This window comes from Grampus griseus (assembly GCF_964374135.1).
Source record: "Grampus griseus genome assembly, chromosome: 10".
NCBI lineage: Eukaryota > Metazoa > Chordata > Mammalia > Artiodactyla > Delphinidae > Grampus > Grampus griseus.
In genome coordinates this window covers 30,619,989-30,743,255 of record NC_139004.1, presented here as the reverse complement: position 1 = coordinate 30,743,255, position 123,267 = coordinate 30,619,989, and the positions used below count along the sequence as shown (strand labels likewise).

The 123,267-nt window shown below is 49.7% G+C and overlaps 7 protein-coding genes across 7 annotated transcripts; 3 read left to right on the top strand and 4 right to left on the bottom strand.

Moving 5' to 3' along the window:
* The first annotated feature begins 5,904 nt into the window (after positions 1 to 5,904).
* HSP90AB1 (heat shock protein 90 alpha family class B member 1) lies at positions 5,905 to 11,795 on the top strand. Its single transcript, XM_082662993.1, has 12 exons — positions 5,905 to 6,042; positions 7,408 to 7,554; positions 7,869 to 8,075; positions 8,180 to 8,339; positions 8,488 to 8,621; positions 8,727 to 9,035; positions 9,454 to 9,619; positions 9,830 to 10,020; positions 10,134 to 10,281; positions 10,421 to 10,689; positions 10,973 to 11,306; positions 11,417 to 11,795. The coding sequence occupies exons 2-12, from the start codon at positions 7,408 to 7,410 to the stop codon at positions 11,524 to 11,526; spliced, it is 2,175 nt and encodes a 724-aa protein (XP_082519119.1). The 5' UTR covers positions 5,905 to 6,042; the 3' UTR covers positions 11,527 to 11,795.
* Positions 11,796 to 13,591: 1,796 nt separating this feature from the next.
* Positions 13,592 to 17,194, bottom strand: SLC35B2 (solute carrier family 35 member B2). The gene is made up of 4 exons (XM_082663635.1): positions 17,069 to 17,194; positions 16,375 to 16,568; positions 16,053 to 16,207; positions 13,592 to 15,112 (listed from the first exon to the last, which is right to left on the bottom strand). Exons 1-4 carry the CDS (start codon positions 17,077 to 17,079, stop codon positions 14,174 to 14,176), a joined length of 1,299 nt encoding a protein of 432 aa, XP_082519761.1. The 5' UTR covers positions 17,080 to 17,194; the 3' UTR covers positions 13,592 to 14,173.
* A 632-nt stretch (positions 17,195 to 17,826) lies between these two features.
* Positions 17,827 to 25,248, bottom strand: NFKBIE (NFKB inhibitor epsilon). Its single transcript, XM_082663201.1, has 6 exons — positions 24,686 to 25,248; positions 22,264 to 22,366; positions 21,346 to 21,568; positions 19,894 to 19,982; positions 19,560 to 19,799; positions 17,827 to 18,877 (listed from the first exon to the last, which is right to left on the bottom strand). The coding sequence occupies exons 1-6, from the start codon at positions 25,060 to 25,062 to the stop codon at positions 18,812 to 18,814; spliced, it is 1,098 nt and encodes a 365-aa protein (XP_082519327.1). The 5' UTR covers positions 25,063 to 25,248; the 3' UTR covers positions 17,827 to 18,811.
* Positions 25,249 to 30,574: 5,326 nt separating this feature from the next.
* Positions 30,575 to 35,614, top strand: TMEM151B (transmembrane protein 151B; the record flags this gene model as incomplete). The annotated part of the gene is made up of 3 exons (XM_082664232.1): positions 30,575 to 30,697; positions 32,818 to 33,258; positions 34,481 to 35,614. The coding sequence occupies 3 exons, from the start codon at positions 30,575 to 30,577 to the stop codon at positions 35,612 to 35,614; spliced, it is 1,698 nt and encodes a 565-aa protein (XP_082520358.1).
* A 3,559-nt stretch (positions 35,615 to 39,173) lies between these two features.
* On the bottom strand, positions 39,174 to 46,764 carry DRC5 (dynein regulatory complex subunit 5; the record flags this gene model as incomplete). The annotated part of the gene is made up of 4 exons (XM_082664701.1): positions 39,174 to 39,350; positions 40,928 to 41,377; positions 44,922 to 45,493; positions 46,488 to 46,764. 4 exons carry the CDS (start codon positions 46,762 to 46,764, stop codon positions 39,174 to 39,176), a joined length of 1,476 nt encoding a protein of 491 aa, XP_082520827.1.
* A 10,286-nt stretch (positions 46,765 to 57,050) lies between these two features.
* Positions 57,051 to 69,369, bottom strand: AARS2 (alanyl-tRNA synthetase 2, mitochondrial). The gene is made up of 22 exons (XM_082664625.1): positions 69,100 to 69,369; positions 68,273 to 68,464; positions 67,585 to 67,730; positions 67,213 to 67,380; positions 66,523 to 66,667; positions 64,021 to 64,166; positions 63,713 to 63,821; positions 63,300 to 63,338; positions 63,112 to 63,223; positions 62,524 to 62,657; positions 61,926 to 62,070; positions 61,518 to 61,690; positions 61,281 to 61,394; positions 61,042 to 61,182; positions 60,215 to 60,352; positions 60,005 to 60,114; positions 59,744 to 59,852; positions 59,324 to 59,446; positions 58,964 to 59,074; positions 58,307 to 58,390; positions 58,083 to 58,193; positions 57,051 to 57,639 (listed from the first exon to the last, which is right to left on the bottom strand). Exons 1-22 carry the CDS (start codon positions 69,340 to 69,342, stop codon positions 57,475 to 57,477), a joined length of 2,958 nt encoding a protein of 985 aa, XP_082520751.1. The 5' UTR covers positions 69,343 to 69,369; the 3' UTR covers positions 57,051 to 57,474.
* Positions 69,370 to 98,749: 29,380 nt separating this feature from the next.
* SPATS1 (spermatogenesis associated serine rich 1) lies at positions 98,750 to 121,824 on the top strand (the record flags this gene model as incomplete). The annotated part of the gene is made up of 7 exons (XM_082664624.1): positions 98,750 to 98,891; positions 106,310 to 106,457; positions 110,529 to 110,653; positions 112,237 to 112,398; positions 116,788 to 116,908; positions 118,109 to 118,171; positions 121,677 to 121,824. Exons 1-7 carry the CDS (start codon positions 98,765 to 98,767, stop codon positions 121,822 to 121,824), a joined length of 894 nt encoding a protein of 297 aa, XP_082520750.1. The 5' UTR covers positions 98,750 to 98,764.
* Between the last annotated feature and the right edge of the window lie 1,443 nt (positions 121,825 to 123,267).

Sequence of the window (123,267 nt, the reverse complement as noted above, 5' to 3'; positions counted from 1 at the left end):
GAGATAGGGGGGCCTGTAATGCAGGCTTGGTGCACCTGCCTCCCAGCCTCCAGAACATTCCAGAGAGGCATCTTCTCTTTTCACATCCCAGCCTCCTAGGATCCTGAACTCGCTTGACATCCTTCCCAGCTGAAACCAGCAAGGTCCTTCCTGATGTGTAACCTCAGTGCCTCCTGTTCGTGAGTTCCTCACCACCCACCAGCAGTAAGTACCACAGCCCTACCGGTCCTTTATCTGGTGCAGGTGGGCCAGGCAGGCACTGGGCCCAGTGGATGACCTAGAAATCCAGCCAGTTGAGACCTGCACATTGAGCAGTGACTTGTGCCTCGGGCAGGACAGGTGGCAGGCAGAACAGTTAAGTAGGTCAGGGTTGTTTGTGGTGTCACCCACCCCCTGCACCTTTCTCTGCCTATAATCTGCTCTGGGCTGAACCAATTTAGGGTTACGTTTTAGCTTCTTAGTCAAAGGGGGCCTGGAACACTAAATAACGCCCAAGACAGAAAGCGATGCCTGGTGGGTGTGACGGCAGGAGGAGGACAGACGTTTCTGGGCTGGGCTGACAACGGCAGGTAGGCAGGACTCAGTCACACCCCCAGGCCACAGATACTATGCCATTAGAGTCAAGACACGCTGATATGGGTATTAAAGAGGAGGTTACCAAAGGTACTCCATTTACAATTCCGGAATGGCTTAGACCACAATTTCTGGCTTTCTCACCCCACTCCCCTGAGAGATTTTGTTCTTGCCCATGACTTCAGCCATCAGCCTCTGCCTCCTGGACATCTCTCCTTGGTGCCGCACAATGCCTAAAACAGACTTCTTGACCCCTCCAGCCCAGAGTGGTCCTCCCCTCCCCTCAGCCCCCCTTTTATCATCCTACCTCAGAGAATGTGTACACCGTGCCTCCCCACCCCTGTGTGAGCTCCACACCTCCAGCCTCTCCCTTCTCCAAACTTCGTCCCGGGGAGTCTCCAAGTGGGATGTTTGTTTGGAACAACACAATTAACGGGCTTGCTTTAGTAGATTCAACATATTTAGAGCTATCCAACAACTAGGTAATATCAATAGATATTTTCCTCAAGCGCACATGGGGTGTTTATAAATATTAACCACATCCTAGATTACAAAGGATGTCTCAAATACAAAAGTTCAGTATCACACACACCATTGTATGTCTACAACATGATGAAAAGATAATGTAAAAATAACTGAACATTTTAAACAGATACCACTGATCTCTGATCAACAGAGATACCATAAGGGGAATCAAAATCCTTAAAACTGAATTATAATAAAAAATTCTACATATTGAAACTTGTGGGATATAGCTAAAATAGTACTTGAAAAGAAATTTATAGTCTTAAATCCTTATGTCTGAAAAGGGGAAAGGATGAAATTTAATGTGCTAAGTATTAAAGTTAAGAAAATAGAAAAAGAACAACAGACCTGACCCTCAAAAAGTAGAAATAATGAGAAAAAGTTTAGCAGAAATTAAAAAAAAAAGAAAGGAATAAAGTAATTAAAGAATTAAAGAAGCAGAAAACAAATTATGTAATAAAATAGATAAATCGTTGGTGAAACTGATCAGGAAAAAAGGGAAAAGACATGAAAAACAATTTTAGGAGTGAAAAAAGGGGACATACTTGAGATAGAACAGAGACTAAAAAGATAGTCAAAGGAAATAGTATGCCATAATCTTTAAAGCTTTCAAGGAACATCCAGAAAAATTATTAAAATTCACTCAAGGAGTAGTAGAAAACCTGAATGGACCTATGCCATTAAAAAATTTGAGTTCCTAGTTAAAATATTTTCATATAGGAAACAACAGAAACAGGCATTTTTATAGGTGAGTTCTACAAAACTTTAAAGAAATGGATAATTTCAGTCTAATGTTAGTCTATTAACAAATTAAACACAAATAGATTAAGGAAATTTTAAAAACAATATTCTCAATAGATGCAGAAAATAATTTTGACACCCATTCAGATTAAGATGTATAACAAGTTAGGAGCAGAAAGAAAATATGCTCAATGATGAAGTGTTCCTTTTCCGATCAGAAAGACAGGGATGCCCAGAATCACTGTTTCCACACGTCATTGTTCTGCTGGTCCTAGCTGCTGCAGTGTAACAAGAAATCTGAGATACAAGGGTTAGAAAGGCAGAAACCAAGCTATCATTGTTCTCAGATGATAGCTAGGGTTGTACCAGAAAACAACAAAAGACTGACAGACAAATTAAAAATTAGTAAGGTAGCCTACCAAGTTGTGGGATCGATACACAACAATCGTTTTTCAAACTCTCCAGGAAACAGAAAATGAAGGCAAATTTCCATGTGCCATTGCATCAAAAAATAACATACTAACAATCAAATGAGCAAAAGTGGTGCAGAGAGACACGTCCCCGTAGAACATGGAAACTGAGGCAAAGAGATGGAGCCCTGGTTGGCCACGCAGACCTGCTCAGCTGTCCAACATATCTGAACGTCAGGTCTGTTGGCCCAGGAGGATGTCAGCTCAGGAATTCAGAGATGTAAGCCTGGTGGAACTGGGAAGACCAGAACTGACAGGGCACGCCTGGCAGGCGCTGAGCTTGGAAGGCTGCTTGTTCTGGGGGTTAAGGAGCCAGAGCTACTCCCCATGCTTAAATAGGCCCTGACGTCCTGATGCCTCCGGTTGCTTGATTCATCCATGGCCCCTTATCTAAGCTCCCCTCAGTGGCCCCCTGACCTCCTTGAAAGGCCAGTGGTGCTTCCTAACTAGGAGAAGTCCCAGTCCGAGCGGCAGCCGGAGGCCTCTCTGTCCAGGCTGAGTCTGTGCTCCCTCCGAGGCCCTACTTAGCTTTAGCTAGATCAGAGGTCTGCAAAGCTTTTCTGTAAAAGGTAAGGGGGTAAATATTTTAGACTTTGCAAGCTATATGGTCTCTGTCACAACTATCAACTCCCTCATTACAGTGTGAAACCAGCCAAAGACAACGTGTAAACAAATAAGTAGAGCTTGTTTCAGTAAAACTTTATGGACGTAAATTCAAATTTCCTATACTTTTCACATGCCAGAATATGATCTTCCCTTTGATGTTTTTTCAACCATTAAACAATGTAAAAACCATTCTTATCCACAGGCCATACAAAAACAAGTGATCAGCCCACCAACTGCAGGCCATAGTTTATGAGTCCTTGCTTCACCCGGCTGCCCTCCAAACAGCAGAAGGTTGGGCTGGGTCTTTGAGGCCTGGTCGGGAATAAAGGGTATCTTGGGAACATCAAGGGTTGCAGATGCTGCTGGGAATAGGCTTCTGGGGATTCACGGGGGGGTTAAGTCATCTTTAATAGCCTTCAGTGGCTTCCCTGACCCTAAGTGAAGGTCAGAACTACTTAGCATGGCATTGTGGCCCTCTGTGACCTAATCCCTGCCTGCAGGGCCACTTTCAGTGACTCCTGCCTCCCTTGAGGGTTCCTGGGCTGTGGTCCCTCTGGCAGGGCTGTGCCTTTCCCATGCTTTCCCTTTGCTGGGGAGTAGACCTGTGCCACGCAGCCCTGAGCCTGCCCCCTTGCCCAGGCTGAGCTGGGAAACTGAGGCTTCTCCCTCGCTGCCAGCTGCTCTGATTCGCACTTGGTCTGCTGCAGCTCCCCCTAGTGGGCTAAGGGCTCCTTGTCCTGTTTATGCATCTCTGTATCCTCAGACAAGGCTCACAGGGGATTAGTGAGTGTCAATGAGCTGGAGAAGTCATCCTGAAGATTTCTGGAAGAGAAAGCAGAATTTCTGTGCTGGTGCGAGATTTGAGATTTTCCCATTAGGAAACCCCCAAGGAATCTCTGGTCCTGACACTGGTCCACAGGAGTGATTCTTGCTCTGCTTTGGGCTTGAGTCCTGGGAGAAGAAACAGCATTCCCACTCCATTTCTGGATCAGGGAGCAAGGGAGTTAGTGGAGCAAAGGCTCTGAGCTGACCCATCCTGGGGTACTCACTGAAGCCTTCCTCGCCCAGTTTCTAGAATGTGCAGATTCACTCCCACCTCTTCACAGGACTGTGAGATGTTGTGAATCCTCTTTGTGAACCAGGGAGCAGGTGTTTAATTAACTAGCCCCCTTCTGCCCAGGGGGAGGAGGGAGGGTGTGTTGGGGGGTGACGCTCCTGGTTTGAGGTTTCCATCAGGAACACAGCATCCGGGGGGCCTCCTAGCAGCAGCACCACGGCCCTTCCCCCACTCACTGACTCCTCCCAGACCATAAAGAAGGGGAGTGGAAGTGTAAGGAGAGGAAATTGAGGTAGTGATGGCAGGGTTGATGAGGTCTGGAGTGTGGGACGAGGAAAAAGAAAGCAAGGGTCCTTTGTTCCTTGAAACTGAACACATAAACCAAGAAGATACGAAAGAATAAGACTGGGCACCAGGGCTGCTGAGGGAGGTCCGCGGGTGGTAGTGGGGGAAGCCCTCCACAGCAAGCCAGGGGCCGACAAAGTGGGCCACGAAGGGAGTTGCTGGACATCCACAAGGTCACAGCGTAGGGGGTGGCCATTCTCTCCTGGAGGGTCTGTGGGTCCAGTAGGCTTCCAAGATGAGGCCTTGGAAAGGCAAGGACAGCTCACCAGCCGGAGGAAACGCAAAAGGGGCAGAGCCAGAAGAGGCACGGCGTCCCGCAGCTCGCTGGGCAGGCCCATGGCTTGGAGCTTCCGGCGCCACCGCTGAAGGGGAACGACGTGGTTCCAACCGCCTGGAGCGGGCTACACTCTGGCCAGAGTCTTCATGCTGCTTCCAAGAACTTCTGCCACCCTGCAGAGGGGTCCTTGGAGACCAGACCCTCCCCAGATCTAAGCAGCTGCAGAAAGAAGAGTGGGGGGGAAAAAAAGAAAAGAAACCAGACTGAGAACTCGATGTGCACGTCTCTGCGCTCCACACCTGTGGGAGGCTGCAGAAGCTGGGGAGGGTCCGTCGCGTAGCGACCCCATCCCTAGTTTCCGCTCTCTGAAGGCGGCGCCCTTAGAGCTGCCCCAACAGCCCGTGTGATTGATGGGGTAGAAGTGGGGTCAATCCCAACCCCAGACGCAGTGCTGGGCTAGCTGGGCCTGGCAGGTGGGGTAAAGGGTGCCCCCTGCAGTTTCCTACAGTAAACGGGATTAGAGCAGCCCACTTCAACCCCAGGATCCTAGCAGAACGGTCGCGGGGCGGAGCCGCCGCAGAGGCACAGCCCAGGCCGCAGAGGGAGGGGCGGAGCCTCGAGGGAAGGGGGCGGGGCGGGACCGCCTAGGCGGGCCTGGAACCTGCTGGAAGCATCGCAGTACCGCCGCCGTGGCTCCTTCCGCCGCATGCAGGCAAAGAGTCCCCCGCCAGCCGGAGCCGGCAACCTTCCAGCAGCCGGAGCCACGCCCCGCGGCGAAACGCTGGCCCTGCCCCCGGGAGGGCCGGGATTCCCCGGGCTGCCCGGGATTCCCCGGGCTGCCCAGAGTTGGGCTTCCGATTCCGCACCGCCCGCGGAAAAGACCCCCTTCCCCTTATCGGGCTGTTGGAATGTGTAGCGAAGATTCTAAAGGGAGATCGAGCCTGGGAGCGTAGGTGGGAGTGGTTGGCCACTTTTTAGGCGTCCTTCGAGGCCGGGACTCTTGGGTGTGGAGACGCCTACACTACAGGTTTCTACGGAGGTCAGTGGGGATCCTCGCCCCTGATCCGCCGCTTACGTCATGAGAGCATTCCCAACATCTATTTTTGATGGTGTCCTGTCTTGGAAGTGCAGAGACGGGGCTATGAAAACGAGTGCGCTCCCCGTGCAGACTAAGGCCGGCTGCTCCCGTTCTTCACCGCCCCTCCCCTATTTTGGACCATGACGTCAAGGTGGGCGGGCGGCGGCAGGTGCGGTGCTGACAGGCATCCTCCTTTAAGGCGGAGGGATCCGGGGGCGGGCAGCTAGGCTGTGCTTCGTCTTATATAAGGCGACTGGGGGCGCACAGCCGTTCTCTTGAGTCACCCCCGTGCGCCCTTGTTGCGGCGTGTGCGGTTGAGGCAGTCCTTGCCCGCTCAGCTCATTAGTGTCTGCGATTCTTATTCTTCAAGGTAAGGCTGCAGTCTTCGGGCTTTTCGGGTTAGATTGGTCTTCCGAGTTGTTTTCGTCTCTCGTGTCCTTTCCGACTCCCACATTTTGTTGTGTTGGGGCGGCTTTTGGGATAACGCTCCCATTTTTTGTTGAGGGTGGGAGGGAGCTGTTGAGTTCAGCCTCTTTTCTGTGTTGGTGGCGGGGCTGCTTCTAGGCAGGTATTAGCCATGGGCGAGGTGAGCCGCGGAGTGGGTCTGGGCTAGTGGGCAGCTGCACGTGGTGGCCGCGCCGGCCCGGGACGCTGCCATGTTTGTCTCTCCACTTCCGGACGCGGCTACGGGGCGCCGGAGGGTCCCCAAGGGTTGTGGGTGTGCGCGCTCGGTGTGACTCAGCACAGCCCGGTCCTGATCAGGTTTTGCCATCTCTTCTGTTGGACGCGGTTTTTAAGTTTTTTTGGGTGCCTTCCGGGAGGGTCTGCGGCGAGAGATGTTTTCCGTCGCCTCTGGCCCGCGGTCTTGGTGCAGGAGGAGGGATGGGAGAGGGGAGGGGGCAGGCTCTGGGATTCATGGGTTTATTCCTCCCCCGCCCCTTCTCGAGAGCTGAGATTGTTCTGGAAGCTTCTGGAGCCCAGTGCCCCGCCCTGGTGCCCGGATGCTGGGTAGAAGGGAGGCTGCGCGGTGGCGCCCCCTTCCCGCGCGGTCCTGGCCGACGCATGTCCGGCAAGGACTTAGAGTCGCCCCAGCCGATTACGGCCACCATCTTAGTTGTGTTTGGTTTGGACCTGCATTTCACTCACGTGTGCTCAGGGGTCAAGGAGGAGCTTTTGCTTTATCGGTTCTTTGTCTTAATAGCCACCCTGGGTGGGCATCCCACCGATCTACCGAGTTAGCTTTCCCTACCACGTGAGGCAGTAATCCTACATCTGCTTGGAGATGCCTCATGGGAGAGCAGTTTCAAGTCATTGCCCTTTAACGTAAAACTAGTCATGTTGGAGGTCCCCCCCACCCAAAATGGTAGAACTGTAGTGATTTGCACATTTAAGTGTGTGTGTGAATTAACCGGGGTTATTACTTGCATTCGACATACCTGGGTTAGGGGCGATACTCTGCATGCCTAACAAATTACCAGGTGATGCTGATCCAGGGATCATTTTAACAGTGGTTTGGTTCCAAAGTACAAGAAACCTTAACACGTTTAATCGAGTGTGTTAGGCGCACCCCCTCTCCCCATTGTTTTCCGTCTAAGGATGCAGCCTGAAATTTTTACAGGAAAGGATTTTGTCTCAGTACACAGCTCAAAAGAGTTTGAATTGAATCTCTTAAATGTTTTTACTGTAACCGGGGTGAACTCTAGTAGTCTTAAATTTTTGAGTTTTCTTATTTTAGATGCCTGAGGAAGTGCACCATGGAGAGGAGGAGGTGGAGACTTTTGCTTTCCAGGCAGAAATTGCCCAACTCATGTCTCTTATTATCAATACCTTCTATTCCAACAAGGAAATTTTTCTTCGGGAGTTGATCAGTAATGCTTCTGATGTGAGTGCCTTGGGTGTTTTCATTGGCGTTTGTTTCTTGTTTTTCAAGTAGTCCACACACAAAGGAGAAGGGGTGGTTTGGCATTTTGTGGTGTTCAGTGTTGAAGGGGATATAAATTTGCTGCAGTTACAAAAAGGTTTGCTTTATTCCATGGTGGGTAGGTGGATAGAGACTATAGTTTGATGTGGTGGTCAAACTACGAGTTAAATGGGTAATCAGATTGAGGGTATTTGGGAATTAAAAAAAAGTTTTCTCTTTTGGGTGAAATGGGCTTTAAGGAAGCAGAATTGTAAAATTGAAATTTGTATTTCCAGGCCTTGGACAAGATTCGTTATGAGAGCCTGACAGACCCTTCCAAATTGGACAGTGGTAAAGAGTTGAAAATTGACATCATCCCCAACCCCCAGGAGCGCACCCTGACTCTGGTAGACACTGGCATTGGCATGACCAAAGCTGATCTTGTAAATAATTTGGGAACTATTGCCAAGTCTGGTACTAAAGCATTTATGGAGGCTCTTCAGGTATGTGGTATTTTAGCTGGGCACACTCCATTCGTATTTTTTTTTGGTATTTGGTTTGCTGTTTCTTTGAAACTTGCATTCGACTTCCTTAAACTTTTTGGCAGGCTGGTGCAGACATTTCCATGATTGGGCAATTTGGTGTTGGTTTCTATTCTGCCTACCTAGTGGCAGAGAAAGTGGTTGTGATCACAAAGCACAATGATGACGAACAGTATGCCTGGGAGTCTTCTGCTGGGGGTTCCTTCACTGTACGTGCTGACCATGGTAAGTTAGCTTTCCTCTTAAGGTGTCTGGGTGAGAATTCTGGGGAAACAGTAACAAAGATCTTGAGCATTTTATCTGTAAAGCAGTTGTTTTTATAGTTTTGCGTTTAGTTTCATTTTTTATTCCATTTGGATTGATTTTTTTCTAGGTGAGCCCATTGGGCGGGGTACCAAAGTGATTCTCCACCTTAAGGAAGACCAGACAGAGTACTTAGAAGAAAGGCGGGTCAAAGAAGTGGTGAAGAAGCACTCACAGTTCATAGGTTATCCCATCACACTCTATGTAAGTATGGACTGGTAACTCAAGTGAAGATACTTTAGAGAATCTAAATGGAACTTTGATTTTTTGCTTTCTGTATTCTGCATTTATCATCTTTGATACTTCTAGCTGGAGAAGGAACGCGAGAAGGAAATCAGTGATGATGAGGCAGAAGAAGAGAAAGGTGAGAAAGAAGAGGAAGATAAAGATGATGAGGAGAAGCCCAAGATTGAGGATGTGGGCTCAGATGAGGAGGATGATAGTGGCAAAGATAAGAAAAAGAAGACGAAGAAGATCAAGGAGAAATATATTGATCAGGAAGAACTGAACAAGACCAAGCCCATTTGGACCAGAAACCCTGATGACATCACCCAGGAGGAATATGGAGAGTTCTATAAGAGCCTCACCAATGACTGGGAAGATCACTTGGCAGTGAAGGTAAGAAGCCTTGCTTGCTGGCTCAATAGGAGGAGCCAATAATGGGCAAATGCAACTTACCCAACTGGTTGGTAGCTGGGAGCTGTGAATGCCATGAGTTCACTTGCTAATGGACCCTTCCAGGGTGGAGAAATGACATTTTTCCCAGTTACCTCACTTGTTCTGTGGCAGCTTTACCCATCTGGGGTCCTGATTTGACGATTTCCTCATTGACCCAGGGATTATACAGAGCTTGTACCACGTTGGGTTCATTTAGGGCGTTAGAGCTTAAATTTTCTCAACAGTTGCCTTAGTGTCCACTCTATTCCTGGTGCTTAGGGGGAAGATTTTAGTTCCAAATATTGGGTAGTTTGGGGTTGGGACAAAAAGCCACCCTTATTTTGAAATACACAGTTGGATTATCTTGGATTTCTTTCAGCACTTCTCTGTAGAAGGTCAGTTGGAATTCAGAGCATTGCTGTTCATCCCTCGTCGGGCTCCTTTTGACCTCTTTGAGAACAAAAAGAAGAAGAACAACATTAAACTCTATGTCCGCCGTGTGTTTATCATGGACAGCTGTGATGAATTAATACCAGAATATCTCAGTGAGTATCTTTTTGGCCTAATATACTTGCGTTCAGCATTCTCAAGGGGACTGAAGTCTTTATCTTAGATTAAGGATCCTCTGCAACATAACAAGTGAAGGTTCAGTGAGAAAATTGGTCCTGTTGGATCCAGATAACCCTGTGTATATACCTTTATCTTTATCCTCTCTACTCCCCTTTTTTAAACTGAGCTTACGTACTTGATTTCAGACTTCATCCGTGGTGTGGTTGACTCTGAAGACCTTCCCCTGAACATCTCCCGAGAAATGCTCCAGCAGAGCAAAATCTTGAAGGTCATTCGCAAAAACATTGTTAAGAAGTGCCTTGAGCTCTTCTCGGAGCTGGCAGAAGACAAGGAGAACTACAGGAAATTCTATGAGGCGTTCTCTAAGAACCTAAAGGTAAAGAGGCAGCAAGTACTTTTTTACTTAATAATTATGATGGATTATTTTTTACTCACATAGAGGATAAATGATTTCTTAGCAAGATTGTATTTTTCTTTCCACCCTTAAAGCTTGGAATCCATGAGGACTCCACTAACCGGCGACGCCTTTCTGAGCTGCTGCGCTATCACACCTCCCAGTCTGGAGATGAGATGACTTCTCTCTCAGAATACGTGTCTCGCATGAAGGAGACCCAGAAGTCCATCTATTACATCACTGGTGCGTTGGAGTCTGCATCTGATCAATGATCAAAGCCTCTCCTTAGAGGTGTGGGGAGAAGGGGAGGGCACTCGAGGATACCTGGAAACTGGCAGGTTGAGGCATTCTGGCCCTTGAGTCACACTAAGTAATCCTACAGGTGAGAGCAAAGAGCAGGTTGCCAACTCTGCATTTGTGGAGCGAGTGCGGAAGCGGGGCTTCGAGGTGGTGTACATGACAGAGCCGATAGATGAGTACTGTGTGCAACAGCTCAAGGAGTTTGATGGGAAGAGTCTGGTCTCAGTTACCAAGGAGGGCTTGGAGCTGCCTGAGGATGAGGAGGAGAAGAAGAAGATGGAGGAGAGCAAGGCTAAGTTTGAGAACCTCTGCAAACTCATGAAAGAGATCTTGGATAAGAAGGTGGAGAAGGTAAGCAACTCTGGAACTAAGTTACTTGTAACAGATGCCTTCAGGGCTATTTACCTCAGTCTCTGGTTGCTATACCATTAGTGGTTTGGGGCAGCATAATTTGTTTAGCGCCAATCCTACCCTTTGTTTTCTTGACCAGGCAGATTTTAAGGTTGCTGTTTCTATTAAACTTACCAAAGATGAGGTATTTTTTTCCCCCAAGAACAGAACTTCAAGTATCACGTTTGCCTCAAGGTAGCAATTTGATTTAATATGAACCCAAGGTTTTTGTGACTGTCCACAGGTGACAATCTCCAATAGGCTTGTGTCTTCACCCTGCTGCATCGTGACAAGCACCTATGGCTGGACTGCCAACATGGAGCGCATCATGAAAGCCCAGGCACTTCGGGACAACTCGACCATGGGCTATATGATGGCCAAAAAGCACCTGGAGATCAATCCTGACCACCCCATTGTGGAGACCCTGCGGCAGAAGGCAGAGGCAGACAAGAATGACAAGGCTGTTAAGGACCTGGTGGTGCTGCTGTTCGAAACTGCACTGCTCTCTTCTGGCTTCTCGCTTGAGGATCCCCAGACCCACTCCAACCGCATCTACCGCATGATCAAACTAGGCTTGGGTGAGTATTCTTGTCCTCTTGAGTGTGGCAAGGAGATGAGGAACTGGTCTGGTGGGTAGATTGGACTGCTTTTTGGGTCAGATCTCAAGTGGCATTCTTCCTACTTTTAGGCATTGATGAAGATGAAGTGACAGCAGAGGAGCCCAGTACTGCTGTTCCTGATGAGATCCCCCCCCTTGAGGGTGATGAGGATGCCTCTCGCATGGAAGAAGTAGATTAGGAATTTCTACCTGCAGACTTTGTTCCCTCTGTATAGTGTCCCCATGGCTCCCCCAGCAGCAGCCCCAGTGGCCTTGGCCCACTTGGTTCTTTCTGCTGATGTCTAGAGGTTTTATTTCTGTTCTTCTGTCTAAGGCAGGATATAAGGGCCTCAAGCCCTATTCCTTTCCACATTTGACATGGGGTTTGAATGTTGTGTATTGTGTTTTTTTTGTTTGTTTTGTTCTGAAATTAAAGTATGCAAAATAAAGATGATGCAGGTTTTTTATACGCTTCTTTCTCAAATCATGTGGACGCCCCCCCCGCCAAGTATGTATAATGCTGCCTTTGGAGTTTCCCTAGTTTCTGTTTCCCAGGTCTTAACCTGCCATCATCCCGAGTATAGATAACGCGATACATGGTAGGACTTTAAAAGTTTTTAAAAGGTTACTGATAAGTTTAGAAGTCACACAAATGGGATCTAATGAAACTTGAAACCATAAAACAAAAAGAAAACCTACAGAATGGGAGAAAATATTTGCAAATGATGTGACAAGGGCTTAATTTCCAAAATAACACAAACAGCTCATACAAGTTAATTAAAAACAAATCCAGTTAAAAAATGGGCAGAAGACCTAAATAGACCTCTCTCCAAAGAAGACATACACATGGCCAATAGGCACATGAAAAGATGTTCAACATAGTTACTGGAGAAATGCAAATCAAAATGATGATGAGGTACCGCCTCACATTAAAAAGTAAGCAAATAACAGGACTTCCTGGCAGTCCAGCGATTAAGACTGTGCTGCTACTGCAGTGGGCACAGGTTCAGGAACTAAGATCCTTGCATGCTGCGTGGTCAAAAACCAAAACCAAACCAAAAAGTCTGCAAGTAACAAAAGCTTGGAGAGGGTGTGGAGAAAAGGGAACCCTCCTACACTGTTGGTGGGAATGCAGGTTGGTGCAGCCACCGAGGAAAACAGTATGGAGGTTCCTCAGAAAACTAAGAATAGAATTACATATCCAGTAATCCACTCCTGGGCATGTATCCAGACAAAACTAATTCAAATAGATGCACCCCTATGTCTGCAGCAGCACTAACAATAGCCAAGACATGGAAACAAACGTCTGTTGACAGATAAGATGTGGTGCATATATACAAGGGAATACTACTCAGCCATAAAAAAGAATGAAATCATGCCATTTGCAGCAACATGGATGCAATTAGAGATTACCATGCTAAGTAAAAAATACCATATGATAATCACATGTGGAATGTAAAATATGACACAAATAAACCTCTGAATCAAATCAAGGCAAGAACAGACCGGTGGTTGCCAAGGGGGATGAGGGAGGCATGGAATGGGAGGTTGGGGTTAGCAGATGGAAGCTTTTATATGAACAAGAATGGAACAAGGTCCTACTGTATAGTGCACAAGTATATTCAGTATCTTATGATAAACCATAATGGAAAACAGTACTTTAAAAAAATGTAACAATCACTTTCCTGTACAGCAGAAATTAACACTGTAAATCAACTATACTTCAATTTTAAAAAATACTGATTAAAAGAAAAACGCTGAAGGTATAAATGGTATCTTTGAACTACCATATAACACTTTAAAAAGTCCCTTTCCTAAAGCACGTAGAGGGTCTTCCACTCAAAGTTTTTTGACTTACTGTGCTGAAACAAAAGCACACACGTGCAGTAGGAACTACTTTTGATCTTTTCCTGGCCTGACAGGATGAGGTACCTTCACTGGTGTGGCTGGGTGCTGAGCTGCAGTTCCCAGCCACCTGGCCACAAACAAGTGGTAGACGTGACCACCACTGTCTTTTCGTTTCCAGTATTAAACAAGTTAAATGAGATATTTGACGCCTGTTAAACAGCAACTGTAGGATGTTTTGAGCTGATGGAAGTTTTAGGTAGGGTAAGCTATGTCAGGTGTATTAAACACATTTTCAGCTTCTGATGGGTTTATCGGACATAGCCCATCTGAAGTTGAAAGTCTGTACTTCAGTCAACCAAAACACAGGACCGAGCCCGCTGCAGCAATTTAATTTAATAAAATAAAATTATAAGAGCAAAAGTTACATTTCCAAAGTACCAAAACCTGCAACTGGCTCATGGAGCAGAGCCTAGGGATCCAGGAGCAGAGGGCGGGGGTGGTGCTGGGCGGGACTCCCCACACCCTCCCGCAGCACAGCACCGTCTTTCACTTACTCTCCTGGGAAAGCAGCATTTGGAGCCTACAACACTTGTGCTTCTCTCTCCAGAGTAAGAAACGCAGGTCCCTCAGAGTCTGAAAGGGTGGGTATTCAAGGTAGAGGACAAGCACAGGTGAGGCGTTGGCCGAGCCTACAGGGCAAGACTTCAGGGAATTGGAGGAGGGAGGGGCTTTGGAAGGTGCCTCTGCCTTCTCAATACTGCCCCCTGCCCCTTCCCACTGTCATTGCCACCCTGGGAAGAATCCTGCCCACTAGAGGATGGGGGACTTAAGGCAAAGGGGAAGGCTGCCTCCTGGGCTCCCTACCCCCAACTGCAGAGCTGGTCTGTGATACTGAGAAACCTGCATTTTGCCCTAGAGCCTGCCGCCTCCGAGAAGTTACAGTAGGACAGGAAAACTGGTACAGTGAGAGGGTCCTATTCACTTCATCGCTCAGGCCCCTCAAACCTTCTGCACAGATGACTCGACTGGCACGACCTTCTTTCCCCGCTGCTTTAGACGGCCCCGGGCGTAGACTCGGAGCAGGAGGGCAGCAAAGACCACAGCCACCCCCAGGCCCCCCACCACAGTGACAGTGTGGCCGTAGAGAAGGCAGGAGAGGAGGATGGCAAAAGCCTGGCGGAGGGTCATGATGATGGTGAAGACGGCAGCCCCAAACTGCCCAATGGTGTAGAAGATGAAGAGCTGGCCACATGCAGAGCAGATGGACAGCAGCAGGGTGTGGGCGGCAAACTCGCTGTGTCGCCCCATGAAGCGGACGCCCTCCAGGAGAGCCCCCTGCTCTAGCAGGGAGCCCACTGTGAAGAGGCAGGAGAAGAAGTTGACCCCAAACATCATCTGCACCGATGACATCTTATAGGCAAACAGGGCATCCTGCCAGTTGGAGGTGAAGCTGTCAAAGGCAATGTAACCTGCCAACAGGATGAGGCCTGAGAGCGTGGTGGCCGGGGAGCTGTGGGGCTCCGGTCCGCTGGACAGGAGAAACATGCTGACCCCGATGGAGACGAGGCCGGCGGTCAGATATTCCCAGTGCTCATAGCTGCGCCGAGACACCAATTTTCCCATCAGCATAACAGGGATCACCTTGGAGGCCTTGGCCAGCACCTGGGTGGGGAAGCTGACGAACTTGAGAGCTTCATACTGGCACCAGCTGCTGAGCACATTCGACAGGCTGGCAAAGGAGTACCGGTACATGGGTGCCCCATGCCGGGGCTGCTTGCATAAGATGCAGTAGAGGCCAGACACCATCAGTGCCAGCACGCGGTTCATTAGCACCAGGAACTGTGAGTCCGAGAAGCGCTCACCTGGCAATGTGGCCGTGGCCCCGTAGCTGCGGGTCATCACTCTTTCCTGCAGCACTCCCCACGTCAGATAAGACACCTGGATGGGGAAGGGCGGAGGGAGAGGAGATAAGCAAGAGAAGGAAAAGGCAGGCCAAAAAGCGCAACAAGCTCCTCCTTCCTCAGGATGATATCGAAAATGATGAGGATGGACAGCGTAAATATCTGTAGTAACTAGAAGTTACTTTCCTCTTCTCTCCCAAATCTGGATTCATCTTGCAGGCAATCAAGTGTGTGTGAAACGCCAACAACAAATGCTTTAGGACTGACCAGACCCTGTCTGTCCCCACAGTAGGGATGTTAGAGCCGACTCCATCCCAAGTATTTTCTTCTCTATTTTCAACCAACTGTGGGGGGAAAGAGTTCTTCTTCTTCTTTTTTTTTTTGCAGTACGCGGGCCTCTCACTGCCGCGGCCTCTCCCACTGCGGAGCACAGGCTCCGGACGCGCAGGCCCAGCGGCCATGGCTCACGGGCCCAGCCGCTCCGCGGCATGCGGGATCCTTCCGTACCGCGACACGAACCCGCGCCCCCTGCATCAGCAGGCGGACTCCCAACCACTGCGCCACCAGGGAAGCCCATGGGAGGAAGAGTTCTTAAAGAAGACTGCACACCTGTTAGTTCAACATGGTACACTAGGTGGAACCAGAAGTGCCCACTCCAAAATGCCATGAGGTCAGCATCTAAGCACCCCTCTCACACGCAGTAGTGGGTAAGGCTGAAACTTTTAACAGTGGGTTTATGGTATATGAGACATCATTACAAGGGGATGGGAGAAATCACAGAGGGTAGAGACAGGAGGACAGAAAAGACAGCGTTTCCTCCAACCACCCCCAAGAAGATGGTGTGCCTCGGGGAGGAGGAGGACACACAACACAACCACCAGCAAACTGTTGGGACCGGCGGGGTGAAAGCTCTGGTTCCACAAAGTCCCTGTCCGCGGGGACCGACCCAGGAAGAGCCGCAGAGCCGGCCTACTTACCTGGAGCCCCGCAGCACAAAAGAGCAGCTTCAGGGCCTGCCAAGTGGGACTGGTCTCTGCTGGTTCTGCCCGGGGAGCCAGAGGAACCTCATCCGGGGCCTTGGGCTCGTTGCCAAACACACAAGTTTTCACCAGGGGGAAGCAGAGACCCCTGCCTGGAGAAAGCACACAAGGTGAAACCCCAAACTTCTCCCTAGCACCTCATCTCTCCCACAGCTGCCAGCCCGCCCTGCTGGCCGCCCTTCCTCCCGTGCCACGCCACCTCCCCTTTGCACTGCTGGCCAACACTCGTAATACAGACTGAGCAAACTTCCCCACACACCTGTCTCCAGGTAGTTCTTCCGCCTGAAGTACTGCACCAGCAGGTAGCCAGGTACCATAAAGCTCGCATAGCCAGCCGCGTTCACCAAAAAGCGGAAGAACCATAGCTGGGTCCATGACTCCAGAGGGCCTTCGGGGTTCTCTCCACCTGCCCCGAGGGAGGGGAGCGCAGCCAGCAGCACCACTGCCCACCACCTGCGGGGACCGCGGGCAGAAGGATCAGGGTCCAGCTCCTCACCCTCTGGGCCCTCCGGAGGGGACGACACTGGAGAAGGGCCCGGAGTTCCTCCCCGCCCCCCTCAGCTGCAGCCCGGCGCGGACAAAGAGCCTCTCTCTCTCCTGGGGTGGCCGGCGCGAGCCAGGCAGGGTTCCCTCCATCCCCGAGAGCGGACCCGCCCCTCCGGCCACACAGGTTCTCTCTGTTCCCTCCAGCGCTCCCTGACCCCGCCCTCGGGGCTCGCGGAGACCCAGGGTCCCCCGATTTCTTCGCCCGACACTCCCGGAGCCCCCGAAGAGCACAACGCCACGGCGCCCGCCTCCACCACCACCCCCCGCCCCCACGCCGGGTCCGGGCAGCGCTAGGCTGGCCTCCTGCCGGGCATATGGGACCCCACCCGTCCCCCCGCGCTGAGGAGCGGCGGTCACGTGGCGCGGGGCTCGGTCACGTGGGCTCGCCACTCCCCCTAGCCCCCCACCTGGCGTCCATGGTCCCGGCCGCGTGGGGCGGAGCGGGGCCGGGGAATGCGGGTCCCCGGGCCGCGCGCTCCCACCACTCCCGCTGTCGCCTCCAGGAGCAGCAGCCGAGGGGCCGGCTAGCGGAAATGCCGCGCTCTTCCCGCCTCCCTCCCCGCGGCCGCCCCTCCGCCCCCGGCCGCGACCACGCAGCGCCCCGGGCCGCCGCCGGGCCACAGCGCCCCCTCGCGGCCCGGCGGGAGACGCGGCTCGGCGCGCAAGAGGCAGGCTGCCTCTGTGGGCGGGTGGGGTCGGGGGAGTGGGAGCTCCAGCCCGGTGCCGCCCCTGCTTCGTCATCGCCCTTAGCCCTCACCACCGGCCCGGAGGTGGTGGTGACCACTGCCATCCTAGGAACGGGGACACAGCTTCTGCATCCCAGGCACATCCCCTTATGTTACCATTTCCCCGTTTTCTGGCAGGAAGATGTCTCCTTCCTTCGGGGGCTGGGCAGCAGTTCTGTCCCCGCATCCTCATGACCTTCGGAGGTTCTTTCTGCGTGACCTGGCCCCCGTCTACCTTGCCCCCTCACCCACCCTGCAGAGCCCCACTGCTCTCAGTTCTTCTAATTCACCAAAAGCCTTCCCCTGAAAGCTCTCCCCTAAACCCCTACTCAGGCCTCCCCTGACCACCCAAAGTATGGCCCTACACCCACTCCACTGCTCTCCCTCCCACGATTCTTTGCCTTCCATCGCGACTTGCAATTACATATTTATTTGGATGTTTATGATTTTAATGGCTGCCTCACTAGACTAGGTCTCCAAGGGGCCAGAAACGGTTTTATTCCCACATATTCTATCCCAGCATAGGCCTGACCTAACAGGTGCCTCAAACATATGTGGAATGAGAGAAAACAACATACGAAGCCACGCTCCCTCGTGTCACCCTCCACAGGCTAGCCCTTCTCTCCAGGGTCCTCCAGGGCCGTGGTGAGGCCTCCCACTTGCATCTTCTCACTCCTCTTTCTCTTCCTCCATCCAACTGCATTTCCACAGAAAGGGCAAGAGACTGTGCTGGACAGAGAGGCCTGAGGACCATTAGGCTCCCTACCCTCCCTACAAGGCCCTACCTTGCTCAAGTGACAATTTCCTTCTCTCTGCCTCCACCACAAGGTCACAGGGCAGGCCTGTCTCAAAATCCCCAATGCACACAAACAGGCACACGCACAAAACAACTCGGGGCGGGAGTGGGGCGGGGGGTGTGTGTTTAAGTCTCTGCTGTTTTAGTGTCATGTTCTTGAAACTTCCCCATCCCCAAAGGCTCAGTTCAGGGCCTTCTGTGTGAAGTCTTTAAACAACAGTGTTTCAAAGTCCTCCTCAGCAGTGAGATGGAACCATTTAGGGCCCTGCTCACTCACAGTTCAGTGTCTCTCCTCACTCAGGAGAGTCCATGTTGCCTACCGGCTGGCAGCTTCAAGCTGACCCCACGTGGGTAGAGGCAAGAGCCCCGCCATCTTCAACAGAGGTAAACAGGCTTCGCCCAGGTTGCCTGGGGCTTTGGGGGGTCCTTCCATCCACCTGGAAGCTCTTCCTTCCAGACTGGCTCTCTTATTTGCGGTCCCTCCTCTCAGCTCGGGACTGTGCTGGCCCCAGGCTCTGGCCTCAGCAGTCCCCAGGGCACATGGCCTGGGCCCAGACTGTAGCAGCTGTGGCTCCAGCTTTCAGATGGGAAGGGGAGGAGCGTCCGGGGCCCTAGAGCCTGTCCCGGCTTCAGTCAGCACACAGCAGTGGCTTCCCGGAGATCTTCAGGTCATCAAAAGGCAAAAGGGCAAAGGGCTGAGGAAGAGGATGGAGAGAAGCAAGATCAGGGCCTGTGGACAAAGGCAGTGGTGGGGAAAGGGGGCTGGGAGACCTATTGGGCCCTTTCCTCCCCACCAAGTGTCGTTGAAGGACATCAGGGAACAAATCTTCCTACTAACCCCCAAAACAGTGGTCCCCCAGGGCTTCTAGGGCCTGTTTTTGTTTTGGGAGGAGGGTTTTGGGAAAGGGTACTCACAAAACATTTTGAATATTTTTTTAAATCAAACATTTAAAAATGGGAAAGATTCTACAGAAAACCTAGGTTTCATCTGTCTTAAAAAATTCCAAGACCTGGGAATATTGGGCCCACATTCCTCCTCTACAAGTATCTGCTGAAGTTGAGTAGAGTGACCTTCAGACAAAAGACTGTCTGGTCTCCCGCAGGCCCCACCACCTGGCTCTCTTACACCCAGCCTGCTTCTCTGATGCGCTTTAGCTGCACGGCTCCTGTAGGAGTCCAAGTTTGGGCCCCTGGTCCTGACCAATTAAGAACACAGACTGCGAGAGGGGCAGAGGCTTGCCCAAGGTCCCACAGCTGGTGAGCGGCAGAGCCGTGATTTACACCCTGGGCTCCTAACTCCTTGACCCTTTCAGCTATTACAGCGCCTGTCTCCACAAGGGAGGTCCTGGACAGCAGAGCTGAGTGTCTGCCTCTTACATCCTCAGCCAGGTCCTGGGGAGTCTCGTCCTCCACGTTTCTCAGCAGGGAGTCGGCACCTGCCTCGCACAGGGTGGATGAGATGCTTCTGAGGCCCCGGCCCGCGGCGAGGTGCAGGGGTGTGCACCCGTTGAGCATGCGGGCGTCCACCCGGGCCCCAGCCTGGAGAAGGAACTGCACCAGACCCCGCTCGTGGGTCTCCACAGCCAGATGCAGCGCTGTCTTCCCGCTCGTGCCCTCCTGGCGGGGAAGAAGGGTGTCAGCCAAGGCCCTCAAGAGAAAGCATCCCGGGCCTGGGCCCTGGGCTGGGCAGCACCTTGATTGGCTGCCTCACCTGTGCGTTGATGTCAGCTCCGTTCTGCAGCAGCAGTTCCATAAGTGGCCAGTTCCTCTGCAGGGTGGCGATGTGGAGACAGGCCAGACCTGGGATGGGGTGAGGGTGGGGGCTGCATCCACCAGCTAGCTCTCTCTCCCTTTCTTCAGGGGCCTCCCTTACCCCTCAGTCCCAAGGGACCCCCTGCCCACTCAGTGCCTCTGATCACAGGACTGTTAAAACACAAACCCAAAAACCCCCTCAAAAGTCTGGGGGGAAAGGAACTCAAAGTTTCCACCTTTTCAGTGTCATGTTATTGAAACTTTCACGCTTCAGGGGTCAGGTTGCTGAGTGACACCCCCCCACACACACCGTTCCCCAACACACACACCCTCCCCCATGCACACACACTCCCCCAACACACACACCCTCCCCCATGCACACACACTCCCCCAACACACACCCCCTCCCCATGCACACACTCCCTCAACACATACTCCCTTCCCCCATACACACACACACTCTCCCCCAACACACACCCCCTCTCCCATGCACACACCCTCCCCAACACACACACCCTCCCCCATGCACACACACACTCCCCCAACGCATACTCCCCCCCATACACACACACCCTCCCCCATACACCCTCCCCAACACACCCCCTGCCCCCCCACACCCCCATACACACACTTCCCTCCCCCCCCCACACACACACTCACTCACTCACTCACTTTTCCTAAAACTCTACCTGCCTTCAGGCCGCATCCAAAAGCCACCTTCTTGAGAGCTCTCTGGATCCTCAGGCCCCCAGCCCCTCCCCAGGGGCCACCTCCTCCCGTGAGCTCCCCTAGCCTTTTTGCTAGCTCCTTTCTGGCCTGGGCCCCTCTCTGCTTAGAGAAGTAGATTCAGATTCACACCCCTCACCTCTTTCAAATCTCTGCTCAAATGTCCGGGCTCCATGAGGGTTTCCCTGACCACCCTGTTTAAAAATCACATCACCCCCCGCCACTCCAGTCCCCTCACTCGGCTCTACTGTCTCCACAGCAGTGACTGCCCGTTAACCTCCTAGAGGACTCACTTCTTATGTTTATTGTTTGCCTCAGACATTCTCTGTTTTTCTCACAGATGCAAGCCTGGCTCCTACAAGTGTCTGGCACATAGAAAGCCCTCAGTACATTTTTGTTGAATAAATTAATGAGTTCATCTAATCTCTATTAAACTGAATATCTTGAGGGAAAAGTTTAGCTCTCTGCTTAGCATACAGTAAGTTCTCAATAAATTCGAAATAGAACCCATTCATTCACTCATTTGTCCATTCATTCTTTCTTTAAGCAAAGGTATTCTGAGTACCTATGTGCTTAGAACTGGAGATGCATCATCAATGGACAAGCTGTGACCCTCCCTTCCCCAAGAGTGGGGTCCCTGTCTCCTGTCCCCTCCTCATCTCATGGGCCCTGAGGCTGCCCGCACCTTGCCAGTTTTGCAGCTGGAGGTCCAGGGAGTGAGGCGGTCCTCTGCCTAGCTCTGGCTGCCCTTCCAGCAGGCAGCGGGCACAGGCCAGGTGCTGGCGCTGGCAGGCCACATGCAGGGCCGTGTCGCCGTGTCGGTCCTGTAGCACCCGGCTGGCCCCCTTCAGCACCAGGGCCCGAACTGCACCTGGCTGGTCCAGATGTACGGCCAGATGGAGTGCTGTCTGCAGGCACAGAGAGAGGGTCACAGGGCCACTGCAGCATGCTCCCACTTCCAGGAAATTGCTAGCGTGGGCACAGAAATTGCCAGAGGCCAGCACCTTCTTTGAGGACTGCTTATAAAGGCTATGGTCCTGGTCTTCCTTCTGTTACCCCCCACCAAGTTCTTGGGACCCCAATTCTGGAGGCAAGGTGAGGGGAGTGGCCCCCTGCTCTCCTTTTAGGTCGCTTAAGCCCCTGGAGAAAGGATGGAGTGGGGGGCAGTGTCTAGTATCTCACCTTCTGGGGAGACCTCTGTTACCTTAGGTGATGGGGAGAGGTTGGGGGGAGGAGACAGAGGCACCAGGCAGTCTCCACCTGGCAAACTCCTCCTTGAATGCTCTATGAAGAGTCACCTCTCATATTAAGCCTTCCCTGGCTGCTTCCCACAGACGTTGGTTCCCACAGCAGCTGGCACGCATCTCCATCACAACTCTTGTCACCATGCTGTGTAATTAGGTATTGACACGAGTCCCCTAGCCCAGGCTTGAGCACCTTGTGGGCAGAGGCTGTTTCTTACTCCTCTCTGCATCCTCAGCTTCTAGCCCAGTGTCTGGCATATGATTTCCTGAGAGAGCAGCCTAAGGATGCTGTGCTGCTGCTGGGGATGGCTGCTGGGACAGACACAGGTATCTGGGCTCAGCCCACTCTTTCCACCCACCTGGTAAAGGTTGTTCTGAATGTCCAGGACCTCCTGAGGCAGCAAAGCCAGGCAATAGAGCAGCACAGCCGGGGCCTCATGAATCACCGCCAGGTGGATCAGCCTGGGAGGAAGAGCCAAGGTTTGGGGTCAGGGCCCAGGACACAGAGAGTGGGCTGGGGTCCTGGGGTTAGAAGGAACACATCAATGTCTAAGCTGCCACCCATACGGGAGGTGCGGGAAGTGAGAGTTTGGGCCAGGAAGTGAGGGTTGGTGCGGGAAGCCAGGATCCTGCGGGTGGGAGCTCCAAGTTCCCATCTCTGGCCTTCAGGAGGGCCTTGGCTGAGGGAGAGTGCGGGCAGGGTGCTGACGGGACAAGGTCCTTCCTGTCCAGCCTGCCCACACCCCACTCCCCTCTGGCTCCAGGGCCCTGCCGGGCAGCTGCAGGCTCAAAGCCAAACTGAAAGCTGCTGGGGTGGTGCAGAGGGGGTTTCCAGGGCTGGGCTCCCCATCTCTGCCCGCCTCAGCGGGGAGGACAGAGAGGGCAGGGGTGGGATCACTCCCCTCCCCCCTCAGAAACACATTCCAAGAGACAGAAGCTCTTGGCAGAGGAGCAGGAAGCAGGGCAGAACCCTATCCTGCTGCCCTCCACGGGGCGGCCAGAGGGCCACTCTTCAGACGGCGGGGCGTGGGAGGGGCCTGACCTAGGGCCCCCGCTCCCGTGCGCACCTCCGAGGGGAGGTCTGGCAGTGCAGAAAATGTGTGCTTGGTGGGGGATAAAGAGCCGTAACCTGGGGGGCGGGGGGTGGCTAGGAGGGGAAGTTCCAGCCTTGGGGTTTCCCCACATCAGGTGGGGAAAATGAAAGCCGGAGCTGGAGGGTCTAGGCCAGGGACAGCTGCCTCGGGGCATTCGACAGGCGGGTAGCTCAGCTGAAAGGCCCGTCTGGGCTGGGGAGGGGGCTGCTCGGGTGGGAGGGGCGCTGGCTCTGGTGGCAGGCGAGGCCCAGGAGAGAGTGACGGAGGGAGGGAGGAACCGCGATGGAAATCCCCTCGGCCAGGGCCTGCTCTCTGGTCACATTCCTGCAGCCACCTCCCTCTCCCTCAGTCTCCCCTCCTCCCACTTCCTCTTCCCATTTCCATATGTCCCACAGCCCAGACACCTCTGGAGGGAAGAAGGTGCCCCCTCCTCTCAGGGAACCCCCAGGGGAGTCTTGACACCTCTCCCCCCAACCTCCCTTGGGTCTAGACACCACATCTGTCTCTACTAGAGATGGTCAAGGCAGGGGCTGGGAGGTTAACAAAGGAGGGCGGGCTCAGAAACCGCCACTCCCTGGGTCAAAGGTCAGCCATAGGTATTCTGCACGGAGCTCGCACAATCTTGGTTGTGGGCCTGAGGGCTGGTGATCTGGACACGGAGTACAAAAAGGCCTAGGGTCACCCACTGGGTCAAGAGACTATCTTTCTCAAAGGCCGCCCAGGACGCTTGCATCTCCAAAAAAGCAGGTCAAGACAGATATCTCCTGCCTCCTCAGCCCCGTTCATTCCAGCATCCCAGATCTGGGACCCCAGCTCCCCTCCACTCTGTTTCTCACCCCCCCAAATCCCAGCCACCCCCTCTCCTGTCGGTGTTTTCTTCTCCCCGAGGGGCAAATCCTCAACTGGCCAGTCCCTGCCACATAACTGTCTCTTACTTCAACTGCCCCCCAGCCCAGTCTCCACCAAGCTCCACCTGGGCCTGGGGAGGAAGGATGAAGTAAAGGGGTCACACAGGACAGTGAGGGGGACTTGTGGGGCTCAGGAGGTGGAGAGTGTCGGTAAGGCTGACTCTAGCCCTCACTTCCCCTTTCTCAGCAGAGGAGGAAGTTAGCTGGGGCAGCCAGCCGCCTGTCTGTCTGCTGGGGCAAGAGTGCCCCAGCCTGGCTCACCTCCTCCTCCTTAGGGCCAGCCTCAGCAACGCACCCTGGCAGCACCCCCAACCCCAGCTTCCTGGGCCCACTGGCAGCCTGTAACTGGCCCCTCTTGTTCCTTGAGACAGGGCATTCTGCGGTCAGAGGCCGGGAATCCCAGATATTGAGCAAACAAGGACGCCCTGTCCCCCAGTAAGGAAAAAACAAAACAAAACAAAACTGGGCTGGTCAGGGGAATTTTCTCTTCCTAGGGATGGGTTACTGATAGATTTCCAAGATGCTAGCTGTGTTTCCAGGTGCCTGGTAAGGGCCCTGCCAAAAGGTGGGGCATGCAGATGATGCCAGGTCCTCCGGACTGGTCCTGGCTACAGAAAGTGGGTTGAGAGTTAAGTTTGAAAGAGAGAGTGGGGACGGCCCCTTCCAGGGCTGGTGCCTTGAGGGATTCTCACATAGGGGGTTGCGGCTCCTGGGGGAGATCCCGAGTTAGCATTGGGAGGGAGGAAGGGATCCTATCTTAGCCTAGCCCCCATACTCACGTGTCTCCGTCCTCGGAGATGTAAGTGAGTGCTTCCAGCTGCTGAGGGCTCAGCGCCCCCGCGGCGGGAAGCCGCGAGTCTGGGGCTGGGTCCTCGGTCTTGGGGTCCCCCAACAAGGACAGGGGCTCAGTGAGCGATGAGGAGCCATAGGTAGAGTCAGCCCGCTCCCCATCTGTATCTTCCTTCTCCTGTGGCTCCTTGGCGGTTCCCGGAGGATGAGTCCAGGGCTGGGGGCCCCCTCCGTCTGAGGGCCCAGAGGCTGGGGCCGGGGTGGGCTCGGGCAGAGAGCGCAGAGAGCGCAGAGAGCGCAGAGACTCGATGCCCGAGTCATACTGGCTCTCATCAGTCTCGTCCGGCCCCTTCCGCGCCTCAGACATCCCCGCGGCGCCGGCCCGCCGGGGCCCGGTCCGAGCAGAATCCGACTCCGCGCCGCCTTTCCGGGTTGCAGGTCCGCCTTGCAGAGCGGGTGCTGGGCCCGGAGTGGCCTTCTTCCCGGGCTGCGGGGGCCCGAGGGGTCGGCGAGAAGCGTGGAGAGGCTTGGAACGCTGGCGGGGTCCTCGGCATCCGCTACTCCGGGCAGCTGGGTAGCCCAGTCTGAGGCGCTCGCTCGCCCCGCCCTCAGGCCCCGCCCCCGGCAGGCGCCGCGCTTCCGGACCGAGGCCCCGCCCTTCGGAATCCCCCTTACCCCGCCCTCTGCGTTGGCTCCGAGTCAGGGGTTCCCCGGTCCTGACTCACTCGTGCGTTAATTCACCCATTCATTCATTCATTCATTTATCCAACCATCCATTCATTCTTTCCCCCTTCCTTCTTCATTCCATTTGTTAATTCCATGCATTCTTTCTTTCCTTCACTTCCTGTTTCTTCATTCATTTTTCTCATTCATTCATTTATTCTTTTTTTTTTAAATGCTTCCTAGGATCTTTTTTTTAATTAATTATTTATTTATTTAGGCTGCACCGCGTCTTAGTGGCGGCGCGCGGGATCTTCGTTGTGGCACTCGGGGTCTTTAGTTGCAGCATGCGGACTCTTAGTTGGGGCATGCCGACTCTATGCGGGCTTCTTAGTTGAGGCATGCATGCGGGATCTAGTTCCCCAACCAGGGATCGAACTGGGCCCCCTGCATTAGGAGCACATAGTCTTACCCATTGGACCACCAGGTAAGACCCCATTAGTTTGTTTTTAAAGGAATATTTATTAATCATCTGCACAAGCTGGGCATCCTCTGGGGAGGGCACGTGGGAGGTGGGACGGGGAAGCGTTGCTACCTGTCTCCTGACCATTGCTCTCAATTTCTCTTGCTTTTCCAGGAGACAAAGGGGACACCCATGTCTTTAAAGGAGAACTTCTCCCTTTGGGTCCTGGATAGAGAGTCTCCTGTGTCAACTTCCCAGATCACATAGAATCGGACATGAGGATGTGCTTTTTTTAAAAAAAAATTTATTTATTTTTGGCTGCGTTGTGTCTTGTGCTGCACGCAGGCTTTTTAGTTGCGGCGAGCAGGGGTTACTCTTCGTTGCGGTGCGGTGCGCAGGCCTCTCATTGCGGTGGCTTCTCTTGTGGAGCACTAGGCTCTAAGTGCGCGGGCTCAGTAGCTGTGGCCCACGGGCTTAGTTGCACCGGGGCATGTGGGATCTTCCCCGACCAGGGCTCAAACCCGTGTCCCCTGCATTGGCAGGCGGATTCTTAACCACTGCACCACCAGGAAAGCCCAGGATGTGCTTTTTGAAAGTGATTTTTTTCAGGAAAACTGTTGTCTAAAAAAGCAGAGGGGTCATTCCTCACAGGGATGAAACAGTGGCCTCGGGTGGTGACATCGGGTTAGGGAAGTTTAGTTCCTTATTGTGGGACCAGGATGGGGAGGCCCGAGATATGCTGGGCAGCACTCTGCTGAGGTTCCCTTGGCAGCCCCGGCCCCAGCACATCTTTCCTCCTTCCCCATCCCTACTTTCCCTGGGGCTAAGGAGGATGTAGGCAAACCCCACTCACGTGGTGATCACTGCCCCATGATTTATCCCCTATCCCAAGTTCCAGCAATGCACTGAGAAGGTCATCCCCAAGAAAACATCTCCCTTTTCCATCTCTGGCATTGGGGGAAGGAAGCTGGGGTGTGCACGGGCAGCTGCTAAGCAGCTTCCCTACCACCATCCCCATGAAACCTCATTTTATTCATTCACTTGAAAAACATGTATGGAGATTCTCCTAAATGCCTGACATCGTTCTCTCTGCTGGAAGCAAAACCGAGTATCACAGTAACAGTAATAACCAACAACACCCCTCCCCAACAAAAAAATTTTCCCATGGTTCCAGCCTTCAAAAAGCCCCCTCAAAGTTACAACACAGAGTGATTGGGCTAAGATAGGAGTGAAAACAGGGTGCTAGAGAGGCACAGCATGGGGCCAACTACCCAGTGGGGTGAGAGGAAGGGGAGGTTCCATTTAAACTGGAGATGGGAAGGGAAGCGGGCTGGGAGAAGTACCTAGTCTCTGTTTGGGGAGGGCGTGAGTGGATGGAGAAGGGAGGGGGAAGGGCGGAAGGGAGGAGATGACCCACTGCTCTCCATCCCCACCGATGACCAGAGTGGGGAGGATGTGTTGAGCATGAGGCAGTGAGGAGTCGTGAGGGGAAAGCCCAAGGAAATTGAGGCATCTCCTTCCCTTGGAGTCAGTGTGACTTCAGATGTTCTCAACTTCCTCCCCTGACCTGTTCCTCTCCCAACCTCAAAGGCTGGAGCAAAAAGTACAACCCTAACCACTTGGGTTCAAAATCACCTCCATTTTAAAGTTGCAAGCTGAGTCCCAGAGAGGTGAGTTGGCTTGCCCAAGGTCAAACAATCTGAAAGTGTAGAGCTGCGTTTTCCTGTTCCTAATCCAAAACTTTAAAAATGTTTTCAGTGAAACTTTCTTTCCTTTTTGAAGGTCTAAGGGGTTGGGGACATCTGAGCTCTCTGCAAGGACACAGGAACTCAGGAGTGTGCAGGGACCGCCTCTCTCATACATACAGAGGCTGATTTTAAGGAAAAACATACCCCAATCCAGTCCAGTGTCTGGCTCTAAACCGTAACAGGTGTTTGGCAGCCCCTTTCCTGGCCACATGAGGTCAGCATTGAGTCACTGACTACTTCTAGAATGTAGCCTGTACTAGGACAGGAAGCCCTTGTGGGGAATATTTAGGAATGGGAACAGGGACCATGGCAGTGTCATCTGGAAAGATGACCTGGGGACTTTGACTCAGGTCACAGCATGGTCAGGGTCCTGACTTCACTCTCTCAGCTCCAATCTTCAAGGCTGGGCCCCTCCAGTCCTCTTCTCTGTTTTCTGGTTCCCTCTGTGGTGCTCTCACTTCCCATCTATGCCCACTCCAGCCAGGCTCATCTTCAGGAAACAGGCCCAGTTGCCAAGGTGACCAGCCGGTTAGCTGGCTCCTTCCACAGCCCCCTCCTTTCACCCCTCTTTTCTCGGGGCTTCCAAGGAGGGGGCATGTGTGTGTATGGAGAAAGGGGAGGTGGTCTTTTATCTCTTGGGAGCTCTGGGGTTGGCCAAAAGAACTTGGGCTACCTCTCTTCCAAAGCCCCCTGAAATGGAGTCAGGAAGGCAGTGGGGCTGGGGGACAGGAGGAAGATTAGAACAACTAAATGGTGAATGTGAAGATCCCATCTGGGTTAGGAAACGCCAGGGTTAGGACCTCTGCTCTCCATCTGCAGTAAGCACTGAACTAGGTGGAGTGAACTGATACCAGAAGAAGGGTTGGAGTTAGCTGTAGGCAGGACTTCCCAAAAATCATGGGTAGGAGAGAGACACTGGAATGAGCCATCAAGTGAGATTCTTCCTCTGCCATGGGGATGAAGGAGAACCATGCCTTTTGGGACCACACCCTCCCTCTGTTTTGGCAGGGAGGATGGACTCACTGAGCTGGGGAGGATCATGTAGGCTGGATAGTTCTGAAGTGACAGTCAGGCTGAGCCCCCTTCACCTTCCCTGGAAAGGGAAGAGTAGGAAAATGGAGGCAGGACCAGGAGTGGGAGGTGGGTGTGTGGGTGGAGGCAGAGGATGTTCTGTCCCAGAGGAGAGGCAGGACCATCAGTGGCCTTTTCCTCTATTCCCAAAGATCAGATATCCAGGCTTTGCCTCAAGCTGACTTCTGACCCCCAAAGATCCCTATGGAAAGGTCTGGATTCTAGGACCACTCTTTGAGTACTAGCAAGTGACCTTGAATAAGTCACTAACCCTCCTTCTGCCTTGGTTTCTTGTGGGTAAATGGGGAAAGTCACTATATGTCAAAGACTTTAATGTAACACATGACACACAACAGGATTCCGCAGTGACTGTGCACACATAGATTGATCAAGTGTAGCCTTTATCCTATTCTATCATAATGATTGGTTTCCATGTCCTCCTTCCCCATTAGACTTTGTGCTCCTTGAGGACAGGAAATTGTATGTTTGCATTTCTGTACAGGGCACACAGTAGGTATTTAATACCTTTTTTTTTTAAGTTAAATGTGATTTTTTAAAAATATATATTTATTTTATTTATTAATTGAGGCTGCGCCGGGTCTTCATCAGGACATACGGGATCTTTAGTTGAGGCATGTGGATTCTTAGTTGTGGCATGCATGCGGGATCTAGTTCCCAAACTAGGGATCGAACCCAGACCCCCTGCATTGGGAGCATGGAGTCTTACCCACTGGACCACTGGGGAAGTCCCTTAATACCTGTTTATTGAATGGATGCATTCAGGAATGAATGAATGGCAGTTTCCTTTCTGCCCCTAAGCGGGACAGGGAAAAACACTGTGGGTGGATGGCATGAAGGGACAGGCGACCTGCAGTCACTCAGCCTGGCCTGTGGCCTGTGACTTTGCCTCCTACACCCACAGAAGAAAGTCAGAGCCTTAGAGATTGTCCAGTCAACTTTCTCACTGCCCAGATGAGGAAACTAAGGCTCAGAGAGGGGAAGGCACTCGCCCAAGGTCACACAGCTAATGAGAGAGCCAGGATTAAGAATCTGTACTCAGGTTTCCTGATCTCCAGCCTAGGGCTATGTACACACTTCATTGCTTCTCTGGGGCTGTTGTCCTAGGGTAGGAAGATGATTCAGTGAAGGCTGGTTTCAAAGTCCCCTCTTCTGCCCTCTGTTAGTCCCTTCTCACATCTAGCTCTAATCCTTTCCTTTTCACCCTATCCCATCCTTGTTCAGATGGGTCTGGCCTCTGAAGTCTGGCTCCTGCCTTAACCCTTTACCATCCAGCTGGGAATAAGGCTGTTCCCTAGGGTTCCAAGACTCAATTTCCTTTCCCCACTCTCAGCCCCGGGAACTTGCGGGAACCAAAGATGGGGAGGGATGTTGGTTGAACCGCTGGCGCCCCCTCCACAAACAGACCGAGAGGAGTTTCGGCTTAGATCTTCCTGGGATGGGGATGGTGCGTGTGCGTGTGGTGAGCAGGGCTGGGAGTGGGGAAGGGGTGCGCGGAGCCCCTGTTGCTTTTCCCCTTTGGGGTGGCCATTAGGTAGGCTTGGGGAAGGCGGAGTTTGGGGGGCCGGGGGCGGGGCTCTTGCGCTGGGAGGAAGGGGGGGCCGCGCTGGCTCCAGCTCGGCTCAGACAAAAGGCGGCGGCGGGAGCGGGCGGGAGGCGGAGCGGCGCCGCGAGGGCCTCAAGGTGACACCCACCCCCGGCCCCGGCCCCCCCCGGCCCGGCCCCCCAGCCCGCCTCCCCATCCCCATCCCCGAGCCCCTTACCCGTGGTGCCCTTTCCCGGCCCCCTCCCCCCGGCGGGGGGTGGGGAGCAGCGAGGGCCCCGCCCCCTCCCGCCCCTTCCCCAGAGCCGGCGCAGGATGCCCCCGGCCCCCGGCAGCCCCCCGGGAGGCCCTGAGCTCGACGCGCCCCCTCTACGCCATGTCCCCCCCTGGCTCGGCCGCGGGCGAGAGCGGCGGCGGCGGCGGCGGCGGCGGTGGTGGCCCCGGGGTCCCGGAGGAGCCCACGGCGGCGGCGGCGGACGAGGGCCCCGCCCGAGAGGAGGTGAGAGCCGGCGGCGCCCCTTCCCCCGGCGCGGCCGCAGCCTGACCCCCATCCCCCGCCGCGCGCGGCCCCCGCCGGTTCCGCCGCAGCGCGGCCGGCGCCCCGCACCCCGAGCCGGCCGCCGCAGCCGCAGTCCCGCCTCGCTGCCCCCACCCGGCGGCCGGAGCTGTCCGCGGTGGCAGGGAAGGGGCCGCGCCGGGGGCGGGGCTCGGGGGTCCCGGGCAGGGGGAGGGGCCTAGGGGCGGAGCCTCGCGGATCCCGGGCTGGTGGGGGTGGGGATGGTGTCCGGGATCCCATTTCGCGGAGGGGATGCTATCTCGAAGGCCAGGCAGGGTGACTTGTAGGGGCTGCGGAGGTAGGAGAGTACCTGCCAGTTCCACGGGGGAAATGGTAGTGTTAACGTGAGTTGGGGCCCTAAAAAGGTCAACTGTGTGCAGAGGCGATCTCCCCCCTGGAGTCACTGGGAGTGTGTGCGTGGGGGATGTGCGCCTCTCTCTCCCCATATCCATGCAGGCCTCCCTCCAGGGGGCCCTGAGCCCAGGAATCCTTCCCAGTTTTGGTAACCAGCACATCCCTTGTTGGGGGTCCTACTCTTCAGTCCTCTGAATCTGGAGACAAAAGAAATGGAGGAGAGTACCAGGGGCTCCTCCATCTCCCATGCACACTCGTGCACACATTGCACACGGCACTGGGGCAGAAGCACACAGGCAGGACCCGCAGGCAGAGCCCCTTCCACACGCCCTCTCACTGGGACAAGTGCACACTCAGGCACACCAAGGGGCACATATGCTCCCCTCGCAGGACAAGGCTCTCTGAAAGGCACACGTCCCCTAATCTTGTTTGCATGTGCTGAGTACTGTTTCCCAGCGCACCTACCTATCTGTACTTCCAGATCTTTCCTCGGATTTCACACCGGGTCCAGGGCCTGCTGTCTGTTACTGTGCCCTTCCTCTCCACCTTTCTCTCCCTTCCCTTGGCTAGCCTCCAGGTCCGGCCTGGGGAATTGAAAGAAAAAGTCAGGATCTCCGCAGGAGGGTGTGTGGAGGGTTCCTAAAGCTAGACAGTGGGGGGAGGAGAGGGAAAGCCCAGGCTGCCACCAGAAATCCGACTCAGTACTCATCATTGAGCGGCTGTGGGCGCCAGCACCCAGGATGCACAGGGAATGAGGCCCTGCCCTCAGGGGCACCCAGTCTAGTGGAGGAGCCACACACGTAAATAACTCACCGGGACAACTGGGGGCCAGAGCGTGATCAGTGCTTTAATAGACCCCCGAACCAAAATCGTTTTCTCTTGACAAATGGCTGGGCTGCAAACATCTCCCTCCCTGCCCCCCCCACCCCTGTCCCACATCCCCTCTCCCCAGCCACATGCCTCTGCCCTTCTGGATATATCCTCCTGGACCACTTGCTGCTCAGGGACACAAACCCCCCTGCCTTTTATCTTAGAACAGGGGTAGATGTTAGGGAGACTCACAGGGGACCTGGGGTCCAGAGTATGGGGAAGGAGACAGGGCTTGGGGTTTCCTGGGAGGTATGAGGCTAATTGTCTGTGAGGGACGGGGAGGCGGATGGGTCAGAGGAATTGGCTCCTCCTAGGTTCTGGAAGAAGGGAGGGCCCCACCTGTGAAGTGGGAAGGTGATGTCAGTGGGCCCCTCTCCCCTTTCCTGGAATACCTGGAAGGGGTCCAGGCTGGGGACCTGCCTTCTCTGATGCCTATCTGTCCTCCCTGTCTTCCCTATGCACACCTTCTCCTGTTTCATTGCCATCTCTGTGTCTGTCTTTGGACTCTGTTTCTCTGGGTGCCATCCTATCCATCTGTGTCTTCTCTGCCACCTGGGCCTTCTCCCTCCATCTCTGGCTCTGATCCCTCTGCCTCTGCACTTCTCTGTACTGGTATTCTGTCCCTCTTTCCTGTCCTCATGGCTCACTCTGGGTTACTTCTGTGTTAATCTCTGGTCCTGGCCTCCCATCTTGGTCTGACTCTCTCTGCACATTCCTGTCTGTCTCTGCCTGTCATCGCCGGTGTCGGCCTCTGGCCCGCCATCCATCTCTGTGCTGGGCCTTGCCACTCCGTCTCACTCCGCACTCATCTTGGCCCCTTTGCCTGCCCTTCTGAGCAGCAGCGTCCCATCCAGCCCTCTTTCACCAAGTCCCTCTGCCGTGAGTCCCACTGGAAGTGCCTGCTCCTCTCGCTGCTCATGTACGGCTGCCTGGGGGCCGTGGCCTGGTGCCACGTCACCACGGTGACCCGCCTCACCTTCAGCAGCGCCTACCAGGGCAACAGCCTCATGTACCACGACAGCCCCTGCTCCAACGGCTATGTCTACATCCCCCTGGCTTTCCTGCTCATGCTGTACGCTGTCTACCTGGTGGAGTGCTGGCATTGCCAAGCCCGCCACGAGCTGCAGCACCGCGTGGATGTGAGCAGCGTGCGGGAGCGCGTGGGCCGCATGCAGCAGGCCACGCCATGTATCTGGTGGAAGGCCATCAGCTACCACTATGTCCGCCGCACCCGCCAGGTCACCCGATACCGCAATGGAGACGCCTACACCACCACCCAGGTGAGGAACTGGAGGGGAGCAGAGGCCAGTCCAGGTGCGAGGGGGTGCTGGGACCCTGCTCGACTGTCCTGAGGGGGAGGAGCACAGGCAGCAGTGAGTTCTTGTGGGCACTGCAACAGGAGGACAATAACACCCACCGTAATTATAACGGCAAACACTTACTAGCAGCCAGGGTCTGCTCTAACTACTTTACAAATGTCAAATCATTTATTTAACCCTCATGATAACCCTATGAGGTAGGTAACTATTACCCCCATTTTACAGATGAGGAAACTGAGGCTTGGAGAGGTTCAGTAACTTACCTAAGGTCAAACAGCTAGTGTGTGGTGGAACTGGGATTTGAACCCTGGCAGTCTGGCTCCAGGGTCTGTATGGTTTAGTGCTTAATGGTTGGAGGTGTTTCACATGCACAGCCTCACAGGCTGATTAGTGAGGCGCCTGCTACCAAGTCCTCTTTCACAGTTAAAGAGACCTGAGCTCAGTGACTTGCCCAAGTTCTGCAGCTTCTAAGTGGTAGTGCTAGACGCAAACTCAGGGCTGTGGATCCCAAGTGTGAGGCTCCCAGAGGTGGGGGTCAGCTGGCAAAAAGGTGGAGGTAGGCCTGGGAGGCATGGAGGGGGTGTCAAGCAGCACTCCGTATACCTGCTGGGATTAGGCATATTAGAGCCGTGGTGGAAGAGATTTTCCCAGATAAGGGGGACCTCTCCACTGTCTCAGGATTGGGCTGGGTAGACAAAGCTTGGGCCCTGTGAGGATCAGGAGGGAGGCCGGGTACTAGCTAAAGGTGGCAGCAGGGAGACCAGAGACAAAGGGGGTCCACAGGGACCTCCTCTGGGGGGCCCATTTGGAAACACACTTGTAAAAGGGAAGACGGGTAGGCTGTTTGGGGTGATGAGGGGGCAGCGTGGGACAAAAGATGCAGTGGCAAAAGGATCAGGCAAGCCGGAGGGACAATGCAGGGCCTGGGACTGACCCCTAGACGGAGCAGGGCTTAGTTAAAGTGAGAAGGCACATAAGTAGGGATGAGTTCCTAGACCCGCCCTCATCTCTAACTCACTGAGGAAGCTGAGGGCCTCAATGTCTCTATAAACCCGGTAAGTTCTTACCTGGCCCCAACCGGGAGCTAAACCAGGACAGGCTGAGGATTTGATCAAGAGCAGTGATGGGGCGGAGGAGGGTAAGCGGAGAGAAGCGACTCCTGCCGCCTTCCCCGGCGCCACAGGTCTACCATGAGCGCGTCAACACGCATGTGGCCGAGGCCGAGTTCGACTACGAGCGCTGTGGCGTCCGCGACGTGTCCAAGGCGCTGGTGGGGCTGGAGGGCGCGCCTGCCACGCGCCTGCGCTTCACCAAGTGCTTCAGTTTCGCCAGCGTGGAGGCCGAGAACGCGTACCTGTGCCAGCGCGCGCGCTTCTTCGCCGAGAACGAGGGCTTGGACGACTACATGGAGGCGCGCGAGGGCATGCACCTCAAGAATGTGGACTTCCGCGAATTCATGGTGGCCTTCCCCGACCCGGCCAGGCCACCTTGGTACGCCTGCTCGTCGGCGTTCTGGGCTGCGGCGCTGCTCACGCTGTCGTGGCCGCTGCGCGTGCTGGCCGAGTACCGCACGGCCTATGCGCACTACCACGTGGAGAAGCTTTTCGGCCTGGAGGGCCCGAGCTCGGCCAGCGGCAGCGCGGGCGGCGGCCTCAGCCCCAGCGACGAGCTGTTGCCCCCGCTCACGCACCGCCTGCCGCGGGTCAACACGGTGGACAGCACGGAGCTCGAGTGGCACATACGCTCCAACCAGCAGCTGGTGCCCAGCTACTCGGAGGCGGTGCTCATGGACCTGGCGGGGCTGGGCGCGCGCTGTGCTGGGGGCGCGGCGGGCGGCTACGCGCCCACGTGCCGCTACGGTGGGGTGGGTGGCCCAGGCGCAGCGGGCCTGGCCCCGTACAGGCGCAGCTGCGAGCACTGCCAGCGCGCCGTCAGTAGCTCGTCCATCTTCTCGCGCAGCGCTCTTAGCATCTGCGCCAGCCCTCGGGCCGGACCGGGGCCTGGCGGCGGGGCGGGCTGCGGGGGCAGCCGCTTCTCCCTGGGCCGCCTCTACGGCTCCCGGCGCAGCTGCCTGTGGCGCAGCCGGAGCGGGAGCGTCAACGAGGCGAGCTGCCCCACCGAGCAGACGCGGCTGTCCAGCCAGGCCAGCATGGGGGACGACGAGGACGACGAAGACGAGGAGGAGGGCGGGCCGCCGCCGCCCTACCACGACGCCCTCTACTTCCCCGTGCTCATCGTGCACCGGCAGGAGGGATGTCTGGGCCACGGCCACCGGCCATTGCACCGCCACGGCTCCTGCGTAGAGACCTCACTGTGACCCCGGGGCCCTGGACCGGCCCAACGGCCTCCTCACTGCCCCTCGCCGGATGGTGCTCCCTGCGTGTAGCAGGGGGAGTCGAGAATGTGGCCGAGGCTGTGCTGGGCACGGTGCGGGTGGGGTGGGGGGAGGCGAGGGGGCAAGGGACAGACCCCGAAGGGGCCGATTCGAGCACCCCCCCACACCCGCCTTTCCTGAACATAGACAGCTGTGGGGAGGGGAGGGAATCCCGCCCCGGCAGAGTTGTCTCTTCCAGCCCCGCCCCTGAGTTCCTAGGGGGACACCTCCACTTCCCACACGCATACTCGCACACTCGGAATTTCCAGTCCCGCCTTTCAACGGATCTAATGACTGTTACGTGGAGACAGCCGTGGCACCCGCGTTGGGCCTCGCCTCAAGGGAGAGGCCCTCGCTTTGCAGCTGGGGAGGTTTACAGGCCAGGGGAAGGGCAATTGGGGCTTTCCTTCCTCCGCAGCCTGGCTCCGCTGGGGCCTCTCTCTACCGAGGGGGCAGTGGTTTGGAGAAGAGCAGGGCTGGCTTCCATCCAAGCTAATGAATTCAGTGGGTCTGAGGGCTGGGCAGGTGTCAGCCGTGATACTCCATCTCAAAGCCATGGAAATGTTGATCTCTTCTTGGCGCTGGCCCGGGGTTTCCTCTCTGCCACTCCCTCTGCTGTTGTTTATCTCACTGGGCCCTGGGAGGCTGGGTCCTGGAGGGGACTGTACTCACCACGCAGATTTCACACCTCTCCCTCCCCTCCTGCTCCCTGGCTCTGAAGAGCTGTTGCCAGGGGTGAGGGGCAAGGCAAACTGTGGAGGGCAGTGCACCTCAGTCCTTTAAACTGTAGCCTCGTCACCTGGGTTCTGGGAGGGCACTCCCTTCAGAGAGGGTGGGAGACCACCCAGGCAGCATTCCTTCAAGCTGACCAAGGTGAATGAATGACTAAGTGGGGAGAGCACGAGATAGGCCTGGGTGACAAGGGGGAACTCAGGAAGCTAGTGGGAGTCACAGAGGAGAGGGTCGTGAAAAGACCCCCCAAAGGTCGGGGTGTCTGTGGGGGACGGCCCTTGCCTCCCCCGAACTTGTGGGGAAGAGTGGAGAGTGGTCGTGTGCAAGCAGAGCCTCTGCAGGGCTGAGGACCTTGTCAGGAACCCCAGCTGGAGAAAGACTCATTTCCAGTGGCAGGGTCAGAGGCAGGAATTCTCTAAATCTTGCCCGACCCCTCTGTCCTCCCCTAGCCCATGAGCTGAAGCCCTGCTGTGTGTCCCAGGGTCTTCAAAGGGGCAAACTGCCACGGCCGCAGGGCGCTGGCCCTGTGCGCTGTTCCCCCACTACTCCTACCCTGATGTGCTTTCGTGTGCATGTCTGTGTGCAAACCCCCTGCCCTCCCAAATCCCCTGGCTAATGTTTTCCCAGCTGACAGTGCCCAGGGAAGGGGCTCACATTTCCAGCTGGAGAGGAAAACCCTCAGGCCTCCAACATGGCTCACCCCTGATGCTCCTCATGTCACCTGAGCCATCAGAGCTGCCCCTTTCCCTCCTCCAGCCTCTCCCCTCTTCCTCCAGCCTAGCCAGGCCTGTACGCCCCAAGGCTATGGCCTCCACCTATGCAACATCTCCTCTGGCTCCCCTAAGCTCCTTTCCTGGGGGACTGGGGACCACAGATTGTGGGGACACCACGGCCTGTGGCCCATCAGGGTTGAGCCTAACTTTCAGGTGGAGATGGCTGAGTGGGAAGAGAGAGAAGGCCGGAGAAGAGGAGGCTTGGGGAGGAGGGGAACAGCTGCGCACTAGGTTTCCCTGGGCAGCAGTGCCACCTACCCGCCAGCACTGTGCTCTCCAGGGGCCTGGGGGTTGGAGCACCCGTTTCCTCTGAACGGACATCTTCAAGGTACAGGTGGTGAGCTGTGGCCTCAGGACCCAGTTCTTGGCCAGCTGGCACCCAGATGTCACGCCCTTGTGTGGGGCATCCTGGCCACCTCATGGCTCCAAGGAGGGAGGAACTCGGCTCCTCCTGCCTCCGGGCCATTCCTGAGACAGAACCTGAGCTGGGAGGAGGGGGAAAGGGGAGGGGCTGTTATTATTTTTGCCTGTATTGACCATTTCTGCCTAGGTCTTCTCACACAGACAGCCTCACACCTCCCACATACGCACAGACTTAGAGAGAAACCAATTCTGTGGTCTGTTTTCTTGGTAGCTTTATTGATTGCCAGGGAAAACAAAACCAGAAAATTAACTAATCTCTAAAATTAAACTTTACACTGAATGTTCTTGTTTCTCTAATTAGACCCTCTGCTAGCAGCTGTGGCTATGTACACACACACTCACACACCCTCACACCTACACGTTTGCACTCGGAACTGTCAGAGGGTGTCAGGCACAGACAGACTCAAGGTTGCCCAGACAGGCACACACGTGCGGTCACTGCCAAGCCCCCTTTGGTGCTCTGCTTGTTGGAAGGAGTCCCTGGAAAGCGCCCCAAGGCTGTGGGTGCAGCCCATGACACACCCTCTGGAAACACAGGGCTGGAGGTTCAGCCCGAGGAGGATGGGAGATGGGGCTCCGCCTGAATCCATCATCAGGGCCTCTTGTGGCCCTGTGGGTAGATGTGATTCCCGTGGGTGTGGCCCCAAGGCGGGCGGCCACAGAGTGACGGGGACTCATGGAGGATGCCTGGAAGGTTTCATGTGTCCTGGGGACAAGGGCTTGTGGGGTGGGCTGGGCCTGGCTGGGGAGAAGACAGGTCTCTGTCAACTGGGTGCATCACACTGTGGCCTTTCTGTCGTGGATTTCCAAGCGCAAAGATTGTATAAATCAAACTGGTGGATAATAAAGTTGCAGATGACTCACTGACTTCCTTTCCCAGTGTCGCACCTCTCTCGCCATCTGCCCGTCCGTAAGCAGCAATCTGGGGAGGCCGATGGGTCTGAGCCCCTCCTGTCACCTCTGTTTCCCCCTTCCCAGGTTGAAGGGAATGGATTAGGGATGGCGTGGCTTGTAGAACTGGATGACTTAAGCGGGAGTTAAGCAAGAGGGAGGTGGCACCGGCAGGGGTGATGGTGGAAGAGCCAGGCAAAGCTATGCTGTAGCCTGGTGGGGGGGTGGGTGGGGGTGGAGAGAGAGAGTGTGTTTGAAGGTCAAGAGGTCAAGGATCTGTTTGGTAGAGAGAAAAATGGTGGGGAGGAGGGTGGTCAGGGAGATGGGCGACCCCTGTGGGAGAGTCTGGGCCGGCACAGTCCCTTAGAGTCTGCTTTGCCTTCCCCATTCTTGGGAGAAGTCAGTCATTTCAGTGAGTCCGGTAATATCCTCTCCCTGCGTACCAGGGCTAAGTCCTATTTCCTACCCCTATCCCAGGCCCCTTCCTCTCCTCACATCTTTATCTGCACAACCCTTGATCACTCATCCCAAAGATATTCTTGGTCTCCCTCCCCACTCCCTCCAGACCAGTGTGACACTGTGCAGCAGGCATGGCAGGGGCATGAAATGAGGGATGGGGCTAGGGCAGTGACCCAGGTCTGCTCACTGCCCCAGCCCTGTCCCCATCTTATCCCGCCAGGTTCTCAGGGCCCTTGGCCGTGGCTGGAACTCAGGGCCCGCTGGCGGGCTGCTTCACGGTTGGCACAGAGGGCCTGGCCGATGAGATACTCGCTCTCCTGGGCGATACCTGACAGGCGCAAATCAAACTCCAGGAGGGTCTTGTTGTCTGACATGCCTTCTAGAAGCTGCTTCCCGCCATCCTGGTTCAGGAATACAAAGGAAAGCATCACTTTCCGCCACTACCCAGGATCACACACGCGGGTGTGTACGCACATACACATGTTTATACAGATGTGACTGAAACAACAGGTTCACAAAACAATTCTTAACCTATTTGTGTGGCACTGACATTTTCTATCCTATTCTATCCTGTTTCATCCTATTCCCGGAGAAAAATGGTGCTCAAAGTTCACTAAATTGATTTTTCAACCCCAGTGGTTTGAAAAACATGGCGCTATGTCAGTGATGGTGATTCCGCTCCTCTGGTTCAGCCATGAGCACGTGAGACAAATCTGGCTTGTGAGATATGAGGAGGATGTTTGGAGGGAGTGACTTCTGGGAAGTTTCTCCTCATAAAAGAGAACAAAAGAGAGTAGTGGTCTCCCTTTTTCTGCCTCTGAGCGTGGCCCAGTGGAAAATGCAGCCACCGTCTTGGGCTCCTGAGAGTCGCACAAGAGAGGACGTGGCTGTGTGGTTAGGTGGGCAGAGCAGAGGACGGTGCTGAGCCAAGGATCTCACCAACCCCAGAGCCCCCTTCCCCCAGGCTTCTGATTATGGGACACAATGAATATTCCTCTTGTTTAAGCCATTTCCCGATTAAGCTTTCTGTTACTTGTAGCCAAGAGCGCCCCCTCTGGAGACAGTGTCTATGTGAGTAAGACTGTCCTTGGGGGAGGTTTGGTAGAGGGTGCAGGGTCCTAACTGGAGTACATGGAGGGCTGTCCTCGCTAGTTCCTACAGCTCCAGCCCCTTCTGGGTTGGGTGGGCCAGGCCTAATGTGAAAAATTCCACATTGGGAGGCAGAATGCTGCTCTTCTAAGGTTGTGATCCAACAGCGTGTTGCAAAGTCAATTCAATGGGTCACAGAGCATTTTTGTTTTTAATGAAGCCGTGTACATTATAAAGGAAATCATCAGTATACATCACAAGCAGTACAAGTAACTTTCAATTATGTTATATTGATGTATACATTCACTAGGTGTTCATGTTAATTGCATTTGTTACTCTGAGACTTGGTCAAGATTTGAAAGACATTGTCTATTGGAAAGGATCCAGGCTTTCAACCTGACTGGATGCTCTCAGGCAACTCACTAACCTCTCTGAGGTTCAGTTTTCCATCTGTAAAGTGGGGTTAAGAATACACATTTTACTAGATAACTGCGAGGGTTAAAGAACAACGAATGGATACTGGGTGCCTAGCATAGGCCATACTATAGAACCCCGAGTAATAGTAACAGCTAGCAGTTACTGAGGACCTAGCCAGTGCCTGCAATGGATAACTGCTTTACAAGCATAACTCATTTAATCCTCCCAGTAACAACACTTAGAAGTAGATGCTATTATTATTATTCCCATTTTACAGAGGAGGAGATGGAGGCCCCAAAAGGTTAAGTAACTTAACCAAGTGCTAAATGGCAGAGCTGGGCTGATAACCGGGTAAAGGCTGTGATCCTAACAATTATCCGCTACGTACCCCACAGCAATCGGATTCCACTCCCGCCTCCCAAGGCCCCAGGGCCTCCCCTTGGCCCTGCCTGTCCCAGAAGCGGTGGCTCACCAGCCCGATGTGGTTGCAGGACAGGTTGATGCTAGTGAGTGTGGTGTTGATGGACAGCACCTGGGAGAGGAGCGTGGCAGTGGGCTCGGACAGCTCGTTGCCCCCGAGGTGCAGTGTGGTGAGGCACTTGTTGGTCTGCAGGGCGTGGGCGAGCGCCTGGCCGCCCTCATCCTCGATGCAGTTGAGGCGCAGGCTGAGGGAGACGAGGTTGCTGTTGTGCGCCAGGGCGTGAGCCAGCGACTGGGCGCCGGGCGCGCGCACCTGGTTGTTGGCGAGGTTGAGCACGCGCAGGCGGCTGTGGCCCAGCAGCTTGGCGGCGGCGCGCGCGCCCCGGTCTCCGATGAGGTTGTGTGACAGGTCCAGCTCCTCTAGGGCCGTGTGGTCCAGGAGGCTGCAGATGAGGATGCGGGCCTTGTCGTCGTCCACCTTGCTTCGGGTCAGCCTGAAGATCTGTGGGCAGGCAGAGGGCCCACAGCACCCTGCAACCAGGAATCATCTGCCTGCCTGCCTACCTCCTGCAGGTAGAGGAGGGAGCCCCAGGGAGGAGGAGTTCTTCTCTTTCAAGAACTTGGCTGGGAAGGGGGAGAAAGGTAGAGCGGTAATGGATGAGGGGTTCGGCCACCTGGCTGGCTCTTGGGCAGGGCAGGCCTACCCAGCGTGACACGGTGGTGCAGAATTGGCGGCACCTAGTAGGGGGAAAAGACTACCACTCATTGAGAAATGACTATGTGCTGGGCATGCTGCTAGAACATTCCATAGCCATATCCCTAGCCCTCAGCATCCCAGTGAGATGGAACAAGTTCTCTCCGTTTTACAGTAGAAAATGGAGGCTTTGAGCGGATACATCATTTGCCCAGAGTCGCACAATGATTAAGCTGTGGAGGCAGGTTTTGAATCCAGGCCTGTTGGATGCCGCAGCCCCTCACTGCACCCTCCTCAGCCAGCTAAGCTCCACCGTGGCAAGGAGAGGAACTCTTTGAAGGAGAGTGCCAGGGTAAGAACCAGGGAGAACGTGGGAAACGTTGAGAAACAGTAAATGGATGGGATGAAGAAAAAAGGTAAAAGAAAGGAGGTGGGACTAGCATTATGAATATCGGAGGTGGGACCCCTGTCCCTTTGCTTTTCACTGGCTTGGCCCGCTGCTCCCTCTGCCTTGAGACCTCTGAGTGGCTGGCCTCCCCGTCCTTCAGTCCTCTCCTCTCTCTACATCCCTCTTAGCCAGCTCTGAATCTTTTGTCCCTCTTTTTTATTGCCTCTATCTGGCAAAGCTCCAACTGTGGATCAACCCCACTCTATCTCCTGTACGTCTGGGCCCAAGCAACTGACATGATGGAAAACGTCACATCACAGGACTGGCTGGTATCACTGGAACCACCAATAGGCCCTCAGTGCTGAGTGCCAGCTCAACTCTGCTTCTCTGGACAATATACTCTCTCATAATCTACAACAACAACGATTTCAACCTTCTCCAGCCCCTCACCCTACGGCCTGAGGTGGGTCTCCTCAGCCATTGAGTAGGAACCCTTTCTTTTCCTAATCCCAAACATAAATCCACTGCAACCCACCACGTCCACTCTCCCCTCTGCCTGGAGCCAACCGCCCTACCTCACCTCTAGACCCCATTCTTCCTGTCTTCTCAGGAACCTTCCTTGGTCAATGAACCTGTGCCTCTCCCCTGTACTCAGCTCCTTTCTTGCAACTGGGTGGAGCTTTACATTGGTTTCATTTTTTACTTTTGTTTTTTTTATTTTTCATTATTTTATTGAAGTATAGTTGATTTATAATGTTGTGTTAGGTTCTGGTATACAGCAAAGTGATTCTTTTTCATATTCTTTTCCATTATGGTTTGTTACAGGATATTGAATATAGTTTCCTGAGCTATACAGTAGGACCTTATCTATTTTATATATAATAGTGTGTATCTGTTAATCCCAAACTCCTAATTTATCCCTCCCACACCCCTTCTCCTTTGGTAACCATAAGTTTGTTTTCAATGTCTGTGAGTCTATTTCTGTCTTGTAAATATCTTGTATCATATTTTAGATTCCACATATAAGTGATATCATATGGTATGTCTTTGTTTGACTTACTTCACTTAGCATGATAATCTCTAGGTCCATCCATGTAGCTGCAAATGGCATTATTTTATTCTTTTTTATGGCTAAGTAGTATTCCATTGTTTATATATACCACATCTTCTTTATTCATTCATTTAGGTTGCTTCCATGTCTTGGCTATTGTAGATAATGCAACTGTGAACACTGGGGTGCATATATCTTTTCGAATTAGAGTTTTCTCTGTATATATGCCCAAGAGTGGGACTGCTGAATCATATGGTAACTGTATTTTTAGGTTTTAAAGGAACCTCCATACTGTTCTCCACAGTGGCTGTACCAATTTACATTCCCACCAGCAATGAATGTAGGAGTGTTCTCTTTTCTTCATACCCTCTCCAGCATTTATTATTTGTAGACTTTTAAATGATGGCCATGCTGACTGGTGTGAGGTGATACCTCACTGTAGTTTTGATTTCATTTCTCTAATAATTAGAAAAGTTGAGCATCTTTTCATGTGTCTGTTGGCCATCTGTATGTCTTCTTTGGAGAAATGTCTTTTTAGGTCTTCTGCCCATTTTTTGATTGGGTTGTTTTTTTGGTTATTAAGTTGTATGAGCTGTTTGTATATTTTGGAAATTAAGCCCTTGTTGGTTGCATCATTTGCAAATATTTTCTCCCAGTCTGTAGGTTGTCTTTTCATTTTGTTTATGGTTTCCTTTGCTGTGCAAAAGCCTATACATTTGATTATTTGTTTATTTTTGTTTTTATACATTGTTTTTAAACACATGCAAATTTCTTCTTAAGAAAACCTAACCCCCTCATCTGTTACTGCTCTACTTTTCTCCCCCATTCACAGCCAAGTTCTTGAAAAACCTGATCATGGTCATTCCGTTTCCTCACTTCCCACTCTCTCCATAAACCACTCCAATCTGGCCTCTGCTCCTGGCATTCCATTGACACAGCTTCCACCCAGTGACCTCCAAGTTTGCTAAATCCGGTCCTCAGCTCCATCCCACTTCCCTGCTGCTCACCCCTTTCTTGAAAAGCATCCCTCGGCTCTGGGACACAGTGCTGTGTCCTTCTTCTCTCCCACCTCTGATTTCTTGGCAGGCTCTCTCTCTTCCAACCAGAATATTTGGGACATGCTTAAACTAAAAAAATATTCGTTGTGTATCTGAAATTCAAATTTAACTGGATGTCCTATATTTCTATTTGGTAAATCTGGCAACTCTGTTCGAGTTGCAATTTTACATTTATATGATTGCTGATTACTGCCTTTTATCCTCACCAGACTGTTAGCTGGAGGGCACAAATGGTATAATTGTGCTCATGATTGAATCTTCAGCACCTAGGACAGGGCCTGGAGTGCAGATGTGTGTTGGATGACTAAATGGCTGGTGAATGGGCAGGGCAGTGCCTTGTGCATCTCTGCATCCCCAGAACCCAGCTTGGTGCAGAGTGCATAAGAGGACACTTGGTCAGGGACTTCCCTGGTGGCGCAGTGGTTAAGAATCCGCCTGCCAATGCAGGGGACACGGGTTTGAGCCCTGGTCCGGGAAGATCCCACATGCCGAGGAGCAACTAAGCCCGTGCGCCACAACTACTGAGCCTGCACTCTAGGGCCCATGTGTCGCAACTACTAAGCCCGAGTGCTGCAACTACTGAAGCCTGCGTGCCTAGAGCCCATGCTCCGCAACAAAAGAAGCCACCGCAATGAGAAGCCCACGCACCGCAACGAAGAGCAGCCCCTGCTCACTGCAACTAGAGAAAGCCCGCGCCCAGTGACGAATACCCAACGCAGCCAAAAAAAAAAAAGAAAGAAAAAGGACACTTGGTCAATGAGCGAGAAGGAAATAGGAGAAGAAGGTGGGGATACAAGAGGAAGGGAAGGGAAGAGGGAATCAAATCAGAGAGATGCTGAGAATGGCAGGTGGTACCTTGAGCGTGTGGCATGCCTTGACTGTGGCTGCCAGGGAGTGGCAGTCGCGGTAGGTGAAGAGGAAGAGGTTCCACTCGAAGTTCATGCCACAGTCCTTGACACCGTACACCAGGTCCAGCTCCTCCAGGTGGCTCAGGCCAGCCACCAGGTCGCGCAGTTGGTAGTGGCCCATGGCCGGCTCCTCCTCCATCTCTCCTTCACTGCTGGAGTCGGACTGATCCCCGCCCCGAAGTGGGGGCGGCAGCTGCACGGGCGGAAGGAACTGATCCACCCGGATCGTGTGCACGTAGTTCCTGCAGAGCGGCAGCAGGCTGAGGATCACCTCGGGGTCCGTGGTGCCGGGGATGAAGTGCTTCAGCTGGTTCTCCAGGTGCAGCTCGAAGAACATGCGCTTCCAGCTGCCGCCGTGCTCGTCCACGTGGCACACGGGCCAGCGTTGCGTGCAGCAGCGGCGCCAGTAGTTCTCATCCTCTATCAGGTTGGCGGTCACAGCCAGCGGCAGGTCGGGGGACAGTTGGTTCAGGACCTTCTTCTGATGCTCTGGGAGCAGCTGCTTCAGGATAGGGTTGTCTTTGGGAACAGAAATAGGAGTCACAGTGTTGGGGACGCTGCGCATGCTACCCTGAGCTGAGCCTGTCTGGGGGCACCCAGGAAAGGGAAGACCCCCTGTCTTTAGGGAAGCCCAGTCTGAGAGAGGAGGCAGACTTTATTCTCAGGGAGGCTCAACCTGAGGAGGGAGATATCACCCCTGACTCTGGGTTGTTCCCAGTTGAAGGTAGATATCTTAGCATTTGGTCTCAGGGAGCTCCCAGTCTGAGGCAGAATCTCAGGTCCAGCCCTCAGTTATTCCTTAATCTAGTAGAGGAGACAATCCCTGACTTCAGAGGCTCCCAGTTTGATTTGATTCATTCATTTCAAAACAAAATGTTTTTTTGAGCACCTACTATGCACCACACACTTTTCTAAGTGCTGAGGATACAAGAGTGAACAAAACAGAGGAAGCTGCTCCATCTCATGAGCAGAGGCGACTCTAAACAAGTCAAACGAATGTATTGTAGGTCTGGTGGTGACAAGTGCTGTAGACAAAATGATGGCCCTGTCCTCACAGAGCTCCCCATCTGGTAAGAGAGGTTGGCAACTCATCTTTGAAAAGGATGAACATTTACAGAGACTAAAGTACAGAACAAACCAAGAACCTGTACACGCCATGGAAGACTCCGAGAGAGTGGAGGACGATCAATCAGGGAGGGCTTTCTGGAGGAGGAGGTAGGTATGGCTTGGGCTGGGCTTTGTTGGAGAGAGTGGGACAGTCGAGAAACAGGCATAGGCATGGAGGGCACAGTGTGTGGGGGAGCCTGGTGGGACCTGCAAGTGGGGACGGCCAGAGAAACTGTCTTGGCCTCTGGGGAGGGGGGAAGGGAGGTGCTGAGTGGGGATGAGGATGCTGTGTGGGAGGGCAGGGGCTGCCCCAGGACCCAGCTCTGAGGCCTCACCTCCAGGCAGTCCCCGCCCACTGGGCCCCACTCCTGGCCTTGTCTCCCGACCGAGGCAGGGACAGACTCACTCTGGAAGTTCTTGACAATGTGTTGAATGCAGAGTTCTGTGAGGAGGGGCACAATGGCCACTGACCACTCAGCATCCTCAGCGATGATCCTGCGCATCCGACGTACCCCAGCCCCGGAACTTGGGCCCTTGGACTTCACTGGGGGTGGGATGACAGAGGACTTTGAGGGCTGTGGGCCTGTGCTTGAAGCTTGGCCGGCAGTGAAGGACTGGTCCTGGGTGGAGGTTGAGGACCAGCTGGGGACCGACGGTGGGGGTGTTATCTGGGTTTCCTCCATGCTGGGGACTGACAACACAGGGACAAGTGGCCTCTTGGTGATGGCCTTGTGACAGGGAGTTTCTCAGACAGGCGGGTCCTGGATGCCGGCGGGAACCTGGAGCAAGAGGAAGGGATGGAGTTGTTACTTTGGACGGTCTCGGTGGGCTTTTACCAAGAGACGTAGCAGGGGTGGTTGTTAAGGGTCAGTCTCTGGATTAGAGCAAATCCAGGTGCAAATCCCACTAGCTGGGCGGCTTTGGGCCAGTTACTGAAACTTTCTGAGTTTCAGATGCTTCCTCTGTGAAATGAGGATAACAATTACCAATAAGCTGATTGGGAGGAGTGAATAAAAATAATGCATCCAAGGAGGCATAGCATACTGTGACACACAAAACTGTAGCAAGCAACAGCCCCACATTTTAGACAGTAATAGCTGTACAGCAATTACAAGCAATTGCTGTATGCTGGACCCTTTTTTTAGTTTTTTATGCATATCGGCTCATTTGATTCTCACAAAAGCCTTTTTGAGATAGGCACTGATAGACTCATTTTTCTGATGTGAAACTGAAGCACAGAGAGGTTAACTGACTTGCCCAATGTCACAAAGCTTATAAATAACACAGGTGGATTTAAACTCAGTCTATCAAGTTCGGCCAAAAGACTGACGTATGATAAAGAACCATTTAGTTCAAAACAGCTCCCTGCACTAAGTATTTTACAGAACAGCAACGGCCTGACCAGGAGGATGGGGTCGAGAACAGCACTGGCCAATAGAAACATACAAATAGAAATATAATGAATGCCAAAATGCAAGCCACATACACTATTTAAAAATTTCTCGTACAGACATTAAAAAAGGAAAGAGAAAACAAGTGAAATTAGTTTTATGTTTAACCCAATATGAACAAAATATTATCGCTTAAATATGTGATCAATATAAAAATTATTAATGAGATATTATATATGTATTTATATTAAGCCTTCAAAATCTGATGGCTAGTGGCTACTGTTCTGGGTGGTACAGGAGAGAGGGGAAGGAGAAGGGGAACTGGACTCATGCCCTGCCCAGGGTGCCAGCACCTTTTCCTCTACCCTCTGAGGGCTCCAGCTCAGCCCCCTCCCTTCAATCTCCCCATCCTAGTCTTCCTAGTTGTCCCAGCCTCTGGGCATTCCAGACGGCAGCGGGAAGGAGTGGGAGGCGACAAGGCAGCTAAATCTGGGGCTGAAGTCAGAAGACAGAGAATGTGTCCGGGGCTGCCTCCGCCCCTCCATTTGTCCATTCCTGCACCCTTGCTGCAGGTGTCCCTGCCCCGAGACTGCAGGCGGAACAGGGGCCGCTCGGCCTGGCACACACCTCGTGCTCTGGGTTTGCTCCCTGACTCGATGCACTGTGTAGTGTCCGGTGGGAAGGAACAATCTGAACCAGCAAAGGTGTCCTTGGCAGATGGAGGGGACCAGATGGTGCTCCCTGGTCCTCCAGGCATCTCAAGGAGGAAGAGCCTGGCTCTGTGTGTGTGTGTGTGTTAGAGAGAGAGAGAGGAGGGAGAGAGTAGAGGCAGGAGGGGGCAGTGTAAGGAAGATACCTAGGTATTTTTGTGGCACACTTATGGAAATCAAATGCAAATTGACAAACAGATTGGGTCCAGAATTGTGGAATAAGCAGCTGGTGCTTTTTGACTAACGTCCTTCAGAGGGTGTGGCTGGGAGGGGCTGCTGCTTGGAAGCACCAGATGACTTTGCATTTCTGCTTTGCCAATGACTTGCTGTGTGACCCCGGCCAAGTTACGTAGTTTATCTGAGCTCCAGTTTCCTTATCTGTAAAAGGGGATAGTAATATCTTCCTATGCAGCCTGTGGTGGAGATTCCCCCGAGGTATTTGAATCATACTGATAATATTTGACAAGAGTACTGGAGGGGGCGCGTGGAGGATAAAGGCGTCCTGAGGGACAGGGGTCTTGGGCTGGGGAGGGAAAGCCCTGGAGACCTGCTTCTTGAGTGCCGATCTCAGATAGTGTCTTTGTCTTTGAGTGAGGCCCTTCCCTGTCTCCAGGGGACACGTGAAGGGCAAGGTGGTGGTGGTGTTCGGGTCTGGATAGAAGGACGAGGGCCTTGGCAGTCTGGGCAAGAGGAGGAGGAAAGGGACAACAGGCCAGCCCTGTTCCTGCCAGCTCCGCACCTGGACGCCTGGGGCTCCCTCCACAGTTCTGGCCTAAGACATGCCGGTATTCCCCTTGGTCCCAGATGCATCCCAGGACACCCTGTGGGCCACGCCCAAGGGAGCAGAACCCAGCTTGGCCCGGGGAGCTGGCTCTCCAGGCATTTCTCACAGCACTGCCAGGCCTCACCGTCCTGGTTGGTGGTCCCTTCTTCCTCTCAGGAAGCCACACGTTGGGAGACCCCACCTGGGGCCTGGTGGGGTGCTCTCTGGAACGGGATGGCTCTGCTCTCACTGCCTATTGCCTTAGGCATTAGGGCCTGGCAGCCCTTCCTAAGGTCCGGGCCTAATCGCTCTGGCCGGGCAGGGCGCTGCAGGACACCCCGCAGGGCTGGTCCAGGGCCCTGAACCCCCTCCTCGGAAAGAAGGGGCAGGGCGGCCCTCCATGTGCTCAGCATGCTTCACTGGTAGAAAAAAGCCCCTATTGTCCTGCAACGTTTACAGAGACTCCATACCACGAGGTCTGATGTCATTTTTTAAGGCAAATATTGACAACATTAACCTCATAATTAGGTCAGAGTTGATAGTTTTCACTCATCACTTCCTGATTTTTTTTTTTTAAAGTCAACATTACAAAAATATTTTTGGCAAGCAAATTGTTACCAGAAAGAGGATTCTTCTAAGAAGGATTTTAGTTCCAAAAGTTGCTTTAAAAAAACACTTAAAAGAACCAATCAGATATAAAACAAAGTATGTTTCAAAGGTTAATGAACAAGACGAACTCCTTGCCTCCCAGTTACTAATGTTACAAAGATGATATCAAGTCCCATGCCCGACCCTGCCCTTCTCAACCACTGCGCGGCTGCCACTCTCTCAACTCTCCTCGGGGCCTCCGGGTCATTCTCCAAAAGCCTCCGTTGCAGGCCCCTCTGACTCGGCCCAACCCTCAGGGTTTAGCTGTGGCTGCCCGGCGGCCTCACTCCGTCCTCTTGCTGGGCTGCAGCTCTCCCGTCTCCTCTGAGCTCCAGACTCAGGGCCACTGGCCTGCCTCCCGGCTCCCGCAGATTCAACCTGCCCCCCAAGAGAACGCAGTGCCTCCTGCGAGCTGCTGCTCCTCTTGGCTCCCTACCTCGGCCAGGGGTACCGGGAGCCCTCCAGGTGCCTGAACCCCGGAGCTGGGAACCACCTCTCTCCTTCAGGCCCCCCCACCTGGTTACTGCTGTTTCCCCTCAGTTCTGCTTCTCCCACCCCAGCGTCCCTCCGCTCCCTTCCTGCTGCAGCCTTAGCTCAGGGCCTCAATGTCCACCTGGATTGTAGGGGCAGCTGCCCAGCACTGGGTGTGTCATCCAGCATCTAGCCTTCCCAGAGCTGCCGTGGCAGGCCTCCGTGTAAGCCCGCCACTCATGGGGTGCAGGCCAGCTTCCCCAGCTCTGTGTAGAAGGCCCTCCGTGACCAGACGCTCTGTTTGAAATAAACTCCTCTCTGTATCTGGAACATCGCAGACCAGTCTATGCCGCCCGGCCTTTGCTCATGCTCCTTCTTCCTGGAATGCCTTTCTCACGGTCTTGGCCTGGAAAACGGACCCTCAATGGTCTTGTGAGCCTGGGCTCAAGCACCATTTTCCCTCTGAAGCCTTTTAGCTTCTCTCGTGCCCCACCCTCCCTTTGTCAGACCCCGCCCACCCCAGCACCTGTGTCACTTCGGTGGTGACTGACCACCCTCTCCCCACACCCACACTGGACTGTGGGCTCCTCCCGGTGTGGGGACAATTTCTTACTCATTTTCGTCTCTAATCCCTAACCCTGTGTCAGGTCTGCTGGGGAGGCAGCTGTGTTTGGGGCCACCCCACCTCCTTCTGATCATAAATTCTGGCCAATAGGAGCGCCCTGTATTGGTCAGAGTGATTGGTTCAGGGGTGCACCTGATGTAAGCCAATCAGAGTCCTTCTTGGGATTTGTCCAAGTGGAGGTAGACAAAAGGACATATGTCCTTGAAGGATACGGATCCCCTGCTGCTGGAAGCTGTTTCCCTGCACACGGAAAAGGCCCTTCTGAGGCAGGAGGAAATGCTGCCTGGTGAGACCGGTAGGAATGGGAGGTGGACAGAGCACGCTGGGCACCTCTGGTCCCCAGGCCTCGTCCCCGAGGGCCCTCTGAGGGCTTCCTTCAATTCTGAGACCTAACTCGACAGCCTTCTGACAAGTCCCTTTTGCTGAAGCTAAGAGTTGGATTTCTGCCCCTTTGTGACCAAAGGGTCCTGACCGTTTGGGTGGTTCACCGTTTGGTGAATGAAATTACAGGAAAAATCCTAAATTGGTAGATGAACTAGTTCAATGGGTTGGCCAGGGGCCGCCAGGCTATTAACTCACCTGGCCTGATGTCTAACTCCGGAGGCCTGTTCCTCTCCCGACCACCCGAGCCTCCGACCTCATCTCCCATCTCTCCAACCACAGGACAGTATCAGCACTTAACAGTTACAGGTTTCTTTCAGAACGCTTCTCTCGTTGGAGTCTTATAACCACTTTATACTGGAGTCAGGGCAGGCTTCTCACCCCCATTTTATGGATGAAGAAACTGAAGACCAGACCAGGAAGTAATGGGCCCCCGGATATCTAGGAGGGCTGGGGCCAGGGTCAGGGCCTTGGCTGCCTCTATCCACAGTTCCCTGCTCCTCCAGTCACTTCCCCTGCCTCCACTAGGAAAGAAAAAGCCTGTTCTTGTTCCCTGGGAAGCAGGCGTCCCAGGGATCTGTCAGGGAGAGTCTCCCCAGGCTGGGTTTTGGGACCCCACTATGGGAATTTCAGGTCCCTAACATAAGGCTTTCATCCCTGTTATATTAAAATGCATTTCCTCCCTAATGAAATGAAATCTTAACAGTCCATACATGCGTGTGTATATATCCCTATGTTAACCTTGAACTGCTATTTACTTACTTATTTATTTATTTTATTTTTTGGCTGGGCCATGCCGCTAGCGTAATCTTAGTTCCCCAACCAGGGATTGAACCTGGGCCATGGCAGTGAAAGCGCTGAGTCCTAACCACTGGACCGCCAGGGTATTCACTGAACTCATCATTTTAGGTCAAACAAAAGCATAGTAGGGCTTCCCTGGTGGCGCAGTGGTTGAGAGTCTGCCTGCCGATGCAGGGGACGTGGGTTCGTGCCCCGGTCTGGGAGGATTCCCCATGCCGCAGAGCGGCTGGGCCCGTGAGCCATGGCCGCTGAGCCTGCACGTCCGGAGCCTGTGCTCCGCAACGGGAGAGGTCACAACAGTGAGAGGCCTGCGTACCGCAAAAAAAAAAAAAAAATTATGAAAATGCATCTCATCATTTTAGGTCAAACAGAAGCATAGTAAATTATGAAATATATACTGATATTAATGTAGCAAACTTTAAAAAAATGTAGGTCATGCAATATATTATCCTATCTGACAGTTTAAGTCAGAAAGGGGATATAGGTATATCTCCCCTCTTATCAGTCGTCCACACCTCCTTGTGAATGAGTTTCAGGTCCAAAAAGCAAAGTTGGGAAGGGGGCAAGGAGAATGCACCGCTGAGTCAGGGGGACTGGGGAGGACTCACAGGAGAATGAGAAGCCAGGAGAACTGAGGTAACTCCTCCTACTTCCCAGGGCAGCCTTAGTCTGGCCTGGGCATCACCAGTCTGCAGCCGGGGGTGGTTCTAGTGACACTATCTTCCCTAGAAGCCTGTGGATGGGTAGACACCCATTAGCCAGCCTCCCACAGCCCCCAAGGGCCCATAGAGGACAGCCCCAGAAGTGGCAGAGTGGGTACCTTCCCCTCTGGAGCCTTCTCTCCCTGGGGAGCCAGTGGGGCTGTCAGAGAATCCCAGAGTTTGAAGACCGGAAGGGTGTTCAAGACTCTGTCCTTCTCTGGGGCAGGAATCCTCTTGACATTCCAGAAAGGTGAGTGCCACTGAGAGTGAGTGCCTCTTGTGCCACCATCTGTGTCCCCCTCTAAGGGCGCACCCTGCCCTCAGATGGGAAAGTGGGGACAACCCAGTGATCTTTCATCTCCTGACACCTGTCTCATGGGCCTGTGGGGCCTCACATGCTATGTCTTTAACATCAACCCTGTGCCAACCCAGGGCCACAATCCCTGAAGAAAGGTAAATCCTCCTCCTCCTTCCCTGGTCCCAACCCTGTGTTCTCAGGACCAGCGTCCAGGGTCCTGAAATCACATTCAACCCATAACTCAAAGGGTTAGGTGTTAAGATCTGCTCTCTACATGTCCAAGCACAGCAACAAAGTGATGAGGGGCTTCCCTGTTGGTGCAGTGGTTGAGAATCCACCTGCCAATGCAGGGGACATGGGTTCGAGCACTGGTTCAGGAAGATCCCACATGCCGCAGAGCAACTAAGCCTGTGTGCCACAACTACTGAGCCTGTGCTCTAGAGCTCACGAGCCACAACTACTGAAGCCCGCACACCTAGAGCCCATGTTCCGCAGCAAAGAGAAGCCACTGCAGTGAGAAGCCCGAGCACCACGACAAAGAGTAGACCCCACTCACAGCAGCTGAAAAGAAAGCCCTCATGCAACAAAGACCCAATACAGCCTAAAAACTAATAAATTTTTTTAAAAAGTGCTGAGATGCCTCAGTTTGGCCAGGAGTGTCCTCATTATTTATTTTTGGCTGCGTTGGGTCTTCATTGCTGCGCTCGGGCTTCCCCTAGTTGTGGCGAGCAGGGGCTATTCTTTGTCACGGTGCGCGGGCTTCTCGTTGCGGTGGCCTCTCGTTGCGGAGCATGGGTTCTAGGCGTGCGGGTTTCATTCGTTGTGGCTCACGGGCTTCAGTAGTTGTGTTAGATATTATGATGAAGATGTTAGATGTTGTACCTATGTAAGTCTATGAAATCTTCAATTTTATTATTGAGGATTATTATTATGATAACTCTATTATCCTCATTTCACAAACAGGAAAACAAAGCAAACAGAGGCTGAGAGAACTTAAGTAACTTGCTAAGCATCACACAGCGAGTAAGTGGAGAAGCTGAGCTTTGAGCTGATGTCTGTCCAAAGCTCTCCCTTACTTTTTTGCACAAAAGCAGAGACAAATCATGAGATGTTGGGATTGCTTCCTAAATTGCCCTAGACTCAGTCATCACAGCACTTTTCCAGTGGGCCTTCCACTCTCTCCAGCGTGGAGCCCAGGGTTACCCTCGTTGCTGCTGACCTAAACAGCCCAGGCTCCCTCACCCGCTAAGTCACTTCCAGGCACAGGGTCTTTCTGCAAAACTGGATTATCACCTCTATCCTTAAGCTTTTGAGGCCCCACGAGGACCCAAGAGATACTGCAGAGCTGTGCTCTCCTGCCCCATGCTCCACACCGGGCCCTCCATGCTCCTCCCAGACCTAGGATTCAATGCTTGACTCTCCAGCACATTCCCTCTTCTCAGAAAGTTCTCAGACCTTCTCCATCCTTCTCAAGTCCCTGGTTAAATCCAACCACTTTGTGCAGAGGCTCCTCCTGCCTGCCCAAATGGGAAAGTTGAAGATGCTAGGGGAGCGGGTGGCCTCTCCCCTTCCTGCTCACCACATCCCTGGTCCTCACCTCAGAACTGAGAGGCAGAAGCACCTGGCCTTCTTTAGGCCTGTGAGCACCTCTGTGGCCTTGGACGCCCCCTCTGGGCTGGCTGGGCTTTGATGCCCCCTCACCCCCCCACCTTCTCTGATGGTGCTTCCTCTGCCTTCTCACCCAGCTTCTCCTCAGGGCCCTGGGCTTTTGTCTACATTTCCCCCCGATCCCTTTCATGCGTACTGTATCAGACGCTACCTCAGGCCAAGTCACTGGCACATTCGCATTTGGGAATTCAGTTTGCAGAATCACAAATGAGGGGCACAAAAGTTTCTCTGACAGCTCTGGCCCACCACCCTTGGTCTCTGGCTGGTGAAACAGTCTTATCACACCCTTGGGCCAGGCCCACTTATGTCTGTTGTCTTGAGGGACTTCAGCCAGCAGGAGCTGGGAATAGGGGTCGGCCTTTATGGGAAGACTGGGGCCCGGGGGCTTGGGACTGCTTTCCCCCACGACCTATTCTTGCTCCACTTTCCCCTTTCTCCATCTCACGGACTCCCTCCCCTGACTCGCAGACCCTGGGCTTCAAATGGGGGTGGGTTGGGGGCCTCTCGTAGGTACAGACCCGCCCTTCCTCCCCACGCGAAATGTGGAGCCAAGGCTGCGGCAGCCTGCAGACTTCCGGGTGGGAGGACGATTGGGAGGACGCTAGAGGGGTTCTCGCGCCCCGTGGGTGGGAGTCGGGGCAGGGAGAGCTCAGCCCGCAAGGGGAGACCGGGGTCGGGGTCGCCTCACCGCTTCCGAGGCCTGGGCGCTCACCTTCCCGCAGGGCCCTCGCGGCGCAGGTCGTTAGGGACGCCCTGCGTCGCTAGGGGCCGGGTCCTAGACGACGGGTGTGCGTGCGCACTTGTGCAAGCCGGTCTCTGCTCTTGGAAGGCTGTTGTAGCGCGCCTTGGCCCAGGGTCGACGCAAAGAAGTGTCCGTCTGAGGCGCTGTGTGGGGCCGTCAAGCGGGCAGTGGGAACCCTGGCGGTGCGGCACGCTTTGTGCGTCTTGGGGACATATTTAGGAACGGGTGGGCTTTTGAGGGGGATGATGGGGAGTGGGGATGGCGGCAGGGCTCCTGGACCGCTACAGTGCTCTTCCTTCTGGGAGCCTTTTGTGTGGAAATGGAGGTGGGCATGACGAATGGAAAGAGGGTCTCGGAAAAGCATCAGCAGCCAGTCTTTTCTGGAAGAGGAGAAGGGTGGAAGGGCACCTGTAGGCGTCCCTGAACTCCCCTGAGGCCCCCCGGTTGACTCCAGGCCCTGCAGGGGAGCAGTGGGCTGCTGCATCCCTGCAGAGGTACCCTTGGCCTTTCTTCAGGGTGTCAGCAAGACTGAAGAGTGGCACCAGGCAGGAAGGCCCAGGCCTCCACGGTGCTCCCTCCCACAGCCCCAAGCCTGACACCAGGAATGACCAACTTCATGGGGGCTGGTTAGTTAGAAAAGGAAGTGGGAAGTTTCACTGGAGACAGAGCTTAGCTTTCATTTCAGCTCTGCTGATTACTAGTTGGTTACCCTGGACAGGTTAGCACCTTAGAAGTTAACTCATTAATAAAATGCATACCTCCAACTCCTCACCTTGGTGTCCACATGTAAAGAGACAGGTCTTTGCTGAGCACCACTGAACAGTGGCCACTGCTGCAGTTGCCACAATACCAAGGGAAAGCTTTGCAACTCCTCAGGGCTGCAAGCAGCCAGGGTCCAAGAATTCAGATTCCTTTCAAGCCCTCATCAGTGATTTACCAACGAATCACTGGTGCCTCACTTAGAATAAGAAATCATGCAGGAAATGTTGTCAGGAGGGCCTGCTCTGCTCTAATAATTTTGACTAAATGGCCACAGAACTTCGCAGCCAGGGAGCCTCTGACTTGGAGATGGGTCCCCTGAGGTCCCTTCTTTCATCCAGCGACAGAGGTCTGTGAACAGACGTGGAGCCCCCGTGTCTGGCTTGGTCCTGGGTGGACTCATTTTGGTAGGGGGGGAGGGCTGCGCTCCATCCCGGCTTCCTCCTGCTCTGAGCCGCAATTTCAGCTTCAGCTTCAGCTCAGGCTCGGGGCAGGTGCTGTGCAACCTGTTCTAAGAGTAGGCTTGCTCTGGCTGCGCTCCCTTCTGGCCCCAAGGCCTGCCACCTGCCTGTTCACTACCCACTCAGGCACCTGCGCTGGCTCTTCCCCTGGAGGTCCACGTGGCTCACACCCTCCCCCGGATGCCACCCCCACCCTTCCACACCCCGGTTCCGCTCTCTCTGCAGACCTCAGCCCCGTCTGACACCCTCTTCTTTCTCTTCGTTGCTGTTTCCCCACTGGAAGCAAACTCCACACGGGCAGGAAGTCTGGTTGGTTCTTGCCACATTCTCAGCAACTGACCAGTACCTGTTAGCTCACTTTATCAACAAATCACCAGAGACTTCATGAAAATGAGAAGTTGTTGTTAATGGAATAAGTGACACCAGAGAGGATGTACCTGGCTCTCATGACTTTTATGTGACAGTGAATGGATCTTGGTGGCCAGGGAGGCCTTGGTGGGCGCTCGGAACAGGCTGGCACACAGGGCCTGTTCAAGCACTCGTGGCGACGAGGAGAGCTCTGATCTGGATGCAGGGTGGCCTTTCAGCCCAGCGTGAGGGGTCAGACTAGTCATGGGGCACCCATTCCAGGCTGCTGGGAGGAGAAAGCCTGCTCTTTTTTAGGCAAAAGAACCTTCTGGAGCTTCCTATCCGCTGTGAAATACTTTTTAATGAACAATCACAGACGGGGCAGCCATGTCTTCACTTCACTAGCAGGGCCTTTTGCCAGGCCCACTTCTGCCTCCCCCAGCCCACATCTTCTTGTGTCCACTCAGAGCCCAGCCCAGGGCGGTCCTCCTCGGCTCAGCTGCTTGGCCTCCAGGCTCTAGTCCTCTGTTTACCTTCCGGGGAGGTTCTGCTCGCTCCTTCAGGGCTCCAGGCACTGGCCTGTCTGTTGTCTCTTTAGTCTCTGTGAGTCCCTGAGTGAGCCTGGATCAGAGCTTGTTGAGGGCATAGGCTCGGGCTGTACTGAGGGCAGCGTCCAGGTCAGCAGTGCTTCCGGTGCCCTGGGCCACCGCTCGAGAGCCCCAGGCCTTGCCCCCCATGTGGCTGCACACAGCCAGCGCCCAGGCCTCTGCGGTGAAGGCTGGCGTGGCACTCTGGGGACAGAAACAGAAGGGGCAGTGATGCAGAGCAGCCCTCCCTGCCACCATCCACTCAATGTACCTTTGAGAGTGGAGTCATGGCGCTGAGAACCCTCTCCCGAGCCGGACACATGGTGGGGGTAATCAGGCGAGGAGACAGGAGAGGGACGGGCTGGGAATGAGTGGAGGCTGATGAATGGCTGCTACCTGTTCGCAAGAAATGTGCAGCCTGGAGGCGGCGTGGTGGGAATTAAGGAGTCGTTTGGTGCCTTCGTGGGTGGGGTGGGGGAGGGGGTGGGTTAGGGAGAAGGAGGTGGTCCTATCCCCACCCTGGGGTATCTGCAGAGATGGCCTCTACCCAGCTGTGGCTCCCTCGTGTGGGAGGAATAAAAGGTGTGGAATCAGAGAGCTGGACCAGGAGACGGGTGGGGTGGAAGCTGCCCTCCCTCTTTCGTTACCTGGGCCACCTGACAGGCACACAGCACCTGCCCCAGAGGCTGGGGGCTGAGTAGCAGCACAGACGTGCTGGGCGCCTGCTTACACAGCTGCCGGACCACCTTCACCAGCACCTGCACAAGGGAGGGGAGATGGCGACCTCACAGCTCCCCGCACTCCCAGCTTCCTCCCTGCCAGGACTTTCCCCTCCCCAGACCCTGGGGCCATCCCCAATCGCAACACTTACTGAGAGGGACTCAGCGTAAACTGTGTCCACAATCAGGGGCCCCTCCGAGTGCTGCTGTAGCAGCTCCTGGGTTTTCTGTGCAGCCTGTGAGGCAGGAAGGACAGCACGGGGGTCGGGCTGGAAGGCAATCAGCCCCCAGTTCTGAACTGAGCCCCAGTCCAGAAATCCCCTCTCACGGCCCCCTTCCCCCAGCAAGGGTGCAGGGGTTCTGCCTAGAATGGCCTCCTTCTTTTGGGTCCCCGCTGTGTCCTTCCTCTCCCCCTTCACCTCCTCCCTTTCATCATAGCTCCAGGCCCCTACAAATAGGCCGCTGAAGGTGAAAGGACTAAGGCTGGAGCACAGATGGGTGAGAGGGGGCGGAGGGGGGAGGATCCACGGTCAAGGAGCAGTTAGGGCTGAGTGGCGCCATCAAGTCAGCTTCCTGGAGGGAGAGTCTGAGCCAGACCTGGGAGTCGGGGGAGAGGCCCAGTTTGGCAGAGAGCAAAGTGGGGAAATGGCCTGACGATGGCACTCAGCTGGCAGGAGAGGGGGGAGCTGCCACCCCCCCACCCCCCTGCCAGGCTTTGAGGCTTCTCAGCGTGCGTGCTAGAGCATCTCTGACCCTTGCTGGGTGTGCCTGGCATCTGCCCCCCTGGGTGCAGATGGACCTCCTCTTACCTGCCCCATTTCCAGTTTCCGGACGGCAGTGTTGGCACGCCGCCGTAGCGCCTTCAGTGTGGCCTGAAGCTCCCGCCGCTGCCACTGGGGCATCACGGCAGTGTCCACGGCCTATGGTCAGAAGCGGTACAACAATCCCTGCCCTCCCTGAGCCACGGTCTCTGAGGCAGGGACCACCAGCAAGGCCAGGGAAGAGACCACACCCACCACATCCCACCCTGCAGACAACCGACAAGTATCTGGGCCAGCTGAAGTCTAACAGGAATGCTGGGGAGAGACGGGCAGGGTCCAGGAATCCACGGGGAAGGGAACATGGCCAGGAGAGGGAGGGGACAGCTCCATGCTGGGGGTGGCCCTCACATCAATGAGTCGTCCCATCTCCTTGGACAGCCGCTGAGCCTCCACCACATCCCGGCTGCCCTGACTCAGCCGCGCTGCGGCTGCTTCTACCTCCTGGGCCAGGCTCTCGCCCACCTCTCGGGCCTGCAGGGAGGGAACCGGATGGTCAGGACTGCTTGGCTTACCTTCCCTCTCCAAGACAGGCACTCTCAACCCGTTGCTGGGCAGGACCAAGTTAGAAACACTGAACAATCAGGACCCATCAAGGTACCAAATAATCACAACAGATGCCAGCTGCCAGCAGCTGGTAGGGCCATCCTGGTGCTCAGGTATGAACACTGGTTCTGCTGCTGGGCATCCCCCGGCCTGAGAGCATCTGCTGTGTGTTCTCTGACCTCCATCCACACCCAGAAGCCTCCCAGGCTCTGCTGGCGTGCTGACCTGCTGGGCCTGCTCCCCAGTGATGGCCAGCAGGCGGGTGGTGCCCTTGGCGAGCTGGCGCTCCCCGATGATGACCAGGTCCCCTATAGCCCCTGTGCGTAGCAGGTGCCTGTGGGCAGAGGGAGGGAGGAGGAAGCCGTGGTGACGACGGGAGAGAAAAGAGCAGCCTGAGCTCCAAACCAGGGGCTGGTGGCTCCAAAGACCAGGGAAGGGAGGAGGTCCAGGGCCCCAGGCCAGAGCAGGCAGAGAGGAGTGACTCACGTCCCACAGCACAGCTCCACAGAAGTCTGCAGTGCGGCCTGGGAGGCTGGGTTCAGCGCCTGGGCCACAGGCACACCCACAGACACCACCCGCACAGGGTCTGGGTATACCTGACAGTGAGAGGGCACAGGTCTGTTAAGGGACCTGAGGGGAGGGGAGGGTGGGGGGGGCGGGCAGGCAACCTCCACCCCGTGGGCTCCCCCGGCACACCTCATCCAGAGAGCGCAGGCCGGGGACATGGGCAGTGCGTGCCAGGGCCACCTCCTCCATGTACACGGCCTCATCCTGCCCCACGGCCTTCTGCACAGTGCCCTCCACTGCCCGGAGCTGCTCTGGGGTCAATGGGGCCTGGGGGCGTTGGGGGGAAACAGACAGACCAACAGGCAGTCAGCCCCATGCCTGGGAGTGATGCATGAAGAAGCAGTCAGCGTTCACTGAACTACCCCCAGGTTCTAGAACAGGGGTTAGTACATAACGTGCTCAATACACATTTGTAGAGGTGACAATTCTTTTCTTTAGAAAGCTACCTGGGGGTTGGGCCTATCGGAAGCTGCAGGCCTTTCACTAGGCACTGAAAGTTGATGGAGAGACACAAAATGGAGGCCCTGGACTCAGGGAGCTTACAACAAGGGTCAGCCAGTGGAAGAGAAATACAGGATGGGGGAGACGCAGGAGCAAGGAGTAATCAGGTGGAACGAGATTTAGTCAGTGAGCACTTCCCAGAGGATTTGAGCCAGAGGTACAAGGAGACAGGATGGCAGTAAAGGGAGAGGGCAGCTCAGCCTGAGCAAGAATGGCCTGGGTGACAGCAGGGACAAGGAAGCTGGGTGGCTGGAGGTGAAGGGATGTCTCCACACACTGGCTAGCCTAACCCTCACTGGTGCAGGAGGAGCCTGATGGGAAGCCCCCCGCCCAACGCCCTCCAGTGACTGAACGAGGGGCAGCCCAGGCCCTCTTACTGGCCAAACTCCCACACTATCAGACTCCCTCTAAGCCCGTCGCCTCACTTGAAGGCTGCCCCTCTGTGCCCTGCTCACCTGCGTGGCCACGTCGAAGCGCAGCCACTCAGGATTGAGATGGGACCCTCGCTGCTCTGTGCCAGGGCCCAGGGCCTGCCGCAGCGCCCAGTTTAGTAGGTGGACGGCTGTGTGCTTCTCCATGCAGCTCAGACGCCAGGCCTGAAACACTTTTGTCACCCAGGGTCCTGGGTGTAGGTGGGGATGGGGAGAGAAAAGGGGCTGCAGGACGTCACGAACAGCAGGGGTGGGGTCCTCACCTCATCCACGTGCAGCTGTACCTGGTCCCCCACCTTTAGGCACTCAGGGGCTGCCACCTCATGCAGGATGAAGCCTCCGCAGACCTGCGCCCGAGCCACTGGGAATAGCACGTCCTGGGGGAGGGCAGGGCCAAGGCACTGAGTGCTTGCAGCCTCTCCCTCCCCTTGGTTCCCTTCTGGCTCAGGTCTGCCTCCTGCAGGAGGCTTTGTGTGTGAGCGGGGGCTGGGGGGGCTCACCTGCAGTCCCACCCGCACCAGATAGCCTCGGTCGGAAGCCTGACCTCCCTGTTCGGCGTAGAAGTTGGTTTTGTCCAGGAGGAGGCCACAGCGCTGGCCTTCCCCCACGGAGGCCACGGCTGTTCCATCCTCTGTATACAGCTGGAGCACCTGGGCCTCACAGGTGCCGAACTCTGCCAGGGCCAAGAATGGTTATCAGAGTTAGGCAGGGCTTGGGATGCAGGAGGTGGGTCTGTGCCTTCCTTGAAGTCAACAGGCACAGGGCTGGGGGGGGACTTCCAGCTGGGGCCCCCAGAGAACCCCGGTGGCTACCCCGGGGAAGGCACAGGCCTGGTAGCTGGTCTCTGATGTCCTTCCCAATCACGGTCAGGCAAGCCCGTGGCCACCCACCTCAGTCTAGGCTCTCACCATAACCGCCACTGGGTCGCAGGGAGTAGTTGTACTTGGGGCTGTCATCGGTTGGGGGCACCCCTTGGCGCTGTAGCGCCCCCAGCGCGTGGACGTCCAGCCGCAGTCCCTGCTCCTGAACTGGCTCGGCCTGCTGTGCCCGGTGCTGCGGGACAGGCGTGTGTGCACGGAAGGGGTGCACGGAGAGTGCAATGGGACTTGAGTCTCCGGAGAGCCCTGTCCCTGCCACACAGTTGTGTGAACACTACACCCCCTCTGGAATAAGCCCTCAGGCTGGGCTGGCTGCTAGAGACCCTGGGCTGGCTCGTGAACCACCCTCGTGTGGGGGTCTCAGGACCAGGCCTCCCTCACCCACTGCTGCCCCCGACGGCCCCTCTCTAGGACCTTGTGCTGACCTCTCCCCTTCTGCTACTCTGTGTGGCCCACTGAACTAGTGTTCCCCTCCATGGACTGTGGGCGGGGCCTGAGTGAGGGGACAGACCCTACCTCAGACTCCTGTTTCCCTCAATAGCTGCAGCTCCTCCCACAAGAACTCAGGGCTGGGGAAGGGGCCAACGTGTCCCAGCAGAGCCCTGTGTGGGAGTGCCCCAGCCTGTACCTGGGCCTCCTCCTGAGCCAGCCGCTCCAGTCCAGCAGAGTCCAGCTGCACCCCTTTCTCCTCCAGCATCAGTTTCACCAGGTCCAGGGGGAGCCCCAGGTTCCCAGACAGTGACAAGGACCAGGCCACTTCAGCTATGAGAAAGGAAGACGAGGGACGGAATGGGTGTTGAGGGAGGAGGGGCAGGATGGAGGGAGGGAGAAGAAGTGAGGGAGTAGTAAGGGCCAGGGCTTTTCTGACCACACAGAAGCCACTGGGTGCCAAGCACAAGTGCCCCCTCCCCACACCGGGGAGGCCCGGGAGAGGGGTCACCTTCAGGCCCCAAAGCCAGAGCTGGGGGTAGCCCAGGGCCCTCCCTTGGCATATGTGATTTCAAAGGAGGTGAGAAGCTCATTCTCGGCATGAAGCCAGCCTTGGAAAGCAGAGACCAGAGGCAGGGCCAGCTGGGCAGCACGTAAGTGAGGAGAAGCAGGGAGGTGCTGGAGAGAGAGTACGGGGAGAGGGACATGGGGGAGGAGGCGGGATGTGAGGCCTGGGCCTGGCTTGCCTAAGTGGGTCCCTCACACCTCGGCCAGGTGCCCTGCTCACCAGGGAACACATCGGAAGGCCCCAGGCGCCTCACGGTCCGCTCGATGATCCGCCGACCCTGCTGCAGGGAGGCCAGGAAGGCCGCCTCATCCTCTGACACCAGGCTGGCTATCTGAATGGGGGCAGGGCAGGGCTGGAGCTGGGTCTCCTGAGAGGGAGCCCCTCCGTCCCCCATCCAAATCCAGTACCTGGGCTGAGTTCCTCTGCAGTTCTGGATAAGCACCTCCCTGGGGGCGGCAGACAGGGCTGAGGAGGTGTCAGAAGCAACCAGCCCACTCTGCACCTCCACCCTGGGCCTCCCTGGGGACACCTGCCGTGGAGACTCAGAGAGGCTGATGGACGGGGGAGGGATCCAAATGGGGAACCAGTTTCTCTGGAGGGAGGGGCACTGATACGGGCAGAAGGGGGTCCCGAGGTCAAAGGCTCAGCAGCCTGGGCCGGAAGGCCTCCTGAAGGCTCCCTGCTGTTTGTAAGCCCACTGACAGGACGCTGGGCTGGACATTTAGGGTGGGGAACCCAGGCCGGGGCACTGTATGGGCTCAGCGACAGGCTCCCTGAGACCCCAGGGAGGCCCAGGGAAGTGAGGAAGCTCTGCCCTTACCAGTGTCTCCACCACTACAGGCACCAGGCTGCCCAGGAAGCCAGGTGGTGCCCGCAACAACTCTGTAGAGAACCGCACGGCTCGACGGAGGAGCCGACGAAGTACCAGCCTAGAAGGATTCAGAGCCCAGATGAGCCCCCAGCAGCCCCTGGTCAGCAGGGAGGGGAGAGGGGAGGGCAAGGTCCAGAGTGTGTGCTCGCTTCCCCCTCCTCCTGCCATCTCAACCCGACCCACCTCTCCATCTCCTCCCTCCTCTCCCCTGCAACCCCCAGCAGCCCCTGCCCCTGCTGTAGCCCTTCCAGACTCACGGTGCACCAGACATCCCAGGAGAGACGCCATCGGCGATGCAGATGCTGAGTGTGCGGATGTGGTCAGCCACCACACGGTACGCTGTGTCTGTGTGCCCCTCGTCTGCTGCCCCGACCCGGCCCGAGTAAGGGGGTGCCCCGCAACCCTGGGAAGCAGGAGAGGAGACATGGCTGCCGGCCCTGCCTGCCCTGGCCCAGGAGGGACACTCTCCATCACTCCTGGAGCATCTGCCCTCACCCCTAAAGCTGACCGCATCTGGAATGGCCTGGGCCAGAGAAGCTTCAAAGGTGAAAGAGAGCCAGTCCCTGCCTCCTGGGGCCCACATTCAGCACAGACAAGGAGCACAGCTGTGATCATTTACTGAATTTCTATTATCAGAACCGGGTGGGTACTTGAATGATATGGTGTCTAATCCCTAAAACTTCCTGTTCTGGGAGGTGTTAAAGTGGAAAGTGGAAAGTGGAGAAGAAAAACAAAACAAAACAAAGACTAGACCAAAAAAAAGTGGAAAAAAATAAAAACAAACAAAAAAAGAGGAAAGTGAGACTCAGAGGAGCTAAGTTCTACAAGGGCACACAATTCAAGAGCAGATCTGAGATTTGAACCAGGACTGTCCCACCCGGGTGCTCTTCATTCCCCACACCTGCCTCTACAGCCTCTATGGGCGCAGGGAAGGAGTGTGTGAGCTGTGAATACATTAAGCTGTGCCCCAAAGCAGAGTGCTTGGTTCATCCAGCTCCAAACCTGTCTCTTCCCCAAGCTTCCCCCTCTCAATAAACAGTCCTGCCATTCACCACATTACTCAAGTCAAAAACTCAGGAGCCAGGCTTGACTTTCTTTCCTCTCCCCATCCAATCCATCAGTGGGGCCTTTTGTGTCTACCTCCATGAGATCTCTCAAATCAACCTACTTTTCTCCACTTCCACTGCTACCAACCTAAGCCATACCCTATTATCTTTCCTCAACTATGAAATAGGCTCCCAATTGGTTTCTCAGCTTCTGCTCTGGTCTCCTTCCAGCCTATCCTTCACACGGCAACAGGAGTGGCCTTTTAAAAGTGTCAGTCAGATCGTGCCCCTCCTGCCTTGGAGCCCATCTCACCACATTTAGAATAAAAGACTCACTTTGGACTTCAAGGCCCCACAAGATCTGACTCCTGCCTTCCTCTCTGTGGTAGACTGTTTGCAAAATTGGCCACAGTCCTTCCCTTTCCTGTGTGCATGCCACTTTGCAGCGTGACTTTACAGGTGCTTCCTATCAAGGAATAGAATTTATTTCTCCATCCCTTGGATCTGGGCTAGACTTGTGACTTGCTTTGGCCAACAGAATGTGGTGGAAATGACACTGTTCTGAGCCCAGGCCTCAAGAGGCCTCATGTGCTTCCACTCTCCTTCTTGGAACCTTGCCAAGCTGTCATGCGAACAGGCCCGAGCTACCCTGCTGGATGATAAACATACAACCCGGTCATCGCCACAGCCCTAAACTGACAGCCAGCCAACTCCCAGAAGTAGAGCTGCCTAGCAGCTGACCACAGATGCATGAGTGAGCTCATACAGGACCAAGAGGGACCCAGCTGAGCCCAGCCTACATTGCTTGTCCACAGTCTCGTATGCTATATAAATGGTTGTTGCTTTCAGCCACAAAATGTTAGGTGGTTTATTATACAGCAAGAGCGAACCCACACACACTCCAACTGTATCCCACGTGATTCTACTTTAGCTGGCTGGCCACTTTTTGTTCCTTTCCTGCACTAGGGCCTTGGTATTTGCTGTTGCCTCTGCCTGGAATGAGTTTCCTGTGGCTGATTCTTTCAGGTTTCAGCTCAGAGATATCTCCTTGGTGAGCCTTCCCCAAACATGTCATCTAAGATTCTTCTCTACCGCCGTCCCCTGCCAATTACTATCACCCAGGTGTACTGCCTATTCACAATCTGTAAACTGCTATCTTGTTCTTTTTTTTTTTTTTTTTTTTTGCGGTACGCGGGCCTCTCCTGTTGCGGAGCACAGGCTCCGGACGTGCAGGCTCAGCGGCCATGGCTCACGGGCCTACCTGCTCCGTGGCATGTGGGATCTTTCCAAACCGGGGCACGAACCCGTGTCCCCTGCATCGGCAGACGGACTCTCAACCACTGCGCCACCAGGGAAGCCCTATCTTGTTCTTTAATGCATTTATTTATTACCTATTTCTTAGGCTAGAATGTAATCTCCATGATCTCTTTTCTTTTTACTGCTGTATCTCCTGAACCAAGCACAAAGATTTCACACAAAGTAGGCACTCAACACATATTTTTTGAACAAATGAAGGAAGGAAGGAGTTAGGAGGAACATCAGGTAGTAAATATGAATCGGAGCCTCAAGTCTGACACCTTTGTATCCTTGGCTGGTCACCGTCCCCACAGGCAAGAAAATATTCTGAGTTCTCAACAAAGATGGAAAGCAATGGCAGTGAGCACTGGTGAGAGCAGGTCAGAGGGGCTTCTAGAAGGGAAGAAGTGGGCTCACCTGGTGTATGGCATTGAGCAGTGGGGAAAAGAGGTCGGTGTCGTAGGTGGAGCGTCTGCCTTGCAACACGGCCAGCAGCCTTTCCAGGCCCATTCCCGTGTCCACGTGCCGCTGGGGCAGGGGCTGCAGGCTTCCATCTTTCTCTCTGGCCAGGAAGGGTATGCAAGGTGAGGCCCCCCACAGGATTACAGGTATGAGGCAGACGCTCAAGTGGCATAAAGGGATGGGGGAGGGTCCTGGGGGGCTGACAATGGGAGGAACCAGAGGGCAGTATCATTCCCCCACCCCCACCCCCAAAAGCAGACGACGATGGCTTTGGGTCCCGTCCTTTCTCATTAAGAGTGATCTCCACCTTCACCCTCTGCTTGGGCCCTTGCCTGGACCCAGGCCTCCCCTTTCTGGGACACAATTCTTTGCTTTAGAAAGAGACATGTCAAGGCTGGTAGAAAATCTTAAGAGATCATCAAGTTCAACTCCATCATATAAGAGAGCAGAGTCTGGAGAGCAGCAGTGACTAGTTTCAACTGTTATGGGCAAAGACGAGGATCTGAAAAGTGTTTAGAAATATGCCTGGCACACTGTAAATGCCGTTTAAGTGTTTGTTTTTACAAAAAATGGATGAAAGTGTCCTGACTGCCGCCTTTTTCACTTCCAGTCAGGGAATTCCCTCCTGCTCTCGCACCCCATTACCTGTTGTGCTGCATGAAGACCAGATTCCAAAGCTCCACCAGCTGGGGGGCTCCCACCCCACCAGCCAGGTCATAGTGGATCTCAGTACAGGGCCCACAAGGGCCAGTATCCCCCATCTCCCAGAAGTTCTCCTGTGGTCCAAAGGAGAGCATGCGGCTGGCAGGCACCCTGGGAAGGAAGCCAGATGGGTGGTGGGGAGACAAAGGCAGAACCTGGGACCCCCTCTGCCAGGAGAACCCTTCCATTACGCTCAGCAGGAGGAGGAACAGGGCTGACCCTACAGTATCCCAGGATATGCCGAGACTCTCTGGTAGTCTCTATTTTCCAGTCCTCTTGTGCTCCAGGAGTGGACATAAGTGGGGGTGGACTCACCCTAACTTAAGCCAGATGTCCCTGCTCTCCAGGTCCGGGCCCAGCCCAGCCTTGGGGTCACCACCAAAGTAGGAGACCCAGAGCCTGTCCTCAGGGATCCCATAGACCTGAGTCAGCAGTTCCCAGGCCATGCTGCAAGCCTCCTCCTGCAGTGCAAACCCATTGGGAAGAGGAAAATGGGTGAGAAGAAGGCCCCACTGAAGTTCCAATCAAGCCACATGAGTTCAGCCCTCAGCTTAAGACAAAACCATTTCCACTTCCCACGCTGTTTCCAGAACAAGCCATGACTATTTCTAATTCTGAGTTTTTCCTGCATAGAAAGCTTCCTCCCTCTTCTGAATCCTACATTCTTTCAAGTCCCACCTTCTCCATGAAATCCTCTATCCACCCTAGCCTGGGATGATTTTTAACTCCTGCACTTTAGTATTGCTGTCTCACCATTTATTCATACAATAATTATTGACCAGCCATTAGGCAGGAGGCATAGTCCTGGCCCTCAAGGAGTTTACAACCCAATCAGGGAAACGAGACACATTCCTATTACAAGTGTTCATCTAGCACTTTGCCTCTGTGTCTGGTCTGAAGCCCTCCCTAAGCAGACTCTAAGAGCGGAGACAGGACTAACCTTGACCCCTTTCTTGGCTGACCACTGACCCTTTCCTAACTCCAGGGCTTCCTGGAGACTCACCTTAAAATATACCCCCCGAAAGGCCCAATTGCCAAGCATCTCAAAGAAGGTATGATGGGAAAGGTCTCGGCCCACATCCTCCAGGTCGCTGTGGCGTCCTCCAGCCCTCACACATTTCTGGCTGTTCGCCACACGTCGGAAGCCTGCCATCTCGCTTCGTGGATCCACAGTGCCCAGGAAGATTGGCTTGAACTGGAAACAGGTGAAGGGCGAGAGAGATATCCCAGACCCTCAGCAGAAGGGAAACGTGGAGGGTGTGGAGAGAGATGGTAGTTCAGAGTGAAGGCTGACCGTGCCCCTGAGAGCCCAGGGGGCAGATTGGGAGCGTGGGGGCGCCCATCTCTGGTGTGTCTGGGCAGACAAGGGGTAAATAAATCATGAAACAGAGACTCTGCTAGTAAAATAAGCAAGGTAAAAGAAGGAGGAATGCGTTGGTGGCTGGAAATAGAGCAAGTCTAGAGAGGGTAAGTGGTGCTCAAAGTCAAAAGCTTAGAGAACCCAGTCTAGCACGTAGCATGTGCTCAACATCTATTTTAATGAATGACTTGCCTTTATTTAAAGAACTAATAAACGAAGCCAGACTTCCCCCACGGGACTCCACACCCGCCATTCCTGGACCTAAAACTCAACCTCAACTCAGAAGTTGCCCGGTGGAGCCCTCTCCAAGCCCTAATTTGCGCCCCTATCTCGAAGCCTAACGACACACAGCCCTCTTTCCCCCGAAAGCTAGGAGCTCCGCCCTTAGCTTCTTTTGCCCAATCCCGCAACGCCTTTCTCTCAGGAACAAGTCATAAACTCCGCCCGGATCAGCGTGGCTCAGTCCCTACCTGGTTCATGCCAGCGTTGACGAAAAGCAAGCTGGGGTCGCCGCGGGGCCTCACGGAAGCGGACGGCACCAGGCGGTGGCCATGGCGGTCCCGAAAGAAGCTCAGGAAGGCGTCCCGCACGGCCGCGGCCTGGGTTGGAGGGGCCTCGGATGAGAGCGCCCGACGGCTGGGGCCCCGCCATTGCGGCGTCCTTCGAATGGCCCGCCGAAGTCGCCCGGCTGCAGCTGCCACCGACACCGCCATCTTAACTCGGGGCAATGACTTCACGGGGTCAAAGGGCAGTGCGGGATAGAAGGTAACTTGAGAAGGAGACCAGGCGTTTCCTACAGCGACGCCTGGCTAGAGGAGGAGTCAAAGCAGCTTCTGCCTCCGCGTGGAGGTGATTGGGAAGGAGGCGCCTGCCAGAGTCCATCCAACACAAGCGGCCTGGAACACAGTAGGCCCTTAATTCATTTGGCATTCAACAAATATTCATTGAGAGGTAACTGTGTGCCAGGCATTATTTTAGGCGCTTAAGGTCCATTAGTAACAAAACTGACAGGGAATTCCCTGGTGGTCCAGTGGTTAGGATTGTGGAGCTTTCACTGCTGGGGTGGGGTTGGATCCCTGGTGGGGAAACTAAGATCCCCAAAGCCACAGGGCACAGACCAAAAAAAAAAAAAAAAAAAAAATTGACAAAAATCCCTGCTCTCCAGAAATATATATTATAGCAGTGATAATTATGTTTAATTTTTTCATTTACATGTTACTTTTATTTTTCTTTATTTTTTATTGAAGTATAGTTGCTGTACAGCAAAGTGACTCAGTTATACATATGTATACATTCTTTTTCATATTCTTTTCCATTATGGTTTATCACAGGATACTGAATATAGTTCCCTGTGCTATACAGTAGGACCTTGTTGTTTATACAGTTATGTTTATTAATTTTGCAAGGTTACAAATACAGTTGCAGTGAAAAGGTGTGGATTCAACTCTGTGTGGTGTATGTATACGTGTGTGTGTGTGTGTGTGTGTGTGTTTCCAGGCTGAGGGAAGAAGGCAGAGATGGCCAAGGGAGGTGATATCAGCATTCATTCAAGAGTCATTCAACTAATATTTATTGATAACTACTATGTGTCAGACAGTGTGCTGTGTACTTCCTGGTTCTTTTTGCCCTTGGCATTGGAAATGGCCATTTTGTTCTTAGGGAGTGAAGCAGGCCCTTTGGAGCAGGAGTTTAGCGAAGACAGAAGCCAAGCAGCATCTGTTCCATTATTAATTGCTTAATAACATTTGGTCTTTTAATGTGCCTGGGGATTAGAGAGACTCCAGGCCATCAGGGCAGGTCGAAGCTGTTGGATGATTGCTGAAGAGATCTCTCTCTCTCTCTCTCTCAGCCTCCCAATGCCCTAGGGTTTTGTGTGTTTTGCTTTAGGGTAAGAGAGACACCTGTTCCACCTCCTTTTCTGTCTTACTCTCCATGCTAACAGCTGTGACCATGAGGCCAACACAAGCATTTGTGGGTGGAGCCAGATTCTTCACGGGCTTCTCTTGATACCCTCTGCTCTTGGTGTGGGAAATTAAGCAGGTAGAGAAGAGAATTTGATAAGGTTAAAGCCCAATAGGGGCAGCAGAGCTGAGGTCAGTGTGATCACCTCTAAGGCTTCAGTCATCCAGCTGAGCTCTGTTGGCCACCATTCTTTGTGAGTTATGTTTTTCAGGGACTTTGAAGACAGTTTCCTTGGACAATGTGTAGTCTTTTCTGGACTTGAGTTTCTATAGTGATGATGAATTCTCGACTTTGTATTCTGACAGAACCCATGGCATCTATCCTGTGATCCTCTGTTTCTTCCTTTGCCCACGTAGATTAAAGGTGTTGTTTTGAAAGTGTTTTGCCTGTTGGTTTTTCCAGTATTTTTGGAACAGGAACCTAAAGCCAGATGGGGATTTCTGTGAGATTCATGATCTCGAGACAAGACTGTGGAATTCTTCCCCAAATTGAGATGGGAGTGTTTTGCTAGAGAAATCTAGTAATGTCCTCTACCCAGTACTGACGTCACCTTTTTTTCTCCTTCAGATTTTGCCCAGAAAGTCTTTGCATTATAGTAGGAACTCCATGTTTTTAGACTATTGTGGATCTAGAGTGGAGCCATGGATTTTTTTTTTCCAAACAGCTTTAATGAAATACGATTCACATGCCATACAATTCACCCACTTAAAGTGCACAATTCAAATGGCTTTTAGTACATTCACAGAGTTGTTATCTAACTTTTAGAATATTGAGATCATTTTCATCACCTCCAAAAGAAACCCCATACCCTTTAGCTATTAACCCCCAATTCCCGCATCCCTCCCAGCCCTAGGCAATCACTAATTACTTTCTATCTCTAAAGATTTGCCTATTCTGAACATTTCATATAAATTGAATCATACAATATATGGTCCTGTGTGACTGGCTCCTTTCACTTAGCATAATGTTTTCAAGGCTTATCCATGTTGTAGTACGTATCATGGATTTTTAGAAATGGGTATTTTGGGTTGTTTTCTGTTTGAAGAACGTTTTTTCCCCCCCCATCTTGTTATTTTGTCCTTGCCATTAAAAATGATTTTTTTTTTTTTTGGACTGTGGTGTCCTCTGGTGAGTCAGTCTCTTCTTTTTGATATTCCCCAGTGAAGCAAAGTGGTTCTTCTAGGATTGGGATGTGCTTATTCTGATTTGCCACTGTCATCTGATGAGGAAGTTAAATTTAAGTTCTGCAGTTTCCCAAGATAGATGAATATGGAGACAACTCACCAGAGTGGGAAGTTACTGACCTCAGAACTTCTCTTAGGAGTTCTCGTATGTCTTAATTATAAAAGAAATTTCGTTTGGGGGTTTAAAATGGAAATGGGGTCTGTCTCCTGGGAGCTGTTCAGCAAGGTTTGGGTACTGCCTTCCCTAGGGCTGGAATTGCCCTTATGTTGCTGTCTGACTTTCTTATCTTGGCAAGCCCAAGGAGCCCATTCTTAGAGCCTTCTCTTTCCACATTATTCATAAGAAGTAATGCCTTTACACTGGGAATGGAAATTGGCCTTCCTGATTTCCCCATTGACTTTGAGAGCAGGAACCTGAGGTCAGTGATGCATTCCATCCTGGACGGATGGTCAGAGGAGACACGAGGGGATTTTCACCCTTGCTAAGCATAAGGAACTCGGCTGTGGGAACTTCTGCTTGTAAATCATAAAGGCTGTTTTTTAGGGTCTAGGTTAAAAGTTCAACCTACAAGAGGTGTTCCTATTTTTATGTATTTATTATTAATTTTTTTTTTTTGCGGTACGCGGGCCTCTCACTGTTGTGTCCTCTCCCGTTGCGGAGCACAGGCTCCGGACACGCAGGCTCAGCGGCCATGGCTCACGGGCCCAGCCGCTCTGCGGCATGTGGGATCTTCCCGAACAGGGCCACAAACCCGCGTCCCCTGCATCGGCAGGCAGACTCTCAACCACTGTGCCACCAGAGAAACTCCTATTATTAATTTTTTAATAAATTTATTTTTGGCTACTTTGGGTCTTCATTGCTGTGTGTGGGCTTCTCCCTAGTTGTGGGGAGCGGGGGGTACTCTTTGTTGTGGTGCACGGGCTCTAGGCGCGCAGGTTTCGGTAGTTGTGGCACACGGGCTCGGTAGTTGTGGCACACGGGCTCAGTAGTTGTGGCACACGGGCTTAGTTGCCTCACGGTGTGTGGGATCTTCCCAGACCAGGGATCGGCTTCAGGGATGTCCCCTGAATTGGCAGGCAGGTTCTTAACCACTGTGCCACCAGGGAAGCCCCCCGACGTATTTATTTATGGCTTTGCCTTAAATAAAGCAACGCTTTATTGTGAAAGCAACGCTTGTCAAACGTTAATATGCATAGGAATCTCCCGGGATCTTGTTAAAAATGCAGACGCTGATTCAGTAGGTCTGGGGTGAGGTTGAAATTCTGTATTTCTACCAGGCTCCATGGTGGTGCTGTTGCTGCCTCTCCTCTACCAGGCCAAGGGTGTGGTAGAGGACTTGTGGGAAGAGTGTGGACACAGACTTTGGCTTGGGACCAGGCCCTTGGGCTTGGGTGCTCCAGTGATCTCCTCTTTCTCCCGGAGAGGGTGGGTGGAGCCGGGAGCTCCTTGGGCGCATGCGTGCTCGCTCCCCTCCTCCCCACCCGGAGTCTAGGGAGGGTGGAGGTTGCGTCGGCCTGTTGCTAAGAGACGCGAAGGCGGTAAGGACCAGCGGCGGGGGAGGGTAGCGGCGCCCGGCGCTCTCGGGAGCCCAGCTAGAGCTGGGAGAGCAGATGGCGGGGTGGAAGGGTCGGAGCCTCCTGGGATCGGAAATTCAAGGATTAGTGGACCTTCGAGGGTCGCAATGCTCGGGTTTGTCCTTATGCATTTTTAAATGGTTACATTTAAATGGTTATATAAGTACCTACATAATATCCTTGATTTTGCTGCTTGGCCTGCAAAATCTAAAATACTGTCTGGCCCTTTGAAAAAAGTTTGCGAACCCCAGACATTTCTTACCCCAGACTTGGAATCAGCCATTTCCAAAAATCCTGGTTACTTTTAGTGGGAAACCACAGTTCAGAACTACAAACTGGGTGCTGGGGATGCTCATTGCTACTGGTTTAATCATTGTTTCTAGGTTTTTATAGAGGACACAGACAGGGAGAATATATATTTACAGATAAAATGTTCCATTAGAGGGTTTTAAGTAAGGGAGCAACATGATCTGATTTACGCTTTTGAAAGATCTTTCCCCTGGGAGAGAATGAACTATGGGGACCAGAGGGGAAGCAGGAATGCATATTAGGATGTTGTTTTCCAAGAAAGAAGTGATAGGACTGCAGCAGTGGAGACAAGAAGTGGTTGGATTCCGGCTATATGTGGAGATAGAGCTACCATTTATATATATATATATATATATATATATATATATATATATATATATATATATATATACACACAAACATACACACATACATGCATATATATATGTATGTAGCTGATGGATAGGATGCAGGGAAAGAGAAAAGACCAATTTCTAAGTTCTGACCTGAAACTAGGTAGGTGGTGTTTCCATTCACTGACCTCAGAAAGCCTGGGGAAGCAGGTCCGTGGAAGGGAAATCAAGAGTTTGTTTTGGACACATTAAGTTTAGACATCCAAGTGGAGATGTCACTCAATGTTGGATATAAAAGTCAGGAGTGCAGAAGCAAGATCAGGGTTATAGCTATAGATTTGGGAGTCACTGGTACATTGGTGGTCCTGGATGAGAGCACCTAGTGGAAGAGCAGGATGGAGAAGAGAGGACAGTCATGTCCTGGCCTGTATTCTGGGGAGCTGGAAGAGGAGACCCCTGCAGGGAAGCCTGAGAAAGCCATGGGGGTCAGGAGGAAAACTGGAAGAGAAGATGATGTTCAGGTAGGAGGGAGTAGCTGCTGAGGGCTGAACAAGATAAGAGCAGAGACCTAATGAATGGATTGGGCAGAGTGGGAGAAGTTTCAGTGGGATGGTTGGATGGAAAGCCCAACTGGAGTGAGAAGCGGGGGTGAGAAGGTGGAGACAGGAAATAGAAACAACTTTGGAGGGATTTTGCAGAAAAAGAGAAGCAGAAAAAAAAAAAGTAGAGTCTGGAAGGGGCTGTGGGCTCTAGGGAGCATGTTTACTTTTTTAGGCTGTGCCGGGTCTTAGTTGCAGCATGCAAGCTTCTTAGTTGCGGCATGCGGGCTCTTAGCTGTGAACTCTTAGTTGCAGCATGCATGTGAGATCTAGTTTCCCGACGAGGGAACGAACCTGGGCCCCCTGCATTGGCAGCACAGAGTCTTACCCACTGGATCACCAGGGAAGTCCCCAGCATATTTATTTTTAAGAACTGCAACATTAAGTCTTGTTTGTATGCAGATGGATATGATCCAGTATGGAGAAGAAACTGACAAAGCAAGAGAATGAGAGGATCATTTCAGTAGCCAAGTTTTTAAGTACTTGAAGGGATTGAAAAATTCAGTACAAAGTGGAGGGATAGTCTGCAGCCCCAAGCAAGGACACTCCTTCCATTACAATAAGAGGAGGAGATCTGGATACAAATGCAATAGGTCAGTGGATCTAGGGCTGGGAAGGCAAGGGAGGACTCACCTTCAAGCATCTGTTTCCTTAATGAATATGCAGTGAGGTGAAGAGGTGAAGTTGCCTTCTTGAAAGAGAGAAGATTTACTAGGGAAGTGCGGTCGGATTAGCTGGTAGCATTGGCTGCTCATTTAAGATTTGAGGTTTCGATTTACACTGAGACTGATCAGCACAATGGGATTTTCTCCATCCATGCTTAGCTGCTCAGGTGCAAGCACCGAGCAGATGGATTATTGGGTGTAATTAGGGCTGCAGTTCTGCCATCTGAGTGTGATGGAGGGAGGGGGGCAGGCATGAGTAAGGGTGTTTGCAGGGAAATGTTTGAAGTCCTGAACCTTGGCCTGTATTTGAGTGCTAAACATTATCCCTACAGGCCCGCATCTCATCCAACAGCCTTGGTTAGTATCATGGCTCAAATCTTAAAACTCAAACCTTAAACAAAAGCATAATGAAAAATATATGTATGTATATATGGCTCCTCCCACCCTCCCTCCTTCGGAAGCTTTGTTGTTTAAGGTGGAGAAAGAGATAAGAGAGTGTTAGCCTGTAACATTTTAAAATTATGTTAAAGAGATAGTCACGATAGAGGCCAGAAGACATTGGAAAGTCATCTTTAAAGTGCTGAAAGAAAAAAACTATCAACCCAGAAAGCCATATGCAGCATAAATATCTTTTTGTTTTCCTGTTGTGTTTACTTTTTAAAAAAATTTATTTTATTTTTGACTGTGTTGGGTCTTTGTTGCTGTGCGCGGGCTTTCTCTAGTTGCAGCGAGCGGGGGCTACTCTTCATTGTGATGTGCAGGCATCTCATTGCGGTGGCTTCTCTTGTTGTGGAGCACGGGCTCTAGGCACACAGGCTTCAGTAGTTGTGGCGTGCAGGCTCAGTAGTTATGGCTCACGGGCTGTAGAGCACAGGCTCAGTAGTTGTGGTACACGGGCTCAGTTGCTCCGCGGCATGGGGAATCTTCCCGGACCAGGGCTCGAACCTCTGTCCCCTGCCTTGGCAGGTGGATTATTAACCACTGTGCCACCAGGGAGGCCCTTTTGTTTTTGTTTTTTGGGGTTTTTTTGATGGAACAATGCTTTACTTCAGATGAATATCTTTTAAGGCTAAAGACAAAAATGAGAGTGTGGGAATTCCCTGGATGTCCAGTTGTTAGGACTTGACGATTTCACTGCTGGGCTTGGGTTTGATCCTTGGTCGGAGAACTAAGATCCTGCAAGCTGTGCGTCAGGGCCAAAAAAACCCCAAACCAAACAAAAACAAAAACAAAAAAACTAAGAGAGTTTATTGTCAGCCAACTGCACCACAAGGAAATTCTTCAGGCTGAAGGGCAGTACTACCAGACAGAAAGTCGAGTCTTTAGGTGAATGGAGAACACTGGGGATGGTGACTGTGAATAAATATAAAAGGCTGTCTTTTTCCCTCAGTTTATTTAAAACACATTTAACTGTTTAAAGCAAAGGAATTTTGCAATTGTATAGTTTTTTTAATTGCTCCTGTCCTTTATGTTATGTAATATATATGACTAAGAATTATACAGTTGCAAAGTTCTTATATTTTACATGAGGTGGTATAATATTTACTCTAGGTAGACTCTGGAAAGTTAAGGATATATGTCATAATGCCTAGAGTAGTGGTTCTTAAAGTGTGGTACAAAGACTTTGGGGGTCCCCAAACACATTCAGGAGGTCTTCAAGGTCCTCCTTTTCCCAACTACGTATGTTTGTAAGGTGTATTTTCTTCATATATGCCAACCCAAACAACATATCCCAGCAGATTGAATACAGAAGTAGATTTGAGCATCCGTCTTTTATTAAGCCAGCCGTTAAAGAGTTGCAAAAATGTAAAACATTGCCTCTCTTCTCAATATATTTTTGAAAATAACTTTTTCATAAAAATATGTTTATGCAAACATGTAATGGTTTTCATGTTTATTTTAATTAAAAATAAATAAAATTTTTAGTTTAATTTTATCTGTCTATATCTCCCATATAAAAGACCCCTCTCTGGGGGGGTCTTCAATACTTTTTAGGGGTGTAAAGGGGGCCTGAAACCAAAACACTTGAAAATAGCTGCTGTAGAACAAACACTCCAAAATAATGCAATGAGAAGCACTATTCACAATAGCCAAAAAGTGAAAACAACACAAATGTCCATCAACAGAAGAATGGATAAACAAAATATGGTATATACATCCAATGGAATATTCCTCAGGCTTAAAAATGAATGAAGTACTGATACATGCTACAATGTGGATGAACCTCTAAAACATTCTGTTAACTGAAAGAAGCTAAACCAAAAGGCCACATGTTGTGTGATTCCATTTATATACAATGTCCAGAATAGGTACATCCGTAGAGGTAGTATAGATTGGCAGTAGCCAGGCACTGAGGGAGGGGGGAATAGGTAGTGACTGCTTAATGAGTATGGAGTTTTATTTTGGGATGATGGAAATGTTTTAGAAGTAGAGAGAGGTGATGGTTGCACAACATTGTGAATGTACTAAATGCCACCAAATTGAACATTTTATTTTATTTTATTTTTTTTATTTTTTTGCGGTACACGGGCCTCTCACTGTTGTGGCCTCTCCCGTTGCGGAGCACAGGCTCCGGACGCGCAGGCTCAGCGGCCATGGCTCACGGGCCCAGCCGCTCCGCGGCATGTGGGATCTTCCCGTACCGGGGCACGAACCCGTGTCCCCTGCATCGGCAGGCGGACTCTCAACCACTGCGCCACCAGGGAAGCCCCAAATTGAATATTTTAAAACAGTTAATTTTGTTATGTAAATTTTACCTCAAAAAAAAAAGAGGACAAAGTATAGTTAAAAAGCCAATAGAGAAGTTAAAATGGAAAAAGAAGATAGGAAAGGAGGAATAGAGGAACAAATAGAGGAATAGAGACAGAGAAAACAAATAGAATGGTAGACCTAAATCCAACCTTATCAAGCATTATATCATCAGGACTTCTCTGGTGGCACAGTGGTTAAGACTCCGTGCTCCCAATGCAGGGGGCCCAGTTTTGATCCCTGGTCAGGGAACTAGATCCCACATGTGTGCTGCAACTTAGTGTTTGCATGCCACAGCTAACGAGCCTGCTTGCCACAACTAAGACCCAGTGCAACCAAAAAAAAAAAAAAAAAAAAACACATCATCCTATGACCTAGCAATTCCTCTTCTAGATATTTAACCAAAAGAAATGAAAACATGCATTTTCAAAAAGACTTGTACATGGATGTTCATAACAACTTTACTTGGATTAGCCAAGAACTTGAAACTGTCCAGGTGTCCATCAACAGGAGAATTGTGGTATGGTCACGTGATGAAATACAACTTAGCACAGTAAAAGAACAAACTACTGATATATGCAACATGGATAAATCTCAAAAACATGCTGAATGAAAGAAGCCTTCCACAGGGCTTCCCTGGTGGCGCGGTGGTTAAGAATCCGCCTGCTTGGGCTTCCCTAGTGGCGCAGTGGTTGAGAGTCTGCCTGCCGATGCAGGGGACATGGGTTCGTGCCCTGGTCCAGGAAGATCCCACATGCCGTGGAGCGGCTGGGCCCGTGAGCCATGGCCACTGAGCCTGTGCGTCTGGAGCCTGTGCTCCGCAGCGGGAGAGGCCACAACAGTGAGAGGCCCGCATACCGCAAAAAATAAATAAATAAATAAATAAATAAATAAATAAAAAAGAATCCGCCTGCTAAGGCAGGGGACATGGGTTCGAGCCCTGGTCCGGGAAGATCCCACATGCTGCGGAGCAACTAAGCCCGTGCGCCATAACTCCTGAGCCTGTGCTCTAGAGCCCGTGAGCCACAAGTACTGAGCCCTCGTGCCACAACTACTGAAGCCTGCGTGCCTAGAGTCCATGCTCCGCAACAAGAGAAGCCACCGCAATGAGAAGCCCGTGCACCACAACGAAGAGTAGCCCCTGCTCGCTGCAACTAGAGAAAGCCCGCGTGCAGCAATGAAGACCCAAAGCAGCCAAAAATAAATAAAAATAAAATAAATTAGATCAAGATATTTAGAAAAGAGAAAAAAAAAGACGACTTCCACAGAATACGTACTTCATGATTCCATTTCTACAAAGTTTTAGAACAGGGAAAATAATTTTTTAACCTGATTTTTTTCTTTTTTTTTTTGGTGGTGCTATGAGGCTTGTGGGATCTTAGTTCCCTGACCAGGGATGGAACCCGGCCCCTGGCAGTGAACGCGCTGAGTCCTGACCACTGGGCCGCCAGGGAATTCCCTAATCTGATTTTTTTAATCTGATTTTTAAAAAAGTGGTTGCCTCTGAGGGTAGAGCAGACATAGACTTAGGAAGGACTTGAGGGAACTTTCTGGCATGATGGAAATGTTCTTTCCTCATAGGAGTTGGGTTATGCTATTGTATGCATTTGTCAAAATTCATGTCAAAACATTTCCCAGTATGTAATTTTTCCAGTTTTTTTTAATGTGGTTAAAAAACACATAAAAATTACCATCTTAACCATTTTTACATGTATGGTTCAGTGGTATTAAGTACATTCATGTTGTGCAACCATCACCACCATCCATATTCAAAACTCCTCCTCTTACAAAACGGAAACTCTGTACCTGTTAAACAATAATTCCCTGTTCCCCCATTTTCTCCAGCCCCTGGCAACCACCATTCTATTTTCCATCTCTATGATTTTGGCTACTCTAAGTAGCACATATAAGTAGAATCATACAGTATTTGTCTTTTTGTGATTGGTTGATTTCACTTAGCATAATGTCCTCAAGATTCATCCACACTGTAGCATAATGTCCTCAAGGTTCACCCACGTTGTAGCATATGTCAGAATTTCCTTCCTTTTAAGGACTGAGTAATACAACGTTGTACGTATAGACCACATTTTGCTTCTCCATTCATCTGTTGATGGATGCTTGGGTTGCTTCCACATTTTAATTATTGTGAATAATGCTGCTATGAACATGGGCATACAAATATCTCTTTGTGACCCTGTTTTCACTTCTTTTGGGTATATACCCAGAAGTGGAATTGCTGGATAATAGGGTAGTTCTATTTTTAATTTTTTGAGGAATGACCATACTGTTCTCCACAGTATGGCTGTACCATTTTACATTCCCACCAAGGGTCCCCATATCCTTGTCAATACTTGTTATTTTCTGTTTTTCTGATAGTAGCCATCCTAGTGGGTTGTGAGGTGTTATCACAGTATTTTTTTTTAACATGGATCATTTCACAGAACTTGCATGTTGTCCTTGTGCAGTGGCTGTGCTAATTTTCTCTGTTTCATCCCAGTTTTAGTATATGTGCTGCCAAAGATATATTTTGCAAACAACAACAACTTCTGAACATGCAAAAAGAGTTGAACTATTTTTGTTAACAAGGGTAAGGGTGGAAAATGCTAGGAAAAAAAAACAAACCCTAAACAAATAGAGTCTAGTTGATGATATGCATACTGAAATATTTAGGAGTGAAATGTCCTGATATTTGTACCTTACTTTGAAATGCACCAAAAATTGGATGGATTGGATTGATGGATGGGATAGATGTGTGATAAGGTGATAAGGCAAATATAGGAAAATGTTAACAATTGTAGAATCTAAGTGGTGTGTATATGAGTGCTTACTGTAAAATTCTTTCAACTTTTCTTTATGTTTGAAATTTTTGTAATAAATCTTTTTTGGGGGATGAAATTTTCTTTGTCTTGGAGAAGTTTTGCTCTGAAGGACTGAGATTCCTTTAGTGAATGTGGGACGCGAAGGGCTGAAAGGACCCCCTTCAGTAATGCCGAGCCCTCAAGGGGAAACTGTGTAGAACCAACTGGCCTGGAATTCGGACCCTTCAGGTATATATGTGTTTTGGGGTGGGAGGGGGAGAGAGTAAAAGGATCAAGGGGACCAGGTATGAAGAGTGGGAAAGAGGGAAGGCAATTAGAATCCACCTTTGAATTTCCATATGGACAAGAAGATTACAAATATTACTGGTTTTCCTATTGTTTTAGGCACTTAAAGCTATAGAGAATCAAGATAGCAATGTGAGCTAGCGGAAGTCCGCTGGCCGATTGGGCAGGATTTCCAAATGACGTGATAGCACCAGGGCTTACAGTTTGGTTCTCAGGATTGCAAATCCAGAAACTAAAATATGTGGGTAGTTCCCTGGTGGCCTAGTGGTTAGGATTCCAGGCTTTCATTGTGGAGGCCCGGGTTCAATCCCTGGTTGGGGAACTGAGATTCTGCAAGGCATGTGGCACAGCCAAAAAAAAAAACAACTGAGTGTGCCCGGATCATGCTGGCCCACTTCACAGGCGATTACTACACAAGCCAGAACGAAGAGACATGGAACTGCCAAGTGAATCAGACACTTGAGGCAGATGGCCATTGCATTCTGTCTCCCGTGGGAATGAGAGCAAATGTCTTAGAAGCGTCCTTGGTGAGCAGAACAAGGTAGCAAGGGGAGTGAGTAGGATGATGGCTTAGTGGCTGACATCACTGACCTCGGGTGGCTGGATGCATGCCTGCAAATCCAACTGGAATGTTCACCTGGGCCAAACTTAGCATATACTATCCCCTGGACAGAGCTGGAGACACACTCTTGCATTCTTTTTTCATTAGTTTTTTTTTTTTTAAATGTGGACCATATTTAAAGTCTTTATTGAATTTGTTACAATACTGCATCTTTTTTATGTTTTTGGTTTTTTGGCTACGAGGCATGTGGGATCTTAGCTCCCTGACAAGAGGTCAAACCCACACTCCCTGCATTGGAAGGTGAAGTCTTAACCACTGGACCACCAGGGAGGTCCCAACTCTTGCGTTCTTGACCCTTGGTCTTCTCCTTTCTAGACCTTATGCTTCTAGACGCCATGCATCTTCTATTAACAGATCTTTTCTTCATATGACACAATGGATTAGGTTGTGACATCTCAAGTCAATTATCCCATGACTATTTTCCATGACTTTTTAAAAAATTTATATTTATTTATTTTTGGCTGCGTTGGGTCTTTGTTGCTGAATGCAGGCTTTCTCTAGTTGCAGCGAGCTGGGACTACTCTTCGTTGCGGTGCACAGGCTTCTCATTGTGATGGCTTTTCTTGTTGCGGAGCACAGGCTCTAGGCATGCGGGCTTCAGTAGTTGTGGCACACGGGCTCAGTAGTTGTGGCGCACAGGCTTAGTTGCTCCGTGGCATGTGGGATCTTCCCAGTCCAGGGCTCGAACCCGTGTCCCCTGCGTTGGCAGGCGGATTCTTAACCACTGCGCCACCAGGGAAGTCCTTCCATGACTTCTTAACCACATCTTTGCATGCCACCTGTAGCAACAGTCAGAGGTACATAAAATAACCTGTGGTTGGGGGGCAGGAGGTGCTAAGAACGTAGAAAAGGTGATGGTAGAGATAAATAACCTGTTAAGTACCCCAGACTATTTAAGTCAGACCCTGTTCAGGGTTTCTGATCTCTATGGGTTCTGTTTGGATTTTAATCCTATGAGTTTTTCATGCCTCTCACTTACCCTTCCCAGCTGATACATGGAACCTTTTTTTTTTTTTTTTAAAGAATGATTCCTCCTCCTTCCCCTTCATTTTATTTTTTAATTTTTAAAATAAATTTATTTATTGATTTGGCTGCATTGGGTCTTTGTTGCTGCGCGCAGGCTTTTCTCTAGTTGCGTCAAGCAGGGGCTACTCTTTGTTGCGGTGCTCGTGCTTCTCATTGCGGTGGCTTCTCTTGTTGCAGGCACATGGGCTTCAGGAGTTGTGGCACGTGGGCTCAACAGTTGTGACTCACGGGCTCTAGAGTGCAGGCTCAGTAGTTGTGGTGCACGGGCTTAGTTGCTCTGCGGCATGTGAGATCTTCCCGGACCAGGGCTCGAACCCGTGTCTCCTGCATTGGCAGGCGGATTCTTAACCACTGTGCCACCAGGGAAGTCCTGGAACCATTTTTGATACCTTGGAGAGTGGCATTTTTCTGTGCACTCTGTTCCTATAAATGCATTTTTGGTTTCAGCTAAAGCAAGACTCTACTTACCACTAATGTTGAATCTGATGGGATCTTCTCTCATCATCTCAGCTGCAGCCCCTAGCAGAGCATTCTTTACCTGATTGGCAGATAGAAAAGTGTACAACATCACTACCTTGGCTAACCGAGGTATTGTAGGTGTTTGTCAAAACTCATGTCAAAACATTTCATGGTGAACTGAAACAGACTCACAGACGTAGAAAACAGACTTGTGGTTGCCAAGGGGGAGAGGAGTGGGGGAGGGATAGATTGGGAGTTTGGGATTAGCAGATGCAAACTAGTATACGTAGAATGGATAAACAACAAGGTCCTATTGTATAGCACAGGGAACTATATTCAGTATCCTGTAATAAACCATAATGGAAAAGAATATGAAAAAGTGTATATATATATATAATTGAATCACCTTGCTGTATAGCAGAAATTAACACAACATTGTAAATCAACTATACTTCAATTAAAAACATTTTATGGTGTATAATTTAAAAAAAACTAAAGCAATATTGAATCTAGTTGATGATACGCATGCTGAACTGTTTAGGGCTAAAGCGTTCTGATATTTGCAACTGGCTGTGAAATGCATCAGAAATAGGCTGAATTTAGAGGTATTCATTTTAGACAGTGGGGAGAAGGACTCAAAACTTGCAGGCCATGTATAACAGAGCACCGTCATTTAGATACTGATTTTTTTTTTAAGTAGTATTTATTACACATTTTTCTAATTTCAGAAGAAGAGCATGTGTATTGTAAAAAAGCTGAAGATTAAGTAGTTTCATTTAAGCGTGGTTGTGAGTGATGGGGTTGTGTCATGGGCCTGAGATGATTTGGTGCTGTGAGGGGAGGGAAGGGCAGGTAAGACATATGGAGAGTGTGTCAAGGAGCCCAGCCCTGTGGCTCGGCAGTGTGCTTGACTAGCCAACAGTGCTCACTGGGGGAAGTGTCTGGGTAGCCTTCCCAGGGGCTGCACAATTAAGAATCCATTCTCAAGCCAATCATCTGTTGATGGGCACTTGGGTTGCTTCCATGTCTTGGCTGTTGTAAATACTGCTGCTATGAACATTGGGGTGCATGTATCTTTTTGAATTAGAGTTTTTGTCTTTTAGAAGATGTGGTATGTAGACAATGGAATATTACTCAGCCATAAAAAAGAATGAAACATTGCCATTTGCAGCAACATGGGTGGACCTAGAGAATATACTTGATGAAGTAAGTCAGATAGAGAAAGACAAGTGTTATATGATACCACTTATATGTGGAATCCAAAAAATAATACAAATTAGTCTATATACAAAACAGAAACAGATTCACAGATATAGAAAACAAACTTATGGTTACCAAAGGGGAAAGGGGGGGAGGGATAAATTAGGAGTATGGGATTAACAAACTTATACCTAAAATACCTAAAAGCAACAAGGATTTACTGTATAGCACAGGGAACTCTATTCAATATCTTATAATAATCTATAATGGAAAATAATCTGAAAAAATATATGTATAACTGAAGCACTTTGCTGTATACCTGAAACTAACACAATATTGTAAGTCAATTATACTTCAATTAAAAAGAGAAAGAATCCATTCTCCTATCAGAGTTGACCAAGGGCAGTGGTTCCTGTGGAGTGTTTTCTCCTTCCTTGAGAGAGTCTGGACTAAAGAAATTCTGTATGTAATGCTATGAAAACATCTCCAAAAGTGAAAAGAATAGTGTGATTGTATGCTACTACTGTGTACAAAGGATGGAAAAAAACCACACATCCATATTTGCTTGTAGTGCTCTGGAAGGGATATACGTAAGGAAGAACAGTGGTTTCTGCCAGGAGTGGATGGAGGTGGGGTCTGTCCCAACCAGGGATGCAGTGGGAGGGAGGCTTTCCTTGTATACTTTTTTAGAGTTTTTGATTTTGCAAGCTATATAAATGCATTTCCTATTGAAAAATGAGTAAATAAAATGTAAAAAGAGAGGATATAGGATAACATGAGACAATGCTCTCCAGTGCCTTGGAACACATCAAAATGGGAAATGTTAAGGCTTTGGCATTCCCTGATTGATCAGAATTTCAGTTACAAAGACCAGCACTACACTGTGAGAATCAGGGACTCTGTGTCTTACTAAGTATTGTGCACATGGCTCTGCCATCAAGGTGCATTATTTTGATATTGGTTTTACTTCTCTTTGCTTTTTTATTTATTTTTATTTTTTTATTTTGGCCACGCCGCATGGCTTGCAGCATCTCAGTTCCCCGACCAGGGATTGAACAGAGGCCTTGGCAGTGAAAGCACTGAGTCCTAGACACTAGATCACCAGGAAACTCCCCTCTTTGCTTTGTTTTGTATTTTGTGCGTGTATTCTACAGGTAAGTTTGTCATCACCCCCTTACCCTTTCGCAAAGGTATATGGGCAGACCCCTGCCTACATGTGCGATTTGGAGATGCAGAAGTGTGTTGGCTTCTAGAACACATGCTGCAAAGGCCGGCATCCTGTGATGGCTGTGCCGCCTGGGAATCAAATCAGCTTACTCGTGAGAGCATCAGAATTCCCTGCGGCTTCCTTCTTTCTTGTCGTTTGGGCTTTTAGGGATGGAGATAGTCACTCTGGCTCTGGTCTAGAGACATATGAGAAGCCCTTTCTGCAATAAGTATTTAATAAATTAACACAGATTTCCATTATCCCTTCCTGAAATGGGGCCACTGTCTGTCTGTAAGGATGTCTGGAGAGTGGAAAAGTAAACACAGAATTAGGAATCCCAACATTAATGCAATTTGCACTTGCTATCAGCTTACTGCCCTCGTCTTTGAGATGCCATTAAAAATGCATGCAGGATGTGAGTGAGATAAAACATAACAAAATTCAAGCTGATTCCAATTCACACTGACACTCCATTTCTCTGGTCCTCTGGCTTCCAGCGGCTTTAGCCATCTGGGACACAGGCCGGAGCCTGGGAGTGAGGGAAGAGAGCCTCTGAGCAGTGAAGGTGCTGCCATAAAGCTCAAAAGGCTCAATTCAAAGGAGGGTCTTTGCCACACTCACTTGGTCTGTGGAATCAGTAACTTACTTTATATTAATAATGATAGCTCTCCCTTAACGGGCATTTACTGTATGCCAGGTAACATGCTTTCTGTGTAGTAACTTATTTAATCCTCATGACAACCCAGCGAAATAAGTAACTATTAGTATTCCCATTTTACAGATGAAGAAACTGAGAGAGGTTAAGTGACTTGGTTAAGGTCACACAGACAGTGAGTGGTAGAGCAGGAATTTGAACCCACGCAACCAGGCTCCAGGGCCTAGCTTATTAACCACCTCTACTCACCTCCCATCTGAGTGTGTGTGTGTGTGTGTGTGTGTGTGTTTAGCACATATAATTCTACAAAGCTCTGATATTTGGATTTGGTTTTCTAATTCTCTGCAGACTAGGGAGTGGGGCCACTAGAAGCAAACACATGCATAACCTCAGGAGGCAGACTCGTGGGCTGGTGGTGACTGAGGAACAGAGAACCAGTAACCTCAAGCGGTCTGGTCCTTACTAGCAGTCAGTCCTGCACATTCCAGCTGTCCTTGCAGGAACCACCAGACACAGTAGAGTAGCATGATTCAATTTATAAAGATGACTGTGGCAGACACTCTAAGCTGTCCCTGCTATTCAATTTCCCCTTCTCTGTCTTAGTAATAGAGCCCTCAGCTTTTCCATGGACCATGCCGCTGGGTCTTATACTGCTAGGTGTGGCCGTGTAGCCCTTGGGCCAGGAGCAGAAGTGAGATGTACCAGGTCATAGAAGCTCTGCCCTTCTGCCTTTCCTCTCCATGGGCTGGGATGCGGTCTCAGGGGACAGGGAAACACCCAGGGATTATAGCAAAAGATGTAAAGAGCTTGGGTCTCCAACTCTGTGGAGTCACCACGGGTACCCTGGACCGTTCATTGCCGCATTGTTACATGCGAGAGAAACTAGCTCTCTTGTTGAAGCTGTTTTAAATCTCTCTTAGAGCAGCCAAACTCCCAAGCCGATGGATACACCCAGGGCATCAAGGAAAGGTTACGTTAACGTTTGCTGTATTTTGTTAACAAATCAAGGAAATATTCAAAGCATTTTAGAAAGTGTTACGATAACAAGTTTTGAGGCCTAGTGGGAGCAACTTTAATTATTTGGAAACATCCCCAGAAACTTTCGAAATGCTGGCAAAAAAAGAGCATACTCGACTTGGTTGATGTGATAAGGAGAATGTGTAAATTCAGTTCAGTTCCACAGATATTTATAGAACAGTTACTTCATGCCAGGCAAGGCCAATAGAGTCCTTGTCTTCAGGGAGCTGACAGTCAGGGTTGGGGGTTGGGGGGTGCAGGAACACAGACAGATGAGCACATGGATATAAAAAGTGATCAATGCTGGTGGGCACACACCCCGTCCCGAGTTGGGACATCAAGGAAGACTCTTCATTCGGAAGCTTTGCTGGCCGCTGTTCCACCTCTTGGCAGGGTTAGGTTTTCCTTAAAGAGGCAAATACTTGTGTTTTATGGAAGTTAGGGCTGAAAAGCTCATCCAGAGGCCTTGAGAAATGTGACCCATGAGACTGACACCTTGAGTTTCCCCCTTTCTTCTTTCCTTCTTCTTCCAAGCTCCCCTCATCCATGCGACAGATCCCAGCAAACTTTTTAATTCTACTTTATTATTATTTATTAAAGTATAGTTGATTTACAATGTTTCAGGTGTGCAACAGAGTGATTCAGTTATATATGTACATATATCTATCCTTTTTCAGATTCTTTTCCATTATAGGTTATCACAAGATATTGAATATAGTTCCCTGTGCTATACGGTAGGTCCTTGTTTATTTTATATATAGTAGTGTGTATCTGTTAATCCCAGATTCCTAATTTATCCCTCCCAGATTCTAGCAACTTTAGGGTGTTATGGTGCCCTCTTGGGATGTGGGTTAAAAGATACTTCCGAGGATATACCTTCCAGGAATCAGAACGGTCTTCAGCTGAGTATCTTTTCTTTCATCTTTAAATAGTGGTAAAAGTGGAAGGAGCAGCCAGGAGCCTGAGGAATTAAAACAGTGTCCACAGAAGCATGGTCAGCGCTTGTTCTCTCTTTCTCTCTCTCTCTCTCTCTGTCTCTCCTTCTTGTCCTCAATGACAGGCTGATAGGCTGATAGACGATGGACCAATTATCTCAGTCTGGCTGTCAGTTCTGTGGGTGATGATATTACCCCTCCCCGAGCAGGGGACTTTGGGGATGATAAATTAAAGGTATTAGAAGGCACTTGGCAGACTGAAAGTCAGTAATTAATGACTTCAGAGCAGTCTTGCAGAAATATTGATGCCTGAGAGACACTTGATGTTTTCTTTTCCCCAGACAGTATTAACTCCGGAAAATAGTCCAGATTATGATAGTTAGGGCAGAGGGGTGAGTTGCAGAACACAGAGGAGAAGCAAGGAAACTTGGAGTACGGCGGTCATGAGAACTGTCCTTCCCTGAATGGTGGTTCAAGGCTGGCTTCCTTGGGGTCTCACTCCAAACTTTTTGCTGACCTTTCCAGTCCCCAAAGTTAAGACCTGGGCCTGATTTTAGCTGAGCCGTAAGTCAAAGCCAAAATCCAGCAGTTTACGCTCATGAACTTAAAAAAAATTGCCTATAATTTTATTTTAAGGAAAATTGTTTTCTTTCACACACACACGTACATGCACATACATAGACATGTATAAATGTATATACACACATCTGTAGACACACATATATATATGTCAATATTTTAATTTAACTTTTAACAAAGATCGATCACATTTGTTTTTCATGCAAAACTTTGTGACCAGATTTTTTAGGGAATTCCCTCCCTGGCAGACCAGTGGTTAGGACTCAGCACTTTCACTGCCAAGGGCCTGGATTTGATCCCTGGTCGGGGAACAAGGATCCCGCAAGCCAAGTGGTGTGGCCAAACCGTCCCCCGCAAAAAACAGACAGAACCAGATTTTTCAAAAAGCTACTAAAAATGGAATAAATAAAATACCTAAGCAAAAAGCCCTTGAATTTTGCTGAAATGGAATTTCAATTATAAATGAGAAGGCTTTGATTTATCCTGGATGAGTTAATATTGTCCTCTTTGATATAATAGATAAATATATGGAGCGGTAACTGTTTGGCATGCTGCACTAAGTACTTGAATTTCAATCTAATTTCTCCCAGAAAAAAAAAAGAAAAGTATAAAATTGCTTCCTGATGTTCTTAGGAGAGAGAATGAAATCCATTGCATAGCCTTAGCAAGCCCTGTGTCCTGAGCCCTGCCTCTCTCTGCTTCATTCTCCGTTGTTTTAACTGATTTCATTGTCTTCACTGCGCTTATTTCTCTCTCTCCTTCTCGTATTTCTCTGCTGTTTAAAAAAGTCATTGAAGGGAGTTCCCTGGTGGTCCGGCGGTTAGGACTTGGCGTTTTCACTGCCGTGGTCAGGGAACTAAGATCCCACAAGCCAGGCGGTGCGGCCAAAATTTAAAAACAAACAAACCAACAAAAAAAAATATGTATTATATATAATATATATACACATATACACACACACACACAAACACATATATACATATATATAAAAGTCATTGACGATATAGACCATAAACTAGTGGTTAGCAGTGGGGAGGTGGGGGGGCAATATAGGGGTGGGGCAGTGGAAGGTACAAACTATTGGGTATAAGATAGGCTCAAGGATGCACTGTACAACACAGAATATAGCCCATATTTTGTAGTAACTATAAAGTAATCTTTAAAAATTGTGTAAAAAATTAAAAAAAATTTAAAAGTCACTGCAGTATAACATAGGTGCAGAAAGGTGCACTTAGGTGAACTGCTAGATGGATTTTCCAGTGGTCGTGGACTTTAAAAACATTTATTTTTATTGTAAAATATACATTACGTAACATCTGCCATTTTAACCATTCTCAAGTACAGTTACATTGTTGTGCAACCATCACCACCATCTGTCTGCAGAACTTTTTCACCATCCCATGCTGAAACTCTATACCCATTAAAGAACAGCACCCCATCCCCCGACCCCCAGCCCCCCTTACCACCATTCTACTTTCTTTCTCTATAAATTTGACCACTCCAGGGACCTCCTATATGTCCGTGGACTTTCAATGTGAGGTGGACTGGCTGTGGCCTTGAGACCAGACACCATCTGTCTCCCATTTCTTTTCATTTGGTGTAAGTTTATTAATGTCCACCTGTGTGATGACAGTCCCCAGCCAGCAATGGTGCCTCAAAGACTGTTCTCATGGATTTTTCTCTGATTTTCTGTCATCACCATGAGAAACTGCTATGCAGCTGATGTCTCAGTGTCAGATCACGGCCTCCGTGTAATAGGAGCTGCCAACTTCACAGTTAATTTCCCTTGCCCGCCTCAGTAATAAGTGGATTTCGTTACGTGCTCATCGGTGATACGAACGCCATCTTTTAGAATAAATCTAAATCATGTTTGAAGGATGCTGCCTTCCAATAATGATGATTTCTGAATGTTTCTTCCTCTGCTCTCAAAGACTTGCTTTCTGAATCTGAGGGCTTTGTATCCAAGAGTGTCTGTTTAAAAGAAAAATGTGTTAAGTATGCAGCTCTACCTCTTTCCTGCCCTGACCCCTTCCCTAAATCTGAATCCCGTTTAGCTGAGGAAGGAACATCTGGAACTCTTCAAGGCCTGTTTCATCTGGGAGAAAGGCACATCTGGTTTAGAATGTTTCTGGAAAACAAAAAAGCAGGATAGGAATTTGAAAAGATGGAAGTGTGATGAGAGGACATGTCCATTCCTTACTTCAGAGCGTGAGCATCACGAGCTTGTTGGTTTGGAGGAAGTGGGCAGTCCTGCAGCCAAGGCCTTGCTCTTTCCAAAGCCCCATAGAGTGAACCAGTGAGCAATACAGGTGTCAGAAAAGTGGACCACAGTTTGTTATAGGCGTTGGAGATGACTGGAGAGGAAGATGTTTTTCCCTTCACTTGTACGGTAACAAGGACCAGCAGCCTTCTAACCCGATGGCTGTTTTGGTGGAACTCTTGAGGATGGACGTGAAATTCACTGGATGAAATGACCATTCTCAATTCATCAGACCCTCCCTGTGCTTGAATTATACATCCACACCCTGTACCATGGGACTTTGTATTATCCCCCGCTGGTGTGGATGGAGTACATGTCCCCACTTCAATGGTTTTGAGTTTTCCCATGTATTATAATTTGCTTTGGCCAACAGAATATGGGTGGAAGGGACAGTGTGCCAATTCACTCAACCCCTCTTGTGCTTATGCCATTTGACATGAGAAGAACATGCCTTGGGGATGTTCAGCAGGATGCCTCCTGATGATTTCAGGAGAATGAGACAAATCCTGTGGAGTGAAGCTGAATCTAAGGGACACCCTGGAGCCAGGCTGACCTGAACCTGAAGTAGATTGATCTTAGCTGACTTCTAGACCCATGAGTGATAAGAATGTATGCTTGTTGTAGCTCACTGAGTTTGGGGGAAGTTTGTTACAGAGCATTATTGTGGCAATAGCTGACTCATACAAAGACCAAAATGCAGAAGCAGAGAGAAAAAGGGTAAGTGAAGTAGGTGGCTGACGTGAGTAAGGAAGGAAGTGGTGGTGGGATCTGAGGATAGAGCAAGTGGGGAAAGGCCTCCAAGAAGAAGAATGAGATGGACGAGAGGAAAGGAATACTGCAGCTGCAGCTCCCTCAGACGGGTGGTGGGAAAGGAGCAGTGCGTGCACGTGCGCACACACACACACACACACACACACACACACACACACACACACACACACCCTATGCCTCTGGTGAGCACTGGGCCTTTCTGCTGTCTTTGTTCAGTGTTGCCAATGTCTGAGAGGTTTCCAGGGAGTATTAGTTTGATTCCTAACAGGGTCTAGATGTCCAGTTTTGGGGTCTGCCTGGGCTTATGGTCACATTGTGTCAATGGAGCAATAAAAGAATCTAAAAAATATGACAATAGTGAATACAACAAAAAAGCAGACTCACAGATACAGAGAACAAACTAGTGGTTATCAGTGTGCGGGGGCAATATAGGGACGGGGAGTGAGAGGTACAAACTATTGGGTGTAAGATAGGCTACAAGGACATGTTGTACAACACGGGGAATATAGCCAATATTTTGTAATAACTGTAAATGGAGTGTAACCTTTAAAAATTGTATAAAAAATAAAAATAAAACCAGCCAAAAAAAAAAAAAAAAAGAATAAGAAAAAAATGAGTGCTCTAAGGACAGAACTCTGCTGAGTGTGTCTTGGCTCCATTAGCTGGGATGCTCCCTAACTCTAACCAGTTATTAACACAGGGAACCAGCCCTCCAAAACGCAGATGCCTGGTATGAGCTGAGTTCTGTAAGGTCTTATGACCTTGAGGAAGTTAATTAACTTCTCTGGGCTGAGATTTGGAGATAATGGAAAGAAGAATATTACCCATCCCACAGGACTGTCATGTGGGTAAGCTAGAGTGAAAATCTGACACAATGCCTGGAGCAGGGTAAGCCCTCCATAAATCAATACCGGTAACTGTGCTGCCATTTTGAAAGGAGAACGGATATCTGGTGTTGAGTAAGAAATGGACATACCTTGTTTTCCTTGAGCCCAGATATTTAGTAAAGGTAGGAGTCCCATCAAATGGACTATGATACCTGACCAAGCCCTGGACTCTCCCTGGCAATCCTCTAAGCAGAAAGCAACCCTCTCACCTTTGGTTACCTTGGTCCTCCTACCACGTCAGCCCATCTCCCAGCTTTTGTTTTCATTTTTTCTCTTTTTCTCGGGGAAGTCTGTTTATTCTTACGCTTGTAGGGAAAAAAAGCATGGAGGTGGACCTGAAGGGGAAGAGGGCAGAGCTGAGCAGGACACCCCATCTCACCACCAGCTTGGGCTGTGGCCGTACCATTTTCTAGTTGGCTTTTCCACCATGAGCTAGGTGACCTCTCTGTCACACCTAATGTTTTATAAAATGGATCACATGACTTTTATCACATCAGCTGGGGTATTTTTCCTCACACTGGTCTCTGAACACTAACTTTTTTTTTTTTTTAAGATTTTTCTCTTCTAAATTCTTTTTAAAAAATATTTATTTACTTTATTTTCATCTTTATTTTGTTTTTGGCGGTGTCGGATTTTAGTTGCGGCACGCGGTCTCTTTGTTGCCGCGCGCGGGCTTCTCTCTAGTTGTGGCGTGCAGGTTTTCTCTCTCTACTTGTGGCGCGTGGGCTCTGTAGTTTGCGGCACGCGGGCTCTCTCGTTGAGGTGTGCAAGCTCAGTAGTTGTGGTACACGGGATAGTTGCCCCGCAGCACGTGGAATCGTAGTTCCCCAACCAGGGATCGAACCTGCGTCCCCTGCCTTGGAAGGTGGATTCTTTACCACTGGACCACCAGGGAAGTCCCTCTGAATACTAACTCGAATTTATTTTCCGAGTTTACTGTGTACATTTGCTCCATTTCTGTCTTGCACCCTCCTTTTCCTGGGGAGAATTTCCTAGATTTGCCTGGCTTCCCTAACCCAGGCATTTTTACATTTTTCTTTGAGTTTGTGTGGCGGAGCCCATCCACCCCAGGAGGAAGTCTTCCCCATTTGCTTCCTAAAGCTGGTGCTTCAGAAGGCTCTTTGTCCCTGGTCCTGGTTCAACACCTGAGTGGGAGTGGGACATGAGGGGGTTTAGCAGCCCTCCTCACAGAGTGCAGGGTGAGCAGGGTAGGGGGGATGACCTGACCCCTTCCCAAAGGCCTCTGGCTCTAAAACAACTTGCAGAAGTGAAAATTGCATCTACTGTTTTCTCTCCTCACCCCTTCCCCAACAGAACAGCTCCTCTTGTTCAGCTCCTCTTGCATCAGATTTGAGCTGGTACTTCATAGTTAGAGAAATCAGTTATAGAAGGAAATGCTCTTAACAAAAGTGCATACTTACTGGCTTCTTAATGTGTGCATGTCATGCTAAACGCTTTACATGTGTTTATTCATTAATCCTCTCAATAACCTTATAAGAGCACATACTAAGAATGCTCACAGGGCTTCCCTGGTGGCGCAGTGGTTGAGAGTCCGCTTGCCGAGGCAGGGGACGTGGGTTCGTGCCCCGAGCTGGGAAGATCCCACATGCCGCGGAGCGGCTGGGCCCGTGAGCCATGGCCGCTGGGCCTGCGCGTCCGGAGCCTGTGCTCCGCAACGGGAGAGACCACAGCAGTGAGGGGCCCGCGTACAGCAAAAAAAAAAAAAAAAAAAAAGAATGCTCACAGTAGTGAGGGCCCTGCCTCTGAATCTAGAGAGAGCTGATTTAAACTCCATCTTTGCCAGTTACTAATGGGACTAGTACTTTACCCCTCTGAGTCTGTTTTTCATCATCTGTAAAATGGGGATGATTCTTACAACACTTTACCATTGTAAGAGGTAAATGGGATAATGAATGTAAAGAGATTAGCACATCATAGGCGCTCAACTGGGGAAGGGACTGGGTTTTACTCACCTTTGAATCCCTGCCCTTAGCACAGTGCCTGGCACATAGGAGGTGCTTGGTAACTGTTTCCTGACCTGAACTGGTGGTGCGGCCCTTTGAGCATTTGGGAGCTGGTGGTGGTAACAGGTTCTGAGGCTCCCTCTCGTCCATCTTTGCCAGGCCCCCTCTGCCTACCACGGAAGGTTTTCAAAGACGATGGTGCATCAGTAATCCACTCAACACCCATTTCCCCAGCGCCCGCCTTGTAGGAGGCTTGTGATGCCTCCGCCTGAAGGCATCAGTAGAGAATCTCCCATCACATTTTATTTCCCATGTCCTGGATTACACTGCCCTCTGGTGTGTGTTTATGGGACAGCATGTCAAATGAGGGTTTGTGGTGACTCTTCACTTTGGGGAAGAGAGGCTCCCATACTTGAGCTGTTTGCAGTGCAGCTGGGGGGGAGAGGTGATGTTTAAGACCCCCCCCCCCACAATTTAGGTTGAAACTCTTGAGGTTTACCAGACACAAGAGGCTTTTTACCGGTGTCCCTGACTGCCGGCTATCAAACAATGCCATCCTTCTAGGCTCAAAGTTTCTCGCCGCTGTTCCGCTAAGACCCGAAAGGAACAGGAGTAGAGTTTATTTGATATCACTCCCCCTCTGCTGCCTGGTTTCCTCTAATCCCCGGACACCTAGTTCTTACAGCTGCCTCACCTTGTGCTCTAAAGGGTCTGGAATCGCAGCAGGCCAAGCAAGAACGAGAACGTCCGGACCCTCCCGATTCGGTGCCTGCAACACCCGCGGGAGTCCACCGGCTTCCACCACCTGCCTCACTCTGCTGTCCCTTCTCAGAGCTGAGCCCCCAATTAGTAAACAAGAAGGGGGGTTCCGCAGGGCAGAGGGGTCGGTGGGGCTAAGGTCCAGCTCACCTTGCTCTCACCTCGCCATGGAACCTGCTAGAAGCGTTTGCCTTTTACGATTAGGTTGGATCCTGAAACTGCCGATATGCAACCACTTGTGACCTTCAAAAACAGCAATTTCAAAACAAAAACAAGAACAGAAAAACATCGTACTTAGACACGTAAACCCTACTTGTGCTGGTGGTGGCCGCGGAGTCCCAAGTTCCCCCCGGCTCATTCAGACCCAGCTCACGGCACGGAAGGATCCCAGATTGCAGAGCAGCAAGGAGGGCCCTACAGCCCGAAAGAAGGTCGAGTTGATTTCGGGGGCCCGGGATCGGCCCCACTTCCTGCGACAACCCTCTGTTCCCACGCGGGTCCCGCAGTGACCTCCACGTCGTGCTTGGTTTGGGGGGCGCAGCCAAAAGGGGAGACGCCAATGGGAGACCCTGGAGAAGCCCGTCTTGCCGGATGGTGATCGCCCTCCAGGCTGTACCAGCAGGCTTTTCCGGGAGCTTCAGGAGGTCTCAGGCTCCTGGACGCATCGAGCACCCCAAACCCTCACCTCTGCTGCCGAACCCGGGCAGTCCAGCTGCGTACGTGGGAGGCTTCCGGGGTCCGCCGCCCGGAGAACCCCTTAGGTGACTCCCGTGCCCTGCCAGACCTCGACCAGGCACAGGAAGCATCTAAAACTTGCCCAAGGGATGAATGCATAGTGGCCTGGGAGGCTTTAAATCTGCAGAGTAACGGAAGGTTTACGAGCCCGCAGTACGCAGGACACTTAGGATGAGAGAGAGTTTCGGCCCTGCAATCTACCCGGCTGCCCCACAATCCCCGGATCAACAGGTCTTGATGTTTTGAAACCTGATGATGCAGGTTAGAGGCCTGGTCTCTTTCTTTGCAGGAGGATGCAAATAGGAGAGGGGCTCAGCTCAGGCCATTTAAATCAACAATCCATCCACCCATTTATACATTCATTAAACAAGTGGTTATTGAGCGTCTATATGTGCTAGGCACTGTGCTAGGTGCTTGGTATGTAGCAGTGAACAAAACAGACAAAAATCTCTGCCTTCTTTGCATTACAACATTTTAATAACTATGCTGTTGCCCAGCTAACACTTCTATTAGAAATGTTACCTCTTCTACCATGGGATAATTAAACAGATAAAATGTGGTTTTAAAAGACACTTTAATAAGAGGAAATCATCAGGATATAATGTGAAATTTTAAAAAGCATTCTAGAAAGTTGTATATGTAGTTAACTTCCACTTATGTTAACATATATGTTGGGAATTCCCTGGCGGTCCAGTAGGACTCTGAGCTTTCACTGCCCCAGCCCGGGTTCCAACCCAGGTCGGGGGATTAAGATCCTGCAAGCCGCGCGTCGTAGCCAAAAACAAACAAACACACAAAAAACCCCAACAAAAACAAAACCAAAACCAGAAACACTTATGTGCATAGAAAAAAGGACAGGGAGAAAATAACTCTTAAATATTAGTAGTGGTGTGGCAGGTTGTATTTTCTAAGATGGTTACAACAAGGTCCCCCACCCCCTAGGCTCTTCATACAATGTGACCTGGATTCTCCCAGTGAGAGGTGTAGTCAGAGTTCCCTCTCCTTACATCCATGGCTATGGACGCTTCTGCCTGATTCTCCTGGGATGCTCCTATTTGGAACCCAGACGCCATGCTGTGAAGAAGTACATGGAAAAGCCATGCATAGGAGATATGGCTAAAGCCCCAGCTGAGGTCCCAGTTTATGGTCAACACAAGTCACCAGACATATGAGTGAGAAAGGTCCAGCCACCTTCTGACTGCAACCACATGACCCCAAATGGAAATAGCCTAGCTTAGCCTAGCCAACCCCCAGAATCAGGAGATAATAATGATTGTTGTTGTTTAAAGCAATTTCGGGGCAATTTGTTATACAGAAATAGATATCCAGAAAAAAGTGTTTTATCTAGATTGTGGGATTATGAGTATTAACAATATTTTTTAATATTTTTCAAGATTTCTACAATGACCACTTTTGTGTAATAATCAGTAAAAAATTTTTTCTTATAGTCACTAAAAAGATTATTAAAAATAAAACACAGTCTAATTTTTTTTTTTTTTCACTTCACCAAGGGAGAAATTAGGCCAGAATTTGAATTGAGGGACTTAAACCAGACTTGGAGGAAAGCTTTGCCTGCACGATTGATTACATGCTGGTAAGTATTAGTAAGATAAGTTTAAATTGGTATGATGGAGAGAGTGGTAGATTTGGAATAAGAAAACTTGGAAATGAATCTCAGTTTTCTGGCTGACCTTGAGCAAGCCCTTGCTCAAATTCAGCTTTCTATTTTGAAAAATGCAGCTGGCTGCTTAAGGAAGATAACATCCACCAGGGAGCCTGGCCCAGAAAAGGCGCTCTGAAGTGGCAGGTGATCTTGTCTAATCCAAGCCAATTATAAGCGGGCATCTGCAAGCTCTGTGGAGGGCTTATCCTTCACTGCCACCAGGGGCTACAGTCCCGATAATGAAAATTGCCTGGAGAAGAACCACAACTCTTAAAAAGAAAAGAAAAAAAATCCAGAAACACCAAGCCGCTTTTCCAGCGGTCCTTGCCCACGACGCCCCACCAAGGCTGGAGACTCTAGTTCTAACCCCTTCGAATGACTCCATCACGTGCGGAGGCCCAAAGAGCCCCGGGATACAGAGGGAGGAGGACCGGGAAGCCCAGCCTGGCCGGAGGCGGCGGCCTCGCGTTGCTGGGCAGGTGTCCTGGCAACTCCAGAACGCGCCGCCGCTGGAGGAGCAGGTGGCGGCGGCGTCCCTCTTGCCCTTGGCTCTTGGTTCCTCGGCCTGGCGTTCGACAGTTCGGCTGCCGGTTGGGGTTGGTGCGTTGATGTCGGCTGCATCCTCCTTGGAGGTCTCCGAGCGTAGAGCCAGGCCTCCCCTGGGGGAAGAGGTGGAAGGCCCATCTCGGTGGGCGGGGCGAGAGCCCAGGGGAGCTCGGTGGGCATTTTCCCAAACCGGGAAACGCCCAATCAGGGGGAAGGAGGGAAGCTCTTATTAAGAGGCCAACCCTGCCCGCCTGACTTTCAATGGCCCGTGGAGTTTCTGTTTGTTTTGACTGATGCCTTTCTTACAAAGGTCTTTTCGTTGTCTCCAGGTTGCTTTTAATATTTAAAACAGACACATGCATAACTCCGTCCATGGACACTGGAAACTGTCCACGGGGCTGTCGACTCCCCCCCATCTACACAGCGATCTGCAGCAGTGAGCTGGAGAAGGTTCAAGAGAAAGGAGACTCTGGCATGACCACAGGAGAGTGGAGATACAGTTGAGTTTAAGAAATCAGGAGGGCTGGGTGGGATTTGGTTGCCCTATCCAAGTACACTAGAGTGAGAAGGCATTTTTTAAAAATTAATTAATTTATTTTACTTATTGATTTTTGGCTGCGTTGGGTCTTCGTTGCTGCGCGGGCTTTCTCTAGTTGTGGTGGTTTCTCTTGTTGCGGAGCACAGGCTCTAGGCCCGCGGGCTTCAGTAGTTGTGGTGCACAGGCTTAGTCGCTCTGCGGCATGTGGGATCATTCCTGGACCAGGGCTTGAACCCATGTCCCCTGCATTGGCAGGTGGATTCTTAACCACTGCGCCACCAGGGAAGCCCGAGAAGGCATTGTTAAAGTTTAAAAGGAGGCTAGTTTGGGAGCATGTAAAAAGAACTACTTGTATTAATACTGTCTGTATTAACCGAAGATCTGATTAGGCAGAGAGCAGCATCAGACCCAAGATCTGATAAGGCAGAGAGCGGCATCAAAGCAGAGCTTTCATAAATGACCTCCCCGGATCTCCTAACAGCCAAGAGGTATATTACAAAGAGTAATGGGGGCCAGAGGTTTGACCTGCCCAGTGCTTCAGTCAATAAACGATGAAACTGGGATTTGACATGAGTCTTACGGTCTACAAAGCCCAGACCCTTTCTTCTTCTTCTTCTTCTTCTTCTTTCTTTTCTTTGCTCATATATTAGATTTGTGGCATTGTGTATTGGCTGGGACAACTCAGGTGGAAATTATGAACACTTTAATGAAAGGTTTAAATTAAATAATGGATGGCATGATTGGTTCTTAAGGCTGAGGAGGATGTTAGGGAGCGCATTTGCCTTCAGAGAACAGTGCCATGGAGCAGAGCAGCCACAGTCTCTCAGAAAACCTCTGAGTGAGTACATGCAGGTGGGTGGCCTTCATGCTGCAAAAAGGGATTGTAGAATGCTCTGTGTCTGCCCCATCAGATCTGAGCTTGGTCTCTGGTCTCCTGTGTTCCAGGTCTGTAATCTCTTAATTTGTAAGTGCTGGGAGAGGATGGAGGTACGATTTACTACCCACCTACAAGCGGGCGCCAGTAGAGCGGTAGGAGTTTGAGCCATTCATTGCCCAACGTGGCTAGTTCAGCAAGGAGAAAAAGGTTCTGGGATTCTAGCTTTAAGCTCCAGACCTTTCTGCAGTTTTCAGGTTGACCAGGGGGATAAAGGAGGGACCTGCTGTTTTAAGGGTGGGTGGAGGGGCTTCAGGTTTCTGAGTTAGGGGTACTGGAAGAGCACCAGCGTCTGAGATCTCCAGACCACATTAACCAAAGATCCATGGCTTCTTTTTCTGCCGCGTAGGTGTGTCTACTCAGGAGACCACATCTGAGCTCAGCTTCACGTGGAGCCCATGGGTTTCAGGAAGGAAAGGAGCTCCATGAACCAGCTGAGCATAACTGTGGGGATATATGCATTTTTCCAGCAGAGAGGGCCCACTGCTTTCATTAATTCTTGGGGGAGTCTGTGATCCAAAAAAGGGTTAAAAACCACCATCCTAGATCTTTAGTTTGTTTGTTGAGCAGATAAGCAGGGATGGGAAACTGAGTGTTTGGTTAAAGAGTACCCACATTAAGCTAACTTGGCTTGCTGTATTATTTTCTCCCCACCAGACAGTGCTATGGTGTAAATCTGCTGAGATGACAGTTGTGTGAAAGAGCCTTGGTTATGTAAGGTGTTATTCCTGCCTAAAGAAATGGAAATAATTATCGTGAATTCCACAGCTGTTACCGAAGAAACAGACTTTCTATCTTTTTTTAAAAAATTAATTAATTAAATTTTGGCTGTGTTTGGTCTTCCTTGCTGCGCGTGGGCTTTCTCTAGTTGCCATGAGCGGGGGCTACTCTTTGTTGCGATGTGCGGGCTTCTCATTGCAGTGGCTTCCCTTGTTGCGGAGCACGGGCTCTAGGCACGCGGGCTTCAGTAGATATGGCACACAGGCTTAGTTGCTCCACGGCATGTAGGATCTTCCCGGAGCGGGGCTCGAACCTGTGTCCCCTGCATTGGCAGGCGGATTCTTAACCACTGCACCACCAGGGAAGTCCCAGAAACAGACATTTTTCTAAACTTCTTTTTCTTTTCTGATTCCTTTCTAGTCATCAGAACCTTCTCTTGGTCCTTAAGGTTGGACCATCTTTTCATATTTCATAGAGTTTTAGCGACTTGTTAGGATTTTCTATCTTATGACTCACTGGATTTTAATTGCATTTGAGTAACAATTCTCAAGATGAATGGTGACCCTTTCGAGAAGGACGTTCCTTAGGTTACAGTGCCTCACCCCAGCCTACAGTGCTAGATAGAGAGATGGGATACGCAATGGGAGCTGGGCACGACAGGTCATTGACTTGCTGAAAGTAACTCAATGTTACTCTACACAGTGGGAACATCAGTTTCAGAAAGGGTGGGTTCAGGCTTGCATTTCCAGTCCTCTTCTCCTACCTGAGGAGATGTGGAGGGGCAGCCTGAGGTCATGCTTAAGTGTCTCTAGGTCATGTTTGAGGCTGAATTACTACTAGGAAGACCTGGAAGTCAGCTGGCTCTGGAGAATGTGTCATTTGAGCAGAGCCACTGCTCTTCCTGCCCTGGCCGGTCAGACAAGTCTGCTCTTACAGCAACCATAGGCCACTTTCTAGAGTGTTGCCAGCATGAAACTTCTAAGCAAACAAAGAAATAGGCTACACTTGTAGATGTGATTTCAATGCATGCTACTCAAGGTCGCATAATACATTTACATTTTGCCCCTCAAATTAAAAAAACAAACCCCAAAATCTTGTGAGGGGCTCCCTCTGATACCATCCCTAGCAGCCAATCCCTGCTTTGATGAGCTCTCCTGTCCTCTAGTGGCCGATACAATATACAATATAAAATATTTCCGGGCTATGAAAAGGTAGCCCCTGTTAAAACCTCTGGGCAAATACTATCATAAGTAGATGCTATGATAAGTAACTCAGAACTGACATACAGGTCTCAACCTAGAAGACATCTCTGCCCTTGATCTTATTTTTTCTCTACATGTGTGGGTCCCTTCTGCATCCTTATACATACATTTCACACCTTTTTTCATAGATGTGTTTCTAGAAGTAGAACCTTGGATGAAAAGGGCACTTCTCATAGGCTTTGGAGGACGTAAATGGCCAATTTGTTCTTCAGTGAGTTGGAGATATTTTCAGCTGCAATGTACAAGAATGCCATTTCTCCAAGCTGTGCCAGCTGTGGGTATTTGCAAAGTGATAGTGAATAATAGTATCTCATTTTAAGTTCAGCTCTTTTACTAATGTAAGGATGAACTTTTTTTTCCAAACGTACATAGGCTATTTGGGTGTGTGTGTTTAATGAATTACCTAATAATGTCTTTTGCCCATTTTTTTCTCTTGGATATTTATTTTCATCTTACAAATGTTAAAAAACTCATACTTTGTCATGATTATTAACTCTTTTTCTTATCGTGTATGTTATAAATTTCCTCCCAGTTTAGAGTTTGCTATGGAAGTTTTAAATGTATATGTATTTAATCTATGCACCTTTCTTTTATTTTGCCTGTATTTGATATCTTTCTTAGAAATAACTTCCCCACTCTGACATTATGTAAACATTCGCTAATCATTTTTCAGGTATATCTTTTAATTTTTACATTCAAATTTATAATTCATTTGGAATTTATGTTGGGATAAGAGAGATTTCATTTTATTTTCATGCCAAATGATTAATTAGTTGTTCCAGCAATCTTTTTTGAATGATCTATCCTTTCTTCACTGAGATAAGATGCCACTGTTATCACATAAAATTTTATTCTATCTACATTTGCTATTCTATTGATTTATCTGTCAGGGTGTGTGTCAGTAACATTAAACTACATTTTATAAATTATACTCCATTGCTCTGTAACCTTGAGCAAGTTATTTGATATTTCTCGTACTCAATTTCTTTATGGGTAAAGTTATTTCTATTTTATTTGTAATTATGGCTTCTCTTTCATTTCTTATACTGTTTACCTGTATTAAGATTTTTTTCTTGAACTTTATCTACATTATTAGTTTTTCCATGAAGCCATAATTCTGATAATCTTCTTTATTTCATTCATTTCTGCTTTTATTTTATGATTTCTTTCCTTATCATTTTGAGATGTTTGCCTTTTCCCCCCTTATTCCTTGAATTGAAAGCTTAGGTCATTAATTTTGGAATCTTTGTTTTTTAACACTATAACCTGTTACTTGTAAGATAGATATTTTTCACAGTTTGTGTCTCTGAAATTGGATTGGTCTTACCAGTGCTGTGGGCCCAGTAGCCCATGTGAAGTAACTGTCATAAACTTTGCTGGATGAGCACTGAATAATGGAGGCGTGAGGTCAATTTAGGTGGAAAATGTGACCTTTAGGGGGTTGAGTTGAAAAGTGATTCAGTAATCAGACTTTTGAATGTAAGGTTTAAGAATGCCTTAACCAATTTATTTATTTATTTATTTTGTGGTACGCGGGCCTCTCACTGCCGTGGCCTCTCCCGCCGCGGAGCACAGGCTCCGGACGCGCAGGCTCAGCGGCCATGGCTCACGGGCCCAGCCGCTCCGCGGCATGTGGGATCTTCCCGGACCGGGGCACGAACCCGTGACCCCTGCATCGGCAGGTGGACTCTCAACCACTGCGCCACCAGGGAAGCCCCTTAACCAATTGATTTTGCTTATATTTTCCTTCTTTAAATATGCACACGAGTGATATGTGATTAAAATCTATATCTAAGTAAGTCTGAAATGGTGCTTCAATACGTATTAAGTAAAAGTCCTAAGTGATAAAGCATGTGTCATAATTTAATTGGCAGCCTCTGTTCTTTGTGGTACATAGAATAGTAATATTATTACAGTGTCTTACATTCAGTAAAATACAGTTGATGCATTTAAGGTTCTAGGTTCTAATTACTGCTTTAGTTGAATCCCACAGTTTTGATATATTGTACATATGTCATTGATCATTAAGTACCTCATGAGTTCCGTTATGTTTTCTTCTATCATATGAAATATTTAGAGGTGTGGTTTGAGTTTCCAAGCTTATGGATGTTTTTTGGCTGTCTTTTTATTATGGATTTCTAATAGTATTGCATTGTGGTCAGAGAGTGTGGTCTGTGTTGTATTCGTTGACACCACATTTGTGGTTCCGTGTCCGGGGCTGCTGCGGACCTGTGCTCTCTCTTCACAGCTTTGCCCTCCACTGGGCTCCCCTGCATCCCAGCTACTCACCCCTCAAGCAACCAGTTGGCCCTCATGTACCGAGGGCTGCTCTAGGCTCTGTGCCATGTTCCAGAGCAGCTCTTCCCACACTTGGCTGGCTCTGAGAATCACCTGAGGTGCTTCTTTTTATTTTTTTAAATATTTATTTATTTATTTGGTTGCACCGGGTCTTGGTTGGGCCACGCAGGCTCCTTAGTTGTGGCATGTGAACTCTTAGTTGCGGGACGCATGCGGGATCTAGTTCCCTGACCAGGGATTGAACCTGGACCCCCTGCATTGGGAGCACAGAGTCTTATCCACTGTGCCACCAGGGAAGTCCCCTGAGGTGCTTCTTAAACATACTGATTCTCGGGTTGTCCCCTGTAGGTCTGGGTCAGAGCCCTGGAATCTGCATGCTGAACAAGTGCCTCAAGGTGATTTTCATGACTGGACACATATAGGGAGTCAGGAAGAGGGACAGGATAGAATGCAGGGCAGTGATGGAACTGGACTTGAAGAGGAGGAAGTTCACTGCCAAGCATGAGCCTAAGAGGTAGAGGGAGACTTATTAAAAATGTGGGTTCCCAGGCTTCACCACACGAGATTCCAGTTTGATGGGTCTGTAATGGGATTTGGGAATCTGTATTTTTAAATTACTTATTATATTTTTTGTTATTTTGTTTTTGTTTATCTTCCTTCCCCCACCCGCGTCTTTTTTTTTGTTAACTCTGTATGCAACAGTCCTTACCCTGAGAAACCCCAGGATGGGGGTATTGTGAGGGGAGGAAGTAGCTCAGCTGGCCTTTAAACTTTGTAGAGCCACAGGCAAAGTCCTCTTAAGAGTACAGGGTTTGGTGGTAGGGTTGGGACTTGACAAAGGTGGAAAAAATATGATTCGCTTGATAGATGAATTTGAGAGGGCGTTGATAGGAAACGAATAAAGAATTGGCTAAGGGTCAATTCCTCTGACAGATGGTGGGAATTTGCCCAGGTGCCTGGCATATGCCATATACATGTGAATCATGATACTGTGTAGGTGGAACAGCAGTCAGTCTAAAAATGTACTCCAGAGTCAGAGAAGTCCGACTCTTGTTTCTTAAAATTCTCCTATAACCGAGAGCTTACATTTTATCTGTGGAGCATCTGTGCTCTCCGAAGGTGTGCATAAAGAAGTGCAATATCCAGTCATCTGATTTTTTTTTAAGTGACTGGACAACGCACACACCTATATAAAATGATGAGAGAACAGATTGACTTTCGCATAGGAGTCATTGTACAGCAGAGTGAAGACAGTGGGTGTGCTTCTCTATCTGACTGTCCTTGGGTTTCAGGACTTGTAATCGTGGGTGGTTGGGGAGTTATAATGCTTTGCCATTTATTCACTCAAACATTTATTGAGTATCTATTTGTGCCAAGCACTGCTCTGAGTGCTACTAAGATGAATAAGACACAGTCTGGTGGGGAAGATGTGATATAAAAGAATGATGACACTGCGGTGGGAGGGGAACCCGTAGAAGTCCTGAAGACAGTTCTTTGGATTGTGATCACCAGCTATACTCGCTAGTCTTTCTATGAATAAATCCTTTGGGGAATTTTCTTGAGATGCTCAATACAATGTACAGTGATACAGAGCTCAATTCAGACCTTCTTTCTCCCACTTAGTTTAGTTAGAGTAGGTGAACTATGTGGCCGGGGGACAAGCAATCTAACACAGAAGTTAGCCTTTTTAGACTTTAGTGTTATAGGAGCTGTGATCCAACCTGGGCCAACATGTTTATTTTCTATGTGGTCTCGGTTGCTCAACATTCTGAGCCTCAGTTTTCTCATCTGTAAAATGGAAGGATAAGTAATACTTCTGTCTGTGCGTTGTTATGAGAATTAAATGAGATAATGTGTGAAGATGTTAACACAATCTCAAGTATACAGTAAATGCTCAAACTTTTTTTTTTTTGGCTACGCCATGCAGCCTGTGGGATCTTAGTTCCCTGACCAGGGATTGACCCTGGGCCATGGTGGTAAAAGTGCTGAGTCCTAACCACTGGACTGCCAGGGAACTCCCACAAATGTTATTTTTTTTTTATTATTATTTTTTTTTTTTTACAAATGTTATTTTTTAAAAAGAAATTATTTATCATCTAGGAAACAAGATAAAGTGGGAGGTATTTTCATGAATGTAATCAAATGGTGATATCTATGTGTTGCAGGTACTAAACTCAATTATTTTCTGGAATCTAAGGGATGCTTTGCCAACATAATGTCCTCTGGCAGAAGTGTCAGCCCCTCATCTTCTATTGAAACAGGTCTAAGCGTCAGTGGGCCTTTCAGCCCCGGCAGAGGGTCTGTTCACCCAGAGTAAGTAAGGGTCCAGGGAAGAGCTGTAAACGCTGGGGTCAATTCTGACCAGGGGGCCAACAGTCTGAGGGGTAGTGTGACATATTTGGCAAGAGCATGGATTCTGGAGCCAGACTGGGTTCAAATCTTACTCTGTCACTTGGCATCTGAGTGAATTTGGGCAAATTACTTCACCTCCCTGGTGAAGCTTTCTTATCTGCAAAATGGGGGTAATACTTCACAGTTGTGAAGATTAAATGAGGTAATACATACACTGTAAAGAGATTAGAAGACTCCCTGGCATACAATACAGGCTGTGCAAGTACTGGCTATTATGAAGGTGAAATTAAACTACATATTTTTTGGGGATACATACATACACAGGTGGTAAATCTTAAAGAAAATCAAAGAAATGATTACCATAACAGTCAGAGTCAGGACAGTGGTTACCTCTCTGGGAAAGGAACACACAGATGGTTTTTGGGGAGTGGGAGGAAAGGGCTGGCCATGCTTTATTTCTTCTCGTGGATGTTGGCCTTAAAATTATTTGTAAAACTGTATTTAGAGAAAAAGTATTCTGTACTTTGTTTATATTTCTTTTATGGTCAAATGTTTTGAAAACCTTTTTCTAACAATTTTTGTTATAAAGAAAGTAATTTAAGTTCGTTGTAGAAATTTTGAAAATATAAAAAACAGTATTAAAAATAACAGTCACAATAATCTTATCTCTTAGGGAATCAATGTTAACATTTTATTTTTTTATATGCATGAGAAAAAATTGATTTCTTTCTTATGCATAGAAATATGTATTTATTTTTCACAATTAATATCATATTATACTACTTTTTTGCAAAACCTGCTTTCTCCAACTCTGCATTTACTCACTCTTCCACAATCATCTGTTTATCTGTCCATGTCCTCTTCCCCTTGAGCCTAAGCTCCCGAGAGCAGGGACTGTTTGGATCCCCAGTGTCTAGAGCAATGCCTGCCACAAAATGTACTCAGCTAAATGTTTGTTGAGTAAAACAAAGTAGGTGGATATTTCTAAAGTTCTTTCGGAAAGTTTCCTTTATCCTTGCAATCTTTTCTATACAGTTTGTTTGGCAAACACAAATACATAAAAAATATTTAGAAGAGACATATTTCACCCCAGTGTCAAAATTATGATACGCTTTGAACTGGGAGGGGGACTCTGAGTTGTTGCATTTTTGCTCTATCTGCACACTTCAAAAGTTCAAAGTTATTAGTGTAGATATGTTTATTAAAAACTAGAGATCGAGGACTTCCCTGGTGGCGCAGTGGTTAAGAACCCGCCTGCATGGACTTATATATACTACCAAATGTGAAATAGATAGCTAGTGGAAAGCAGCCCCGCATAGCACAGGGAGATCAGCTCGGGGCTTTGTGACCACCTAGAGGGGTGGGATAGGGAGGGTGGGAGGGAGACGCAAGAGGGAAGAGATATGGGGATATATGTATATGTATAACTGATTCACTTTGTTATACAGCAGAAACTAACACACCATTGTAAAGTAATTATACTCCAATAAAGATGTTAAAAAAAAAAAAAGAATCCGCCTGCCAATGCAGGAGACACGGGTTCGAGTCCTGGTTCGGGAAGATCCCACATGCCGCGGAGCAGCTAAGCCCGTGTGCCACAACTACTGAGCCTGCGCTCTAGAGCCGGCAAGCTGCAACTACTGAGCCCACGCGCCACAACTACTGAAGCCGGTGTGCCTAGAGCCCGTGCTTCGCAACAAGAGAAGCTACCGCAATGAGAAGCCCGCGCACCGCAACGAAGAGTAGCCCCCGCTCGCCGCAACTAGAGAAAGCCCGTGTGCAGCAACGATGACCCAACGCAGCCAAAAATAAATTAAAAATAATAATGAGAATAATAAAATAGATTAAAAAAAAACAAAGTAGAGATCGAGCTATACAAGACTTGTGAGTTATGGAACTCGGGTTCTTTATGACTTTTAGGCAACATAGTCTAGACTTAACCTGGAGATCCAGCTCTGCCTCTGTCTGGGGTGTGTTTTATCGTTAGCTGCCTTGAGGGCCCATTTCCCTTGCAAATGGAAATGATTCTATTGGCCCCACCTATATCACAGGATGTTTGTAGGGAGCAAACAAGACTATCAGTATGAAGTTGGTTTGAAACGATTCAAATATCAGGGTGATGTAATATTATGAAAAAAGATCCTATGACTTGATAACAGTTAACTACATCTGAAAGCATTGTCCAAGGCCATCTATCAAATGCAAGGCCACTTAGACCAGAAGTGATTGCTTTTTCTGTTGACACTCACAATAGTTTGCTGTAGGCCTTTTTAACTGCCAAGAAGTTAGGCACTAAACATAATGCTCTGTTATTACAGCCATTTCAGTCTAGGTTTGTTTTTGATTATTTCTGCCTCTTCTCTTTATACTGACTGATTTTTTTCTTTCCAGTCAATGGTTTAATTGAAAACGTATCTTTTTTGGTAACAGTTTTATTTGAAGCATAATTCACATACCATATAATTTACCGGTTTAAAGTGTACAAGTCAATGGTTTTTAGTGTATTCACAGAGTTGTGCAATCATTACCGCAGTCAATTTTAGAACATTTTTGTCACCCCCAAAAGCATCCTGTACCCTTTAGCAGTCACCCCCATGTCCCCTATCCCCCCAGCCCTGGAAACCACTAATCTCTATTTTATCTCTATGGGTGTACCTGTTCTGGGTGTTTCATATAAATGGAATCACCGGTATCTGGTCTTTGGTGTCTGGCTTCTTTTATTCAGCCTAATGTTTTCAAGGTTCATTCATGTTGTAACATGTATCAGTATATCACGCATTTTTAATTTTTATTTTATTTATTTATGTTTTAATTTTAATTTTTATATTTATTTATTTGGCCACACCGCATGGCTTGTGGGATCTTAGTTCCCTGACCAGAGATCGAACCCAGGCCCTCGGCAGTGAGAGCACAGAGTCCAAACCACTGGACTGCCAGGGAATTCGCATCATTCATTTTTTTTAAAAATTGTGGTAAAAATTATGTAACAGGACGTTTGCCACTTTATCCACTTTAAGTGTACAATTCAGTGGCATTAAGTTATACTCACACTGTTGTGCAACTATCACTACTATTTTCAAAACATTTTCATCACCCCAAACAGAAAACTCTGTGCCCATTAAGCAGTGATTCTCCATTCTCCCCTCTCCCCATTTCCTGGTACTCTAATCTAATCTAATCTACTTTCTGTCTCTATGAATTTACCTATTCTAGATATTTCATATAAGTGGAATAATACAATATCTGTCCTTTTGTGTTTGACTTATTTCACTTAGCATAATGTTTTCAAGATTCTTCCATGTCGTAGAATATATCAGAACTTCATTCCTTTTTATGTCTGAATAATATTCCATTGCATGTATACGCTACATTTTATTTATCCATTCATCTATCAATGGACATTTGGGTTATTTCCACCTTTTGGCTATTATGAGTAATGGTGCAGTGGACATTCTTGTATAAGTATCTGTTTGAGGGTCTGTTTTCAGTTCTTTTGGGTATATGCCAGGAGTGGAATTGCTGGGTTATATGATAATTTTTAAAAAATATTTATTTATTTGGCTGCGTTGGGTCTTAGTTGCAGCATGTGGGATCTTTGTTGCAGCATGCAGGATCTTTTCTTTAGTTGCAGAGCATGGGCTCTTTGTTGCGGTGCATGCGCTTCTCTAGTTGCGTCGTGTGGGCTTAGTTCCCTCATCAGGGAACTCATCAGTTGCGTATGGGATCTTAGTTCCCTCATCAGGGATCGAACCCACGTCCTCTGCATTGGAAGGTGGATTTTTAACCACTGGACCACCAGGGAAGTTCCCCAATAATTCTATATTTAACTTTTGGACACTAAACTGTTTAAGCATGCACCTTTTGAATATATTTCAGTCCCCTCAAATTGTGAATATATAAATTATATGCTCATGGACTTTTATCGAGGAGTAGTCTTAGTTCTCATAGATGAGGGGAATTCTAGTGTAAGATCAGCTTCTAACTTCCAATTTAAGCACATTGAAGAATCTAATCCTTCTGCTTCCTTTCCAGCCCTGCTGCAGATTCGGATCTGAAATCCTCCTCCTCACATTCTGATCACTCCTCTGAAACCTCACTGCCTGAAGCCCGAAAGGATAAATATCGCCAGGAATTCAGCCTGCTTAAGTTGCAGACAAGTGAGTAAGTCATAGGTCCTCCTCCACTCCCAGGGTCTTTGCAGAAGGCTGCCATACTGTTGGGTGCCATTCACTGAAGGCCCATTAGGTGCCAGGCATTCAACACACTTCACCTCTAATTCTCACAACAACTCTGCTGGGCAACTATTTTTATGTGTTTTGCAAAAATAAAATGCTTTTATGTAAAAACCATAAATGTACTGTAGCAAAATACTAAAACAATAAATAAGTATGTAGAGTATAAAAACCCATACCCCAATATTCTCCAATAATCTTCCCATTCTGCCCCATAGCTGTGAAGAGTTTGATATATATTCTTTGAGAATTTTGAAATGTATATATGTATGTATACGTTTATATATATGCATGTATATATATATATTTATTGCTTGTAATATACCACCATATTTTCACTAGTAGAAAATAATACACAAATTATTTTCACTAGTAGAAAATAGTACACAAATTATTTTCACTCAAAGTAAATAGATCATGGACCTCTTTCTTTGTCAATATGTATAGACCGGGGCTTCCCTGGTGGCGCAGTGGTTGAGAGTCCGCCTGCCGATGCAGGGGACACGGGTTCGTGCCCTGGTCCAGGAAGATCCCACAGGCTGCGGAGTGGCTAGGCCCATGAGCCATGGCCGCTGGGCCTGTGCGTCCGGAGGATGTGCTCCGCAACGGGAGAGGCCACAACAGTGAGAGGCCCGCGTACTGCAAAAAAAAACCCACAAAAAACAAAAAACATATAGACCTATGTGGCTAATACAGACCTACCCATTTTACACAGAAGGAAACTGGGGCTTGGAGAGATTCAGTCACCCATACGAGTACACGAACCTAGGAAATGAAGGGATGGGATTAGAACCCAAACTTGCTTGCTTCCAAAGCCTGTGTTCCTTCTCGGCCACCAAAGAGCACAAGAGTTTCTTAAGCAACCCTAGAGCTGTCAGGCGATCTTTTATTGTTTAAAATCACTTTAGCCATTTTACAGGAAAAGGGTCAAATGAGGAAACAGAGACACTGAGAGGTCCAGTAACTAGCCTAAGGTCTCACAGCGGCCTTTCTCCTTGGTCATAATCGTATGTACACATTTCCCTGTGTCACTGTAGTGCATGCATGTGCCACTGTTGCTGCCAACGCCATGTATCATCCGGTTAAGATGCCATGGGTGTTCCAGCCCTTCCCTGGTTGATGGGCATTCTGTTCTTCCTACACACTTATTAGAGAAAGGTTGGATTGTAGGTGGTTGTAAAACTGTCTCTGAGCTTCCTAACCCATACATCACTTCCAACCATAAAACTGGCTTTATTTTTGAAGGGGAGGGTAAAAAGGGAAAAAAAGAGAGCCCTCTTAGACAGCTTTCTTCCTACTTCCCTGCCTTTTGTGCCTAGTTCCACAGAGTCTGACACTGCCCTCGATGTAGAACCAGGGAATTATACATGTTATACACATTATAGTCAGATAGAATTATACACATTATAGCCAGATAGTGCCTGGGGGGCGGTTCACAGTGTTTTGTCATCCAACTACATTGTGACGCTGGGAGCAGTGCTGATGGAAGGATTTCTGATGTCTTGCAGAAGATGGGCAGCGTCCTGAGTGGACATTTTACCCAAGGCTTAGCAGCAACATCCACACCTACCATGTTGGAAAGCAGTGTTTCTTCAACGGGGTCTTCCTCGGCAACAGGAGGTCTCTATCAGAGAGGACGATGGACAAGTGCTTTGGGAGGAAGAAATATGGTAATGTTTTCCTCCTGGACCTTAACTATGCAATGTTCAAAAATACTCCTGAGTCATGATTCTGCAGGCCCAGCATCACGTGGCTGGGGGCAGCCCTGCGGGGTCACCAGGTCACCCAAGTGCAGCCAGGAAGATAGGAAAGTGAAGGGGATGGTTGGCAGATTGCACTTTTTGGCATAGAACTCACAACATATGCTGATCTACATTTTTGTTTTTCTCTGGATTTCATAAAATGCTAATGTGACATTTAAGTCATCAGATAAGTTCTCTCAGATACTTATTAATAGAAACCTCCACTGAAGTCCGAGGAAAATAATTCAGGTTTTAATTAAATGCTGCCTGTCATATGCATTTAAATCGTACTTTAGATTCTCTTTTTTTTAAAAGTGCATTCTTTTTTAAAAATATTAATTAGTTAATTTATATTTCGGCTGCGTTGGGTCTTCGTTGTGGTATGCGGGCTTCTCATTGCAGTGGTATCTCTTGTTGCGGAGCATGAGCGCCGGGCACCAAGCCTTCAGTAGTTGCAGCACGTGGGCTCAGTAGTTGTGGCACGTGGGCTCAGTAGTTGTGGCATGTGTGCTCAGTAGTTGTGGCTCACAGGCTTTAGAGCTCAGGCTCAGTAGTTGTGGCACACGGGCTTCATTGCTCTGTGGCATGTGGGATCTTCCCGGACCAGGGCTGACTTCCCGCTCCTAATTGAGATGCAGCCATAGGGTGGAACAGGAAGGATTTATTTTTTAATTTTTATTTATTTATTTATTTTGGCCACACTGCGCAGCTTGTGGGATCTTAGTTCCCCAGCTAGGGATTGAACCCCGGGCCACAGCAGTGAAAGCACAGAGTCCTAACTACCGGACCGCCAGGGAATTCTCAGGAAGGATTTATTTAACTGGTTTATGTAAGAAAACAACTGAGAAAAATCAAGAAGGGATTAAGTTTAGCTTTCTGTTGCTTAGGCATGCTCTTGGCTACAAGTAAGAGAAAAATCAAATTATCACAGACTTAAATCATAAGATATTTATTATGTAATTAACAAGAAGCTTCGACAGCTAGGTGACCTATATAGTCTGGTTGCCCAGTGATGTCATCAAAGATGTAGGCTCGTTTTGTTTCTTTTTGTGTGTGTGTTACCATTCTTCGTAATGTTGGATTTTCTTGTCTTGATGCTTGTCACCTTATGGTCACAAGATAACTGTCGCAGTTCCAAGAATCATTTTTATATTCAAGACATGAAAAAGAGGAAAATCTCTTGTTGCCTTCCCCTTTTAGAAGGAAGGAAAAGTTTTCCCATATGGTCCTTGGGAAACTTCCTTCCACTCGTGTCTCACTGGCCAGAACTGGGCCAACTGCAAGTACGTATCAAAAGTAAATGAGATTATCATGATGATCCAAATCCTAACCCTAACCCATCACTTCCCTCCTAACTCGAAAGTAAACATTGTCCTGAATTTTGTGTTTATTATTCCTTTTCCTCCCTCCCTCCCTCCCTCCCTTCCTTCCTTCCTTCCCTTTACTGTTTTTATTGTCTTGTCTTCCCAACTAGATAAGACTCCCTATTCTCTAACCTTGAATTTTCCAGATTAAAAAAAAAAAATTGGGGGCTTCCCTGGTGGCGCAGTGGTTGAGAGTCCACCTGGCGATGCAGGGGACACGGGTTCGTGCCCCGGTTCGGGAAGATCCCACATGCCGCGGAGTGGCTGGGCTCGTGAGCCATGGCTGCTGAGCCTGCGCGTACGGAGCCTGTGCTCTGCAATAGGAGAGGCCACAACAGTGAGAGGCCCACGTACCTAAAAAAAAAAAAAAAAAAAAAAAAATTGGGATGCGGGTGGTATTAGCCTAGTCCTAATTTCAAATAATAATAACAACTGCTACCATTTCTTTTTTTTTTTTTTGGCCATGCCATGTGGCATGTGGGATATTAGTTACCTGACCAGGGATCGAACCTGAGCCCCCTGCAGTGGAAACGCAGTCTTAACTAACCACTGGACTGCCAGGGAAGTCCCCATTTCTTTTTTTTAAGCATTACGTGGGTATACTATTTTTATTTATTGACGTTTAAATTTCACCATTAAATATGGAACAGAAGTATATGCTGGCCCTATGTTCAGATTTTTGAAATAAAGATAAATGGATAGATAGCTTTAAGGGTGCAACATACTAAACATTGCACAATATATATTAAACAACTTAGATTATACCTTTATACATTTAGTAGCACAAGTATAGGGATAAGCCATGCAGTTGAAGGAAAAACCTGTTCAGGACTGAACAGAGAGGTCCTCGGTTGCTGACAGAATCTCCCCTTGACTTCAGACTTGAGACAAACCAAGGAGTCTGTCAATATACAAAAACCACTGAATTCAGGACAAACAGTAGCCGCTGGGTAGATGCTAAGGAATTGGCTCTTGCTAATTCGGATTGTGGGGACCAGTCTGAAGCGTTGGCTGGATGCTGGAAATGCTGCAGCCCAAGTCCAGGATCTGTAGATTAGAAGAGCAGTCTAGAGACAGAATGGTTAGTGCATTCTTCAAAAAGCTCTGGTTTTCCAAACAAGTTCCTAGGACACTTTCCCCAAACAGGGTGCTACCATTTCTTGAGTGCTGATTATGTATACAGATTATTCTCATTCAGTACTCATGATAGCTATGCAAAGTAGACATTTGAAATAAACAGTTTATAAATGAGGATTCTAAGGCTTAGGGAAGTTAAACTGCCCAAGGGCACAGAACTAGAAATTGCAGAACTGAATTTGGACTCATGGACTCAGGCGTGACTGATTTCACAGTTCAAGCCCTTCTCACCACTTCTTATTGTCACCTGACCTTTACTTGTCAGTACCCTGGTTTGGGTTTCAAAAGATAGGGTCACTCCACTCTCCTTGCTTTGAATCCTCAGCATTTCATCCTCAGGAAGCACTCAACGTACAGATGTAGTTGATGTTATTTCCCTGCACTTAAGAGCTAATAAAAAGTTTAGCTGAAGAGTCTTAGCTATTGAAAAGGGTTTTGAAAGAGTAAAAAATAGAAAATTAAAAAATCAAGTACTCCAGTAACTCAAGTACTTCCACCAATTGTGCAAATGGCTTTTCTGAGTTAGCTAGAGAAATTTGGGCAGGTAGGAAACAGCTTATTCAAAATCTTCCCCAGCTCTCCCTTTGGCTTGTATCTTGTGAGTACAGGTGAATGGAGCAATATCAAAACAAGCATTTAAAAATTAAGAAGAGGGTCCTGTTCATTGGGTGTGTGAGCAAAGAAGGAGGTTGTGCTTCCAGCCATGCATCCTTGCTTCTGATCCCAAGGTGGTTAGTCTTGCAGTCCAGGATTATTCCCTTAGGAGATGCATCTGGTGTAAGAGGTGCAGGTTTAAACGACCATCCTGTACCAGGCTGACTCCATGTGGTTAGTTACTTATTCCTGGGGCGTTGGAAGCGGCTGGGTTGGGTGTCAGAGCATGGGCTGAGGAAGCAGTGTTTGCTCAGCATCAGTAGACTTTTTCGTGACTCCTCTTTACCAGGAAGGCCACCTCCTACTGCTACACTACCCTAGTCTTTGAGTCAGAAGGAGTAGCAGAGCCCTTATTAGTTGATTTCCTCCTGAGACGCAGTCGGAGAGGCAGAGCCCCAATTAGAGCTGCTAATCCCGGAGGGATTCAGGGATTCAAAGTGCACTAATGTTCAGGAATGAAAAGATTTCAAGTCAGAGTTCATGCTAATCATTTCAGATACTTTTGATTCACCATTCATTTTAAACCAAAACATCCCATCCAAACCTAAGCTATTCTTCTTTCCCAGGGTGAGGTAATCATAACAACGCCTTTTATTAATTAATTAATTTATTTTTGCTGTGTTGGGTCTTCGTTTCTGTGTGAGGGCTTTCTCTAGTTGTGGCAAATGGGGGCCACTCTTCATCGTGGTGCACGGGCCTCTCACTCTCATGGCCTCTCTTGTTGTGGAGCACAGGTTCCAGATGCGCAGGCTCAGTAGTTGTGGCTCACGGGCCTAGTTGCTCCGCGGCATGTGGGATCCTCCCAGACCAGGACTTGAACCCGTGTCCCCTGCATTGGCAGGCAGATTCTCAACCACTGCGTCACCAGGGAAGCCCAACAACACCTTTTAAAAAACGTCTCAAACATAGGCTCGTACTTTATTTGTTTTTTTTAATCTGTTTTTTTACAATTTATTTTTAATTTTAATTTTATTTTATTTTAGGCTCACACTTTTCATCTCTTCAAGGTGAGACAATCACAAACAGAACATTAAGATACCTATATGTACCTCATAACAAAACACTAAATTATCCTGTTTCCATTGTCATGTCAATTCTTATGGCAAATCTGTGGATCATCTTCAGCCCTTTTTATGATTTTGTTTTCAAACTCCATTCACAGTCATTGATCCCAGGAATGGAATCCCAAAGGTAACTCCAGGAGATAATCCATATATGTATCCAGAACAGAGTAAAGGCTTCCACAAAGCAGGATCAACTCTCCCGCCAGGGAATTTTTCAATGTAAGTGTATGTTAATACTAGGGTTATTTAGTTAACTTTAAAGGAATTGTATTTCTTTCTACTACATATAAATTATATTTTACAAGGGGTGAATCTCAACAAGACATATTTGGTGAGAATTTCTAAAAAAATCTGTACCTAGTTCCTTAGTGTATGCACATGTACATGTGTGTAATTGAAATCATACACAGGATCTTGACTACAAAAAGGTGGTTGTTAATTTTGTTCCTGTTATTATCAACAACTATGAAGACTTCAATTTTCATACTGAATCAGATTGTTGATTAGCGACTACTATTTGGATTGACTTGTACTTGCAACTAAGCATTGAGGAGAAATGGAGGGTCATTAAATTAAAAGAGAAAACAGTTGATATAGTACATTAAAAATATTTTAAAAAAATCAATCATGATCCAAAGAAAACAAAATCACTAATTTGAAAAGATACGTGCACCCCAATGTTCATAGCAGCATTATTTCCAATAGCCAAGATATGGAAGCAACCTAAGTGTCCATCAGCAGATGAATGGATAAAGAAGATGTGGTATATGTACACAATGGAATATTACTCGGCGGTAAAAAAGAACGAAATTTTTGCCATTTGCAACAACATGGATGAACTTGGAGGGTATTATGCTTAGTGAAATAAGTCAGACAGAGAAAGACAAATACTGTATGATATCACTTATATGTGGAATCTAAAAAGTAAAACAAACTAGTAAATATAACAAAACAGAAACAGACTCACAGATATAGAGAAAAAACTAGTAGTTACTAGTGGGAGGGGGAGGGGCAAGACAGAGGTGGGGACTAAGAGGTACAAACTACTACGTATAAAATAAATAAGCAAAAAATAAATAAATAAATAAGCAACAAGGACATATTGTACAGTACAGGGAATATAACTGACATTTAATAAGAACTATAAATGGAGTATAACCCTTAAAAATTGTGAATCACTATGTATACACCTTAAACATATTGTAAATCAACTATACCTCAAAAATTAATCATGTTTGTTTTAATGATGTTTACTAAAAATGGTAAAAAAATAATAAGAATTATGGCCCTTAACAGTTTTGAAGCCCATACGTAACAATTAAAACCAGAAAATAAGACATTTTATTGAACACAATGATGTATTGATCTCTTTGCCGTAGAAACCACACCTATCTTATGGTTGCCTTTTCTGTTTTTCAGAATGCCTTATGAAAAGAAATTTGATACATTTATTCCACTTGAGCCTCTTCCACAAATTCCCAAGTGAGTTCTCTCAGCATGTTTCATATTATCCTATCTTTATGAAAATATCAATTGTTTATTTTCTCCTATGGAGGAGCTCATAGACACCTAACACATAGGGACCTTTTGAATCCCAGCAGGTGGGTGAGGCAGTTTGAATGGAGGGTTTTTGGTTTCGAAGGTCAAGTGTCTGTGGAGTCTGGCAGCTGGGCTGCTCACATCTTCAACGGATATGATTGACAAATACCAGATGCCATGTGTAGTCCTAGGTGTGCACTGTGAGGGGTTTGATGTGGAGCAAAAAGTCAGGGTCCCTGCTTTCCAAAACATAACAGTTTGTTAGAAAAGACGGGGCTTTCCCTGGTGGGGCAGTGTTTGAGAGTCCGCCTGCCCATGCAGGGGACATGAGTTCGAGCTCTGGTCCGGGAAGATCCCACATGCCACAGAGCAACTAAGCCCATGTGCCACAACTACTGAGTCTGCGCTCTAGAGCCCGAGAACCACAACTACTGAAGTCCACGCACCTAGAGGCCGTGCTCTACAACAAGAGAAGCCACCGCAATGAGAAGCCCGCGCACTGCGATGAAGAGTAGCCCCTTCTCACCGCAATTAGAGAAAGCCCGCGCGCAGCAATGAAGACCTAATGCAGCCAAAAATAAATAAATAAATAAATTTATTTTTAAAAAAAAAGAAGAAAAGAAAGGCATATGCTTAAATGAGTGCAGCCAGGGAGGATGGTTAGAGTTTGAAGAGGTAGAGAGCAAGCTATTGGAGTATTTCTGTATTTGAGGGAAGTATCACTCCTCTGATCTTATATGTTAGCTCAGCTCCATTCTGAACCTTATACATTTTGATATGCAGGTTATCCTTATTTTTTGAAGAATTCTGCAGTTCGCATTGGTACTTTCCTTTTGGTTAAAGAATTCCTTAATAGATAGATTTTGAATTTCCAGGTAAGAGAGCTTTTTGGTTTTTATTTTGTAATTCATTTTTACTTTTATCACCTTGTGATCAGAAAATATTGTTTTTATTATTTTTACTTTATGGAACTTATCAAAATTTTCCCTGTGATCTAATATACGTTCGATTTTGGGACTCTCTCCGCATGCATCTGAAAGTACATTCTATTTCATCAGGATTCGAAGTTAGATACATACCCAGAAGATTTATCTTATTGATTATTCTGTTTAGTCCCTATATTTTCTTACTCATTTTTGTCCACTCATTTTGTCCACTTGGACCAAGAGTTGTTGTGTTATAATGTCCCAATATTAGTGTGTTTCTATCTTTATTGGTTTTTTTAATAGATTTCTTTTTAAAAAAAAAAATAAATACATTTATTTATTTATTTTTGGCTGCGCTGGGTCTTCGCTGATGCATGCGGGCTTTCTCTAGTTGCAGAGAGCGGGGGCTAATCTTTGTTGCAGTGCGCAGGCTTCTTGTTGCGGAGCACGGGCTCTAGGCGCGCGGGCTTCAGTAGTTGTGGCTCACGGGCTCGAGAGCGCAGACTCACTAGTTGTGGTGCACCGGCTTAGCTGCTCCGCGGCATGTTGGATCTTCCCAGAATAGGGCTCGAACCTGTGTCCCTTGCATTGGCAAGCGGACTCCCAAACACTGTGCCACCAAGGAAGCCCTATCTTTATTGTTAATTGTAGCCATTAGCATTATAAAAATATCTTTCTTTTTCTCATTTAATGCATTTGTCCTATGTTATACCTAGCCAGATATTAAGATTACAACTCTTACTTTGTTTTGTTTGCATTTGACTAATATTTCTTTGCCCATTCTTAGACTTTCAAATCACTTTGTTTTAGGTCTTTCTCTCAGACAAAGAATTGGATTTTGCTTTGTGAGCCAATTTGAAAATTTCTTTTCTTTAAGAGGTGAATTAGGGCCATTTGCATTTATTGATTTGACAGATTTGATTTCAATTCTATCATAATAGTTTATGTTATATGTATTATGTGTATTATATTTACCCTGAGTCTTTCACTGTTTTCTTTGATTATTTCAACAAAAGTTAAAAAATTGTTTCTTCTGATGTTTAGGAATGCTTGTGTTCTTATCCTGCTGGTTCTTTATGCTAATATCTTTCTATATTGCTGTTCGTCCTGCTTTTCTTTCTGGCCACTGCCTCACGGCATGCAGGATCCTTAGTTCCCTGACCAGGGATTGAACCTGTGCCCCCTGCAGTAAAAGCACAGAGTCTCTTTTTTTTTTATACTTTATTATTATTATTTTTTTAATTTTAATTTTATTTATTTATTTTTGGCTGTGTTGAGTCTTCATTGCTGTGCATGGACTTTTCTCTAGTTGCGGTGAGCGGGGACTACTCCTCGTTGCAATGCACGGGCTTCTCATTGAGGTGGCCTCTCTTGTTGCGGATCATGGGCTCTAGGCGCGCGGGCTTCAGTAGTTGTGGCTCGCGGGCTCCAGAGTGCCGGCTCAGCAGTTGTGGCGCATGAGCTTGGATGCTCCGTGGCATGTGGGATCCTCCCGGACCAGGGTTCAAACCCATGTCCCCTGAATTGGCAGGTGGATTCTTAACCACTGTGCACAGAGTCTTAATCACTAGACCGCCAGGGAAGTCTGTCGTCCTGCTTTTCTTACTTGGGCTTCTACTATTGGGTTGTCAGCTTTAAATGATAACCATTACTCCCACCTATTGCTATGTGTGGTAATACTCCAGCAGGTTTATCAGGGTATTTTCTCAATCATGATGCACTTCTCCCTAAAAACATGAAAATTTTAGCTGCCAAAAGATGAAAACATTCTTCGTCTTCCTGCTCTGACTCATCCCAGGAACCTTACTTCCTGGTACCTCTCAGAACCCACACGCTGCAGCCCAGCATATGCCCTTTCAAATCTCAACAGACCTGGGAGGACGCTGGGTGTCTGTATTAGCTGAGGTCCCGGCAGAAAGCAGAAGGCACACTCAGGTGGGATTCTGAAGACAGTTTAATGAAAGGACTGTTTACCAGTGTGTGGGCAGGTTGAGGAAACTCACATGGGAGGGCGGAGCACCCAGGGGCTCCCACCAGTGGGAAACTCTTACTACTCCTAGATCTGAACAGCAGGAGGAGGGCCCATGGTTCATAGAGCAGCAGGAGATGGAGAAGGGCTGTCTGAAAGGACCTGCGGCAGAGGAGAATACAGCGGCTCCAGAATTGGGGTACCTCAGGAGATAGGGTGGGAGCTCAATAAGACATACCCCAACCTCTGTCTTTCCACCTTCTGATCTCCTGTTGGTGCCTCCCATTAGCCAAGCCCAGCTCAAAGGTGGGGGCAGGGAGGAGTCAAGGTGATGCAGGCTACTGGGGTCAACTTCTTGGGTAGAGAGGGATACAAAAGAGATCTGGGTTTGGGGCGGGGGCAAATGGTGAAGACTAACACGGTGTTTGATTTTGATTTTTTGCAGCATGGGAGGCCTTCTTACTTTTGGAGGATGTAGTGCCTTGTCTGCTGAAGGTGTTTGTAAATTTTGCATCAGACAAACTCAACTCAGGGTATTGTTTTCTTCCCACAGCTTGCCTTTCTGGGTGAAGGAGAAGGTCAACAAGCTGAAGAATGAGATAAGAGAAGTTGAAGAGCTTGACAGCTGGCAGCCAGCGGTCCCCTTGCTACAGAGTTTGCTACCTGTTGGTGGGTCAAAGAACCTTCAAAAAGTAGCATAGGGGGCTTCCCTGGTGGCGCAGTGGTTGAGAGTCCGCCTGCCGATGCAGGGGACACGGGTTTGTGCCCCAGTCCGGGAGGATCCCACATGCCACGGAGCGGCTGGGCCCATGAGCCGTGGCCGCTGGGCGTGTGCGTCCGGAGGCTGTGCTCCGCAACGGAGAGGCCACAACAGCGAGAGGCCCATGTACCGCCAAAAAAAAAAAAAGTAGCATAAAAACTGGAGGCAAGCCCAGAAGAGCAGGCTTTTGAGAGGCTTCACAATGGAGACGAGAGAGGCAGAGAGCCTCTCCCAGAGTGGATGGTGCCCTTTGCCCTGAGATGGCCCTTGGGCAGATGTCATGGCCATGTGTCACCGTGTGTGGTTGAGAACTGTTAGTCTTGTAATGGAGCACAGCCTTTAACTCCGTGCCTCTATCCACAGGTTCTTTGGACTTTCCAAGACAGTCTTGAACAGGAACAGGTCCAGGAAGCAGGCACTGACTGTCCTCTGGAGAGCCTTTTCCTGTTAATTGCTTCTGTTGGTGTGACTGTTCTAAATCAAATGTTTGACTTGGATGCAGAATCACTGTGTTTTGCCTCTTTTAACTTTTTTGTTTTGGCGGCGCTGCACGGCTTGTGGGATCTTAGTTCCCCAACCAGGGATGGAACCCGGGCCCTCCGCAGTGAAAGTGCAGAGTCCTAACCACTGGACCGCCAGGGAATTCCCTTAAGTTTATATTTTGAAAACTGTCAAACTGATAGAAAAGTTGCGAGAATCGTACAACAGACACCTACATAGTCTTCACCTAGAGTCTACAATTAACATTTGTCCAGAGTTGTACACATTCTCTTTTTCTCATATTATTATTATTATTTTGCTCAATTATTACTATCAATTTTGATAAATATATTTATTTATTTATTTTTGGCTGCATTGGGTCTTCGTTGCTGTGCATGGGCTTTCTCTAGTTGTGGCGAGCAGGGGCTACTCCTCGTTGCAGTGCGCGGGCTTCTCATTGCAGCGGCTTCTTTTGTTGCGGAGCATGCGGAGCATTAGGCGCGCGGGCTTCAGTAGTTGTGGCACGCGGGCTCAGTAGTTGTGGCTCATGGGCTCTAGAGCGCAGGCTCAGTAGTTGTGGCGCACGGGCTTAGTTGCTCTGCGGCATGTGGGATCTTCCCAGACCAGGGCTCAAACCCGTGTCCCCTGCATTGGCAGGTGGATTCTTAACCCCTGCGCCACCAGGGAAGTCCCTTCTCAATTATTTGAGAGTGAGCGGCAGACATCATAACCCTTTACTCCTACATACCTATATACTTCAGTAGGTATCTCCTGAGGTCAAGGGTAATCTTGTGGTTCACTGAGAACCTGATAGCTGTGCGGGGCTGACATCTGGGACATCTAGGAGTGCCCATCTGAGTGCAGGGCACCACTTGGTCCTGCCCAGCCCCTGATGAGACCAGGC

Excerpts from the sequence above, each read along its gene's own strand:
- HSP90AB1 (XM_082662993.1), top strand. The coding sequence starts at position 7,408 with ATGCCTGAGGAAGTGCACCATGGAGAGGAGGAGGTGGAGACTTTTGCT. Across the intron at positions 8,622-8,726 it reads GTTATCCCATCACACTCTAT|CTGGAGAAGGAACGCGAGAA; the intron begins GTAAGTATGGAC and ends TGATACTTCTAG. Across the intron at positions 10,282-10,420 it reads GTCCATCTATTACATCACTG|GTGAGAGCAAAGAGCAGGTT; the intron begins GTGCGTTGGAGT and ends GTAATCCTACAG.
- SLC35B2 (XM_082663635.1), bottom strand. Across the intron at positions 16,208-16,374 it reads GAAGAACTACCTGGAGACAG|GCAGGGGTCTCTGCTTCCCC; the intron begins GTGTGTGGGGAA and ends TGCTTTCTCCAG. Across the intron at positions 15,113-16,052 it reads TTTGTGCTGCGGGGCTCCAG|GTGTCTTATCTGACGTGGGG; the intron begins GTAAGTAGGCCG and ends TTCCCCATCCAG.
- NFKBIE (XM_082663201.1), bottom strand. The coding sequence starts at position 25,062 with ATGTCTGAGGCGCGGAAGGGGCCGGACGAGACTGATGAGAGCCAGTAT. Across the intron at positions 21,569-22,263 it reads TTCAGAACAACCTTTACCAG|ACAGCACTCCATCTGGCCGT; the intron begins GTGGGTGGAAAG and ends CTGTGCCTGCAG. Across the intron at positions 19,800-19,893 it reads GAGCTGACATCAACGCACAG|GAGGGCACGAGCGGGAAGAC; the intron begins GTGAGGCAGCCA and ends CTTCCCCGCCAG.
- AARS2 (XM_082664625.1), bottom strand. The coding sequence starts at position 69,342 with ATGGCGGTGTCGGTGGCAGCTGCAGCCGGGCGACTTCGGCGGGCCATT. Across the intron at positions 66,668-67,212 it reads GTCTTCATGCAGCACAACAG|AGAGAAAGATGGAAGCCTGC; the intron begins GTAATGGGGTGC and ends CTTCCTGGCCAG. Across the intron at positions 59,075-59,323 it reads AGATGGGACGACTCATTGAT|GCCGTGGACACTGCCGTGAT; the intron begins GTGAGGGCCACC and ends TTCTGACCATAG.